Below are 144179 nucleotides of genomic sequence, written 5' to 3'. Positions count from 1 at the left end.
TATTAAACCACACTGACTGGTGATCACTGGATCCTAAACTTTAACCTACAGTAATATCTGATACCAAATCTCCATTTGTTAACACTAAATCTAGTATGGCCTCTTTACGAGTTGGCTCCTTAACGACTTGTTTTAGAGACAATCCCAGTATGGAGTTTAGAATATCTGTGCTCCTGGCACAAGCAGCTATTTTTATTTTTCAATTCACATCAGGAAGATTAACCCCTTAAGGACACAACTTATGGATTAAAAGGGAATCATGATGGAATATTTCCGTCATGTTTCCTTAAGGGGTTAAAGTCACCCATGATGATAATTTCCACCTTCATTGTCATTTTAGCTATTTCCTCAACTAGTAGATTATCTAACTCTTCTATTTGTCCTGGGGGCCTATAAATCACACCTACACAAGTTACTGTGTGATTACCAAATTCTAACGTAACCCAAACGGACTCTATGTTCGCCTCACTAACTTTTATTAGGCTAGATTTTATGCTATCCTACACATACAGGGCCACCCCTCCCCTTCTGTATCATTACCTCCTATATGAACTAGTAAAATAGTTGGAGCTGGCCATCCTAGGCAAACAAAAATTTGCCGCCCCCATATGTTCTGCCCACCATGTGACATCACAATGCCACACCTATATGATCTGCCATATGGGCCAAGGCCAGTTCTGCACACAGTGTATTTTATATGAAAAGGCAGTGTGTTTACATTAAAAGGCCTGCAGGGACAGGCTATAGACACCACAACCACTACATTAAGCTGCAGTGGTTCTGGTGACTATAGTGTCCCTTTAATGTGAGGTAAATTAGAGAGTAGTGCCACTAATATTGTGCTGGATTGCGTACTTACCACCAGATGAGCACAAGAGGATGATGATGGGCTCAGGCTGCAGCCTGGCTCCACTGATCTGGTGTAGAAGAGGCTCTCTGGAGACTGTTTGTAACAGTGCTCACAAAAATCAACGAACAGGAAGCAGCTTATTTTTTGGGGGGACCCTTACACAGCTCAAGGTCTGGCCCCCCAGGACCTGACCATGAGTATGCCTACAAGGCCCGCCCATAAGTCCACCTACATGGACCCACATGAGTTCGCTCACAGGGAGTGGAGTGTATTATGTGTTATTGTGGAGGATGTAATGTGTGTGTGTTCTTATAGAATGTAGTGTATAGGGATACCAATTTGTGTAAGGGATGTAGTGTGTGTATAGGGGATGCAGTTAGTGATCTCCCCTCCTTTCCCGCAGTGCTCTCCCCTCCTCCTGTCCCTTAGTGCTCTACCCTCCCTTCCTGTCCCTTAGTGCTCTCCCTTGCCCCTCTGTTCCTTAGTGATATCCCTTCTAGTGAATTAGTGCTCTCCCCACCTGTCCTTTAGAGCTCCTCCCTTTAGAGCGACCACTGTGCAATATATCTTAAAACAATATCACCATAGTCGCTATGTCCCATGAGACCACACACCCAATGTACTTAAGAAAGGTATAATACAAAGTTCACCATGGCTGGACTGTACCGCCTACCTACCATCACCAAGTCCTCGACCCCAATCATGGGCGATGTCATTGTTCGGTGCTTGTCACCCCAAGACAAAAGCTGCATCATGGCGGCAGTGAAGGGCAAGACTTCATTGTTGTTTGAGGACTCACATCTAACATTCTACCAGGACCTTACCAAGGCCACGCTACAGTGGCGTAAATCATTGACAACCCTTACTGGCCGCCTACGCTCAGCAGGAGTAACATACCGATGGGGGACGCCGAGATCCCTTCTTGTATCCCATAACGGAACTGTTCACAAGCTCTCAGAGGAATCCGAAGCAGAGGCACTGCTCCAGGCTCTGGGTCTTGCAGACGCCACACCGGCCACATCTACTACACCTCTCACCCAAGCCTGGGACCCAGAAGCAGTAATAGCGTTTGTGCCAAGAAGTACACCAAGACTCGCACCAGCCACCTGACTGATCAGGGACAAGACACCGCTCCGCGTTTGGAAGCAACCTGCAACAGTTCATATATGTCATGTATTTGCATTTGTACTTTTCGCTTTAGTTCTCTCCGTTGCCAAACTACTAACATGTTACCCTTTGGGTTCTCATACTTTACAAGGCCAGACCCTACTGGGAGCAGTTTAAGCCCTGGCTCGCATGCACATACACATTAGGCGCACCCACCAGAGGTGTACAACCCCCCCCCCCCCCCCCCCGTTGTCCCCTTGGTTAGGGGCACTTACCTCTTTGGGGAACCAAATAGCCCTCCTGACAACACCTACTTCATCACTTTGGCTACCCAAACGACTGACTCACGCCCAACCCTCATGAGCTAAGAAGCTACCACCGACACTCTACAACCACCCTCACGTCACTTACTCGTTACTAACAAGCACCCAGAATGTTATCACCCCGCATCCACCCACTCTAGCTAGCCCATACAAACAGCCTCCAATCAACCTGCTGGTGGATTACCATCACAGAACCTAACTATGCTAGTATGCACCAACTCCAAAAACGGGGCTACATCCCTACTACATATTATAAAAAAGTGCGTAATATCATCTATGATGTAACAGTCTTTTGCAAGCTTCGCTTACTGTGTGATGAATGTTACAATATATTATTACGAATGTGCCTGTCCTTGTTGTCGTGACAAGGCGGGCTTCTGTATAATTAGCTGTGCACCAAAAATAAAGAATTATAAAAAAAAAAAGGAAAGGTATAATACAAAATGAAACAAAATGTCGGCCTCAAAAATCACAGGGATCATACGTCATAAGCCTCTCCGTAGGCTAATGTTGCAAAGCTACTGATGTAACAACCCTGCATTTCAAACCATCTACCAAATCTACAACACTACCCCTGCGTAGGTAAACTGTTCTCTATCAGATGTTATGAATTGCCCACCTTTACCTAGGTCGGAACCACTACGAAATATGTAATAAGCCTTACTTTTGTTTGTTTGATGTACTATGCCTCTGCGTAGGCAACAATGCACCCTCTTTTCAAACCTGTTACATGCCTGCTAACATTTTGCATACGAAATAAAAAAAATAAAAAATAAAAAAGACACAACACAAACACAAAGCAAACTAACCATTAATTAGAGAAAAAAATTACAATAATCAAATTCACATTTAAAGGGAAACTATAGTGCCAAGAAAACAAATTTGTTTTCCTGGCACTATAGCTTCCCCCTTTGTCAAGGCCAAGGTTAATAACCCCTTCTGTCACTTACCTGGGTCCAGCGCTGATGTCCCTCAGCTCCGCCCACGCTCTTTCCCCGCTGACGCCGTCACTTGATGGTCATGCTCGCATTAGGATTTCCCCATTGCAAAGTATTATTCAATGCTTGGGGATTCCGGTGACGTTAGAGGTCCTAATGCATAGCATTGTTTAGGCGACTAAGAGTCGTCTTCAAGCCCAGATGTCCTTCTAGTGGCTGTTTGGTAGACAGCCACTAGAGAAGGAGTTAACCCTAGCAGGTAATTATTGCAGATTATAAAAACTGCAATAATTACCACAATAGAGTTAAGGGTGATGGGTGTTTGCACCAAATCACTTCAATGAGCTGAAGTGGTCTGGGTGCCTACAGTGTCCCTTTAATGATAATGTATAGAAAAAAAATGTTCCAATAATTTCTACTTAGAAATAACGTAACATTTTGGAACATTTTTTTTCTATACATTATCATTAAGTGTGAATTTGATTATTATTGTTTCTAGCAAACTAGTGGTTAGTGTGCTTCTTTGCAGCAGATTAAATTATTTAATTATATATTTTTTTTAATCAAATTTAATCCTCATATGTTTTAATAGAATTTAATAAAATATATATTTTAAGGGGCAAAATCTCCTCCACATCTAACCTAATTTATGTTTATCCAAAAACAGCTTGTAAAACCTACAGTTCTCTTTTCTGCTGCATTTGCAAGCCCTCCCCTTCTAACCCCGCCCAGACTTTCTGTGGCTGTCCAATCACAGACTTCCAATTGCAGCTCAATGAGAAGTTTTTGCAAGACAGGTGCTCTGGGCAGTTTCTGCCTCTGGAGTTTAGCTGCACTAAGCTAACTAAACCAGTAAGTAACAGTCCAAGTTGCCTGCTTGAAAGCCAGGGGGTGTAAGCCGGTAAATTTCTAAAAGTGCCAATTTCTATTAAAATTTCTACTCATTTGTAAAATAAAAAAAGGACACACTCTTCACCCATAAAGCTTTTTAGCAAACTAAAGTGCTTTAGGGGTCTGTAGTGTCCCTTTAACAAAGAATAAGTAATAGGAAGCCTCACAGAAACTTTAAAACTTTTAAATAACCTTTCAAAAATATGAATTAATTAACCACTATTGTTTTACCAAGGAAATGTACAAAACTATTCTACACCTGCTAATCACCTGGAGATATCGGTTTTATATATACCATTGTTAACACATTTAGTCACGAAAGAATGCCACCCACTGGATCAACCTGGATTAATTTATGGAATTTATACCATTCGTCCTAGAATGACACATAAGCACTTCACGTGCCCTGTACAAGTGTTTTTATGAGCCATGGACTGGCGTTTCCAAGATTACTTGCCAAAGGCATTTTGGCAATTCCACACTCTCTTCCTCTGCATCCGGTACTAAACTTCTGAAAATGCTGAGTGGAAAACAAGAAATAGTATCAGCTAGCTTATTCTCAACACCAGGAATATGCACAGCCTTCAACCCGGGTACTGTCCCTGTATTTCGCATATTGTACCCTGTTCCCCGTTTGGTAGCGCTCATACGAAAGGAACTCCTTTGTCCCCCAAATGGGGACCACCCTGAAATCCCATTTAGAACGCTAGTTAGAACGTTCTCACCTCGCAACATAAGTGAAACCACAAACCGCAAGGCAAGCAATTAATGAGCACTCCCCTGGGTGGCCGCTTTCGTATAGACGAACGACAGCCAGGGGGAGCATTTCTACCCTGAAAGGAGACGTTTCCCTTGCGCGTTTTTTACGCCGGGAAATGGAGGTTAGACGCGGAAGGTACTGTTGTGAAGGTCTCTGAGGTTTATGTGGACACTTTTGGGGCACTGGCTAGTTTGGAGGGCTTTTCTGTGCCTGGGAGACAAAGGGACAATGACCTCCCTTTCCCGCGCTTTGGTTCCCAATTGTAGAGGAGCTTGGGATAGAACCCCTGGGTGGTTGCGAAGTGGACCCCTTTCATGGGGCTATGCATAAAAGCCCAGTGTGGCATAATAAAAGTGTTGTTGTACCTCCAGAACTGTGTGTCTGTTCTAAGGGTTCCTGAGGGTCTGGAGTAAGGAAAGAGGGGAGGTAACCGGTAGGGTTACCCGGGGTCTGCTACAGAGGCGGCTCTCTAATTAGGCGATTTAGGCGGCCGCCTAAGGCCTCGCGCTTGCTGGGGCCTCGCGGCCGCCTAAATCGCCTTAGGGCAGACTGAAATGTTGGGTCCTCGGTCTGTGACCGAGGACCCGACAGTGAGAGGGGGCCCGGCGGCTTGCCCAGTATGCCGCCGGGTGGCCCCTCCACATGGTCTGCCTACAGAGAGAGCCAGCCTCTGATCTGCAGCTCCGCTGAGTGCAGAGCTGCAGATCACTTACTGTGGTTCTCGCGAGCTTACAGAGCGTTGCCGCGGGTTACCACGGCAACGCTCTGACAGGCGCTCGCGAGAACGAGGTCTGCAGCTCTCGCGGAGCTGCAGACAGAATAGTCATCCCACCGGACCACCAGGGACTGCTGCCACCGGACCACCAGGGACTGCTGCCACCGGACCACCAGGGACTGCTGCCACTGGACCACCAGGGAATTTCAACACAAAGGTATTTCAGTGTGTGGAGGCTTGTCACAGCCTCCACACACACTGTCCTCCACACTGCCATGCCCCCCCCACACAGCCCTGTCACCCACACTTCCATGCCCCCCACACTACCCTGTCACCCACACTGCCATGTCCCCCCACTCAGCCCTGTCACCCACACTGCAATGCCCCACCACACAGCCCTGTCACCCACACTGCCATGCCCCCCACTCTACCCTGTCACCCACACTGCAATGCCCCACCACACAGCCCTGTCACCCACACTGCCATGCCCCCCACACTATCCTGTCACCCACACTGCCATGCCCCCCACACTGCCATGCCCTCCCACACTACCCTGTCACCCACACTGCCATGCCCCCCACACTACCCTGTCACCCACACTGCCATTCCCCCCACACTACCCTGTCCCCCACACTGCCATGCCCCCCCCACAGCCCTGTCACCCACACTGCCATGCCCCCCCACACTACCCTGTCACCCACACTGCCATGCCCCTCCACTCTACCCTGTCCCCCACACTGCCATGCCCCCCCCACAGCCCTGTCACCCACACTGCCATGCCCCCCCACACAGCCCTGTCACCCACACTGCCATGCCCCCCCACACTATCCTGTCACCCACACTGCCATGCCCCCCACACTGCCATGCCCCCCCACACTACCCTGTCCCCCACACTACCCTGTCCCCCACACTGCCGTGCCCCCCACACTGCCGTGCCCCCCACACTGCCCTGCCCCCCACATCCTCTTCCCCAACACTACCCTGCCATCCACACACTGCCCTGCCCCCTTCCACACTGCCCCAGCACTGCCCTCACACCCACACTACCCTGCACCAACACTGCCCTGCCACCTACACTGACCTACCACCCACACTGACCTGCCTCCCATATACCCTCCCACCCACACTGCCCTTCCCCCCCACATACCCTGCCTCACATATACCCTGAACCACATATACCCTGCCACCCACATGCCCTGCCCCAACATACACTGCCCTGCCACCCACAAACCCTGCCCCCCACACTGCCCTGTCAGTCCCATACCATGCCCCTCACACTGTCCTGCCCACCACATACACTGCACCCACGTTGCCCTTCCACCCACATGCCCTGCCCACCACATACACTGCTCCCACGTTGCCCTGCCAGCCACATACCCTGCCCCCCACACTGACCACCAGACATTGTACCCCACATACCCTGACCCCCACACTGACCACCACATACACTGCCCCCCACATTGACCGCCACAGACATTGTACCCCACATACCCTGACCACCACATACACTGCCCCACACTATCACACTGACCAACACAGACACTGTCCCCCATATTGACCACCACATACCCTGACCCACACAATGACCCCCACATAACCTGCCCTCCACACTGACCACCACATAACCTGCCTCCCACATACCCTGCCACCCACAATGACCACCACAAACTCTGCCCCCCTACAGTGTCTCTCACACACTCTGCCCCCACAGTTTCTCACACACACTGCCCCCACACTGTCACACACACTGCCCCCACACTGTGTCCAACCCTTCTCTCCCACACACTGCCCCCTACACTGTCACACACCCTGCCCCCCTACACTGTCATACACACCCTGCCCTCTCTACACTGTGTCCCACACACCTTGCCCTCCCACACTGTAACACACCCTGTCCCCCCACACTGTCACACACTGCCCCCCACGCTGTCACCATCCTCCACACTGCCACCCCACACTGTCATCTTCCTCCACTCACACTCTGCCCCCTAAACTGTCACATTCCTCCACACTGCTCCCTCATCCTGTTACCCTTTCACGCACTTGCACCCCATATTGTCAGCCCCCAACACTGTCACCAATACATACAGTCACCCCTCCCACACACTGCTACTGCACACACTTTCCAATACTGCCTCCCACACTCTCACCTACCCGCCATCAGAATTCCACACACATACAGCCAACCCCCCACATGCTGTCATGCCCCCTTCACCCAGCCTCCCTCACATTAACCTCTCCTTATCTTGTCGCTCTCACCCCCTCCATCCATACCACAATTACCAGCCCTCGCTCTTCCACACTCACCCTATCACATTAATCCCCCTAGTCCTATCACACTCATCTTCTCTCATACTGTCACACTCACCCCAAACCCTGTCACACTCATCATTTTTCACATTAACCCTTTTACTCATGCCCAACCATGCCACACTCACCCTGTCACATAATCCTGTCTGACTCACTTTCCCTCGCCTGGTCACACTCCCTCCTCCAGCCGTGCAACACATAACCCATAACCCTGTCAAACTCATCCCCCTTCACCCTATCACATTAACTTCTCCTATCCTGTCACTCATCCTGCCTAGACATGCCACACTCACCCTGTCACATAACCCTCCCTCATCCTTTCACTCTCACCACCCCTCGCCCTGTCACACTTTCTCCTTCAACCGTGCCACACTCACCCCAACAATGAATGCAGAGACTAGCTCTCTGTATCCAGCGCTGCAAGCCTGTCATACAATATAACTACAGCTCATTATACACACGATGCAACCGCCATATGTTTTTTACCATGAGTGTTAGTGGGGGCCTCTTGTTTGAGTTTCGCCTAAGGCCTCATAAAGTCTAGAGCCGCCACTGGTCTGCTACAATAACAATACTAGATTTCACAACAAATTAGTAACAAAGAAACCTTCTTGATGCATTGAATTAATGACATGTACCAATGACTTATTGTCACCGTGGAACAAAATACTTTTATCCTGGAGTGCCTTGCCCCAGACTAAAGTTGCCGATACAATGGGTAACAGTTCTAGCAGGTTTAAAATCTTGGTTAACCCTTGTTCCACCCAATCATCTGGCCACTGCACAAAGGACCATTTTCTTGTTAAAAAAATATACCAAAACAACTGACCATGCAGCATCCACAATTCATTGTAATGCTTCATGTAATGAACTATGCCTAAAAGGACTATAATCACTATTGTTCCTTCTCCTGTGTACACTCCCTCACAAGCCTCCGTACCAGCAGCTACTTTGTCCCTGCCAGTTACACCCTTTTGGGCCAGCTGTAGTGACTTACTTTCACCAGCTGTAGCTACTGACTATTCTTCCGGAACTCCAGCTCAGCTGTCCTCAGTGCCTCACCATGGTCATTTTAACACCTTGTTCATAGGCATGCGCACCGGGTGTTCCTGGGCACACCCTATTCACGCCTCTATGCTGCATTGCTGGCAATTAAGGCGGCCACAATCACCTTAGGGCAGACTAACATGTCGCCCGCCTAAATCACCTTAGGGCAGACTAACATGTCTGTCTATGACCGAGGACCCAACACAAGAGGGGGCCCGGCGGCTTGCCCACAATGCTGCCTGGTGTGATGCCCCTCCTGTCAGTGAGCCCTGACGGAGATCCAGTCCTCAGTCTGCAGCTCCGCCGCGAGTGAGCTGCAGACTGAGGTGTCTCCCGATCTCCAGCCTGCGGGTTACCACGGCAAAGCATGTATATACATACATATGTACAAAAAATAAAAAATTTTTACCATCCTGATGAAAGCCCAAAATATGGGGCTCAAACGTTGATTTGATTTATTTTGAACATTAAAAGTTAAGGTTTAGTGATATTTGCAAGTCCCTGAGTGCGGTCATTTTCTGTTTTTCTACATATATATGTATATATATTTATGAAATTATTTATGTATTAATGTATATGGATATATATATTTCGTATAATTTTTATTTATTTGTATATACATATATATATATATATATATATATATATATATATATATATATAATTTCATTCCAAGTGTATTTTGATATAAATATATGGATATATATTAATATCAAAATACTGTTAGAATAAATTTACATATATAGTTTTTTTAAGTTTTTAAAATTATTTTATTTTTTATTATTTATTTTTTTATAATAATTATATATATATATATATATATATATATATATATCAAGCGATAAAGTGGAGCACTCAAAAAGGACTTTTCAATCGTGAATTTATTAGTACGAAAACGCTTACATTAAATCATCTGTTTCGACGTTTCGACCCCTCAGGGTCTTTATCAAGAACAATTTACAAGTGACAAGAACAAAGTTTATATACAAGTGAAGATAATTAACTCACCAATCTCTAGTGTGTGCGGCCGCCCGTTCAAACCCGGAAGTGTCACGGAGACCCACGTGGTTTCCCTAGCGTGCGTCAGTGCGTGCAGCGTGGTTGCTATGCGATGGTCTATACACAATGCGATCATGTGACCTTTGTGACCACACAGTTCAAAATATCAATCTGAAACGTGTATGAGATATGTGGTCCCTGGGAAGGAGATCTACATAGTGATGTAGTGCTGAAATATGTACCAAGATATAGAGGTGCACAAAAGTATGCCAGAGGGGGAAACCTCAGGGTTAATAAAGTGAATGAATCATGAGATGTATGTTATTTTATGCATTCACTTGGTTAGTTGGTATTTTTCACCACACGTTTTACGGTGTTATTTGACACATACAGCACTTGTTGCACCCATACCCATTCGGGTCTTATGTCTCATAATGATTCATTCACTTTATTAACCCTGAGGTTTCCCCCTCTGGCATACTTTTGTGCACCTCTATATTTTGGTACATATTTCAGCACTACATCACTATGTAGATCTCCTTCCCAGGGACCACATATCTCATACACGTTTCAGATTGATATTTTGAACTGTGTGGTCACAAAGGTCACATGATCGCATTGTGTATAGACCATCGCATAGCAACCACGCTGCACGCACTGACGCACGCTAGGGAAACCACGTGGGTCTCCGTGACACTTCCGGGTTTGAACGGGCGGCCGCACACACTAGAGATTGGTGAGTTAATTATCTTCACTTGTATATAAACTTTGTTCTTGTCACTTGTAAATTGTTCTTGATAAAGACCCTGAGGGGTCGAAACGTCGAAACAGATGATTTAATGTAAGCGTTTTCGTACTAATAAATTCACGATTGAAAAGTCCTTTTTGAGTGCTCCACTTTATCGCTTGATATATATCCGGACGCTGGATGCACCAAAGGCAAGATACACTGGATTAACTTGCAGGGGTGAGTGCCTAAATTATCATTTTTTCTATATATATATATATATACATACACACACAATATCGACACATCTTTGACTCTTTAAAAGTCCTTTGAGTGCACTGTTCTTGAAATATATGAATTGGCTGGAGGTAGCACTAAGGCACATACAAGACCGGGAACAGTGAGTGCAGGGCACAAGGAATTCTATATATATATATATATACACGTGTGTAATTTTACTCTAAGTGTATTTTTATATTAACATATGTATATATTAATAAAAAATACACTTTGTATGACATTATTTATATATATATATATATATATATATATATAGAGAGAGAGAGAGAGAGAGAGAGATCAGGATCAAAAGGATAGCACTCTCAGGACTCTGAAGTAAAATTTAACTTTTAATTATTTCAAAGTAAAAAAATCGACGTTTCAGTCTGTTATTCACAGACTTTCATCAGGATTAATACACACAAAGCCAAGTACACACATATACACAAATATAAGAACAAGCAATTAACTTACCCACCACCGGAATGAACTCCTACTACCTGTCAGCCCGGCCCAAAAAATTATATTTTTTATTTATTAACATTTTTTATTTTATTTTACAGAAGCAGGGAGACTGCCTGTCAGTTCAGGCAGTCCCCCTGCAGGCAGCATCATGGACACCTATTGCGGCGATGTTACCGCTCTTTCAGAGCGATCACATGGCCCACATGAGCCTAATTTGCAGAGGGGGGGGGGCTGTCTGGGCTGTCAGGCAGTCCCCCCAGACCGAGAGCAACACCGATTGCCGGCTGGGGAACGGCGGTGATTGGGGACGCACTAGGTACGTCCGCAGTCCTTAAGGACCGTTTTTCGTATGTGGTCTTTAAGTGGTTAAAGGGACACTGTAGGCACCCAGATCACTACAGCTCATTGAAGTGGTTTGGGTGTAATGTCCAATGTCACTTAACCCTACAGAGGTAATTATTGCAGTTCCTGAGAAACTGAAATAATTTCCTTGTAGGGTTAACAACTCCTCTAGTTGCGGTCTATAAGAGGGACTTCTAGTGGCTGTCTGCTAGAGGGACTTCTAGGTGCTTAGATGAATTTTGGTAGTCTAAACAATGCTGGATGTCCTCACACTATGCATGACTGGATTCCACATAGGAAAGCAGTAAATAATGGAGAAATCTGAATACGAGCATTAGGTATCCCCCGCTGGCTGACATCGGCGAAGGAGGAGCATGGGCGGAGTCTGACCCAGCACCGAGGGACATCGGCGCTGGGTTCAGGTAAGTAACTGAAGGGGTTTTAACATGGGATGGGGGCACTGTAGGAAACAGGTTTGTTTTCCTGGCACTAGAGAATCCCTTTAAGTTTTGTGAAAAAAAAAAAACCATTTAATTTTTTTTTTTTTGCCAAAGCCATCAGTCTACAAAAAAGTCTTCCTATAGGCATAATGAGACCCGCAAATGCTAATAAGCCTAATAATGATTTGACACTGTTTTACTGTTGCTTTATTTTTTTCGTGCAAAAGAAGGTACAAGCATATCTGCAGTGCCACAACAGCATTTACAGACTTTTCAAAACTGACAAACTGTGACACAGGATTAAAGCTGCACATTTTATTTTGGTTAAGGTATTGCTGAGAAAGTCGCAAGTTTAGTAAATACGAGTATCTATAGCAAGAGATGCATGCACACACATTAGGGTAACGTGACTTGGCATATATAGTAGCTTCACAAATTATATTAAGTAGAAGACCGGAGTCTAACATGCTCGGTTCATTAGCCCAATACCCAACAGTAACTTATACATTTTCTGTCGCTTAGTAGACCTAGGCAAGCTAATCTCAGGCTTGTGTATCACTGTAGGCTGGAGCCGCAGTGAGGCAATTATTTGAAAACAGTGCTAAAGCAGTGACTTTACGCCTGGAGAAGTGGCTAAGACAATCTATTCCCCAGACCTTGGTATTTCTTGTCTTATTACACATGCTGGCTAACCTGACTGTTATAACTGAGTCAACTGTACATTAAGAGAATGATGAGAGCCCAGGGGGCTCGAGATAATGTCTCTCTTATCTGGTGCCTGCTGGTGTGAAACTGTCGGCACCTGCTGGTGTGAAACTGTCGGCACCTGCTGGTGGTCTGCGGGAGACTGACGCTCAGGCGATAAAATAGACTATTAATATGGGTTAAGGAAGTCATCTGCGGGCGGAGTGGTCTGAGCCTGCTTCCGTGTACTGGAGAGCTTGGCTAGTCTTTGCGGTAGGTCTCGATGGTCATCCTACGCCCACTCTGTATGCTTGGAACTGGAACTCGGCGTGAGGGCCCCTCCAGAGCCGCTTGAAGGTAGATAGCTTGTTGCATGGCACCGGTAGTGGTGTTTGTTGCGCCGCCTTGTGCTGTGCGTCTCCCCTCTTCTTCACCCTTCTGCCACTGATGGTCAGCGTCTGTTTGGGGCCCCATGGTGTTTGCTCACTGCTGGTTCCCTCGTGTGTCTTGCCAGCAGAGATCAGCGGCCTGTTTTGGGCTCTGTGAGTCAGCGCTTGCACTCGCGGCCTCCGCCATCTTGGATTCAGGCTTCGGGCCTTCACAGCAGCCTGGTAAGATATGGCTTCCGGGTTTGGCCGCAAGTTGGGGACCGGGATCACCCCCCCAGCCGTTGGGCAGGATAGTGGAGCGGCGGCCGTCCACTCCACTCACCGCCAGGAAAGGTTCCGCCTGGTATAGTAGAGATCTCCCCTCCGGGGGACTAGAACTCCGGGAGCAAGCCTCTCCCCGGTTCCGGTGGCCCTTACCCATCTACGGTCGCAGTGGTGAGTAATGTGGGTAGTCAAAATCGTGATTTCCAGGCTTAATGGGTCGTTATTTGCAGGAGCTGTTCTTTCCTGCGACCGCTCTGCTCGGCGGCCCGGCCCCGCCCCTACTGTTGCTTTTTTGCTTGCTTAAAATAATTCCATTTTTTTTCTCTGAGATTGCTAATATGTTCTGCTAGCAGCCTACAAAAACAACATTGTCTTTATTATTCCTAAAAATACATGTCACTGGAACCGGTCTGCTCAGCTGCTAAAAGAATACCAAACCAATCTGCTAAACTACAGAAAACTTCTACAATCTAACACATTCTGAACTTGAACCAGTAAACAAAGTCATTAAGATAATGTATAATAAATTATAAACCGGTCTCAGGAAAGAAGAAAAGGCTTCAAACTAAAAACAGGATATGGACCTTCCCACTGGTAGACCTTTATCGAAATAACAGTTATCAATCAATTAAAAACCCAGCGAATTGAAACCTTCTGGGATGCACTGGCAATAGTCTAAAGCAAGGCTTGACAAATTTGCTTTGAATCTAGGAGCCAGCAAAAAAAGTTAGGAGCCAGGATTTCAATGTCAAAAATACAATTCTTAAAGGGACACTATAGTCACCAGAACCACTACAGCTTAATGTAGTTGTTCTCGTGTCTATAACCTGTCACTTCACATTTTTTAAGAGAAAAGGCAGTATTTACATTGTTGCCTAGTAACACTTCTAGGGAAAGTCACAGACTCCTCTAGAGTGCATCCTGGGTCAGTGCTGCACAGTACGCAGCACCTAGGTTTAGCATCTCCAAACTCTGCATAGAGGTGCTGAATGTTCCCCACAGAGATGCATTCATTCAATTGATCTCTATGAGGAGATGCTGATTGGCGGAGCATGGCGTTTTGCCACACATGTGCCATAGCCTCCTAAAGCTTTCCTATGGGAAAGCATTGGATTGGCTGAGATAATCAAGATTGATGATCGCAGTCATGGAGGCAGGGCCAGCTGCGGCGAGACCAGCACAGCGTGGGGTAAAAAATGTGAGTAAAAACCCCTTACCCATGTGATTGGAGGGGGAGCGGTCACCTAAACACACACTCACTCACTGACACAAACACATATAAGAAAAAGTGGTAAAAAAGTTATGATAACCATTTCAAAGTCCAGTACATGCAAATAGGCAGTGTGTGTGGGGGGGGGGGGGGGGGGGAAGGTTTGCCACTCCATCGGAACAACTGAATCAGTATACAATTCTTTCTTCAAGCCGCAGTATTGGAAGCTGAAACGGAGGGACGCTGTAACTTTACACCGCTGTAAGATTCTGCTGACGACAGTAAATAACGGTAAGTGAAGGCCTTTTCCTCAGCTCATTAACGCGTTTCGCACGTACTTGGTGGGCTTTGTCAAGATAGTGAGGTGTCCTTCTGTTGTAGTATATATACCTTGTGCAATTGTAATGCCAGTCTATTTCTCTGAAAGGTACATGTGCCCTTCTGTGTAAGCTCATTGAGCAGGGCCCTCAACCCCCTCTGTTCCTGTAAGTCCAGTGGTCTGATCTCAATTATGTGTCTGTTAGTCCACCCATTGTACAGCGCTACGGAATTTGTTGGCGCTATATAAATAATAAAATAATAATAAAAATAATAAAATAATAATAAATAATGTAACAACCAGCTTGAATAAATAAAACTGAAAAATTCATATAAAAATCTCTGTACATATAGGTTGCTATAAGAACAAAACATTTTAGAAATGCATCAACCGATGCAAAATTCTCAAATGCATTGATCTCACCATTGTTATAACCTGTTTTATTCATATTTTGTTTTTAAATATGTTGTATAAAATTGTATTTGAAATTTGATTATCTGTACCCAGATTTTTATAAGAAATGTTTCAATTTTATTTATTCAAGCTGGTCATTACATGAAAAGTCCTGCCACAGAAGGGCACATGTACCTTTAAGCAGAATCTTACAGTGATGTAAAGTTACAGAATCCTTCCGTTTCAGCTTCCAATACTGTGGCTTGAAGAAAGGTAGACATGTACAATTAGTTTCGGGCCGAATATGAATTTGGACGAATTTCCGGCAATTCGTACATTCGGGTACTTCCGAATGTCCGAATTGCCAAATTACAGAGGTCCCGAAGTTCCGAAATTACCGAATTTCCGAAGTTCCGAAGCACAGTATTGCCTAAGTACTAATATACTTACCCAGTGGAAAAAGAAGAATGTTACACAATACAATTTTAAATAAAAAAGTATACAAACGTTAGGGAAACTAATTTTCTCAAATAAACCTTGACACAAACTAGTATAGCTAGGTACGAAAACAACACCACATACACTCAAATTCATGGTACCAGGGCATAAGACTGAAGTCTGAAATTGATAGTCATCAAGTACAAAGACATATCTAGTAGTTGTTGAATGTACGAAAATGTTGTATAACCTACACAGATGTAATGTGATGATATGCTGCTTATCTCTTATGTTCTGTAAATGTATTTTCGTTACCCTTGTTCTTATAATGTGATAACTTTATACCACATAAAATGAATAAAAAAATAAATTAAAAGTATATAAACGGATTCAGCTGTAAGCATTTGCAACACTTACAACAATCAAGTAACATACATTCATTTAAAATGTTACTTGGCCAGTCAATGTAATGACAGGAATGAGTAAGTAGATAACTCCCTAATTCCCACGGTATTAGGGAGCTATCTACTAAAAGGCTGAAAGACCTGAATTAGTAAAGATTACTTAGTATTAGTAAATTATGCCCCTACTCACTATAACGCGAGTAGGGGCATGTCTATTAAACAGTGAGCAGCCTGCGGCGGGTGGGGTCCCTAAATCAGAATAGGGGGGGGACCAAAATGTCCTCCCCCCTGGCCCCCACCCCTGAGCGGTGGGTGGGGGCCCTAAATACTAATTAGGGGGGTACCTATTTCCCCCCCCCCTGAGCGGTGGGTGGGGGCCCTAAATTAGAATGAGGGGGGGGACCTAATGTCCTCCCACCTGGCCCCCACCCCTGAGCAGTGGTGGGGGCCCTAAATTAGAATGGGGGGGACCTAATGTCCTCCCCCCTGGCCCCCACCCCTGAGCGGTGGGTGGGGGCCCTAAATACTAATTAGGGGGGTACCTATTTCCCCCCCCCCTGAGCGGTGGGTGGGGGCCCTAAATTAGAATGAGGGGGGGACCTAATGTCCTCCCACCTGGCCCCCACCCCTGAGCAGTGGTGGGGGCCCTAAATTAGAATGGGGGGACCTAATGTCCTCCCCCCTGGCCCCCACCCCTGAGCGGTGGGTGGGGGCCCTAAATACTAATTAGGGGGGGAAACTATTTTCCTCCCCCCGGGCCCCCACCCCTGAGTGGTGGGTGGGGGCCCTAAATTAGAATGAGGGAGGGGGGACCTAATGTCCTCCCCCCTGGCCCCCACCCCTGAGCAGTGGGTGGGGGCCCTAAATACTAATTAGGGGGGTACCTATTTCCCCCCCCACCTGAGCGGTGGGTGGGGGCCCTAAATTAGAATGAGGGGGGGGGACCTAATGTCCTCCCACCTGGCCCCCACCCCTGAGGAGTGGTGGGGGCCCTAAATTAGAATGGGGGGGACCTAATGTCCTCCCCCCTGAGCGGTGGGTGGGGGCCCTAAATACTAATTGGGGGGGAAACCAATTTCCTCCCCCCTGGCCCCCACCCCTGAGCGGTGGGTGGGGGCCCTAAATACTAATTAGGGGGGGAAACTAATTTCCTCCCCCCGGGCCCCCACCCCTGAGTGGTGGGTGGGGGCCCTAAATTAGAATGAGGGAGGGGGGACCTAATGTCCTCCCCCCTGGCCCCCACCCCTGAGCAGTGGGTGGGGGCCCTAAATACTAATTAGGGGGGTACCTATTTCCCCCCTCACCTGAGCGGTGGGTGGGGGCCCTAAATTAGAATGAGGGGGGGGGACCTAATGTCCTCCCACCTGGCCCCCACCCCTGAGGAGTGGTGGGGGCCCTAAATTAGAATGGGGGGGACCTAATGTCCTCCCCCCTGAGCGGTGGGTGGGGGCCCTAAATACTAATTGGGGGGGAAACCAATTTCCTCCCCCCTGGCCCCCACCCCTGAGCGGTGGGTGGGGGCCCTAAATACTAATTAGGGGGGGAAACTAATTTCCTCCCCCCGGGCCCCCACCCCTGAGTGGTGGGTGGGGGCCCTAAATTAGAATGAGGGGGGGGACCTAATGTCCTCCCACCTGGCCCCCACCCCTGAGGAGTGGTGGGGGCCCTAAATTAGAATGGGGGGGACCTAATGTCCTCCCCCCTGAGCGGTGGGTGGGGGCCCTAAATACTAATTGGGGGGGAAACCAATTTCCTCCCCCCTGGCCCCCACCCCTGAGCGGTGGGTGGGGGCCCTAAATTAGAATGAGGGGGAGGACCTAATGTCCTCCCCCCTGGCCCCAACCCCCTAGTCACCCCCTCACCAAAAGTAATTAACCCCTACCTACCCCCCTCACCCTAAAAATAATGAGGGGGGACCATTTAACTAAGTACCCGAAGAAATTTTTTTTTTTACCATTTGATGTTTTCTTTCTGTGTAAAATGCCCCCCCCCCTCTAATTAGTATTTTAGGGCACCCACCCACCGCTCAGGGGTGGGGGCCACGGGGGAGGACATTAGGTCCCCCCCCTCATTCTAATTTAGGGCCCCCACCCGCCATTCATGGGTGGGGGCCAGGGGGGGGGCAATAGGCCCCCTCACTGTTTAATAGACATGCCCCTACTCAAGGTATAGCGAGTAGGGGCATAATTTACTAATACTAAGTAATCTTTACTTAGTATTAGTAAATTTGGCTGAAAGACCAATTCAGGCCTTTTGGTAGATAGCTCCCTAATACCATGGGAATTAGGGAGTTATCTACCAAGCGGCTGCAAGAGAAGTTCCGAAATTCCGAAGATGCCGAAGTTACCGAAATTCCGAAGTGAAAATTTTCCCCATGCACATGCCTAAAGAAAGGATTGTATACCGATTCAGCTGTTCCGACAGAGTGATAAACTTTTTTCCCCCACACACTGCATGTCTGCATGTACTGGACTTTGAAGTGGTTATCATAACTTTTTTTACCACTTTTTCTTATATATAGTTTTTTACAAGGGTTTTAACTAAACTACTGTTTGATTATATCCCGTTTTCAGTGTCCTTTAAGGGACCACGAAACACTGGACTGTGGATACATATTTTTACAGTATTTTGGCAACAATACCAAAGATAATGTTATATACCTTGATATTCTATATCCACCACTGTGAGGGTGGAAAATAGACTTGGTACTTAAATAGACATGTACGCAGATGACACGGTAATCTATGCGAGCAATTCCGATCTATCGCAGCTTGAGGCTGTGCTCCAAGACCAGTTTACAGAGGTAGAAAAGTGGATCGCAAAAAACAAACTCTGCCTGAACACTGACAAAACTGTCACAATGATCTTTGGAACAGTACCTAAATGACACGATTCCCACCTATCCATCAAAACAAATTCAAATGGCACACTGACCGCAGTCCACTCTTTCAAATACTTGGGTATGATGTTAGACCCCAAACTATCTTTTGCCCTGCACATAGAAAAACTTGCATCTAAACTTTATCCAAAACTAGGTGCCCTGTACAGAAACAAATCCTGCCTAAGCCCTACAGTAAAAGAAAAGATTGTACAGCAAATGCTGATGCCAATCATTGATTATGGGGATGTAGTATATGCATCTGCATCGCAATTCCACATTAATAAACTCAACACATTGTATAACTCGTTCTGCCGATTTGTGCTACAATGTAATTACAGGACCCACCATTGTGACATGCTAAAAGAACTAAACTGGCTGTCGCTGGAATCCAGACGCACCCTTCATCTTTCCAGCCTTGTGTTTAAGAGCTTTTCTGGGAAACTCCCACCCTACCTGAACACAATGCTTTCCCCGGCTGTTCCCACTTCCTATAACCTCCGATCCAGTACCAACACTTTACTAAGTCTACCTCAATACAAAAAGAAAGCAGCCCGATCCTCCTTCTCCTACAGAGCACCACAATTGTGGAACGACCTCCCGCACAATTTAAGTCTTCCCCAAGCCTAAAGTCCTTTAAGAGATCCCTCTCTACATACCTCAAAACAGAATGCACCTGTCATAGTTGATTATATATTTCCTACCTGTTCTGTGTTAAATTTTGTATTTATTGTGTATTAATATTGTTTTTGTATTTTATTGTACCCTAACTGTAACAATGCAATGATTTGTGGACCCAGGACACACTTGAAAACGAGAGAAATCTCAATGTATCTTTCCTGGTAAAATATTTTATAAATAATAATATAACTAATAAATACAAGCACTTTTTATGTTGTTCCACTTTTTGACAACATTTAGGGGTAGACTTTCCAGCACCACGCGTGTCCGGCTCTGGCTGGCTCTATCCTGACCCACCTCCTTGCTGGCATCATCAGAATTTAGGATTTCAGACAAACGAATGTTCCATAGAGAAAGCATTCGATTGGCTGAAATAGGCAACGAGGCAGAACGGGGGCAGGGCCAAGTGCCATCTTGGTCAATCAGCTACTCCTCATAGAGATGCATTGAATCAATGCATCTCTGTGAGGAAAACTCAACGTCTCAAGTTCCACTATGTACACTGTGCAGCACTGCCCCAGAAAGTACTTCCAGTGGCCATTTGGATGTGTCCCTATGGGGCAATGTAAACACTTTACATGAAAATACCTGCAGGGAATGATTATACTCACCAGAACTACATTAAACTGAGAGGTTTTGCCTTGATGTGGCAGGTGAGCTTACACTTTAATGGGCATTGAAGTAATACTAAAACAAAACTCATGTGCATAGGATTTGGGATAGAGCGCAAGTAGCTTTTTTTCTTGGCGTTTTTCTAATCAAATGGTTATTGCATTTTTAAACCTTGCTGGATTTCACGTTCTATCCAACATCATAGCCGTGGACTAATTGATTGTTGCTCATATAGAAGCATTTGATTGGACCATTTAACTGGCTCAGAGGGATGAAGGATATTTAAAAACAAACAAAAAAAAAAACCCTTTGACTGGTGGTAGGTGTGCACGGAGGAATGGGAAACACTAAAGCTGAACCTTGCAGGCGTCCTGTCTGCAAAGGGGAAGCTTGTTCCATCACTTGTTCCGACATATTTGTACACTGCCTATGTCACGTGTACCGATAGTGCAGCTATCCTAGGGCACAAAAGTGCAGATTAATCCAAACGTGCAGCGTTTGTTTAAGAAAAATAAATAAATAATAAATAGACTCCTACTACCATGGCCACTTCTAAAAGAAAAAGTGCTCATGGTGATTGGAACAACCCTTTAAAATGTGCAAAGTATTTTTCCTGAAAACACATTTTCGGTTGTTACTGGTTTTGGAAAGTTTCCATTAACCATTACAACACCACAGGAAGGAAGCAATGCTTCACCAGAATGATGACGAAGCATAGTTCACAAGTTGAAACGAGCTACTACAGAAACTGTATTTTATCTAACTTCCCAAGTATCAACGCTCCATTTATCAACATTTTGTTTGAAGTTGCAACATATTCTATTTTTAGCTTCCCAGATATACAGCCCTGCAGCCTGTCCAAACCTTCATTTCACACAGACTGTATCAGCCAAAAGAGCAGGATTAACTCCATGAGTGCCATTCAAACATTCTGAACATGATTGGCAAGGTGTTGTACTTTCAAAACCATGTGCAGCATGCATGATTAGCCTTTCATTGGGTTGGCGTGGAAAGAGAATATTTTAAATATAAGCAGATGCCCAAGTGGTAGTACTAGAGGAGCATGGAAAGATCTGCATACCACATAGACTCCTGAGACCCCCTACTTAATTGGGCTTGGTGAGAGCAACAATCGTGTTTTTTTTTTTTTTTAATGTATTTCCTCTTGAATAGTATGAGTTCCTGGATCTATAGCAGTGGTTGGGTACAACTCTCATATTAGAAGTAGTCTGCCTTAATTTTACATTTGTGTAAAGTAACATTTGGTGTCGATGTATTTAGGACAAATGAAAGCATAAATTTGATTGATCAGTTTGAAGGAGATCTGTAGTGGTTATTGTGCTTTAAGAGCTGAAAGCTATCTGCTTTGAGCAAAGACTGACCGTATAGGGCATGGACCACTGACAGAGCAATTGATGTCTAAATTGATGATTTAGGAAGACCCACGCAGGTACTTTTCTTAACTAGGGTCAGTACCTCTAACATATTGTTATTTAAGCTGCTAACCAGAAGGGTCCTGAGCCTATTTAGGCCGTTTTTTGATTGTATTATTTGCACTTTTTATATGAATTAGTTTGAATAAATTGTTAATTTTAATAACAGGTTTTTTTCTCTCCTTTCGCTATTTTTGTCTCCCATTACCTCTCCATTTTGAGACAAGCTGGTATATACAAGTGATTGTGGCGCCCTGGTATTTGGTATTGATGTTATCTTTACTTTATGGTAACCCGCAGCAACGCTCCAAACTGCCTGCAGGAGGAACATTCAGGTACTGACCCCAGTTAAGAAATCAAACATCAAAGAGATAACAAAAAAAAGAAAGAGTGGAGCCGAATTTTTGAAAAAGTGGCTATTTAGGTGATAAGCCAAGTGTAACTGCAAAACTCCGTGGAATAATATGAAAAAGTAATACTCAACACATATTAACATACTTTTTCATATTACTCCACGAATTTGCATTCACAATTGGCTTATCACCTAAATAGCCACTTTCTCAAAAATTCTGCTCCACTCTTTTTTTTCGTTATCTCTTCTTCTATAGGATATGTGTGTTTGAGGGTACCACATTGAGAGTGTATAAGTAGCAGTGTATTATAATAGTAATTAAATTTTTAAAGGGCGCTCCAAAATTCATCTTATTAAGAAATCAAACAGTTAGCAAAAAACTTACACTAAGAGGTGAGCCAGGGCACCATAACCACTACTACACTATGTTGTATTGAGTGCCTGCCCACCCTCTGTGTTCAGGACAAATGGCATAATTTATTTAACGTTTATGTATGTTATAATTGTATGTTTTGTTATATGATTAATCAGTGGTGTATTCTGGATTTGTGCTGCCCTAGGCAAGACTAAATTCGGGCACCCCCAAAATCTAAATTTGCCCCCCCCTTTCGTGACTGACAGACACATGCCCTCATTGATACATGCACTGATATACACTCATTGACACATACATACAGTCATTGGGACACACTGTTTAACCAACACACACTTTCACTGAACACACACTTTCACTGACAGACACTCTCAGATACACATAAAATTACATACACACACTGACACACACTCACAGACACACCCATTCTCACTGAAAAACACACACTTTCACTCACAGACACACACTGACAGCTACACTCACTCACAGTAAGGTGGACAACCCCAGAACATGAGGCAAACAAGGTATTTGTCTGGAAGCTTGGGGTGGCGTTTTTTGGCACCCCCCCTGAAAGTGCCGCCCTAGGCAAATGCCTTGTTTGCCTTGTGGTAAATACATCCCTGTGATTAATTATGATAGTGTTGCTTGGATGTATTTGTTTTTTGTTTGTTTTATTAAGTTAGGGTAAAGTCTTTGCCACATTACCAAATCGTTTTATTTACTTTCACATATATAGTCTTTTCAAAAAGTTAGAAAAATTCAACAACAAAAAAGTAATAAAAAAATACAAGTAAAGTCACTAGTCAAATTTACAAAGAAGGCTGATGATTCATCAGCTGGCCACCCAACTGCGGGCATCGAGGTGGGTGATGCGAACAATGTAATTAGATCAGAGAGCCGTTAGTGCTTTGGCAGCCACTCTGCGGCCAAGTGGTAGAGTTAGGTCGGTGATGGCGAGAACAATTTTAGGACTGGATAAGGTGGAAACCTTTACCAATTCAGACACCTAGGAAGAAAAAGGGGGAAAAAAGATAATTAAATAGGAGCATCTAATAAAAATCCGATTTAAAAATGGCAACTTTATATAACATTTTTAATGATTTATAAAAACATTGGTGACTTTTCAAACAGCATATACAGTTTCTCACCATGCTGAAGGGCATGAACTGAAGGATTCCACCCTTCCCTCCTTGTTCCAGGCTTTCAACACACTCCTCCATGAACCACTGCACAAACTGTGTGTGGGCACCCGCTGTCCTTGCGCCAAGAATGGAGGAGATCAGGAGGAAGAGATTAGCTGCAACACAGAAGGAAATCAAGTAAACTAATAGCAGGAGGTAGGTTACAGCAGCACGTCCCCAATAAATATAGTACAGGTGGCTCAGGGAAATTTTCCCAAACATCGATTAGAGGGATTCCTTGCTCTGCTGCGTTCGTCTATATTCGGGGAACTTTTCCGGAACATAGACAAACGCACCAGAGCAGGGAATCCCTTAACTCCTCACTTACCGACCAATTCGTTCTACGACCCGGTCTCATATATTGGTGTATATATTGTTGTATACCACACCAATATCACGTATCAACACTAACAAAAGGCTCAATGTTTGCTCTTACATTGCCAGGAAACATTATTTAAACAAGCTAATCACATTGAGGACATGAGTTTTAAAAAAAAAAAAAGTTGCCGTTTCATTTTTCCTTTGCAGCATCACCTAACTCATATGATGCAGCCATGTTTAGCTTAGACAGGAGAAAACATATTGAATTCTTCCTGCATTTTTTTTTCCTGTCTAACTTTTTATAAGAGACTTGCATATGGGCAGGGCTAAACTGGGGAAAAAAATCAGCCCAGGCATTTTTTAATAACAGCAACCCAGTTACAAGGGGTGGCGCCAGAGGGAAGTGTTTTGTCATGACAAATGACAAGCATGCCCACCCCTCAGAGTGAGCATGTTGGTTCAGTGCTCTTCCAGGGCAGTCTTGCTAAAGAATGAGAAAAGGGCCCTGTATTTGTTATGCACAGAGCAAGCAAATTTAATGACTCGTAGAATGCCAACACCATAGCATCATTTCTTTTACACATATTTTTTGATATATTTTTAAGAGAAAACGTTTTCTTCCTCTTTATATTTCACCAAATGAAGTCTCATTCATATAATTGCTATGATGTTCGCATTCCATGTTAGCCATATATGTATAGGCATCTTTGTAAATTCATACCACAGCAATTCTGAACTGTGCTGTGCTCGCCAGTACAGAGATGTGGATGTGTAAAATACCAATAAAGTTTAGTTGCGTTCCAGGGTGGTTTGCCGGGCATGTGCGATGCCACCGTTCATTCGTCATGACATAGGACATTGCGTTCAAAGTGGTTCGCTCATGCGAGGTTACCGAATAGGACGCGAAGAACGGCGGATTTAAAAGGGAGAAGATCAAGACAGAAGACAGAAGCTCCCGAGGAAGTCGGACGACCGACAAAGCACGTTGAGCCCAGCTGTTTATGATCCAGTTCCTTGGTATCAGCAGTCTTTTATATTTACTTGAAAAATGTTGCACTTTACAACTCTGCACTTTAACTTAATTTTGCATTTAAGGACTGGATGCTGTGAGGGAATATTGGGTGTTTGTGACTCTGCATATAGTCACCCTGACTTTTTTCCCACCCTTGCTTATTTTTATACAATCCACTGCTTTTACACCTCCTATTGTGTAATGTGAAGGGATAGCTAATGTTAGTGGCTTACAAAAGTCGCCGCTAGTACTCTACACTTCCCTTTACTTAATAATATCTGCAGATGTGCACTTTATATTGTTATTTAAGCTGCTAACCAGAAGGGTCCTGAGCCTATTTAGGCTGTTTTTCATTTGAATAAATTGTTAATTTTAATAACAGGTTTTTTTCTCTCCTTTCGCTATTTTTGTCTCCCATTACCTCTCCATTTTGAGACAAGCTGGTATATACAAGTGATTGTGGCGCCCTGGTATTTGGTACCGATTTTATCTTTACTTTATGGTTTTTATGTCAGAGTGTTTCTGTGGTAACCCGCAGCAACGCTCCAAACTGCCTGCAGGAGGAACATTCAGCTTCTTGTGTCCTCCTTCCCTCACTCTTCTGCAACGAAGTGCCAATGGGCCGGTGAGTGAGAACATTGATTTCCCCATCAGCTTGAGAAGGAAGACAGCAAGGCCAGCTCTACATGTGAGATCAAAGGATCTCCCCTATTGGCCTCAGCCCATGGCCATCATGACCCACTGGGCATTTGCCAGGTTGGCCTGATGGCCAGTCTGGGCCTGTATGTAGGTTAGCACCTCCCCTTATATATGAAGCTGCCATGGTAAGCCAGGAAAATAAAACTAACTTCACATAAATATATATATATATATATATATATATATATATTTATTTTAGGTATATCCATGTTCAATCTTTTAAAGGACTACTGAAGTCACCCAAGTCACTTCATCTTTATGAAGTGGTCTGTGTGTAGTGGTACTGCCCCTTTAATGTAAAACATTGCAGTTTGTAAGAAACATAAAATGTTGCTGGATTGTTTACGGACATCCACTGCCGTAGCCCTTACGGAGTAAAACTTGGAATGATTCAATGCTTTCCTATAGGGAAGAATGGATGCTCGCTCAACATTAGCCGCGCATGCGCATCAGGCTCCCAATGCAGCAGAGTACACTATAGCGTTCGGAATACAGATGTTCATATCTTGTACTTGTGGGTTTGTTTTTTTGTCCGAATAAATTCTCAAACTTTTTTTTCCCCCTAACAAAACTACTCTGAAGTGAATGGTTAAATCAAACCTCCGCTCCTCCCCTCCCCCCCCCAAAAAAAATCTCTAACTAAATTTCCAGCTACTTATCATTTAAGTAAACCTGGTATCTATGTACGTAACCGACATTCCCTTTAGAAAAATTATTTGTCATGCACCAGTTACAACAAAATTAGACAGATTAAAAAATACACACACAAAACTATTCACTCATGCAATTGCATGTCTGCATTATAGATGGGAATTGTGCTAAGTACACAGGAATTAAGCCTCTAACACAAAAGCTTGTTTAGAAACGTTTTCAAAGGTAGAATCCCTTTTTTTTTAATGTTGTTCCTCTTTCCTTATTATTCATAACAGCATTATTATGAGATTATCAGACATAGCGCTTCCAACTAACAGTAGGTAGGGCTAGAAATGATTTAAAGGGACAAAATAATAAAATAACAGTAAAAAATGTCGAATCATACAAGAACAAAAACTAACAGAGATAAGGGCTAATAAGCAGTGTTTTAATAACATGGTAAGATGCTTCATTACTAAAAGAAAATAAATCATGTTTCAGTATTTGGCTGCACAAGCGACTGAATCAGAATATGAATGTAAACCTCGGCTAGTTTCTGGCTTCAGACATAACTGGAGGAGGATATGCAGCTACGTATTTTCTATACAGAGTTATTTTATTTTTTTTCAATGTCCTACATACAGAACATAGGGGGGGAAAAAGCAAACAGCATAAATGGTCTGGTGCCAACAGAGCAGGCTCCTAACATTTGTCTATTTTTGACTTGAAAAGCATAATTCTGCTTTGTTTACATTTTCTGCTGAACTTGAATTAACATGACATTGGAATCTGGCAAGAGGTCGGGAATTCTATCAAGTGTACAGCTTCATATAGATATATGTACTTGCTTTATCAGTAGAAGTAAGTTCATAATATTAAAGGTGCACAGAGACACTATGGACACTAAACCCACTACAGCTTAATGTAGTGCTTCTGATATCTGTAGCCCGTCCTTGCAGACTCAACAATGTAAACCCTGCCTTTTCAGAGGAAAGGCAGTGTTTACATTGCTGCCTAGTAACAACTCTAGTGGCTGTCACTCAGACAGCTACTAGAGGCACTTTTTGGGTTAGGTCCTGCAAACTTTGCAGGACCTATGTTCAGCACTAAATGCTCTTCTATGAGGAGATGCTGATTGGGCCATGCGTAAAAGCCTCTCAAGGCTTTTCTACTGACTAAGAGCATCAAGATTGATGATCTCAACCATGGAGGCAGGGCCAGCCGTGACGAGAGTACCTAAACAGGTAGTCCAGCACTATAGCGTTAGGAATACACATTTGCATTCCTAATACTATAGTGTTCCTTTAAGAACAACAATAAACAGCTTGTTGTAATGTTCATGGTGCTATAGGTCTATGGGTGCCCTCCCATTCAGTTGTCAATCAAATGGTTTGGGAGCAGTTTGACAAAATCATGGCTCTTCCTAGCACTCTTAGCCAGTACCCAACTGATCCAGCGAAAACTACACTTGCATGATTACTAGGAATCTTGGACATTGGCTCTCTAAATTCGCTCTTGTTAATAAAGAATTGTAATTACAAATACCAATTTATTTTTTTATTTACCATTCAAATATTTTTAGAATGCTTTATGCCTTTCAAGATCACTATGTGAAGTTTATTTTCACAACTTCAATTTAATGCTTCAAGATAAAATAGAAGTTCAAAGTTTATTACAGGACAAACTATAAAACCAAGCACTTACCCAGTACTCTGTTTAGTGGCTCTTTTGAACTAATGTTGTGAATCTGTGAAGCCGAGAGAGAACTATTCATAGGACGGTCTGCTGTGAAAAGATGAAAAATAACAGATCACTTTATTTTACACACATATACAACGTAGAAGGAATACACATATTGCTGCTCCGAAAAGTAAATATTCATCATGGCTGACAAAGATATGACAAAAACCCAACTAAATACCCTTTCAATAAAAAGATTATAGACAACATAAATGGTTACCTAGAACATAATTTCACAAAATATTTAATTTACTTCTTTTGTATATTTTTCAATATAAATACATGTTAAAAACCCGAATGAAGATATTTAAAGGAGAAAAAGGCAATTGATAAAAAGGCAAGGGATTTATATATCTGCCTCCCTTTCAAATGCACCATGCGTGGCATTCACCCTGTGCATGATTGCCACAAGTCTGCTTTTGCTGCCAGATGTAGACCAAGATACTCAGCACGACTAATACATGGTGGAGATGGGCAGATATCTTGTCATTGGCTGGTAATCCCTACCCCTCCATCTCCAGCGGGATAGAATTCCTGCCCACCTTATTTTTTTCAATACCTTCCCAGTTGTCCCAGTTTTTAATCTGGTTCTGGATTCCCATCAATCGGTTCCAAATTTAAACGGTTCAGTTTCATCCAGAAAGGGTGTAATCTGGACTACATTCAAGGTAATTTGGTAGGCTGCTTTGCAAAATCTGGACATTGATAAATCTCGTGAACAATACCCGAACTGTGTTACTCGTTTTAGTAACTATATTAAAGGAAACCATGGGAACTGGGATCTTCAAAGAGCATGCAAAGTTGATTCAGAGTTTGCAATTTTATGAACAATCTAATTAATATAAACAACTTTGCCCAAGCACGAGAACCAAACATGTTCACACCTGAGTATTTATATGCTCAGAATAAATGGTATATTTCAGTGTTCCTAATTTTGTGTTGGTTTGTGAGAATGAACTGTAAAGGTACAATTTAATCGGAAAGTCTGAAACTTTTCCCCTCATAAATGAGTTATGAACCCGTATTCCATAGCATCACCAGACAGATGTAGATTAATTCAGGAGGTGTGTGTTGCGTTTATGATTCTGTGTATTTTATTGTACATGGTGTGTGACCACTATTATTAGTGTTTGTCATTTCTTTTGAAAATTGCTAATGCAAAATGTAAGAAATATAGGAAATGCCTTCGTCACGCACACCCTCACTTCTGCAAACCGTTTCTGGTTTTAATTTGGGTCTGACTGAGTTGTAAAGCAATAATTTTACTTATCACTTTTGGTGATATCCTTACAAAACCCCGTCTACCACGGAAGGGCATTTTTGGGAGGTTTTTCCTACATTAGAAGGTCATCCGATTAAAAATGTGTCATTTGATTGGGTTGTTTTATCTGTGTGTCATTCACGGTTTGTGTGTTTTATATGGTCACATAGTACTCAATTGGAACGGATTATAAATTGTCAGCTTGCATAAAAATGTTTAAATCAGAGGGGGCCGGACTGTGTTAATAAATTGGTACGATCATAACGAAGTACCCCCTTTTTTTTTATTCTTTATTTTGGCAGGTGAGTCATGACAAAGCAGTAGTTGCACTGTATAACATTTTTTTTTTTTTTTTTTAATTCTTTATTTTTGTTGTGGAAAATTTCCACGGTTTGTGGTAATAGTATACAATTTCCATTTCAAAAAGAATAAAAGCAAACATATAAATGAATAATACAGACATACGAAACAAGCATCTCTATACTTCAGTGGTATATATTAATCAATTGCGATTGAGCAGGTGGGTCTCCTGTGGTTAGGCCATTGGGTTACTGTATGGATCCCCTTATGTGTCCCCCTGAGGTTCCCTCTTATCTTGTTCTCGTTCCTCAGTCGTGAGTGTCATCCCTATCCCACTATTCGTGAGGTGTCTCTCTTGTTTCATTGGGAGGTACATGTGCCTACCATACGGTGGCAGCTCAGTTGGGGGTTGCGGAGCCCTATAGACATTTACAGCCCTTAAAACATTTGTGGTACCTCCGACTAGTTGCTCTTGTTGGGTTGATTATGAAAAAACAGGTTAAGGACATCCCCCGGGCAGCTCATATAGAGCGATTGGTATACCTGCTAATGTAACATTCTCATAACTACAGTTAAAAATAAAAAAAAATTATAAAAATACACATTTTAGAGTAGTATGTTGTCTACAGAGCCCTATAGACATTTACAACCCTCAAAACATTTGTGGTACCTCACACTGGTTGCCCTTGTGGGGTTAATTAAGAAAAAACAGGTTAGGGACATCCCTCGGACGGCTCATATAGAGCGATTGGTATACCTGCTAGTGTAACATTCTCATAGCTACAGTTTAGGAATAAAAAAATTATAGAAATAAGCATTTTCGAGTTGCATGTTATCTACAGAGCCCTATAGATACCCCCAGCCCCCAAGACATTTGTGGTACTTCACCCTAGCTGCTCTTGTGGGGTTAATTAAGAAAAGACAGGTAAGGGACATCCCTCGGACGGCACATATAGAGCGATTGGTATACCTGCTAGAGTAACATTCTCATACCTACAGTTTAGAGATAAAAAACTATAAAAATAAACATTTTAGAGTAGTATGTTATCTACAGAGCCCTATAGACATTTACAGCCCTCAAAACATTTGCGGTACCTCACACTAGCTGCTCTTGTGGGGTTAATTAAGAAAAAACAGGTTAGGGACATCTCTCGGACGGCTCATCTAGAGCGACTGGTATACCTGCTAGTGTAACATTCTCATAACTACAGTTTAGATATAAAAATTATAAAAATAAACATTCTAAAGTAGTATGTTATCTACAGAGCCCTATAGACACCTACAGCCCTCCAAATATTCGTGGTACCTCAGACTAGCTGCTCTTGTGGGGTTAATTAAGAAAAAACAGGTTAGGGACATCCCTCGGACGGCTCATATAGAGCGATTGGTATACCTGCTAGTGTAACAATTCTCATACCTACAGTTTAGATATAAAAATTATAAAAATAAACATTTTAAGGTAGCATGTTATCTACAGAGCCCTCTAGACACCTACAGCCCTCCAAATATTTGTGGTACCTCAGACTAGCTGCTCTTGTGGGGTTAATTAAGAAAAAAAAACAGGTTAGGGACATCCCTCGGACGGCTCATATAGAGCGATTGGTATACCTGCTAGTGTAACCTTCTCATAACTACAGTTTAGAAATAAAAAATTTATAAAAATAAACATTTTAGCGTAGTATGTTATCTACAGAGCCCTATAGACATTTACAGCCCTCAAAACATTTGCGGTACCTCACACTAGCTGCTCTTGTGGGGTTAATTAAGAAAAAACAGGTTAGGGACATCTCTCGGACGGCTCATCTAGAGCGATTGGTATACCTGCTAGTGTAACATTCTCATAACTACAGTTTAGATATAAAAATTATAAAAAATAAACATTCTAAAGTAGTATGTTATCTACAGAGCCCTCTAGACACCTACAGCCCTCCAAATATTTGTGGTACCTCAGACTAGCTGCTCTTGTGGGGTTAATTAAGAAGGAAAAAAAAAAAAAACAGGTTAGGGATATCCCTCGGACAGCTCATATAGAGCGATTGGTATACCTGCTAGTGTAACCTTCTCATAACTACAGTTTAGAAATAAAAAATTATAAAAGTAAACATTTTAGAGTAGTATGTTATCTTCTTTGGGGTCACCCTTGGTCAGCTGGTGCAGAGGTAAAGATATGCATATTGGTATAGCTCTCTCGCCTCTCACCTAGAGTTTAACGTGAGCAGTTTAAAGTAGCCCCTTGGTGTCTCATGTAGAGTTTGAAAAACAAAAAGAAGAAAGTGGGAAAAAAGGAAAAGGGCAAACTGTTTGGTATAAACTTGTAACCTCTTGTATAAAGTTTAAGATCTGGTGACCTGTAACGACTCATGTCGAGTTCAAAGTTTCTCAGTCTGGTGGTTTGCGGTAGCGGTTCATATGGGGTATGGACAGTCCTATCGGCTGCGTTCTTTCTTCCGGGCTAGCCGCACTATGGAGGTTGCCCTTGTGTAAATCGACGTTCCGCCGCCATGCCAGTCGTTCCTTCTCTCTCGGTGGTGAGTTTCTCCGCGGGGTGAGTTCGGTTCGCTCCCAGTGGAGCGGGCTGCAGCTGCGGTATCTGAAGTCGCCTCAGAAAGTCCGTGGGGTCATCTGTGACGGAGAGCGATAGTACTGTTTCCCCGTGTGGCACTACCAGGGTACCTGACGCACCCCACCGGTACCTGATTCCGTGGTCTCTAAGCAGTTTGGTGGTTGGCATAAATTTGCGTCTCTCCAACAGGACCGCAAACGGTAAGTCATCGAAGATTCTGACGAGGCAGCTGTCCACCTCGGTGTGGGGTGTATTCCGTGAGCGGGTCAGGATCGCTGTTTTCACCGCTGTGTTCCGAGTGACAGCGATTATGTCCCTGGGAGCGTCCACTGGGGCCGTCGCGGCCTTTCGGATCCGGAACGCCATAGCTATAGGCGGCAGCCCTCCCTCTCCCCTCACCTCCATCACTGTGGCCAGTTTGTTAGCGAACTCCAGCACTGCTTCGGGCCCTACTGTTTCAGGCACCCCGCGGATGCGTATGTTCTTCTTTCGGTGCCTAGCCTCCATGGCCGTGACTGTGCGGGTGAGTCGCTGGAGCTGCTGGGAGAGGTCCTCTACATTAGCCTGGGTCTCTGCCAGGGTGTCACTGCGTTCCACTTCTCGGGTCTCTACCGCTCCGATGCGAGCCCTGATGCCGCCCAGTTCTCCGCGGACCTCATCCAGGTCCTTCTTCCAGACTCCTCGGAGCTCGAGCAGGAGCCTTTTGATATCCCCTTTGGTAGAGGGTGATGTATCTGAATCAGAGTCATCTTTTCTGTATATCCCACTAGGGGCTTGTGTTGCTTCTGGTGCCTCCTCGTCCGGGGAAATCTCTGATTCACTGGAGCCTCGAGGCCTGCCAGGCGCCATCTTGGCTGGCTGTTGCGGCCTATCGAACGACCACCTAATGTCTGGCATTTTGGAAGCCTCAGAGGCCAGCAATTTTCTATGTTTGCGCCCCATCTCTCCTTTGGGGGGTTCAGGGTCGCCAAGAGCCCGGTTGTGGCGTTATTCTGCAGGCTTTTCGTGGCCTTTGGAGGTATTTTTTAGCTGATTTTCCAGGAGCTCTCTGTACACACGTCTGCTTAGCTGCTCAGCTGGCCACGCCCCCCCACTGTATAACATTTAACAAGCATATTCAGGATTTGCAAACATTGGTGTCTAGTATGATCACTTAATTTTAATTGTAAGTTTACTATTGTCAGACTAGTGATGTCCAAGAGCAGGGGATCGGTAGTTGAAGTGTCTGCCTTCTTAAGCAGTTAAACATCTAGTCGGTAAGATTATGTATCAATGGCATTAATGTCTTCTGGTGGTGTGCAAGCCTCTAACCTATGATTCAACGGGGAGAGGTATTATATGCTTATGTTATGAGCTTGGAAAGCTATCTCAAAGTGGTGGGTTTAGGTTCTATCGCAGCCCTAAGTTGTCCACCACAAGGTGACTATGCGTAAAACATCTGCTAAAAAAACATCGGCATAAATGTATAAGGAAGAACTGAAACATTTGGTGAATTAGATACCGTCAGCAAGGTTTAGGTCAGAGCGCCTCGTTTTCGCCCTGGATAACAACGCATCGTTAATCGAATACAATTATCAAAGTACACACAGACCCACGGAATCCATAAGAAATGGAATGGGGGGAGTTGCTGGTTGGCAGGCACACAGAGATCAAGGAGATAGATGATCACATTGGCGAAATAATTTGGGGCAGGAGTTTGTGAAAAGATGCTCTGACATTGTGAGCAGAAGCAAAGTTATAGAGGAATTTCTATAAGAGGGTAAGACAAATAGAGCTCCGCTGAATCAGAACACTACTTTTAACGAGGATATAGGTAGTTGCATACTGAACTTGTTTTTCAGTAGAATAATGGTATTAGGGACAGCTGAGCATGAAGAAGTTGTAGTACTCAATTGATAAAGATGATGAGTAAATCTGTTTTAGGTGTGCGGTAGGTCATGCATTTGTGTTAATTTATGCAAATCTGAAGCCACTTTACAAAGCAGACTAAAAGCTTAAAACATTATATTTTGATAACATTATATAGTACATTGAGAGTTATACAATGGCATATGGTGTGATAATGCATTTAGTTTTTTACGAAATAGAGACAGACTGTAAACCATTTTCTTTTTAAATTCATGCTCTATAAGAATTTGGTGTTAGATGATTGGTAACCCATAAAATCACGGATTGTTTGGCCTGTAGGAAACAGTAAACGGAAAATGCTACCAAGCTAAAATAGATAATTTACAGATGTGATATTTTTCACCTGTAAAATATCTGATAATAATTATTAACATATACAAATACATATTACATTTTTATACCACTTTTAGGGAGAATGGACCTCCACAAATCTAAGGAAACCAGGTTCACTTTAATTGCAGAAAAAATATAAACTTCAAATTACTAAAGATGAAAAGAAGAAAAAATATATAATTTTCCAATGCAGAACTGTGTATTTATAATAAACAGACACAGATGTGTATGTTTGAGCTAGGTATATTTTTTTCTATTTTGTTGGCTCGTAATTACCAAAATGTGAATCTCTTACAGTAAAGAAAGATCATATTGATTTGGGACTGAGAAATTTCATTCGACCTTGGAGGGCTCGTTTGCAAACTTCCATAGAAGATTGCAAAATAATGTGTTTAACGTTATAATTCAAAATTTAGACAAATAAAAAAAAAAAAAATGAAACCAGAAATCCTAACGATCTGAGCCAGGCTTCAGAGTGAGTCAATGTGGATGTGAACAAAGGATTTGTGCATGTTTTGGTAGTGACACATGTTTTACAATTTGCATATGACAAAGGAAATAATTTTCACTCCAAAACTCCAGAGTTACATTCACTGCTTTCCCTGCTGCTGTCAAAGGAATGATTCCAATAATGAACAGGAAATGAGGTAACCCAGCGTACAGCAAGTTGTAAAGGATCAGCTACTGTGAATGGGCAAAAATACAAACTCCGAGCACGAAAACCGCCAGTACAAGGATGATGACATTTCAATGACACAGCAAGCACTTGCCCAACTGCAATGTCATGGAAGATTATTTACACGGAAAGAAGAAGTGAGGCTTTTTAGGGTCACGTTTTAGGAAATCCTGAAAAAAAAATCAAACCTTTTTATAACTTCTGGTGCGTAACAGGTGGTTGTTATATCCTCTGACAAATATATGTCTAGTATGTGAAGCGGGACAAAGATCATTATTATGGATATTGCAGAACTCAATGGGGTGAAAGCTATTCTTCTTTGTACAAGTTATTTTATGAAAGTGCGCGGGAGGGGGAATAACAGTCTTATATTGATTAGGGATGTACCTCCAGCCCCCTGTTCTAGAATGCATGGCGACTGGCCGCTGAGGCGTAACCTTTGTCACTGGGCTCGGGTCTCGTGAGGCACCACAGGGCTCCGCCAACATGATTAGACCATGCACTGTCCACAAGCATGTTCTGAATTACATGAACGCACAAGGAGGAGCTTCTCGGGGGCTCATCATGTAGTACGGGCCAGGAGAATGGCGATGTGACGTCAGAGTACAATCAGCTGCTGCTGCCCAGACACTCAGATAGGTGGCAGAAATAGAGCATCTCTAGATGCAGCAGGTATTAGTCCACACAATTCATGAGGGGAACATGGGGCCAAATGATTTCCTCCCACAGGCACCAGAACAGAGACAAGGGTAGGCAATGGGTGGAGACAGCAGTAGAAAACCACTAGATTTTGCTGCCTATCTGATCCAGCAGGATGTAATGCGTCTATCTCATATATTAGTTTCCCCTTTTACGTTTCATTACTGAAATAAATGTACTTTTGCACAATATTCTAATTTTTCGAGTATCACCTGCTGCTCTGTTTCCTCATTGCCCTGTGGTGGTTTTCCTTCTGGTATCCGAGAGAGCGTTATTTCTGTGTGACTTTAGACATCTTTGATCTGGTTTATACAACTTGACCTTTACTTGTGCTTCTCTGTATTTCTGATCTTAGCTTGTCTCTGGTTACACTTAACCTTTATTTATTGCTACTCCATGTACTGCGTCAAGTCTGGTCATATCCATTAATAACATGCTCTAACCCAGTTTCTGTGTTTTTCTTACTTAAGCTTGCGCAATGGACCACCGTTTGCCTAATTCATTCTTAAGGAGGAATATATCATTATGTAGTAATGTTAGAGCAGTGATCGTCTGAGATAGCTTAGCCGCTTCGTGGTTGAAGATGATATCAGTATAAAATAACTGAATTTGACAAACAGCTGCTTTCCTAAGAAGTGAGCCATTAATCTTGCTCTATATCCACTGTACAGAGCACATTGTGTTGCTGCAGGTCTCTCTCCCCGCATACATTTATTTTTCGTCTATATACTTACTGGGATTGGGTTGTACAGCGTGGTCCTCCTCGTTGGAACTAAGCAGACGCATTAATTTGGATTGCTGTGTATCATCAAGGGGAAACAAGCTGCTGTAATCCTAAAAGGACAAAACAGAATAAATATGCCATTATATGCCCATAAAAGCGCTATGTTTTCATGTACCTGACAATATATTTATTTATTGGAATATACTTTGGCTCACGTTCATTGTTAGCAGTTTTCTTTTTCCCCTGTGATACCGAGAAGACAATATACCTGCACTCATGGTATTCTCACACTAGCTTAGATAAAATGATTCTTCTGTTGCAGATTCATGTGATATTTAAAGGCAGGAGAAATCAAATGTATGTGGAACGTCATGTTTGTATCCCTAATGCCACATGGATGGTCTACTGAGGACTAAAGCCCGTTGCCCCATAAACAGAGACAAATTATCAAGATGAATACAGAGTGTTATATTGATAGCCACTAGAGGTGGACTAAAACCTGCAATGTAAACATTAGTTTCTAAAAAAAACTGCAATATTTTACATTGCCAGGTTAAAATACAGGGACACTGCACCTAAACCACTTCATTGACATGAAGTGGTCTGCGTAACCAGAATGTCCTTTTTAATGCAAAACGTCTCACATCTACCTGCATTTTGTGGTTTATATATAAAGTTTTACAGAATAGTCATGTCTTATATCATCATGCACGTGTCTGGTACCAAGTTAATATTCAGAAGAAGCAATGTATTTGGGGCCACTGGGAAAGCAGCAATGAAGGTGCAGAAATCCCAGAACATCTACCCACGCCAGAGGACAACATTCATACGTTCCAGAGAGGGAAGCAGGTAAGCAAGAAAGGGTTCCGATGCGGCTAAGCAAAGCAAGCAGTTTACGGAGCAAAACATTGGAAAGGACGGATAAACTGGGGGCAGATGGATGGACCAACTCTCACTAACATCCATCGTAATAACTTAGCAAGAGTATTAAAGGGTTACTCCAAGCACCATAACCACTTCAACACTTTTGAAGTGGCTATGGTGCCGGGAGTCTGTATGTGCAATGTTTTGCTGTGGAGTAACTTCTCGGGATTAACACATTTAAAGATCAAATCTTCCATCAAAATACATGCCACATACGCACCCCCCCTACAAACGTTAACACTTCACACGTCAGATCTGTGCCTCGACACATGGATATGACATGACATTCTCCACGTAAGCCCCTTATTCGATAATATGGGTGTGGCACCATTCCCAACACTACAACAGACCTACACCCTCCCCTCTAGGGAACTATTCACATACCTACGCATAAAAAACATCTTACATTACCACAAACTACATATTGGCAGAAATTCCTCCTCGCTACGATTTGTCCTCAAGTGCCACTAAAGGGAAAACTAAAGGGTATAAAAGCATTATCTTTTTGCTACACTTCCCTTGTGAACCTAGTAGATAAAGAAATTCCCTCATACATGAGCTCCAGGGAGAAGGACCTAAATACACAAATCAACCAAACCACATGGCGGATGGCATTAGGAAGGGTGAAAAAAACCGATACAGTTTGGCCCATAGAAAAGCGTTCTGTAAACTACTTATGAGGTGGTACTTGGTACCTTCGCGTCTAGCGCATATATACCCAGACACGACTCCCATGTGTTGGAGATGCCATGACAACGAAGGCACACTACTCCATGTGTTCTGGACATGTCCGAACATCATTAAATTCTGGGACGCATTAGAACAGTTTCCCATAAAGGAGGTGAAGGTTAGGGTACCAAAAACTCCAGAATGCTATCTACTCCATATATTCCCTTATGCACCCAGGGAGGACGAACTACACATACTCACTCACTGTCTCATAGCAGCTAAAATAGCAATAGCACACAGGTGGAAACAACCGCAAAGCCCAAGCCTAACAGAGGTTCTCACACGTCTTGACACAACGAGCAAATATGAGCAAATGGCCAGCCGTCTCTGAAGCGAGGAACATAAATACACTAGGCGTTGGCAAAGATGGGTTCAAATTAGAGACCAATACATATTCTAATGCCCAATCTATTGATCTATCTACCAGGATCCTGTAGGACCTACACCATAACAGAGAGACCAAAAAAAAAAAAAAGAGCAGCTACCTCCCAATGCCTATCAACAACCCTCTAGAGCCGAAGAGAGCTTCAAAAGCAGGCAGGGAAATGAGGAGGCTAGATTCCAAGGTGCAATGGATGGAGCAATAGGCCCCATGGACAACGACACGATCGGTGACCAATCCAGACACGTCACAGAATTGTACTGGCAAGGCACCGGGAACCTGACCAATGGCTACTCACTAGGCCAACGAATATACCCTGTTGTAACAGACTGACACATGATGACTTCTGTTAGCATGTAGTAATGTTAATCGATCTTAGTGCATCATAATCTATGCCTACTCGCAATATATTCCTAACCCATATTGTAAATCCATTGCGCAATTGTACTGTATATATGAAGTGCGTTGTCAAGTAGCCTGTTATGGCTCTACAAAATGTCTGTATCCCCCTCCCCTTTTACTTTCTGTACCCTCTTTGATTTGCTTTATATGAAAATGTCAATAAAAAACCAAGACATTGAAAAAAAAAAAAACCATACATGCCACAGGCATTAAGCACTCTGGCATATATGAATCGTGGCAATAAAGGGTAAAGCTGCCCTTGTTGCATAGTTAGGAAAAGTCAAGTAAAGTTCCTGACCCCCTGTTAAGATGTTGGGCAGAGAGAGACAGGTAACTGGGCAGAAATGGTGACATGGCTGTTGCCGTGGACAAGGGACAAGAGCTGGCTGGGGGATTGGACACAAGCCACAAGTTAGAGAAGCACTGGATGCTAAGTAAGAATAAATGGCAGCAGCACAACCACAAGCCCTGTCAGCCATTTACTAATTCAGGAGCAAGTGGATGGACCCCGCTCTCCCTCCCGCTTTTATTACTTTGTATTATTGTTGTTGTGTTAAAAAGTGTAATCCGCAGGGTCAACTTCTGAGGAAGGATTTAGTGGTAAATAGTTTTAATTAAAAAGGAGGTTAATGGTAATATGTTTATCAAATTATGGTTTTAAGGCCCCTTAAACTATGAATAAACACCACAGCCTAGACTATTGAAATATAAATAAACCGTGTCTGTGTTTATTGTGTGGTCTAAGTTATTAATGGAGAATATTGCCTACTATACATATACCGTATATACTCGAGTATAAGCCGACCCGAATATAAGCCGAGGCCCCTAATTTTATTTATAATCTGGTTTTTATTAGGTCAAAAAAGCATGTGGGTACAAAAGGAAAGAAAGGGTACGACATCATTCTTAAACAGAGTGGGGTCAATACAGTGTGTTATACAGCGGCATTAAGCAATAAACGGTCACATAACATCGGTTACCCATTTGAGGTTCTAGAAAGAAGTACCGTTGTAGGTGGCTCTATAAGCTCAGATGATTTATCTCTGAAGGTGTCGCCCTTTACGGCATATGGAATACGCTATAGCGTGACAAAGACTTGTCCGACAGTCGGAGTTGTCTCGTCATGCCTCCGCATGCTTGGGTTGCATGAAAGTGTGTTAGAGTACCTATTGTTAAGGTGGGGATCCAAGCGGGTAAAGGTTGAGAGGGGGTGCAGAGAGGGAAGGAGGGGGGGGGGGGAGAGGTGGAAGAGGGGGAGAGAGGATAAGGGGTGTCTAAAATGTCTCAGTTTCTACTCCAGTGGGTTATATGGGTATCGGGTAGAGTGTCCTATGAGTGTGTGTAGGAAGTCTCCTGCCTATTGTAGGGTGGTTCCAGGGTCGTTTGGGTATGTGGGTTCAGAGCCCTCGGTGTTGATCGGATGTGCGCGTTGGGGTTTAGTCGGTCAGTCGGTTGTTCAGTAACGGTTGTGTGGAGAAGCAGTCGTGGACAGAGTGTGGAGGGGAGGCAGGGGTTCGTCAGTTGTATAGAGGATGATGGTGGGGGGTTAGCGTCGGGGAGCATACATTGGCCTCACCACGGGATGTCCAGCATCCCTGCGCGTGACATCGGTTCACCGACCTAGCCCCGTGAATTACGTGATACAAAGGCAAGCCATGGATACCACCGCTCGGCATGCTTACTGCCTCTATCCTGTAGGGATGCCTGCAGTGCTTCTGCACCCTGGATGTCCTCCACTTTGCGGATCCATTCCTCTTCGCTAGGCACTTCCGTCCGTTTCCAATATAACGGGATGAGCGACTTAGCCGCGTTCAAAAGATGTCTAAGGATAGACTTTTTATAGGAGGACAGCGACATCTGTGAGATATGTAGGAGGACTAAAGCAGCTGACCAGTCCGGTATGTCGCCTAGAATATCTGTTATTCGGTGTTTGATCATATTCCAGAACGGAGTTATTTCGCTGCACTCCCACCAAATGTGCATTATCGTTCCTCTAGACCTCTGACATCTCCAGCACGTTGGGGCAACAGATGGGAATACTCTGTGTAACAGGACTGGGGTCCTGTACCAGGAGGTTATCAGCTTGTAATTGGTTTCTTGATATTGTGAGCTGACCGAGCTTTTGTGTTGCCACAGAAGTGCTTTGTCCCATTGTTGTGGTGTAAAGGTAGTGTCCAACCGTTCCTCCCATTGTCTGCGAAACTGTGTATTTGTTGTCAGATGTCCCGTCAGGAGGTGCTGGTAGAGTATGGAGATCGCGTTGTCCATGATGGTGTTCCTTTCGCAGCAGTCCTCAAACCACGTGCGTGCCCTATGTAGGCGTTCTTTGTCCCGCATACTATCATGATAATGTCTCACCTGTAGGTAACGGAGCGTCGCTAGCGGCGTCTGGGGTTGTCCTTCCAGAAGGGTGTCCAGTGGTTGTATCGACCCGTTATGTAGGATTGTGTGTATGGGTATGTAGTCGCGTCCTTCCGCGGATGGCCACATCGTCTGCGGGAATCCGCCCCCTATTCCCTTGTTGTGTGTGATGGAAAGCATTGGGCTAGGCGTAGGTGAGATGTGGGGGGCCTCTCTCACAGAGTTCCAGGTGTATAGCGTTTGTTCCAGTATTCCCTCCCCTGTCGTCCTCATTGTTTTTCTAGTACCCTTTCCCCAGATAGTTGGTTGCACAGGGGTGTCTGGGTCGTTCCGTGTCAGTGAAACCCATTGCTTTCGCTGAGGTACTGCATGCCATTCAATTATACGCTGCAAGGCTGTGGCTTGGTGGTACTTCCTGAAGTCAGGCAGTGCTAGGCCGCCACGGTGTCTTGGGAGACAGAGGAGGTCGTGTCGGAGTCTCGCCCTCTCCCCCCTCCATACGTACCGTATGACCGCGGATTTTAAAGCGGAGAAAAAGGTGTTCGGTAGGGCCAGGGGTATAGTCTGGAACGGGTAGAGTAACCGCGGTAGGATGTTCATCTTTAGAACGGCTACTCGTCCGTGCCATGAAATGTGTGGGTGCGCCCATCTGTCCAGGTCTGACACTACCCTCTTCAGTAAGGGAGCAAAATTGTGTCGGTAAAGGTCGCTGGGATCTGAGGTAATCCAGATCCCAAGGTATTTCATCTTTTGGAGGCACCATCTGAACGGGAACAATGGTTCCAGGGCCGCGTATTCATCCTCAGGCAGAGACACATTCAGCACCTCACATTTCGACAGGTTGAGTTTGAAGCCTGAGATCGACCCAAATATCTCCATTTCCGACAGTAAGCAGGGCATCGTAATTCGGGGGCTCGTTACATAGAATAGGAGATCGTCCGCGTATGCGGCCACCTTATGTGTCGTGCCCAGCCACTGGAAGCCACTGATGTCTGGATGTTGGCGTATCTTCTGAAGGAAGGGTTCCAGTGACATAGCGAAAAGCAGCGGGGATAGCGGGCACCCCTGTCTCGTTCCGTTGGATATCTCAAAGTCTCCGGTGAGCGCTCCGTTGACTCGTACCGTGGCCCGTGGTTTATCGTATAGAGCCCGGATCATCGCTAGGAATCTGTGTCCCAATCCCATCTGGCTGAGTGTGGCGAACATATAGGGCCATTTTACACGATCAAACGCCTTCTCGGCGTCTGTGGAAATCAGGAGAAGGGGCCGCCGAGTTCTCCTCGCCTGGTGTTGTATCGCGAAGAGACGAAGTGTGCTATCTCTCGCTTCCCTGCCTGGTATGAAACCCGTTTGATCGTTGTGTATGAGGGAGGGGAGGGTGGATCGTAGTCTGGTCGCGAGCGCTTTTGCAAAGAGCTTCGTGTCCACGTTCAGCAACGAGATCGGGCGATAGCTACCACATAGCGTCGGGTCCTTTCCGGGTTTAGGAAGAACAGTTATGGTAGCCGCTAGGGATTCGCCGCCAAAACGGCCTCCGTCAGCAATTGCATGAAGGGCTTTCGTGAGCCACGGTAGGAGTATCGGTGCAAACGCCTTATAATAGCCTGTGGAGAAGCCGTCCGGGCCGGGTGCCTTCCCTCTCTTGGTCGCCTTTAACGTCGCTGCCAGTTCTTCCTCTGTGACCTGGGCCTCTAGCTCGGTAGCTGTGTCCGGTGAGATTGTCGGTCCGATCGTGTCACGGAGGTAGTCCCATGTATGAGCCATGGTCGTTGCAGAATGTGCTTGCGGCGTCTCCGCATCCAGGTTATATAGTGATCGGTAAAACGACTTGAATTCCCCCGCGATATCCGCTGGTAGGCTAGAGACCTTGCCCGAGGAGAGGCGTAATCGAGGCCCCTAATTTTACCCCAAAAAACTGAGAAAACTTATTGACTCGAGTATAAGACTAGGGCGAGAAATGCAGCAGCTACTGGTAAATTTCTAAATAAAATTAGATCCTAAAAAAAAAAATATATTAATTGAATATTTATTTACAGTGTGTGTATATGAGTGCAGCGTGTGTGTATGAGTGCAGCGTGTGTATATGAGTGCAGCGTGTGTGTATGAATGCAGTGTGTGTGTATGAGTGCAGTGTGTGTATATGAGTGCAGTGTGTGTGTATGAGTGCAGTGTGTGTGAGTGCAGTCAGTGTGTGAGTGCAGTGTGTGTGTGAGTGCAGTGTGTGTGTGAGTGCAGTGTGTGTGTGAGTGCAGTGTGTGTGTGAGTGCAGTGTGTGTGTGAGTGCAGTGTGTGTGTGAGTGCAGTGTGTGTGTGTGTGTGTGTTGCAGAGCCTTGGTGGGGGGTGGGCACCTTTTTTTTTTTTTATTATTATTTTACTTTTTTTTTTTTATTATTTATTATTTAATTTCATTATTATTATTTTTGTATTATTATTTCTTATTTAATTATTATTTTTTTTATTATTATTATTTTTTTTTTCGTCCCCCCTCCCTGCTTGATACATAGCAGGGAGGGGGGCTCCTTCCCTGGTGGTCCAGCATTGGTAGTTCAGTGGGGGGAGAGGGGGGCTGGCAGAGCTGTAACTTACCTGTCCTGCAGCTCCTGTCAGCTCTCTCCTCCTCCGCGCAGTCCGTGCAGCTCCCTCTATCAGCTCACACTGTAAGTCTCGCGAGAGCCGCGGCACTTACTGACTTACACTGGGAGCTGACCGAGGTGCTGAACGGACGGCGCGGAGGAGGAGAGAGCTGACAGGAGCTGCAGGAGAGGTAAGTAAGATCTCTGCAGCCCCCACAGCCCCAGTCTGTATTATGGCAATGCAAATTGCCATAATACAGACTATTGACTCGAGTATAAGCCGAGTTGGGGTTTTTTAGCACAAAAAATGTGCTGAAAAACTCGGCTTATACTCGAGTATATACGGTATCCTATTAAACATGGAACATTGCATTAGAATGTCATAAAGTAGAATTATCTAAACTCCATCTGAAAGCTTATACTGAAGCCTTTTTTTAAGCATCAGTACCATACATGTTTATAGAAGGAACTCTTTGTAAAATGTGTCTTGAGAGACACAGTTCGATCAATTCTTTACACAAAACAATGCAGAGAACCTGCTATATGCCATCTAATTACAATCCAACATATTTGGCTTTCATGATCCTAGCCTTCGACACCCAAATCTATGTACAAACCAATCATGCTTGATGTCTCTTGTTCATCTTTGATTTAGGGCGGTTATCTCTAACATTCCCTTAATGAACCTGCCTACTCAAAAAATTTTTATCATGGACTATCTCCAAACTGAACTAATATTTGGATTATTTATGACAATCTCAGTTGTTTCAATAATACTGATCCAATGATCTATTAACCCCTTAAAGACCAAACTTCTGGAATAAAAGGGAATCATGACATGCCACACGTGTCATGTGTCCTTAAGGGGTTAAAGGGACACTAAAGCGTTAGGAATACTAATATGTATTCCTAATGTTATAGTATTTCAGTCCCTGGTCTTTTTCAGGTGGCCCCCCACTCCCGTCATTAAAAAATTATAAAAATGAATGGTTTTACTCATCTTTATCCAATGTCAAGGTTCCACTAGCACTGTTTAACACTCCTCCTTCAGCAATGTCACAGAGGGGCACGCGGTACCTAATGCGCGGCGCATTGATAAATGCGCTACTATCGGGCTTCCACAATAATAGGATTCAATGCAGGCGTGCACACATTAAAAGCTGCCTGCATTGAATATATAGGACGTTAGATGTCGAACGTAAGGAAGTCAAACGTGAACTAGCCGATATTTACTCGGTTACTAACCAGGAAGCCCCATCTAGTGTCTGTCTAAGAGAAGGCTGCTAGTAGTGGTGTCAGTCTTGGGTGGAAAAAACACTGCTGTTTCATAGAGCTAAAATGACAGGGGCAAGCCACCAGACGATTTGACCGAGATGAAGCGGTCTTGTGTGCCTATGGTGTCCCATTAAGCTACCAATTCCATTAGACCAAAATTCAAGATACACAATGTTTAAGAAGCCTCTAACTAAATTACCAATAAACCAATACAATTTGTGTGACAGATGTAACATCAGTCTGTTTGGGTAAAAAAAATATAAAATATAGCAAAACTGCCAGTAGCATACACAATCATTATGCTGGCAAACAGAAGAGAATTTAGTGAGATCAAATATGATTAAATAAATGAAAGCCGAAGTTTCAGGATGAAAAGAAGCCCAAAACAGCGAATGAAAATAGAAAGAAAAAAAATATATATTATACCTTTATTTCTTCACTTAAATTTTTTTGTTTTAGCATTCATATGGTTCTCTTAAATACACAATTTTTATGAATCACGAAGTTGATACAAAGTTCTCTTATGCTGCCTCACATTCTCTCTGTATCAGGACATGATACACTTGTATCCGTGCTAGGGACATATAACTGTGTATTTGCAATAGTTTGAGCACCAGGTGGCGCCAATTATTTTGGTACACATTTTTCAGTTGACTTTTGTCTGTAAATATTAACCCCTTAAGGACACATGACGTGTGTGACACGTCATGATTCCCTTTTATTCCAGAAGTTTGGTCCTTAAGGGGTTAAAGGGACACTATAGGCACCCAGATCACTTTAACTCATTGAAGTGGTCTGGGTACAATGTCCCTATTGCACCTATTGCCTATTGCAAAATAACTAAGAAGGGGGGTGGGCAGCAGGCACAAACTAGCTTTGCTGAGATTGACAGCCAGGGAGGTGTTTCTGTCCCCAATTATAAAAGTCACAATTTCTATACCATGCGACACATGGTTTGCCTGACTGTTTCCCTTTCTTTGCTTTATGGTATGTTTTATACGTGACAAATTGTAAAAAAATTTGACTCGCGCATTGTGAGTTTTTCTTACATTGCTGTATGCTGCACATATACCCAATAAAAGCTTTGAAAAACATTTGCATTCAAATCAGCACTTTTAGAAACTGTCACAAATATGACCGGTTCCAGATACATTAAGCACTTCAGCAAGGCTTTGGTGCTCTGTGTCCCTTTAAAGGCTACTGCCATCCTCCCTACAATTCCAAACATACTCTGTGTTCGCTGATCGAGAGAAAAACTCATTTTGAAAATAGGTTTTTCTCCCACCTGTCAGACAATTCTTCTGCACTGACCACAGGCAGGCTTTCTGCTCTCTGCACATAGCAACCATAGAGCATCCGCTGCAGTTACTATGGTAACTCCCCTGCCGACATGAAATGGAATGAAGTGACTATTTTCAATTGCTCGTTTGGGCTTCTCTTCCTGAAAGTCCAGCTTTGGTTATTTGCTTCATGTCTTTTGGAGATTCTGAGCTTCCTGTTGCCCTTCAGCATTATGTTGTTCTACTGACATGGATTTATTTTATTGCTTGACTTTTGGCAATTAAGTGTGAGATCAAAAATACAGTTAAAGGGTCTTTCCACAGCCAGAATAGAAGAAAAATAAAATGCGTGCATTTAATTTAGCTTTTTTATTTTTTTTTATTTGACGGTATATCTAAAGACAGCTTGCAAAAGCTGGAGATCTCTTATATGGAGCCTTTGCAATCAGTCCTCTCCTAACCCAGTGCAGACTTTCTGTAGCTATCCAATCACAGATTTACAAACGCGGTTTTGCCAGGCAGGTGCTCTGAGCGATTTTCCTGTTCCTTGAGTTTAGCGCCTTTAAACTAAACTATAAACTACCAGGAAGTAACAGGACCAGTCGTCTGATTGACAGCCGAGAGGGTGTAACAAAGTTAACTTATTTATTTTTTTTAAATGCCAATTTCTATTAAAATCTGAAAGTTTTGTTAAATGAGAAGAAAAAAAAAACACCTTTTCACACATGAAGGTTTTAGGTGTGTGTGGTGTTCCTTCAAGTCATTAACCCCTTTAGGCGTCCTGATATTTTGAGAGATGTTTAATAGACAATTCTGTCTATAAAATCCCCCTCTTTATTTCTATATATACACGATTAAGGCCATTTCATAGAAACTATTACTCAAAAGCAAGTTAGCTTCCTCTGATTTATTTCTGATATTCTTCAATAAATAAATAGAAAAAATGGGCTAAGGAGAGGACACCTGGCACATTACACACATCTTACACAGCAAAGTATGCATCATTACAGTGATGGCAAATTTTACTCAACTCTATAGAAAATTTTACCTTTTTTTTTGTGGCCTTAGTGATGATGAAAAGGAGACATTTTGTTTTATTTTAACGACTACCAATCCTAAATATGTCACATATCTATGTTCAATATCTATTTTGGGTTCAGTTCTATAAATTGTAAAATCTTGTGTTTCCTGCTGCCCCCATTCCTAGAAAGCTATAATGCTGAAAATGAGAAGTGATTACACTTTCCTATTAAGTTTCCAAGTGTGTTGTCTTTTCAACTAACTTCCCCTGTGGAGTGTGCTTCTGCAGGCGAGATCTCACACACTCAGTTCCTCTTTTATTCAGTACAGTCAACACTAGTGAAGCCGTTATCAGTGTGAATTGTGCAGAGTAGGTAAGATAAACCAAGCCTGGAGACTATTCATTTTCTGTTTGTTGGTACTGCTTGCACCAGGTATTTCATTTCCTATATCTGCATGCAAGCTTTCAGAACGCACGCCAAGATTCATTTTTCATTAATGCTCGATTAAGCCAGAACAGCTTTGCCACTAACTAGACAGTTTTCTCCCTTTCACGGGAGTTTTATTGGTATATTAGGGTTTTGTTTCCCCCTCACTAGCTTTAAGCCCCAGGCTTCTTTAACTGTGTAACCAGGAAGGTATCCCTTGTATTTGTTTTTCTGTTTTACAATAAAGTCGTTTGTCATTTTCTTTTTTATTGTAAGGGACTTATTTTCGTCTTATATGCCTTGCTAGCATATTAAAAAGAAAGAAGGAATACCGCACTCTTGCTGGAGTCCTGGTGCTACCAGACCTGGGGCTGGCTATCTCCACAGTAATAGTAAAAAAAAGCTGCTGCAAAATTAACCCTTGAGTGTCTGGACCCCAACTTTTTCTCCTTTTTTTCCTGGCATATTAGACTTGTGTTTTGAATAAATGAGTTTGTTTGGGTCATTCCTGATTTATAGGTTCCTTAGCCTGTTTATCTCTTTAGTGGAGATTTTTAGGATAAATAAAAGAAAAACGGTTTATAAAACAAAAATCATCAATCCCAAATTATAATTATTTGTACATTTAAGAACATGTTACTCTTATGTGAGTTTCTCTTTAATATAAACATCTACCCTCCAACTCTCCACACCCACCTCAATGTCCTCTCTGTGTCTTTTCCTCTGTCGGGGGGAAGGCTGTCCCCTGTTGTGTGTGGAGAAAGAAGTCATTGCACACCAAACGGACAATCTGTGCACAGGAGAAAATGGTCTTATTATTATATACAGAGAAGAACCCACAACGTGTAACCACTAGGAATGGAATCACTGGAAAACACCAACACACATATCACGTCGGGGTAAAAGTCTTACTTTGCCAGTGCTCGGCCTGGTGGGTCCATTAACATGTGCCATTTGGCGGAGTCTGTGAGTAGGGCCGGTAGCACATGTCCCAAAAGAGTTAGTGTTAGTTGTGTCATGTCCAAGCAGAAGATTGCATAGAGCAACTCCACCGCTCGCAAAGCAAATTCCATCCGCGTTTCCCTCAGTAACTCCTGCCAAAAGAAAATATATGTCAAGCCCTAAACTAAATATTCACGATGAGTAGATTATGGCTGTAATTTTCTCTATTAAAACGTCAGTGATATATATACACACACAGTACGTTCACAGCACTTGAAGGTGCCGGACCTCTTATAAATAGGAAACAAGATTTATTCTAGGTCATAAAGTCTATTTTTCACATAAAATCTAAATAAACAATTGCAAATTATCAAACGATCCACTGCTGGCCGTCCAGAATTATTATTATTATGTTGTTATTTATAGAGCGACAACAAATTCCGCAGTGCTTTACAGTGGGTGGACGAACAAACATGTAGTTGTAACCAGACAAGTTGGACACACAGAAAGAGGGGTTGATTATCATTATTGCTAATCACCACTCTTGACCCTGCAGTTTTTCTGAAAAGTCAGTCTAAAATTACAGTCACATGTGATCAGTGAGGTTGTGAAAATGAGTTTCTCTGGAAATCCAGACTGCCTACAACATATTAACTATATAGCTTTTATTTGCAGGATCTCATTCTTTTATTATCCACACTGTAATTAGTACAACAAATAACATCTAGGCGTCATGCAAGTGCACCTTTTGGGGGGGAAAGTGTTTCCATAGAAGGCTGAGTGTTACATTATAGAACTTTTTATTTGCTGGCAAATATTCATTGCTGGGGGGCGGGGCCGGGCCGCCGAGCTGCATGGCAGCAAAGCACTGAAGCTCCGGGCCTGAGCTCCAGAAAAAGGCACTACACCCGCATGCAGACTGCCCTATAACTGGATTTTTTGCCATAATGTCATGGAGAATCACATAAGCTACAACCCGATACCAGATTATCGCCAACTACATACTGGACACATTGAAACGGCCCACTCCGGCCTACATGACAGAGTCGGCCTGGATAAAGATGGCCGCTGGGTGAGAACCAGCAACCGATCCTCTGGCCAGATAAGGAAGCATACCAGTCATGGTGGCCCCCACGAAAAGCCGTGCCGGCTTGCGATGCGGCCCTGCTCCGCCCCCCCCCCCGGCCGGTGGGGGTGATCCCGGCCTCCTGGAGATGGCACGCTCCAAGGCGGGATTCGCCGCACGGAGACCATGCCGCTCTCCAATACAGGCAAGGCTGCCTACGTCTGGCCCGCCTGAACTCTAACCTGGGAACATACAAGAAGAGAGACACTCTCAACCTCCTGGGAACTCCCGGTAACTATTATGACCAAACCCACCTTTGCATGCACGAAGGATCTGCCACACTATGGGAGACCTAACCATTGAACCGACACTTACAAGACAGGTGGGACTTTGGTGCCCAGACCGCATGGCGGTGGCACACTCAAGGGCAAAGGAACAACTACAGCCCGTCCGAAAACTTACCCCTGAAGGAGAAGCGACAAGAGGGTCTAGCATGGGCGGCTCACACTGGCCCTGGCAGGGCCGAGCGCTGGACGGATCAACCAGGCCGTGGCCTCGACCGCGGGAGAGGTGGGTGCCCGGGCGTCTGGGTCTGGGGTCCCCGGAAAGCCTAGTCCCTGGCGCTGTGAGCCCGGTGGGGCGAGACTACGCCGCCCCCCTCGACGGACCGGTGGTCGTGGGGGGCGGACATCGGCCTCAAGTATGCGGCCGGCGTTGGGTGAGACGCGGAAACACACTCCTCAAGGGACCCACGCGGAGCTGGGGAGGTGCAGGGAGCGGACAGCCGGAGGACTTTTGTGGTGGGGTCCAACGGACAGTTTCGGCTCCCGAGTGCCCACGGAACTGTGGGGGACCCGACCGGTGAGCGGAGATCGGCATGGGGGTGAGGAAAGGTGGCCTGGCGCCCCAGGGACAGTGTAGAGACAGCACCATGAGAGACTCCCCCAGACAGACATGGGGACTAGCATAACCAACCTGTCGATTGATAGCTTGCATCAGTATCTTGACAGTTGCAATTTTTTTTTTATTTTTTTTATTTTTTTATTTTATTTTTTTTCTATCCTCTTTGTTTTTTGTATTTAAAATCGCTAAGTCGGCCTGAAATGCCAAAGAAATATACAGGGCACTCTATGACACCCATAGGGGCCAAAGATTGATGTTGTCTGCCGTTGCATACTTAAAGGCTTCCTGTTGCTTGATAGCCTGTAAAGTCACTTATTTCCGCATACATGATAGCCTGATAGCTTCCCTGTATCCTAAATGCACAGCAGCTTGAAAACTGTTATGCCCCTTAGGTTAAAAGTTGGAAAGGGTTTATATTTGTTTAGCAACGTATATGCTGTTTATGCCAGGGTGCCCATAAAGGCTAAAAGTTGGATGCAGATGATTACAGCATTCTAGATAGATACTGATCCTGATCTGCTTCTATGTTTAAGCGGGTATATGAGCTTCTATACAATGCATACAGTTATGTCTTTGTTTTCTTTGCCTTATTGGTTTTCTCACGCCCACAAAGCGCAATTCTGGGATACTTAACCATGCAGCTTAACACCCACGTGCAGCTAGAATAACGTTAAATAGATACAGTGTGCACAGTTGGTGTCATTATACCTGCAAATGCATTCCTATAAAATATATGCATGTTCGAATGTTCTGATCAAATCGCCTCTGCGCAGGCGAAAATCCGCATCTACTTTTATGAACCGATACTTAAGCCTCTGCGTAGGCGACTATACGCATTAATGAAAATTTGTTTGATACGTGAACTCAAGACACGAAACCAATAAACATATTTAAAACAAATATTCATTGCTTACGATATGTTGAAAGGTAAATGTTCACTTTGATTATTTTTGAGGATCAAATCATGGACAAGATTTTTGTGACTGTATCCCACAAACTGAAGTACAGGTACTCCTCACTTACCGACCGGGTTCCGTTCCTATGACCCGGTCGTAGAACGAATTGGCCGGTAAATGAGGAGTTAAGGGATTCCCTGCTCTGGTGCGTTTGTCTATGTTTGAGGAAATTTCCCCGAACATAGACGAACGCATCAGAGCAGGGAATCCCTCTAATCTACGTTCGCGGAAATTTCCCCGAACATAGATTTAAGGGATTCCCTACTCTGGTGCGCATGTCTGTGTTCAGGGACATTTCCCCGAACACAGATAAATTCACAAGATCAGGGAATCCCTCTAATCTATGCTCGGGAGAAATTTCCCCGAACATAGATTAGAGAGTTTCCCTGCTCTGTTGCGTTCGTCTATGTTCAGGGAAATGTCCCCTAACATAGACAAACGCAGCAGATCGGGTATCCCTCTAATTCCCACGACATCCCGCACTTACCACCCCGGGAGAGAGCTGGTCATAAGTGTGAGCCGTCGTAAAACAGGTAGGTTGCAAAACGAGGAGCACCTGTAGTGCCATTAAAAATTTTGGGCACGGCTATAAAACAGTCCTTGTCCTATCAAATCATAAGGCTTACCTTCACCAAATTGTTGCAGAACCAGTAGACACCGCCCATGTGGAGAAGTGTGTCGAAAATGTGCAGAGCACGACTGTCCACCCATCCTTTCTCTAGAGTTGCACTGAAGGTCGCCCTCAGGACTTCCTTGATGGGTTTCTTTGGAGGTAGACGGTGGACATAAGGCACTGGTTCACTGCCAGTCACAGTGAATTTGATGGGAGTGGCGGTCTGTTGGAGAACCTCAGAGCACATATTCTCCAAGATAGAACTCATTATGACAACCCTATGCCAGTGACAGAGGAGAAATGGAGATGATCTTGTAAATGGTGCATGAATAGACAAACCGTTAAATCGGCAATGATACCAAATTAAAAAGGAATAGAAAACGAATTGGTCATTAATGTAATACTTTTGGGAAAAAATGTGATACGTGTATATTTATATTATTATTATTGCCATTTATACAGCACTAACAGATTCCGTAGCGCTTTACAATATTATTAGAGGGGGGATTTAACTATAAATAGGACAATTACAAGAAAACTTACAGAAACGATAGGTTGAAGAGGGCCCTGCTCAAACAAGCTTACAGTCGATAGGAATAGCAATAAAGGTTTACGTAGAGATCATAAGAGGGGACACACAAAAATTCGGAAAATTATCATGGAGGGAATATGATGCAAATATAAAGGAAAATTAAATGTACAGACTGACGTGAAAACGGAATTATGATACAATAAGGTAATCTAACTTTTACTAATCAGTAGTTTATAAAGAAATGTAATATAAAACTGATATGACTGACCTCTCGCTGTAGAACTGCAATGTATTGTCCCCAAACATTGGTGAACCCAACTGTCTGATCATCTGCAGAGATTTATCGCGTTCATCTAGTCCCAGCATCCTAACGTGAGCAACGAGCCAGGCCACAGCACACACTGCCAGGCTACACACCTTCCCTTTTATGTTATCGGTGATCTTCTGTCAAAACAAGGAAACAAGGAAAATGAAAGAGCCGCTGTTTGTGAGTGTTTTTTAAATCAGGCACAGAGAGATGTGTGCTCTGGGGTTTGTGTGCAAGGAAGAAATAAGAGATATGTCTCCGTATATCTATGTATTAAGAGGAAGTAAAAGCTATGTGTCCTGATGTCTGTATATTCGGTGGAGGTGAGAGGTATGTGTCTTGATATCTGTGTATTAGGAGAAAATCAGATGTATGTGTCCTGAGAATCAAAGGGGGGGTTATATGTTCCGATTTCTGTGTATTTAGAGGAGGCAAGAGGTTGGTGTTTTCATGTTATGTGATAAAAAGTCAGTGACTTACCAAAGATAAAATAAATGCTATTTACCTGGATAGCTTCAAATGAGAGGACTCCATTCTCCCAGGCATTATGAACCTCAAGGATTGTAGCAGGGATAATCAAACACACCTCGTGCCATTTAGTTTGACTGCACAACAGACAAGATGATACAGGCGGATATTAATCTGTGTTTAAACAATAACAATACAGTACACAAAAAGTTGTTTAAAGGAACACTATAAGGTCAGAAACACAAATGTATTCCTGGCACTATAGTGTTAAAAAGACCACCACCTAGACCCACTTCCCCCCCCTTAATATAGTAAAATCTTACCTTTTATTTTAGTCTGCTGGTGCTGGCTCTGCCCCTGATATGCCTGCTTGGTTGACATAATCAGAAGCAGAGTTCTCAGCCAATCACATAAGAAAGCATTGGATTGGCTGAGTTTGTCAAGGAGGCAGATCAGGGGCAGAGCCAGCACAAGCCAAACAGCATCTCCTCAAAGAGAGGCACTGAATCAATGCATCTCTATTAGGAAAGTTCAGTGTGCAGCACTGCCTTAGGAAGCACCTCTAGTAGCCATTGGAGGAGTGGCCAGTGGAGGTATCCATAGGCTGCAATGTAAACACTTCCTTTTCTCTGAAAATACAGTGTTTACATAAAAAAAGCCCAAAGGGACCGATTATACTGACCAGCACAAATACAATAAGCTGCAGTTGTTCTGGTGACTATAATGTACCTTTAATTAAATTTTTTATCCATGTACATTTGTCCCAAGAATACTATATGGGCTTTGGAGTACACGCTCATGTGATAAAACAACATTTCATGCACATAAGTTGAAAAGAAGAATCTGTTAGGGCTTGAGTAATATTTTGTTCCTTCATATACTCCCAAATTAAAGTATGTACCAGCAGCTATGCTATGCTAAGAGTTGTGCTTATCATTCCACACTGTACATGTTTATGGGGTTTCAGAAACCAACAGAACGTGGGAGTAAACAGCAAAAGAAGTACACTTGGAAAAAATGGCGGTCTACACCAGCCATGAGTTCCTCTTTTAAGGGATTCCAACGTTATAGATAATGTGTTACAAAAAAAAAAAAAATACTCCTCTTTAAAGTTCCTGCAATTCCACATGTAAAGAGCAGTGAGCTCGGCCCAGACCAGGAAGAGGCTTTGCTATTCAGGAAATGCTAAATAAGTGGACGGCTGTCATACAATAGCTGCTAGTTATTTAATGACAATTAGATTTAAAGTTTTATGAAGGGGACTTGCCACAATTGGTATGGAGAGGTGGGGACTTGAAAGCATGCATTCAGACCGTATCAATATTTTGTACGTACAAAAGTATAGCTTTGTCCTCTAATGTCTATGGAGAAAGTGGCAGGTTTACAGTTACAGCAATTTTTGCAAATTGCTACAGTTATAAAACAATTGTGGGAAAGGAGACAGGGACAGTGGGTGGTCTTAAACCATATCTCACGCAATGAGCATCAGTTGTTATGGTGTTTAGAGTGAATGTCCCTTTAACGATCCATATTTCATTGAATGATAAAAAGCTGTGCTAATCCTGCATGAAATCGCATTTGTCATCTAGAGGTCTTAATGGTTCAATAGCTAAAGTGCAGTACAAAACAATCACATTATCACATTGCTAGACACGAAGAGAATGCGATTAAACTTCTCAAAGATCATATTAATTACATACCCCAGCCTCATCTCGGAGGAAGTATTAAGCTGGGCAACCAGTGCTTCCACCTTAGGGAGGTCTGGATGACGGAAACAGGGGTGATCTGGATTGAGGACCTTCCCCTCCCCTGGCATGCAGGTCTGCATCCAGCTCTCGAAGAAAGGCATCTCTGATCCTGCACATCCCTCTGAGAGGATCATCTGCAAAAAACACAGCACCAAGTAAGAAAGGTCTGTCCAGTTCCCCCTCCAACATGTCAACTTAGATATCCATACACGAGCTGTTTTAGGCTCTATCTAATGTTTCTGGCCCATCACATTGCCTAAAGGAGTCAATGTGCACTTATGGACTGGCATATAAATAAACAAGATGGAAAATAATGTCAAAATAAATAAATAAAAACAAACTACAAAATTTCAAAGATAGTATTTAAGAGACAGGGGAGGAAAGAAATTAAATTAAACAAACAAAAAAAAAATATATCAACATCTGACGTCTAAACATCATGACAAAAACGTGACAGTGGGATCTCCAAGGCTGTTTTATTTTTTATTTTTAAGTCATTTAGGTCAAGTCTGCAAGGAGTTGCATTTTAAGCTAGAGATTGGAAATTATCTTTGATTTATTACTCCATCTGGTGGCCAGAAATATACAGTACACATTACATATGATCAAAAAGTATTTTAAAATACAGACGCCCAAATAGTACTGGCAGTTTATAATATACATATCATGTATATCATGAACTGCCGACATAATTTTGAACCAGGCAGAGCCTGACTGAGATTTATAGAAGATTTAATGCACAGCATGTATGTGGGGGAATTTCTATCTTTACTATCCTTTTGCTGATATGCTTGTGCTAGTGGTTCTGGAATTTGTTAAGATAATAATAACAACAAAGTATTTAGCCAGGAAAGGTACGTTCAGATTGCTCTGGTTTCCAAGTACTTTTGCCCAACATCCAGGGGATGTTAGTATTACCCAATGTAATGGTACTCATTTTATCTACCTGGGGAGGATGAAGGGCTAAGTCAACCTGCTGGGATTTGAACCTGCGACCCCAAAGGGCTGAACAGATTCTAGTGAAGATGCATAAGCCCGCTGAGCTTTCTCACGATGGGGGTTGATGTGTTTTCAGGCATACAAAAACAAAGGGAGAAATAAAGAGGGTTGTATATTTCAATGCCCTTTGCTGACATACCTCTGATCCATAGGTCTGTGCCACATGGCACAACATCAGGAAAGAAATATCAAACAGCAGAGCCCGAACTGATGCAGTCTTTGCTGTAAAGACAGGGGAGAAGAGTCGTTTCAGCGATCTGTTTGTAATGCTACTAATAAATAAACAAACAGCTTGAGAACGCAAGGGAGTAGTGCCGGGTCTAGGACAGTGCAAGCCATTGCGAGGTAAGATGTTGATGGTTCTGCAAACACATTTAATAAAAGCAGGTATCGAAAGAGTTATTAACACACTTACTGCTCTCTGCTCCAATATGGCGCGTGAATTCATTCAATCTACAGAAAAAGAAACACAGAGAAATGGACTAAGTGCAGAGAAGTCACCATCTTTTATTGTACAGCAGAGTTTCTGAAATAATTTCCAGCAAAGAACTCTAATAGTAAGCACGTGCCACCAAGTTCCTTTAACTACACATTCACAAACTGCAGGATCGGGTTCATCGGAATCTTACAATATAAATGGCATTCTATAATATTCTACTCAACACCAAACTTTCAAGGGGATATTACATTGGCATTTGGTTTTTGATATTTTTGTATTTGGGGAAAAAACTTGAGAAGATCCATCCACAAGACCTTTCTGACAGCCTCTAGAGGGACTCGGATCAGCAGTGATTGCAGGGCTGACATTCAGTGTCCCTACGCTCTGCGAGACGTGGAACGCCACCCATAGAGATGCACTGAATCAATGCATTACTATGAGGAAGATGCTGATTGGTGCAGGGCACCCATTTCCCAAACATGCAAACTAACCTAAGGGGAAGCATTAGATTAGATCAGTACTGATGATCTCAGCAATTGGAGGCAAGGAAATAAGCCAACTAAAACTCTTTATTTCATTAAGTGGGGCCCATTAGTCTAAAACGTTACTATAACACTAGCGTTATGAATAAATGTTTAGATTTCTAATGCTATCAGTGTTCATGTAATTCCTATGTCTATATTATTCTTTACCAAGAGCAAGCCTCCTCAAATATTTCTCCCAGCTGGAGACCTTTGAGAGCCCTCTACCTCATTTCCACCTCTCACATGTAGGGCTGATTAATTCCGCATATGTTAATGATGAATTATGATGAATAACTTCTGCTTCCACATTTTAAAGATTGACACGGTCACAAATTTCGAAGTGCGTGTTACACACAATGTACTTACTGAATGAATTTACGAGCAAAGGATTTTAATTTTCCGGTGGCAGCCGCAGCAGCTAGCAAGAGGTCCAGACTTTTCCCAGTCAGCATGTGACCTAATACTCCTAAAAGTCCTTCTGGAGATTTGGAGTGGTCGGCATCCATAGTCTAGGGAATAAAAAGACCAAAAAAAATGGTTTTCCATATATAGCAAGGAAAATATATAAGTATTACATAATGCTACCCAGTGTTAGTGGTTGCCATGAACCAGCTGTTGTTAATTAACTTCAGGATACGCACAAATAGTTGTTAGTAGTTTGTTAATTGTGCTATCACTTGTCAATATTAAACCGAAGCCCACCAGGGGTCTAACCTTTAAGATGTTGGTCACAGTGGGTTCTGCACGGAGAATCAGACCAGGATTGGGTTGAATCGTAGAGTTTTCAGATGACTTCAAACGTGGAGCCTGCTCCCTGTCTGCAGCCCTAAAGGGATGAAAAACAGTTCAACATTTGCTTTCATATGACTGAAAAAATAACTTGCTTTTGGCAGAGTGAGAGGCAGAACTTGTGTACCTTTTTGATGCAAGGTTATCCAGGTTCGGATCGGACAACAAACCCAACTTATTGCATTCTTGTAGTAACAGACTGATGCAGTCACAGCTGTCAAAGAGAAGAGAAGATGTTAAGATATTTAGTAAACCAAGTGTAGAGAAAGGCAATACAGGGGATTATTGGCACAGTTTATATTTTTGAGACATTTTCAGATGGACCTACTTGCATCTCTGGTCAGCTTTATCCAAGAGTGGGGTAAGTTTAAGAAGATATTCAAATGCACAATTCATGTCTTCATTGAAATCCTGCAAGAAAATTAGGATTACTATACTATTACATTACAAGACATGAAACGGGATTTAATTTTTTTTTTTTTTTAAAGTACCAGGGAGCAACGCACCTGATCCACCTGCCAGAATTTCTTCAACTTCACCAAAACCTGCGGAATCTGTGAATGCAAGGCAATAAACAGTTTTTCATAGAAAAACATATCTCTAACAAGAGGGCAGAACCTACAGTTTTTGAAATATGCAAAGTCAGAAAATACAATTTGAATAAAAATGTTATAGTTACATGGAATATTCTTCCAGCAGAGGTGGTATAGACCAGTATAGTGCATTTAGTGGGCACTACATGGCCACCACGGATTACTTTCAGTTTGAATAAATTGCAGTGGAGTCAGATTTATCTTCCATTCTATGTTTCTTGATATTTCTAGTTTTTTTTCATGATTGCTTGTATTTATTTATATTTTAGTGCAAGATGCTTTCTTTATATTTATTTTATTTATCTGTGCGATGCGTGGCAGGCAGATTGACTGCGAGTGCTTTTCATATTAAGCTGCTAATATTTGCTACGGCGGAGTTCTGCCAATTGAGGACACATATCGTTACCATTTAGATAATGTGTTTCACATTTTAGGCCATACCTTCAGAAAGGTGAATGCAGTCCATTTCAACTCATCTGTCCCTTCCGGAGACTCTATGAGACCCACGACACAGGCTTTCCAGATCTCCAAAAGAAAGAGGTGAGAGGGGATCCTCTGTGGAGGTAGCAAATGAACAATTAAAAAACAAAAAAACAAGCAAAACAAAACAAAAACAAACATATTTGTAATCTGATTAGTGCAGGAATTAGTTTGGCTCTTAGAAAGGTTATTTTTTCACCTGCATCCTCTTCACTGTGCTCAGCTGCTCCACCAGTGGTTGTGAGTCCATCGTTAGATTCATAGTCCCTTCCAGCATTACAACAGCATGGACTGTGGGGAATCCCGTCCTGTGCAACTGATCCGAGTGGGCCGAAAGCATTGACGCGATACTGTATGCAGGAAAGGAAAGTGACATATAGTTTCCTTTCACCCTTCACTACAATAGTTGTTAATGTGCCTGACTAATGATGTTATCGGAATAAGGGAGCATAATGCCCCCTCCTAGCTGTCTGCTGTTAAACAAACCCACGAATTAGAGGATACTTTACCTTGCTGCTACAGACACCCTAAAAATAGTTTTCAGTTGTTTTATCACCTGTGATTCCTAAAAATGTCCTAGTTTATATCCAAATGGAGTATTAATATGAAGAGACACCACAAAAGCATGAAATTAAAAACAATTTGCTGGACAGTGCCACACCACACTCACCCACAAACACAACTAATGTGATGTAAAAGCCTTGAAGCATCTACACAACAATGTGAAAACAGTACAGTACATGGAGACAAAATACACGGCACACACCATTCACGGGAAGCATAGCAGCTAGCAGTGTCGTAGAATAAAACACACACACACACACAGCTGCTCTTTTTATGAAGTTGTGACTCTAATCTTATAATTATCTCCATACAATTATAAAAAAAGAAGAAAAAAAATTCTGCTCTTTACACTCCTCCTACCTCCTGATAAGAGACACACAAGTCTCCGCTTGGTTCCTCAGTTGTACAATAGGAAGGCGACTAATACTGTCAGTGAGCCTGTGCAGAGACTGTTCTACTGATACCCAGGAGGCTGCAAAACAGGACATGATAATTAGAGTCAATAAACACCACATATTAATTCAGCAACCACCCAGTGCTAAGCAAACACAACCATCATTCAATAGCAGACAAATCGGGCCGAGCACTCAAACGGTGTTATGGAGATTTTAGGCAATGTTTCTGTCTTTATGAATCTTTCTAATGCCCTCAAGGACTTGGCACTAGAACTCTGCTGTATTCAGTGGCATCCAACAGTTATTTAAAATCCAGATGAGAAGAGGAGCGAGATAACAGACACATCAATAAAAGGTATAAAACATACCAGCATGTTAAGAGTCACAAGCCCTGGAAAATAGCGTCATGCAGTTGGGCGGGCAGCAAAAAGTTTTGCTGGTTTAAGGAAAATGGGATAAATAGCTGTAATACAGCAGGAGTAGCACATCGTGGTGCATTCCAACTACAACTCTCATGATCGTTAGCCACAATGAGACCTCACCACAACCAGATATACATATTTCCATTACTCTTATTGTATGAGAAAGGCAAATGCAAAGAGCTTGAAACGCTTAGAATAAAAATGGGCTTTATCTATTGAATTATAATATTCTCAAGCAATAACAAAAAAGGTTTTATTAGTCAGAAGCCTATAAACATGATCTTTAATTCAGTCATCTTCAATTCACTAGCGACTAATATCCAAATAGCCTTCTATATGTTTTTACATATTAGTGAACTGAACTATTTTAAAAGCACTTTATACAAGGGGAAAATAAGTATTCTTTTTATTTATTAACAGCTACTGTCTGGAAAGAAGGGATGTCACAGGTGCCTCATTTTGGGGCCCTATTTAACCTTCACCTGCAGAGAATCCCAGGAGGAAGAATTTCCCAAGAAAGTGGATTAATCTCATAAGAGCAGGCATTAGGTTGGGTAGGACCTGCCAAGAATGGGGTACATTGGGGTTGTGGCAGGCTATGCATATATTTAACTAAAACCCCATTGTTTTCGCCTAAGTCAGGTGTAAAAAAAAAAATTAATTAAATTCTGGGATCTGTTAAGTTGCTGTTTAGTGAGTAAGTGAGTGAGTGTGCTGGATCCTGTATGTAGAAAGAAGGGGAATATTATAATAACCATGTCCAGGTACGAACATCCATCACAAATGGTGCTCAAACATTCTTGGTACTTTAACACTTGAATAAAGACACTAAAACACAGGTTAGAGGTTTACTTCAAGTACCATGATCACTTCATTGATTTAAAGCGGTCATGGTGCCCGAAATCTGTATCTGCAGCATTACACTGTGAAACTCTGCACATACAGACATTAAAGGACCACTCTAGGCACCCAGACCACTTCAGCTTAATGAGGTGGTCTGGGTGCCAGGTCCTTCTATGGTTAACCCATTTTTTCATAAACATAGCAGTTTCAGAGAAACTGCTATGTTTGTGAATGGGTTAAGCCTTCCCCCTATGTCCTCTAGTGGCTGTCTCATTGACAGCCGCTAGAGGCGCTTGCGTGCTTCTCACTGTGATTTTCACAGTGAGAGCACGCCAGCGTCCATAGGAAAGCATTGAGAATGCTTTCCTATGTGACCGGCTGAATGCGCGCGCAGCTCTTGCCGCGCGTGCGCATTCAGCCGACGGGGAGGAGAAGAGGCGGATCGGAGGAGGAGAGCAGGAGGAGATCTCTCCGCCCAGCGCTGGAAAAAGGTAAGTTTTTACCCCTTTCCCCTTTCCAGAGCCGGGCGGGAGTGGGTCCCTGAGGGTGGGGGCACCCTCAGGGCACTCTAGTGCCAGGAAAACGAGTATGTTTTCCTGGCACTAGAGTGGTCCTTTAACCCGTTAGCTGCAGTAGGTGTAAATTTACCTCTGACAGCGACATTAGTCAGCCCAGAACAAAGTTCCATACTGGATAATGTCAATTAAGTGCAAAATTGGTGTCTTAAACAAGCATGTACAGCATGCTGGTGCCAGACAGCAAATAGCATCACCCAACCCACCAGTTGAGCCCTGTCCTCCATCCTGGACTTGGCATTGGAGGAAAGTTTTTTATTTTATTTAATTTTTGTTTTGTTTGTCTCACTGATTTTCCCCCAAGATTAAAGGATCAAACATGTATTCCTGATCCTATAGTGTTAAAACCACTATCTAGCCATCCTGGCCCCCACCCCCTTGCCCCAGTAAATACAGCAAAATCATAGAAAAATTGATTGGCTTAGCTTGTCAAGGAGGCAGATCAGGGGCAGAGTCAGCACCAGCCAAACACAGCTCTGGCCAATCAGCATCTCATCATAGAGATGCAACAATTCAATGCATTTATATGAGGAAGGTTCCGTGTCTCCATGCAGAAGGTGGAGACACTGAATGTCAGTGTGGCACTGCCCCAGGAAGCACCTCTATCAGCCATCTAAGGAGTGGCCAGTGGAGGTATCCCTAGGCTGTAATGTAAACATTGCATTTTCTCAGAAAAGATAGTGTTTACTGCAAAAAGCCTGAAGGGAATGATTCTACTCACCAGAACAAATAGGGTAAGCTGTAGTTGTTCTGGTGACTATAGTGTCCCTTTAATTATCTGGCGACTCCACTCAATTTAAGTTTTGGATTCAGTGAATAAATCTCAAAGAGTTCAGATGAACAAACAAATGAAGATATATACTGTATAGATTAGCCATATAATTGTGTATACCTGTATTTTAAAATATATACTACATATTTAAAGAAACAGTCATTAGTTGGCATCCATCAACCTTTCTTCTGATCCCTCCCCTAAACTCACTTGCTTCTTCCAATTTGGCAATATGGATGAGAGCACGGTTTTTGGTACTACTGAGGATGGACTCCAGCCGTTTCAGGCACATGGACAAGTTGCCTTCACCTTCCACTGGATCTAGTGTCTCCACTAGTTTGTCCGTGTAAAATGTAGCACAACGTAGGAGCCAGTTTAGGACACACATTAGGGACCGACAAAGGCTAATGCACTCCTCAGCCTTACCATGACAACTGTAAAGGTAGAGAGACAATGTTAACAAATAGATGAAAATAAAAAAAATTAAGAAAATGTGGAGAAAGCATTCTAGAGTAGAACAGAAAAAGCACAGAGCAAAGACACCTTACCTGAGGTTGTCACAGAACATGTCCATAATTTCCAGCACAGACTGGATGCAAAGATCCCTTGAGAAGTCATCAAACTTAAAAAAGAGACAGAAATAGTTACATGCACAATGCAACAGGAATAAGCATTAACTTAAAATATTGTCCATTGTGTTCAAAATACAAAAAAAAACACTGCAATGTACCAAAACAACTCAAGTTTAATTGTTTTGGACATATATCATGTCACCTGCAGTCTCACTACTTAATTCTCTGCCATTTAGAAAGTCAAAGACTTTGTTTATGCAACCCTAGTCACACTTCCCTCCTCTCTGCACACTTACTGTAAAGAAAGATCTAAAGTTCCTTTATTGCACAGTTTGTTTCATTCAGAATTTATTTTCACTTGCTCGGTTAATAGCCTGCAAGAGCCTCAACGTGTGTGACTAAAGTTCAATTAGAAGAGCAGTAGATAAGAACTTCTAAAAGTAAAGAAACTGTGCTGTAAGATCTGATTGAAAATGATTGTTCATGTAGTCTGTGTGAGTCACAGCTTGGGGAGGTATGGCTGAGGCTGCATAAACTAAGTGATGCAACTCCTGTATGGAAGAGAATTGAGTAGTGAGACTGCAAGGGCATGATCTATGCACTAAAACAGCTTTAATCAGTTGTTGTCTTGCTGCTCGGAGTGTCCCTTTAATCCCTTAAAGACCAAACTTCTGGAATAAAAGGGAATCATGGCATGTCAAACATGTCATGTGTCCTTAAGGGGTTATGCTATGGTAACCCGCTTCCATATAATCCAGTGCCGGATGTTGCCAACGTACCATATCAATTGCTTGCCTACGTCCTGCAGTTACCATTTACAGTGAGGGAATAAAGTATTTCATCTTGATTTTGAACGTTTGCCCACTGATAAAGAAATGATCAGTCTATAATTCTAATGGTAGGTGTATTTTAACAGTGAGAGACAATATAGCATAAATAAATCCAAAAAAGTCAAAAAGGTTATAAATTGATTTGCATGTCAATGAGTGAAATAAGTATTTGACCCCTTCGACTTAGTACTTGGTGGCAAAACCCTTGTTGGCAATCACAGAGGTCAGACGTTTCTTGTAGTTGGTCACCAGGTTTGCGCACATCTCAGAAGGGATTTTGTCCCAATCCTCTGTGCAGATCCTCTCCAAGTCATTTTAAGATTTCGAGGCTGATGTTTGGCAACTCGAACCTTCAGCTCCCTCCATAGATTTCCTATGGGATTACGGTCTGGACCAGGACCTTAATGTGCTTCTTCTTAAGCCACTCCTTTGTTGCCTTAGCTTTGTGTTTTGAGTCATTGTCATGCTGGAATACACATCCACAAACTGATTGTCAATGCTCTGGCTGAGGGAAAGAGGTTCTCACCCAAGATTTGACGGTACATGGCCCATCCATCGTTCCTTTGATGCGGTGCAGTTGTTCTGACCGCTTAGCAGAAAAATACCCACAGAGCATAATGGTTCCACCTCCATGTTTGAAAGTGGGGATGGTGTTCTTGGGGTTATAGGCAGCATTCCTCCTCCTCCAAACACGGCGAGTTGAGTTGTTGCCAAAGAGCAACAATTTTTGTCTCATATCACCACAACACTTTCACCCAGTTCTCCTCTGAATCATTCAGATGTTCATTGGCAAACTTCAGACGGGCCTGCACATGTGCTTTCTTGAGCAGGGTGACCTTGCGGGTGCTGCAGGATTTCAGACCTTCACAGCGTAGTGTGTTACCAATTGTTTTCTTGGTGACTATGGTCCCAGCTGCCTTGAGATGATTAATAAGATCCTCCGGTGTAGTTCTGGGCTGATTCCTCACAGTATGATCATTGAATGATCTTGCATGGAGCACCAGACCGAGGGAGACTGACAATTATTTTGTGTTTCTTCTATTTGAGAATAATCACACCAACTGTTGTCATCTTCTTATCCAGCTGCTTGGCCATGGTCTTGTAGCCCATTTCAGACTTGTGTAGGTCTACAATCTTGCCCCTGACATCCTTGGACAGTTCTTTGGTCTTGGCCATGGTGGAGAGTTTGTAATCTGATTGATTGGTTGCTTTTGTGGACAGGTGTCTTTTATACAGGTAACAAGCTGAGATTAGAGCAATCCCTTTAAGAGAGTGCTCCTAATCTCATCTCGTTCCCTGTATAAAAGACACCTGGGAGCCAGAAACCTTGCTGATTGATAGGGGATAAAATACTTATTTCACTCATTGACATGCAAATCAAGTCATAACTTTTTTTGACATGTGTTTTTCTGGATTTTTTTGTTGTTGTTATTCTGTTATACTGATAAATCGCACCTACCATTACAGTTATAGACTGATCATTTCTTTGTCAGTGGACAAATGTTAAAAATCAGCAGGGGGACCGCGGAGATCTGAATGCGGCCTACTGGAGCTGAAGCGGAGGGGAGACGACCGCTCCCCTCGGTGCAAAAGCCCACAAGTGATCTCACCCCAGCGCACCCCCCCTCTGGACCGGTGGGGGACATCCCGGTCCCCACAGGGCAAACAGACCTGCTGGAGAAACGAGCAAGATGGAGGCAGAGCAAAGCGGGGCAACAAACCCACACAGCCTGTCCAAAATGGCCACCCAGCTTATTCCTGAAATGCGGAGCACCAGCCTCAAGACACACAGGTCCTCACTGGAAACCTTTGATTGGCTCTGCGCAGGCCTCAGGGAGGCTTTACACAGCCGGGGAGTAACTCACCACCAAGCCGAACTAACGGTGGCCTCATGGATACGTCCTGCAGCGAGGCGCAGTTACTATATGCAGATACCCCGAGCCTCCAAGATGGCCGTCCCGCATAACAGATACCGCCGGCCTCGAGGCGGGATATGGCACCAAATCCCCCGTGCACATGAACCCACCAGCACACAAGAAACACTGGGGCTACAAACCAAGCGGCGCCCACACATACCCAACCTGACCGAAACCCCGGCGATAAACGCAACTCGACACGCACCTCCCTATACCAGGCAACACCGCAAGCGACTGCACCACATGAGGGAAACTACCGGAGCAGAACCCCGAGGCGGAGACTACGGGCCCTGTGGCAGGAAAGACGAGCCCAGCAGACACAAAGCACAGGACTTACCATCACTGGGTATAGGCTGAAAAGCCTACAATGCTGCCTCACAGGGGTTCTCATAAATTTAACACAGGCCACATGTGGATTATACCCTTATGGTAACGCAGGACACACTGCACAATGCTCTTGAAGGTTATTTGCCCAGCTAATTAACGGCAAAGCATAATTTTATTTTAAAAAAAGGAGTTTGTATTTACGCTTAGCTTGTGTAGCGAAGTCACCTCACATTGTAGGCACAATACTGCACTGTTATTTGCATCTCACGACACGACAGCCTACACAAGTACAGCGCAAGCAGCACACATATCACACACGGCTGTTACCTTTATAGTATTGATCATAATACCATATTACTATTATGGCAGCATAACTAATGTACCTAACCTAGCACTGTTAAGCGTTGATTATTTCACCTTGTTCTAACGACTTCATTGCGTAGCCAAGCTTGTTATTGTTATAACTATATAAAAATGTGCAACTCATCACGCCACTGTATAACTTGAATACATCTATGAACATGCTGTTGTGGCGTATGTCGATGTTATAGAGACTGTGCGTGTGTGTGCGCGCGTGCGCGCCTGTCAAGCGGCTGTGCGTGCAAGCCTGTTGTCAGCATGAGTGTGTATGTGAGCCTGGCAGTGGGTGTGCGCGCGTCTAGGTACCTGCCCCCTCTGATCCTTTTAACTCACCTCCCCCCCCCCCCAATTTCTCACGCCGTGCCAGTTTCCCCATGGCTGAGATTATCAATCTTTATGATCTCAGCTAAGCCAATGGTTTCCCTAAGGAAAGCATTGGGAGGATTTTGTGCATGAGCAGCAAATGTACCAATCCACATCTCTTCATAGAGATGCATTACATTAATTAATCTCTACGAGGAACATTCAGCACCTCCATGCAGAGCATGTGGTGCAGCAGTGACCCAGGACTCTCTAGTGACCGTCTGAGTGACTGTCACTAGAGGTGTTACTAAGCAGCAATGTAAATTCTGCCTTTTAACAGAAAAGGCAGTGTTTACACTAAAATGCTTGCAGGGACAGGCTATAGACACCAGAACAACTACATCGAGCTGTAGTGGTTCTGGTGACTATAGTGTCCCTTTAAGTATTACATTTTCTCATTGAAAATGACTAGCTCCTAACTTGTTTAGCTGGCTCCCGGATTGCAAACAAATTTGTCAAGCCCTGCTGTAATGACTGCTATATTACGGACTAGGTTATTGATGATCTAAGATACAACGGTGTAACTCCAATTCCATATATTCACAATGATAACGTTATTTCAGTTCCATTCTCTCTGTGCTCATTTTTTCACAATAATTTATGTAATATTCACTTTTCCAATATATTCATTTTTAAGCTTTCTTCTTTTTGATCTACACAATCACTTTTTGATAATAGAATATGGATACATTTTCATTAAGCTCAAATATCAGAACTTGTAAAGAGCTCCACACTTGTGAGTTCCCATTTTGCTATATGTTTTACACAAAGACAAATATTTCTTAAGATACCACACACTATTGGATTCTTTGTGTTGTTCATTTTGCATAAGTCATCTGAGCACATTATTGATACATGCTAGCTGTCTCTTGATCTGTAAGCAGAGATTGTACTGCTGTTATTATGCAAATTTAGATAAAGCTCCATTAAATGTGAGTGACCCTTCATTTAAAATCTATTTAAATCTTAGCATTGGTGTTTTAACATAATACACTATAGGGATTCTCCTGTATCTGTGTTCTTCTGTTTCATATCTAATTGAGGATCACCATAATCAAGGACAACTAACCTAAGAAATTTGTAGATTATATTTATCAGAATAGATTCTCCTGTATATTTGGTGTATTATTTATTGCACTCTGGCGCAACATTATACATTTTATTCTTCACATATTAAAGCGGCACTGTCATGCCAAACTTACCTTTCCCTAATTGCTTCCTCTTCTCTTCCTCTGTCAGGATATGTTCTTTATTTCTTCCTGTCTGCTCTAGTTTTCTTTAAAACATAAGACAAAGTAGGGACTATTTTGTCTTATGTATTTGTCCTACGCCTGACCATCTATGACCAGTGGAAGAGCAACGTGTGCTCCATTTCCTGTGGTCAGAGCAATTTCCCACAATTCTCACCTTTCCTCCTTGATCTCGTGATGCTTCCTGTCACTATTCCCGAACGTCCTGTCATTTAGACAGAATGCCAACAAAACTATTGAATTTCGTCCTAACAGAATGAAAACAGTTTGTTTATTTATGTTAGGACGTCAATCAGTACTTTTAAATCAAGTGAATGAAATTCCGATCCGTGCTGCGGCTTCCCACGGTATTAGGGAACTATCTACCAAAAGGTTGAAAGACCAAAATTGGTCTTTCAGCCAACTTTACTAATACCAAGTAAAAACTACTTAGTATTAGTAATTTCTGCCCATGCTCGCTATATTGCGAGTAGGGGCATGTGGCTGCTCACTGCTGTAAAATACAAAAAATAAATAAAGCCCACCCCCCCCAATAAATGGCCGCATGGTGGGGCATCTCTTAACAATTGGGGCGTGGACATAGTGTCCGCCCCAAGACCCCACGAGTGGGGACTATTCAACTAAACGGGGGGCACAGGGTCCCCCTTGGCCCAAACCCATGAGCGGCGGGTGGGGACCCTAAATGAAAATGGGGGAGGGGGAGAGAATGCATCCATTGTCCTCCTCCCCGGTCCCCGCCCATGAGCAGCGGGTGGGGGCCTAAATGAAAATGGTGGGGGGCAGGGGGGAAGGGATGGGGAGGATCCGGGGGACCTTTACTACGCTGTGTAAAATGACTCTTGGCTTGGAATCCAACCTATCAGAGTGCTAGTCACTTTACACAGCGTGGGAAAGTTCTTTGGAAAATGACTCAGAGCAATCTGATTAGTTGGATTCCAAGCCAATCAATCAGAGTGCTGTGACAGAGCTCTGTCTGCGCCGTGCCCTCGCTGTGTGAAGATGGAATATTTTTTTGCGTCTGGATTTTTTTTTTTTTCGGCTGATATTTTTTGCGCTCAGGTTTTTGTTTTATTTTATAAGTTCGACGAGTATTATGGTTTTATATTTGGCCTTTTTGGGGGTTGAAAAAAGAAGCCATCAAATGGTAAGTATTTTTTTATTTACAGGTATATAGTTTTACTGTCTCCCCCTCACTATTTTTAGGGTGACGGGGGTAGATAGGGCTTTATTTAATTTTATTTGGGTGGTGGAAGGGTGACTAGGGTCTTGGGCATCCCTAGTCACGTGGAGGGGGTATTTTTATAGGTTCCCCCCAGCCCCCTATTGTAATTTAGGGCCCCCACCCGCCACTCATGGGTGGGGGCCGGGGGAAGGACAATAGGTCCTTCCCATTGTCATTTGTCATTTAGAGCTCCCACGTGCTGCTCATCAGTGGGGGCCGGGGGGGGGAGGACAATAGGTCCCCCCCAATTGTAATTTAGGGCCCCGGCTCATGGGTGAGGGCCGGGAGGAGGATAATAGGTTTCCCCTGCATTGTCATTTAGCGCCCCACCTGCCGCTCATGGGTGGTGGCCGGGGGCATAGCGAGTAGGGGCATTTAGGAGATTTCAATCTCCCTTATGCTAATATGGGGGTCATATTGACCCCCAGAGAATGAAGGAGGACGTGGGGGGCTTTGGAAGTGGCGGGGAGCACAGCTCCCTGCAGCTTCTATCTTTACATATTACAAGGAGGGAGCTGCGCGCCGGTAGCTCCCTCCTTGTAATAAACTGAATGAACGCACAAACGAACACCGATATTCAGTATTTGTTTGTTCTCTTGACATTTCTATTCATTCATTCGTCTTTCTGATGAATGAATGGACGAAATTCCTGTTCGATATTCCCCAGGAAACTGTTTAACTGGGCATGCATGGGAATTTCACAGTGCTATCTAGTGTGGGCAGATGATGTGTCCCACAGGGCCTTCATCTACCCACACAAATAGGTAATGGGGGAGATTAGGGGCATATGGGGGTGACTAGGGGGGCAATTAGATGTAGTGGAGTCGGGAGGGAGTGTTAAAAAAAAAAAAACAGGGCCATGACAGTTACTCCATATAACCGCTCTCTATAACTCATCCTATAACTCCTATTACTCCATAAAACCTCTCCCTATAACTCCCTATAACCTCTCACTATAACTCCTCCTATTACTCCATATAACCGCTCATATAATTCCATATAACCATTCCCTATAAATCCTCCGACTACTCCATAAAACCTCTGCCTATAACTCCTCCTATTACTCCATATAACCCTCTCCCTATAACTCCTCCTATTACTCCATATGACTTCTCCCTATAACTCCTCCTATTACTCCATATAACCTATCCCTATAACTCCTCCTATAACTCCATATAACCTCTCCCTATAACTCCATATAACCTCTCCCTATTACTCCATATAACCTCTCCCTATTACTCCATATAACCTCTCCCTATAACTCCATATAACCTCTCCCTATTACTCCATATAGCCTCTTCCTATAACTCCTCCTATAACTCCATATAACCTCTCCCTATTACTCCATATAACCTCTCCCTATTACTCCATATAACCTCTCCCTATAACTCCATATAACCTCTCCCTATAACTCCATATAACCTCCTCCTATTACTCTATATAAACTCTCTATAACTCCTCCTATTATTCCATATAACCTCTCCCTATAACTCCTCCTATTACTCCATATAACCTCTCCCTATAACTCCATATAACCTCTCCCTATAACTCCATATAACCTCCTCCTATTACGCCATATAATCTCTCTCTATATCTCCTCCTATTACTCCATATAACCTCTCTCTATAACTCCTCCTATTACTCCATATAACCTCTCCCTATAACTCCATATAACCTCTCCCTATAACTCCATATAACCTCTCCCTATAACCTCTCCCTATAACTCCATATAACCTCTCCCTATAACCTCTCTCTATAACTCCCTATAACCTCTCTCTATAACTCCATATAACCTCTCTCTATAACTCCATATAACCTCTCTCTATAACTCCATATAACCTCTCTCTATAACTCCATATAACCTCTCTCTATAACTCCATATAACCTCTCTCTATAACTCCATATAACCTCTCTCTATAACTCCATATAACCTCTCTCTATAACTCCATATAACCTCTCTCTATAACTCCTCCTATTACTGCATATAACCTCTTTCTATAACTCCTATTACTCTATATATCCTCTCCCTATAACTCCTCCTATTACTCCATGTAACCTCTCCCTATAACTCCTCCTATTACTCTATATATCCTCTCCCTATAACTCCTCCTATTACTCCATATAACCTCTCCCTAGAACTCCTCCTATTACTCCATATAACCTCTCCCTAGAACTCCTCCTATTACTCCATATAACCTCTCCCTAGAACTCCTCCTATTACTCCATATAACTCCTCCTATTACGCCATATAATCTCTCTCTATATCTCCTCCTATTACTCCATATAACCTCTCTCTCTATAACTCCTCCTATTACTCCATATAACCTCTCTCTATAACTCCTCCTATTACTCCATATAACCTCTCCTATTGCTCCATATAACCTCTCCCTATAACTCCTCCTATTGCTCCATATAACCTCTCCCTATAACTCCTCCTATTGCTCCATATAACCTCTCCTTATAACTCCTCCTATTACTCCATATAACCTCTCTCTATAACTCCTCCTATCACTCCATATAACCTCTTCCTATAACTCCTCCTATTACTCCATATAACCTCTCCCTATAACTCCTCCTATTACTCCATATAACCTCTTTCTATAACTCCTCCTATTACTCCATATAATCTCTTTCTATAACTCCTCCTATTACTCCATATAACCTCTCCCTATAACTCCTCCTATTACTCCATATAACCTCTCCCTATAACTCCTCCTGTTACTCCATATAACCTCTCCCTATAACTCCTCCTGTTACTCCATATAACCTCTCCCTATAACTCCTCCTATTGCTCCATATAACCTCTCCCTATAACTCCTCCTATTACTCCATATAACCTCTCCCTATAACTCCTCCTATTACTCCATATAACCTCTTCCTATAACTCCTCCTATTACTCCATATAATCTCTCCCTATAACTCCTCCTATTACTCCATATAACCTCTCCCTATAACTCCTCCTATTACTCCATATAACCTCTTCCTATAACTCCTCCTATTACTCCATATAATCTCTCCCTATAACTCCTCCTGTTACTCCATATAACCTCTCCCTATAACTCCTCCTGTTACTCCATATAATCCCTTTCTAATTACTCAGTCTTTACATTTTTAAGCAGGGCCTGCATAAGAGTTAATGTCCTTTACTGCTATATACATCCCCCTCTTCCTTTCTACTGACCATATTTCTTCTCTTATGTAAATATTTGAGTTTCCAGAGAAGAAAGCTGGGATTTTTTTTTTCCGTTCAGGAGGCAATGTGGCCAGAGTGTTATATTATATACACATACATGCATACTGAAGTGTAAACACACGCAAGCCTGTCGCACATCCAGCCGCCTCCACCCATCGAGTCCTCAAATTGCCTCTGAGCCAAAGATTCTATGTAAAATGGAAAATATTTGACTTTTTCTTTTTTTTTCTTAGTTTCTAAACGCTTCCTTTTTAGCTCACGGTATATTTTCTTGTTGCAATCATGGGGATCGCTAAGCCTTAATACAAAAACATAAATATTGTTCAAAATTGAGATCAGACCTCGAGTACAAACAGATAAACAGCTTTTCCTGTGGTGCAATCTCCACACAAGGGCAACATTCATTCTTCTGTCCTTTTAATGCCATTAGATAGAAGTAATTTCCACATGCAAATAAGGCAAATGTTCCCACAGGGACACATCGATAACTGAAAGTGTTTGCATACATATATATATATATCAATCAGGACTCAGAGACATAACATGGTGCTGGGGTTTCTGAATTTATCAGCAATTAGATGTGCCCAAATTTTTTGTTGCTGGACCACCCAGTATGTCGTGCATATGAAAAGTGCATGTCTATTTAGACAAAAATTGTCAGAACTGTCGAGGTTGGACGGAATCACACTTAATAAAACGAAAGTGTAGTTTCCATGTTACCAGAACAGCTGAAGAGGGGGTTGGCTGTAGGAGTCCAAAGAGACCAGTTTTTGCAAACTTCTCAGAAAAAAACAAACAGTTTTGTCAGAAAACTTGGTGATGACACTCAGAGACTCACAGCACTCTAACAACCACATTAGAGTGTCTCTATAACTTTTAAAACTGTTACACACTATAAAACTTCTCTCAAACCCATAAAGGGACACTCCAGGCAACCAGACCACTTCTGCCCATGCGCATTAGGTCTCCCTCGCCGGCGGCCGCACATGCACAATTGGTCTCCCCCGCCAGATGACGTCCGGCTGTGGTCTCCGACTGTGGTCTCAGGTAAGTCACTAAAGGGGTTTTCACCCCTTCAGCAACATGGGATGGGGGAGAGAGGGGACCTGCAGTGCCAGGAAAACAATTTGTCCCTTTAAAGTAAGACTCCTAGCACCATAACCACTGCAGTCCATTGTATTGTCAAGCCATTTAAAGGAAAATTGTTACTTCTCTGAAATTTACACCATTGATTAAAACATTGCAAATCATCTATAACTTGCTATATTCGCTTTTAAATTGTTTTCATGAGATGCTCAGTTTTCCTTCTGATGTCATTTTTCCCATTGGTATTTTGCTAATACAGATGGACTGGCAATGTTTAGCCCTCTTCTTCCCTTGACCAGTTTTTGTAGATGTAACGCAGGTTTATAATTAGTCCATATTACCATATTAAGGCGATCTTTATGCGCCTTGACTAGCAATCCTGTGCACTTCCACTAATCAAGAACTCTTCCATACTATGTTCCAAATGCATTAATACTGCCAAGATAATAATCACTTAAGGGAAAAGATGCCGTTGTATTTTGATTTATTTTCTGAGAAAACAAAAAGGGCTCACTAGCACAAATGGATGACTTGGTGCCAACAAATTGAAACGTGTGTTCTACCCATTTAATGTTTTCAGTGCCGTCAGTGGCATGAAGATGAGGTCTTATTGTTGGCAGATTCCCGGACTTTCTTTTGCAATACTCATGCCCTGGCATATATTATCAACCTTTAAGGGCCGCAAAGAAACAAGATGGCTATTGTTTCTTGATTTTATGATTAGTATCAAAATGACTTTGGAATTATAATTATGATGCTCCAGATGTACTTTGTTACAAAAACAATGATTGGGCTTAATCAGAGCTTACTAATAACCAGCCAAATAAATGGATCAACCTGCAGCCTACACCAAAAGTTTTACAAATAAATGTAAATACTTGCAAATAAACAAATAAGTGTGGTCCATTTCAAATCTTATCGTATTTAAAAAACCCCTAGCAGAAGAAACCCCCTAGCCTTCTTGGCCCAAACATGATGCGTTGGAGTGCTAAAAGAATTTCTCAAGTGCTTTCAAAACAGACTTCACTAGTTCAAAATACCTTCCAAAGCCAATGATAAAAGGATAGCACTTCTGTGCCAGTGCTATGTACTACTCACGGGACTCTGGAAAACGCAAGAGACCATTGAAATGGACAGATTGCTGCATTAATCCTTGGTTTTTCTAAATTCTACCAAGACAACTTCTTACTATAACAGTGTTCCTTTTTTTTCTTATAAATTATCTGTGCTGTGCGTTGTGCATTGAAACAAATTAATTTCAATACTACTTAAATGAAATAGTGGGAGATGCACTGGATTTTGTTTGCCACTTTTTTAACACTGTCAAGGAATACACAATACCACCCAACAGGCCAGAAATGCCGTGAAAAAATAAACTACAAAGAGTGCAAGTTACCAATATTACACACCCTGCAATTGGCGTATTTCCAGAGGTCTATAGGACACACACAAACATTGTCATTTGTGGTCGTACGTTAGCTTGAAGAACTGAAAAAAGTAAAATTAAAAATGCACTCCAGATGGAAACCACAGGTCTTGGGTATACAGACTAAAATAACAACTCGATGCTAAATGTAGGAGTTCTTTAAATATAGACCAACCCTCACAAGCGTTTAAATTCATAGCGTTATTTACAGAGAATCAACTTGACCGGAGAATGGACTGGATGGATATTTTCACTAAATCTGTGCCATCTTGAAAAGTTATTAAAGACTCAGAGGATCCTGAGAAATATCTGGCAAATTAACCGTTTATGTTACCAATTCTTCTTTGCTTTTTACAAAAACAGTATAATTACTGTTAGCAATGGTAACACATCAACACAGCGGGTGGGAAAAAACAGCTTGGTGCACAAATTGCCTTTAAAGGATGACTTAAATATTTAAATGATACAAATGTAAACAATTTGATTTGTAATGTACTAATTTAAAATTACCAAAATATTGAGGAAAAAAGTTTAAAAATAATGTACAGTATATGGTGTCTGAAGATCTGAAATAATAATAACAAAGTATTACATTTCAGCCAGGAAAGGTACATTCAGATTACTCTGGTTTTCAAGTACGTCCTTGGAATGTAACTTTTGCCCAACATCCAGGGGTTGTTACAATTACCCAATTTAATGGTACTAATTTTATCTACCTTGGAAGGATGATGGGCTGCCGGGATTTGAACCTGTGACCCCCAAGGGTTGAACAGAATCTACTGGTGATGCATTAGCCCACTGAGCCATCAGTACAGAAGCAGAAACAACATGTTTGCCACATACAAGGTGTGAAACCTGTATGCGTGGTGTTCTTAGAAATTCTGATTCTTAAAAATGCCACCAGAATGTAAACTCTGGTATATGGCTACAAAATATAAGCGTAATTAAAAGACCTCTACAGAGGTTTGCAAACGGCTGCGTACTCCGCTCGCTCAGAGCTTGCACTCCTCCATAGGAAGGCAAAAATGAGCCTAGCGTGTATATACAGAGAGATGGGAAGGACAGGGTCAATACATTGACGGTTTCCTTATGACTTGAGCTTCAGAGAAAAGTCCGCAAGGAAATCAAATGTAACTTGGCTGACGGCCCAGAGAAGCCGAGTATATTGTGAAATTGTCTCGCACAGCATCTCCCAAGAGGATGGAGGTTGCCCTGAGTACAGCCAAGTTTAGCTAAATTGCAGCAGTTTATGAATAACTCCCACTGTATTGTGGACAAGGCATTATTAACCTTTGATAGATAATAAAGTGCAAACATACCTTGCTGATTGCCATCAAGACAGAGGAGTAAGACACCATCTGAAGAAAAAGTAAAGCTTACTTTGAGATGAACAAGAACAAGTTTTGTCAATAACAAGCCTTGATAAACCATGCATAAAATGTATTATTATAACTATGCTTCCATGAGATATACCTGAGAGTTGATTGCATACTTGAGGTACGAGACGACAAGAGGGTTTGGTGCAACACCGATCATGGCCTGATCCAATAGTGCCTCTACAAAAAAAACGAGCAAACTAGTTTAGTACTGTTAGTTACTGAGAGTCTGGGGGCTACATGTACTGTTACATGCTAGGAGAGCCTGCGGGCTGCATGTACTGACATGCTAGGTGAGTCTGCGGGCTGCATGTACTGTTACATGCTAGGATAGTCTATAAGCTACTTGTACTGTTACATGCTAGGAGAGTATATGGGCTACATGTACTGTTACATGCTAGGAGAGTATATGGGCTACATGTACTGTTACATACTAGGAGAGCCTGTGGACTGCATGTACTGTTACATGCTAGGAGAGTCTGTGGACTGCAGGTACTGTTACATGCTAGAATACTCTATAAGCTACATGTACTGTTACATGCTAGGAGAGTCTGCGGGCTGCATGTACTGTTACATGCTAGGATACTCTATAAGCTACATGTACTGTTACATGCTAGGTGAGTCTGCGGGCTGCATGTACTGTTACATGCTAGGAGAGTCTGTGGGCTGCATGTACTGTTACATGCTAGGAGAGTCTGTGGGCTGCATGTACTGTTACATGCTAGGAGAGTCTGTGGGCTGCATGTACTGTTACATGCTAGGAGAGTCTGCATGTACTGTGACATGCTATGTGAGTCTGCGGGCTGCATGTACTGTTACACGCTAGGAGAGTCTGTGGGCTGAATGTACTGTTACACGCTAGGAGAGTCTGGGGGCTACATGTACTGTTACATGCTGGGAGAGTCTATGGGCTACATGTACTGTTACATGCTGGGAGAGTCTATGGGCTACATGTACTGTTACATGCAAGGGGAGCATGTGGGCTACATGTACTGTTATATACCAGGTAAGTCGGTGGGCTGCATGTACTGTTACATACTAGTTAGGTCTGTGGGATAAATGTACTGTTGCATATTAGGAGATTTTGTGGGCTACATGTACTGTTACATACTAGGAGAGTCTTGAGCTGCATGTACTGTCTCTCACATGCTAGGAGAGTCTATTACCTGCAAATACTAAGAGAGTCCAGTTACATACTATTTATTGATAAAATATTTTACCAGGAGAGATACATTGAGATTTCTCTCGTTTTCAAGTATGTCCTGGGTACTATGCATTCTTCAGCCTGCATAGAAGGTACACTGTATGAACTGGGCAGCCTGAATTAGAAGTCACACATGTAAACTGTCAAAATTGCTGCACTTAGATACACTAATAGAGAATATGGGCACATATGTTTAACATCAAAGCTAGATGGAGATGCAATTCCAGCTTCAGAGACTACAGAGATCTTCACAGTTTAATATACGCACACAATAGCTCCACATTTATTTTCAATATACACACTGAGTGCTCAATACAAGTGTACCAGATTGTCCCTGCCTTTCTTCCTATATAGAACACAGATATGTTATAATTTGTCATACTAAAAACATTAACATGATTCTTTTGTCCATTCTACGAGCCACAGAGGAGCAGTGTGTCAATAAGAAGGAAGATGTGCACTGGCAAATCACCATAAACAACTCCACTACGACAAGTAAAATAAGATTTATTTGTGACCGGTATTATTAAATAGCTTTAAAATAAAAAAAAGTTTTATTAAAATATCTTTTTGCTAATGGATATGTGCAGTTGCCTGAAGGCCACCGTGTTCAAAAATGCATAAAAAGGTATGTACTGAGTGCTTGGGTACTTTACCTGCCAGATTCAGAATGTCCCAGGTAACCCCTTTGGGGAAAAACCTTTTCATGTTTATAGCCCATTGGTAGTCACTCCACCTCTCCCTCCAGGCTTGAAGAATGGCCTGCTTCAGATTAACAAGCTTCATACTGCAAACCTACAGGAGAAGAACACATTATTAAATCACCATCTTATATAAACATTTATTGCAAATAATCACATCACTTTTACATGGAACTTTAAGGCAAGATATCATATATTTCCAGAGTCTGCTTCCACTTAAAGATACAGCGTAGGGGCCACTAAGTGCTTTGCTGATATCAATAATCAAGCTGAAGTGGTTATGGTACTTAGAGTAACCCATTAAAGGGGCACCACAACCACTACAGCATTATAAAGCAGGTTTGGTTGAAAGATTATGCACCTGCAGTCTCACTGCTCAATTTTGTTTTTTGTTTTGATTTTTTTACTACACAAAATCCTACCTGGCTGTGATTTACACAACCTCCATAAAAAAATATCAATCTGATCTTACCACAAAGTGTGTTCACTTTGGAAGTTTTTATCTCTGTTATTAGAACTTTTTTAAAAAAAAGCACTTTAGCTTGCTGAAGTGATTCGTGTTCGAAGCAGCTTTCCTATTTTCTTAATTTTACAAAAAGTTCAGATTTAAATAGAAATCAGCACATTTACAAATTAACCCTGTTATACCCTCCTGGATGTCAATAAGATGAGTACTGCTACTTCTTGGTAGTTTAGAGGCAGCTGCATAATAAGCTTCATTATGAAGTCTATGATTGGACAGCCACAGAAAGTATGTTCTGGGGGTACAAAAAGGAGATGGTTTGCAAATACTGCAGACAAGAGTTCTGCAGCTTTTGTAAAAGGTTTTTAGCTATATATCCAATGGAAAAATGCAGTAACAAATGCATGTTTTAATTGGGGTAGATCTACTACGCTGTTAAATAAAATTGAAGTGTTCCATTAATCACAAACAGGAGGCTACTTTATGCTCTAACAGACATAAAACAGAGCAGATTAGAACCTCTAAATTAAACACACCTTGCAGGAAGATAAATTTCATTTTTCAGGATGTGTGCAGAGAGGCTACGCGAGTCACAGTCAGAAGAGGTGTGGCTACGGCTGCATAAACATAAACAAAGTGACTTAACTCCTAAATAGCAATTGAGCAGTGCGACTCTAGATCCACGATCCATACAGCAAAACTGCTCATTAAGCAAGGGCTTGATTCGTTAGCCTATTCAGCCCCCGAGGTGACCAGCTGCCTGAGGGCAGAGGCGGGCATGCGGCTCACTGAAGGATGCAGCAGTCGTCTCACTGAGGGCTGAGGCAGGCGGCTGAGTGAGGGAGAGCGGTGGCCGGATGGCTAATGGAGAGCTGAGAGAGGGGGGCCTGTTGACTTAGTGCGGCGGCAAGGGAGCTGTAATCTACCTGCTCTTCTCCCTCGCACGCCTTGTAGTGATGCCAGGAGCCGGGTTATGAAGTCACTCCGGCCCTCGGCTCACTAAACAGTGCTCAAGAGGAAGCCGAGTAGGGAGATGACAGCAGCCCCACTGGCCCGCAGGGAAAGCCTATCCACTCCAGCTCTCCAAAGGCAGGGAGACTGGGTGGATTTAAAATTAAAATAAAAAAGTAATTAATTGTGAGCATGTCTGTCTGTGAGTGTGTGTGTGTCTGTGTGTGTCTTGGTCTGTATATAAGTGTGTGTTTGTCTGTGAGTGAGTGTGTGTCTGTGAGTAGGTCTGTATGTGTCTGTCAATGAGTGAGTGTGTATTCCCTCCAATCACACGGGAAAGGTGTTTTTACTCATCATTTTTCCCGTGCTGGTGATGCCGCGGCTGGCCTCACCTATATGGCTGAGATCATCAATCTTGACGATCTCAGCCAATTCAATGCTTCCCCATAAGAATGCATTGGGAAACTCTTGCGCATGCACGGTAAAATGCATCAGAATGAATCAATGCATCCCTATAGGGAACATCAACATAGGTGCTGCACAGTGTGAAGCACTGAACCAGGAAGCACCTCTAGAGGCTGCCTGAGTGAGTGTCAGTAGAGGTGTCACCGGGCAGCAATGTGAACACTGCCTTTTGTCTGAAAAGTCAGTGTTTACATTGAAAAGCGTTCAGGGACAAGGTATAGACTTAGGAACAACGACATTAAGCTGTAGTGGTTCTAGTGAATATAGTGTCCCTTTAAGAATTGTATTTTTGGTGTCGTTTTTTTCTGGCTCCTTACTTTTCTAACTAGCTCCTAGATTTCAAACAAATTTGTCAAGCCCTGCATCAAGCCAAGGTTGTTTCTCATTGTGCACTTTTAACATTGGAAGACATAAAGAATATCCTGAAAGGCAGACAATAGAGTTATGTGCTTTCAGAGGATAGATCAGTGCTAAATGGATCAATCTTTTTCAATATATTCATTAGGGACTTGGCACTTTGAAAGGCAAAACATTTTTTTTTTTTTTTTTTTTTTAACAGAGAATACGAACATTTGTAACAAAGCAGATGTTCCTTGGGGTGTTAGCTTAACTCCTTCACTATCAAACGATTTGCAGAAAAAACACGTCCACAGTATTTTTGGTATCCTGGAAAATAACGTATCAATGTATTTTTCGTTTCAGTATGCCTTGATAGCGCAATATTTAATGGAAACAAAATTAACATTTTGTCTGGACAACAAAAATCGCCATATTTATATTCTAATATTGCCACATTACCATGACATTACCCATATCACCTTCACATTGCAGCCATGTTGTCACTTTGGACACATACAAATATACGTACATATGTACACTCGATATAAACACATACATACATACTCTGAGAAACGCACACACATACACAAACACACTGATGTATAGAGACACACAATGACACACACACATACACTGACTGATACAATCACACAATCACATTGTGCACCTGGCAGTGTGTATTGGCACTTGTGTGTGCGCATATCTAGCATTTTGTAGCATGCATGTGCTTGAAAGTGTTTGTCTGGCCGTGAGTATCCTGGTGTATCTGTGAGCAGGGCCACCATCAAGGGGGCACAGGCAGTACTCAAGTAATGGGCCGGGTCCATCGCTGGGACCCTGTAGCACTTGTTGGTCCAGTTAAGGAGACAGATATATTGGCCTGCACAGCTCAGTCACAGTCAGCAGCGCTGGAGCATGTGATATCATAGCGTCACCACAGAGCTGCTCTAACTGGCCGCTGAGGATCAGATGTGAAGCAATGTGTAGAGGGGATGGGGAATGTTATAATGCTGTCTATCTTTGACGCTACGCTGCCAAAGGGGTTTGCAAACTGCAATAGAAGGCATGTAAGTTTAGTTCTGGTTGCTGTGGAGGGAAGAGGTTGAGGATCTGTGTTTGTTAGTGTCGGACTGTGTGTGTCTCTGGGTGTCAGTTTGTCAGTGTGTGTGTATCTATTATGTGAGTGTCTGTGTATGTCTAGTTGTGTATCTGTCAATGGGTGTGTGTTTCTATTGTGTGTGAGTGTGTATGACTGGCTGTGTGTTTGTTTGACAAGTGTGCATGAGTATCTGTCTGTATGTCTGTCTAACAGTGAGTGGGCAGCCTCCAGAGTAAGCAGCTTGGCGCTGTGCAAAGAGATCGCTATATCTCCCTAACGGCCGTGCTGCATGGGGGTGGTGGACTGCTGGAGAGCTGAGTAGAGCTGGTGCTTAACAGGTAGCTCTGCTATCAGCAAAATCATTCAAAATTAAATTAATTTGCACTGAATTAATTTAATGTGCAACGGTTGCAATTGTGTATACAATTGCGGGGTATGGGTGCAGTTCTGCATTAAAAGGGTTAAAGGAACACTATAGGCACCCAGACCACTTTATCTAGTTTTTAACCCTTTTATGGTGGGGGGAGAGGGTTGCTGAGGCAGAGGGACACCAGTGTTATAAATACATCTTTGTATTCCTAACACTAAAGTGTTCCTTTAGTGAGAAACACATGAATGCTTCCTGGAACTCTAGTTTGTGGGATGTTAAGCAAATTGTATTTAGGGAAGATGTGAGTGAGAACACTGGAAAATCCCTTGTTGTCATTACAAAACAAACAAACATGCCATCACATACCAAAGGTGGGCATAGATTAAAGCCTAATATTCCCTCATGGCAAATAGAAGGTTTAGAGGACTCCCATGAGGACCAGACAGGGTTTGTGGGACAGATGTGGTAGACACATGGGGGATATGTATAAAATGTTTTATGTTCTGAAAAGTACTCCTAAAAGTGGGGCAGTCACCATGGAAACTAGTGGAACCAGCAGGCACATTCCTTTGGGGATTCCTCTTCTTTTATGAGAGACAGTCACCCTAATGATCGCAATGGCTTGCTGGCAGACACTGGTGACTGGCTGTGCTACCCTCTGACGTAGGCACAGTATCTCCTCAGTCTGATTAGACATCAGGAGGTGGTGAGACAGTAGTATGAACCAGCATACACAATAACACCTTTCTGTTTAGAGGGGCAATATAGTCATCCAGCAATCTCAATGAAGAGGTCTGGGTGCAGTGTCCCTGTCGTTCTAACCCTGCAAGGTAAAACATGTTGTTTACATTGAAAGGTTAAAAGTGACACTCCAGAGCCCTAGCGCACATTAGATTGCTGAAAAGCTTTATGTATGGATTGTGTGTCTGCTTTTTTATTTTGCAAAATGAGATTTCAATAGAAATTGACACTTTTATAAATTAACTTGGTAACACCCCCCTCCCGGCTTTTAATCATACAATTGGTCCTGGTACTTCCTGGTTTAGTTAGATCAGTGGAGCTAAACACAGGAATCAGTTTATTTCTCAGAGCACCTGCCTCGCAAACGGTTTTAGGATAGACGCCCAATAAAAAAAAATGCATAATTAAATGTATGCAAGGTTTCATTTCTAAACATTCAACTAAACAGTGATTTTTATTTATTTTGTATGTGGGCGGTGTAGTTACTTTTACTCCTTCTCTAGTGCCTGTTAGTATTAAAATAACTAGAAACGCTTTTGCTGCAACTAAGAGAGTAAAACTCTGTCACGTGACGCGGAAGTCCAATAGGAAAGCATTAATTCAATGCACCTAATGCTCATTATGTCCCCAATGCTCCTCTTTGACGAGAATTGGAATGGTCATAGCCAGAGGAGGTGGAGGTAAGCAGCTGGAAAGGAGGGGCCTGTCGCTGGAAAAGTTGGGTAAATCTGAATAAGAGTAGGGACATGAAGACACTATAGCGCTAAGGAATACAGATTTGTATTTTTAACGTTATGGTGTTCCTTTAACCCCTTAAGGACACATGACATGTGTGACATGTCATGATTCCCTTTTATTCCAGAAGTTTGGTCCTTAAGGGGTTAAGTAAGCTGAAAAGGCAAAAGTATTTGTACTGCTGCTTCTATTAAAAAAGAAAAAAAAAAAAAGAAGCAGAAGTCTAAAGTATTTATGCAAAAACAAAAAAAAATGTAAAAAGTAAAATTACAATAAAACAAAGATTGCTTTCAACAAGACAGCGCATATTTCAACCTGTACTGTTCCGAGAATTCAGCATTTTATTGCTGACAAGAGGCTCTCCTTAATTTATTAACATCACATATTTTTTTAATAATCTTTGATTACGGCTTGAATGCTGTATTCTTATTAGCTGAAACACTAAGTAGTTTCTCTCTCGCTCTTCTGCTGTGCTTTTCTTTAAAGGATTACTCCAAGCACCAGGAGCACTTCAGTGATTTGAAGTGGTCATGGTGCTTGGAGTCTCTATCTGCAGTATTTCACTATTAAATGCAGCACATACTGAGGTGAACACCTTGCCTATCGGAGTTGTTATAAGAACTCCGGGCTGGTCTATGTCAATTCTGTGCATAGTTCTATACACAGAGGGACATTTTTAGTAGCAAATACAGTCCTCACTGACAAGGACATATCAGGACAGACAAAATGTTTACTGTAGCAGAACAGCTTTTCCCGGTGCAGCTGGTTCCTTTGATGGTGGGGAAAGTTTGATCAAAGTATTTTGCTAAATTTATTTTAATGTCAATAACAATGCATTTGAAAAGTAGATTTTTCATCCATTTCTTTTAAATTGTTTCCTTGAAGAATGGGTTGCCAAGCTAACGTCATGTTAAGGACCACTGATCTACAACATAATATTACATCTAAAAGAAGGAAAAGCATAATTGTCATCATATTTTACAAGATGATAAACATATGTTGATTATCATGAATATCTAGCATGTCAACGAAAGTGAATTCTTGTATTACATTTTTGTCCTGTACACATACTGCAGGAGAGAGGTCAGTTGCAGACAGCCAACAGGAAATCACTAGGGGTGTAGACCTGCTTACGAGTCATGGTGTAAGTCCTGGGGACATTAATTATTTGTGGTTGCATGGATGGACGGTTTGATCTATATGACCTCAGCCAACATAAGACAACATAAAAAAACAAGTGACAGTCCATCACTAAAGCATTGGGAGACAACTAAAGTTTATATTTAAAAGGTAAATAAGAATAAAATAATTGCTTTGCTGTCGCTATACCAGGTCTAGACTATTGAGTCAAGGTCTCATTTCTTGTAGAAGATTCAAGTTAACAGTATATCACCCCAGAACAGGTATATTGTTTTCTAAAAGACCATAAAAGACTGTGACTCAGAGAGTTGTCTGTCACTACTGAGAGTGGGCGAAAAGCTCGTCTTCAGCACCAAGGAAGAAAATATTGGATAAACCACCTTATTCTCAAGGGGGAAAAAAAATAAGTGGTTTGTAGAAGAAATCACGATGTACCATTATGTTCCTCATGGAGATGACGACTAATGTAGACTTTATGAGATGAGGAGGTGGAGACTACGTCATTAACATGATTGTTAATAGGGCCTGTAAGCAAGGAGCCATGTGAACCAAACAACTGGGGATTTAGGAGTCAGTGAATATACTAAATCGCTGTTAAAGTAGAGTTTTACTTTCTTAATAAAGTCATATAAAATACTTACTAAATACACAAAATATATTTAAAAAAAATACAACTAAATGACCTTTTCGATCCTGCGTATTACCCTCTCTAGTGTCCAAATTAAAAAGGGTTTGCTTTTTTTTTTACTCAAATTCTTTGTGTCTTCATATTTAGAGCATACGTAGCTCTAGCACAAGATTTCCATGGGCTGCCTTTGGTCCACTTTTGTGGGCAGCAACCTTCTCTTTTGCACTGGCCCTGTTTGTAAAGCCTCAGACCATTTCCCAAAACCTGGCACAGCCTGTCTGTTGGATGTCAGATGTCCCATAGGTCTTCTTCCTATTGAGGTAGTCATCTTGGGACTAGGACTTGGGGAGGTGGAAAGAGGGGCATGAGTTCTACAGAGGCTTGAAGATGAGCAATATAACAGCTTGTAAGCGTGTTCTCTTGCAGACAGACATCGGCATAGAGCCAATGCTGATAGTCTGACAGGAGGAGGAGCACGGTTGACTAACGATTTCTAGCACAATGTGTAGAATCATAAAGGGAAATAAATCAAGGAGAAGTGTAAAGAAATTTCCTTGAACTTAGACAAACGGCTCGCACTTACCACCCCGCGAGAGAGCTGGTCGTAAGTGCGAGCCGTCATAAAACAGGTAGGTTGCAAAACGAGGACCACCTGCATTACAAAAATAACTGATCAAAGGGACACTGAAGGCACCAGAACCACTGATTGAGTTTAGCCAAGATACTTGGTGTTCTACAGCAAGATCTCCAATGAGGATATGGAGAAGGTGTAATAGTGCTCTCCCTCACACCATACCAGCAGTAGGCAGACAATGTCAGCTGAGCACTGTCAGCCTATCACTGCCTGCAATCCCTGGTATGAATTGGTATGGCACAAGGCGAAGCAGAACTATGCCTTCCCATATCTTTATTGGGAAATCAACTTCAGGCTTCTGAGGAATCTTTGCTAAATGATAAGTAAATCATATAACAGTGATGCAGGACCCGGCACTCTCAGACTGTATATACTACAATCATTTTAATTAGTTGAAGTGGTAATGGTGCCTACAATGTCCCTTTAATTCCTTCCTAAATGTTAACAATTATGGCATATAAAATCTAAAATTTAAATTCATTTCTGTATTAAAATCAGAATTTCCACACTGGTTAAAATGATCGAGGAGGGAGGGGGGGGGGGGGGGGGGGGTCTCTTCCATGCAAAAACTATATAATTACTATTAGCAAGACAAATAAACAGATTAAATAGAATTTAGGAAGAATTTAAAGTTTAAGTGTGAGCAATAAAAAACTGAGAAGCTCAAAAAAGGATGGTATGGCACAGGAGAACCACAAGTCCAATTACAAAATCCAACCAACCATCTATACATTAATAGGAAAACCAAACAGGAATTGGTTCAGTTAAAATATTGACTCTTTATTAACAAATCATTAAAACAAAAACATCACAGACATTCTTCTCCCCCAGGTTAATGATTTTTTTGATCGCTTGCGAGACAAGGCATCTGACGCATTTCATCCTAAATGCACTCAGTGATAGACTAATCTGACTCATAGCTGGAAGGCTACACAAATAGCCGGCTTATATTCTATAAAACTCATAAAAAGCTATATAAATCACCCAAACGAGAAAACAAGGGGGAAAAAATCGAGTGGGCAGACGACAGCAACCAGAAGCATTTGTTTTCTACATGAAAAAATCTAGTTCTAGGAAATTGCCATAAAATAAAACTGCATAAAATACACATTCAAACAGGACTGTTTACTAAGTCAGGAGTTGACATTTCACATTTCTGGCCTAAATACCCCAATATTCCCAACTCAATTATTTTGGTCTAAAATAATTTAAATCCCTTGGAAAATTCCAGATTTAGGAAATGACATGCACAGTTCTGCTTATTTAAAGGGACACTCCAGCCAGCAATACAACATTAATGCATTTGATAGATTTAATCTCTTCAACATGCCGTATTTTTTTCACACAAGACGTTTCCCAAGTGTCAGGCTTTGCTCCGAGTCACATGAGCCTCATCAGATGCCATCTTGCTTCAAGCCCTTACGATTTTATAGTCCTCTAGCTTGCCCTTAATCTTGTCTAATTGGTCAGCCAAGTCCCTTTAATCATTATTAGTCCTTGTTCTTAAAGGAACACTATAACATCAGGAATACAAACATATATTCCTGACACTACAGTTTTAAAAACACCGGTTAGGTACCTACTTACCTGCATTTAAAAAAGGTGTTAAACTCGTCTTTTTTTTTTCCAGCACAGAGTGGGTTTGTCCTGCCTCCTTGGCTGAGATCAAACTTGACGATCTCAACCAATCCACTGCTTTCAAATAGGAAAGCATTGAGAGGCTATTGCGCATGCACAGCAAAACGCCACTCTCTGCCGATCAGCTGAATCAATACATCTCTATGGGGACCGTTCAGCGTCTCTATGCAGAGTGTGGCGACTTTGAACGTCAGTGGCCATCTCAGTAACTGCTACTAGCCGTGATAGGCAGGAATGTAAACAATGCCTATTCTATGAAGCCAAAAATGCATTAAAGTTGTATTGGTGTCCAGAGTGTACCTTTAATTTTCCATTTGTTGTTCACCTATGGAGGTTCTTCTGCTCAGGGAGGTATCTGGGGACATGAGGAAACACTGGTATGTGAGTGAAACAGATGGGGAGAAGGTGATACACTGCGACTGTGTATGTCTGTCAGTATGGACCCGTGGCCCTCTGTTCTAAAAAACCTTCCCTTCCCATGGATACTGCTATAGCTCAATAAAGTACTATGTATTAAAAACATCTGTTCTCACAGACCACTATTAGTCAATTTATTATCACTGTCTATACACCAAAACCACTTCACTAAACTAAATTGTTCTGATTCATAAAGTGTCCCTTTAAATAACACTATTCACTCTTTTGAAAGGAAGTGGTTATACTGAAAAATATTTCAAATGTGCAGCGTCAAGAAATTTCATTTATTTTTTTTATAACTCATAATTTACACCTGTGTGAGTGTAAGTTTATATTTCTTAATTTCATGAACAGGCAGTTTGATCTTGGATTGATGTAAAAACCACTTCATAATGAGTGAGAACTCTAAGTGTATTTATAAGTTTGGGTATAAAAGGTGTTTTATTGAGCACAGAAAAAATTAGCAGATACATACGTGAACGGTACATCAAGCATATTAGTCACGCAGGTCCGAACAGTAGTTTCAATAAGGTTGAAGAATATATTAGCAGTAAGCGAAACATACAGCTCTAATGCAGATATGGAATAAGCCCTCCACACATCCGTCGCAGATTATAGCCGTGAAATTACCAAGTCTGATTGTTTGCCCCCAAAAATGGGTTGGTTACTTGCAGTTGCTAAGACAGTGGAGTTATGAACATTAACTCACAGGTAAGGAATGTGAGCTGCGAACAGATTGCATCAGTGGGTTAGCGAAGCATTGATAGCCACCTATCAATTAGCATACAATTCCAGCTCTCCCGCCTGTGTAGGAGGCAGTTATACGTATATGTTGGGGATTTGCACAAGATATTTTATGTTTATTTTTGCATTATATCTAAAATGCATGAAAAAAGTAGGAACTCTGCTCCAAACCCCTAAAGAAATTTAGCTTTCTGAAAAGCTGTGTGTGCGAAAAGTGAGCCATCTTTTGTTCATTTTCCAAAAAGTGCAGATTTTAATAGAAATTGACACTTTTATAAATTAACCTGGTTAAAACCCCTTGGCTTTCAAACTGACAACAGGTCCTGTTGCTTCCTGGTTTGGTTAGCTCAGTGGAGCTAAACTCAAGAGGCAGCATTTGCTCAGAGCACCTGCCTTGCAAAGACTTCTCATTGAGCTGCACTGGGAAGCCTGTGATTGGACAGTCACAAAGTCTGGGCAGAGTTTGAAGAGGAGGGTTTACAAAGGCATGTTTAGCAATCTGTTTTTATATATTCCCCCAATGAAAACAATGTATAATTAAATGCATGCAAGTTGTTGGGGTATATCTCCTAAACATTGATTTTTTTGTTATTTTATATTTGGGCAGTGGAGTGTTCATTTAAAGCAGCTTTATCACCTTCCGAAGGCTTTGCATATTTTGCAAAGAACCCAGATGGTGATATCGTTGCTTGATTTACAGTGCAGATGAGTTATACTTACCTGATGCTGTCCTCCTACAAGCACCACTATATTCAGGTCAGTGGTGTACTCTAACACGTGTGAAAGTACAACACTAATTTCTATAGAGGATCCCACAAGAGCCTCCACAGATATAATCTTGCGGAGAGCGAGATAGTGACTTATTCCCACCGCTATTACTAGTGACAGCTGTGGGACAAGAATACTTGACGGCGGTAGCTGTGCCATTTTGTCAGACGGATGATTTACCATAAGATAAACTAGCCCCAATTTTTTATTGTGTTGGAATTCCAATGAAATTTAAACTGATAGGAAGTGATGGGAAAATGGTAAGACGAGACAAAAATAAGAAAAAGAATGGACATTGGAAATGATGACATGGATGAGGAGAGGAAAGGGCTTGGGAGCGACGGCACTGATGGCAGAGAATAGGTGCATGGGAAGAAAAGGTGCAACATGGATCATACGAGTAAGGTGAATGACAACAACATGACAGTCGGAGAGGGGAAGTGACAAAACAAAATAGGTAGTGAGTGGAGAGTGTCTTGTGAAGAGGTAAAATGTTACACGGAAAGGAGAGATGGGTGTACATTCCCTATCCCCATTTTCACATAAATACACACTGTACACAAATTGCTTAATGTGCCTATCAATATATGTTCCCTGGAAACAAATATATTGTGTACAAAGTATATAGATTATAAATATATTGTGTAAAGAATAAATATATTGTGTATGAATTATAAAGATTGTAAATACATGATGTAAAGTATAAACATATTGTATATGAAGTATACATTTTATAAATATATTGTTTATGAAGTATACAGATGATAAATATATTGTGAACAGCAGTGGTTCCCAAACTTTTTAGGTTCAAGGCACCTTTAATATTTCAATATGTGGGAAGTTTGTGCATGATGGCTACAGTGTGTGTGTGAGGGGTAGGTTTTGTGAGGCGTACAGTGTGTGTGTGTGAGGGGTTGTGTGTGTATGGGGGGTATTGTGTGTATGGAGGGGCAGTGTGTGTGTATTGGGGAGCTATTGTGTGGTGTGGGGTCTGTGGGTGTAGGAGTGCAAGCTAATAAATATATTTATATATTTTTTTTAATTTAAAATAAAAATGATGATCCCCCCCTCCCTGCTTACCTTTGCCTGGGAGGGGGGACATTTCCTGCAATCCCTGGTGGTCCTGGTGGTGACAGTGAACTCTAGCAGCTTGAGGAGAACGCTTTGAGCTTGCGAGAGGAGATCCCAGCGGAGCTGCAGGTTAGAGCTCCCCCGGGTCCTCTCTCCCTTCCTCCCCTGCCGCCTGCCAGCAAAGTGCTAGTGGGCTATGATGATAGTAAAATAACTCCACTACACACACATATATCCTTGAAAACATAAATTCTGACTGGTATGTATATTTTGTGCATTTACGTTAATAAAAAATAAATAAAAAAGATTTGCAAAAAAATAAATAACTAATAAACATGTTCAATTAATAGTAGATTTGTGTAGAAATTTTTTATTTTTTTTTAATGGTAAATGTACAGAATATCGGTATGTTATCAGCTATCGGCCTGAAAGTTCACAGATTATCGGCTCTAAAAAAAATCAACCTCGGTCTATCCCTAATACAGATGAAAAATATATTGTGTACTGTATAAATATATTGTGTATGAAGTATACAGATTATAAATATATTGTGTACTGTATAAATATATTGTGTATGAAGTATACAGATTAATATATTGTGTATGAAGTATACAGATTATAAATATAAATATATTATGTATGAAGTACATAGAGTATAAATATATTGTGTATATAGTATACACAGAGTATAAATATATTGTGTATATAGTATACACAGAGTATAAATATATTGTGTATATAGTATACAGAGTATAAATATATTGTGTGTATAGTATACAGAGTATAAATATATTGTGTGTATAGTATACAGAGTATAAATATATTGCATATGAAGTATAGAGATTACAAATATATTGTGTATATAGTATACAAAGTATAGATATATTGTGTATATAGTATACATGAGTATAAATATATTGTGTATATAGTAACAGGAGTATAAATATTTTGTGTGTGAAGTATATATATTATAAATATATTGTGTATATAGTTTACAAAGTATAAATATATTGTGTATACAGAGTATAAATATATTGTGTGTATAGTATACAGAGTATAAATATATTGTGTATATAGTATACAGATTGTGTGTGTGTGTGTGTGTGTGGGGGGGGGGGGGGGGGGGGGGTATAATAACAGTGCAGTGTTTGGTATCCCAGTAGCTTGATATTGTATTATATGTTTATGTGTATAATGTATTGTTACAGTAAGGCAGGTCATTCAGAGGATAGCTGTGCTTAGTGTGATGTTCCCCATACTCCATAGAGAGCCATGCATTGTTATGGACATTGTTATGGCTGTATACAGTACCAGGTATGGTGGATAAAGCTATTTTGCTAAATTAAACAGCCACACACTGCCACACACAGCTACACACTGCCACACACAGCCACTCATTGACACACACAGTTACACATACAGCTACTATAAGCCAATATAAACACTGATACATACTATATGAAGTGACTCAATCCTTCATGTTTCCCTAATTCCCACTAACCTTTCTCTGATTACACCGCACTTAAATCCTAAAAAAGCAGTCCGCCATGATGCTACCTCTTGAATCCTATTGGCTGAGCGGCACTTCCGTGGGCACGCACTACGCGTCGCCGTGTTGAATGCCGGGAGTTGTAGTTTTCTTTTCATGTGGAATCCGAGCTGGATACAGTATAGCTCTTTCTAGGTGTTTATGCTAGTATTAAATGTTTGAGGGAGGGGAGGGAGGGGGCGTTTAATATAGTTATATTCATTTCTGTGTCTCTACATCATCTCTTGTATTATTTATTTTATTTTTAAACAAGCCCTTATGGCATACAGTGCATTATGCAGTGGTGGTCAAATATAGACCCCAGAGCTATTAAATAATGATATCTCCATTCATTTATTGCCATTCTATCTGCAGGCTAGAGATGTTATGAAAAACACCTTAGGCCATGAATCACCCCACTGGCCTTGGCTTATGTCATAAAATAGTGAAGTTATCCAATAATATATCACCAAGTGTCCCTATTTAGGAGGGACAGTCCCTATTTTTGGCCCAAATCCCTCTGTCCCTCTTCTTCGAGCTCCATATTGTTGGTGTGTTCGAGTGTATAACAGAGTTCCACAGCAATAGTACTCCCAGTAATGGTCTTTAAACTACAGTAAGTCACCGTAATTTCTCAGAACAGATCCGCCCCTGGCTATACCCCCACTCACACCCACTAATATTAAAGTGTCCTTCATTATCCATTTGAAATGTTGGGAGGTATACAATAATATCTTAATTAAAGGAACATTCGAAGCATTGTAATGATTACATCACACTGTGTTCTGGTCCCCCCCTTTCCCCCCCCAAAAGTAAGTAGTCGAAATGCTTCCAGTCAGGTACCGGTCTCCTCCTCTGAGAGTCTTCTTCTCTGAGCTCTCCCGTCAGTGCATGGCTTAGCTCTTTAGCTGAGAATGATCATCGGATGCTCTCAGTCAATGTGCCAGTCCTGTTTGGCATGCAGGAGCGTCCGACTTGTATTCCTGCAGTACCCAATGTATCCCAGGTAATTTGTTAAACCATTAACACACTCTTTGACTACTTACCCTGTGAAGGCGCTACGTCACTCCAACAGGCCATAGTTGATACTTGAAAATGTTCTTCAGAAACACTCCCACCCCTATAACAAATTCAGTTTACTGTAGTTGTAATGGGAGCGGGAGTATTCGGACTCTGTTTTAATTTCTCAATATTTTAAATTAGCCCTGTCATTTTTCTTTCTTTTGATTTTTCTTTCCATATTTCCTTGTCATTGTGCTGGCCATTTTGGTCCCCATTTTGTCCTCCTCTGCCCATGATGTCTACTGTTGCCTCCCTGTGGTGTTAGCAAAATTCTATGCTTCTATGATTTCTGCAGCCTAAGTGCTTCCATTTTGTTTCAGAACTCAACACGGACATTTTGTCTCTTGCAATCATATTGGACATTGATTTTTTTCTTAATAATTGTGTCAGGACTCTGTTTAGCTAGAAAGAGGAACTATCAGTAGCTCAGCAACCGTGAGGGTAAAAAATAGAATGTGAGGGGGTTGCAACGGCAGGGCAATTTAGGGGAAATAACAGCAGATGGAGAGGAGGGTGTTTAATTCATAATTGCTATGCAGTGCTAAAACTAATTTTAATTAACAGGAATCAAAGAATCATGACATGATTAAAAGAAGAAAAACTACCACAACAAGAGGACATAGTCTTAAATTAGAGGGACAAAGGTTTACAAATAATATCAGGAAGTATTACTTTACTGAGAGGGTAGTGGATGCATGGAATAGCCTTCCAGCTGAAGTGGTAGAGGTTAACACAGTAAAGGAGTTTAAGCATGCGTGGGATAGGCATAAGGCTATCCTAACTATAAGATAAGGCTAGGGACTAATGAAAGTATTTAGAAAACTAGGCAGACTAGATGGGCCGAATGGTTCTTATCTGCCGTCACATTCTATGTTTCTATATAAACGGGCATGCCTTTCTGGGCAATGCTTGTGGTTTTTGCTATATAATTGTCTTGTCAGAATTCTGTTTAGAATGTCTCCCCTCTCATCAGTGTCCAATAAACATCAATTTGTTGGAATCTCTGAAATTTGGTTGTTGTCAAGAGAAACCTGTCAAAAGTGGGATTGATTTTACTGATGGATTGTAAGGAAACGTGATTGTCAACTGAAACAGGACCTTGCTTCAACCCCTTCTCGACATTAGGGCATGCTATGCCATCCTACAAATGGAGGGCTTTAACCTCTGCTTGAGGGGCATAGCACGCCCTATTAATTCCCAGATTTTACTATTAACATGACGTAAAGTCATAATTTTATTAATGACATGGTGGTGAGTATTATGCTTTCTCTTTCCTTTAACTCCTTAGCGACCGAGGACTGTTCAGGACCGTCATCGGCATTTTTGCATTGCCGACCGATGACGATCCTGAACCGTCCTAACGGTGCAATGTACTTACCCGATCACCGTCGTTCCCCCGGCGGCGATCGGCGGTGCTCCCGTTGTGGGGAGACTGCCTGCAGCCCAGACAGTCTCCCCATGGCAGATTAGGACCCCTGGGGCCATGTGATCGCTCAACAGGGCGATCACATGGCCACAATAGGTGTCCATGTGTCTGTCTGCAGGGGGACTGTCTGTGCTGACAGGCAGTCTCCCTGCTAGTGTAAAATCAGAAAAAATAAATAAAGGTACATGTTAATAAAAATAAAAATTATTATATATGTGTATATATATATGATATATAGACATATATTATATTATATAATATATGTCTATATATCATATATACATGTCATACTAAGTGTATTTTTATATTAATATGTACATATATTAATATAAAAATACACTTATATTTAAATTACACACTTATATATATAATACATATAATAACTATATATATTGTATATATATATATTATTATAAAATACAAATAATAAGTAAATGAAATTAAATTAAAAAAAATGATAATTTAAAAAAAAAAAAAAAAATTACATATCTATATGAAATTTTATTCTAACTGTATTTTGATATTAAAATATATATATTTATATCAAAATACACTTAGAATGAAATTGTATATCTATCTATGTATAAATAAAAATAATACGAAATATACATATGTCCATATACAAAATTACATAAATAATTATATAAATATACACGTAGACTTCAAATATAAAAATATGCATATATATTTAAATTCTACGTGCATATTTATGTAATATTTTTACATAATTAAGTAATTTTATTAATTGCAATTTGAGGGACCTGCCTGCCAACCCAGGCCGAAATTCCAGTGAATTTAATTTGCTAGCACTGTATTTTACCCTGTAACTTTCTATGACACCCTAAAACCTGTACATGGGGGGTACCGTTTTACTCGGGAGACTTAGCTGAACACAAATATTAGTGATTCAAAACAGTAAAACCTATCACAGCGATGATATTGTCAGTGAAAGTGACTTTTTTTTCTCGCATTTTTCACACACAAACAGCACTTTTACTGATGATATAATTGTTGTGATATGTTTTCCTGTTTTGAAACACTAATATTTGTGTTCAGGAAAGTCTCCCAAGTATAACAGTAACCCCCATGTACAGATTTTATAGCGTTTTTGAAAGTTACAGGGTCAAATATTTTTACATTGAAAATGGCCAGGTTGGTTATTGAGAGCGTATGGTAGCCCAGGAATGAGAATTACCCCCATGATGGCATACCATTTGCAAAAGAAGACAACCCAAGGTATTGCAAATGGGGTATGTCCAGTCTTTTTTAGTAGCCACTTAGTCACAAACACTGGCCAAAATTAGCGTTCAATTTAGTTTTTTACTTTTTTCACACAGAAAACAAATCTGAACGCTAACTTTGGCCAGTGTTTGCGACTAGGTGGCTACTAAAAAAGACTGGAGATACCCTATATTGAATACCCTGGGTTGTCTACTTTAAAAAAAATATGTACATGTGGGGTGTTATTCAGAGACTTTTGACAGATAATAGTGTTACAATGTCTCTATTGATAAATTTGAAAAAATGTATGTTTTGAAACTGCAATATCCTACTTGTACCTATAACCCTATAACTTGCAAAAAAAAAGCACGTAAACACTGGGTATTTTAAAACTCAGGACAAAATTTTGAATCTATTTAGCAGTTTTTTTAATTCACTTTTGTAGATGAGTAAAAGATTTTTCAAGTAAAAGTCAAAAAAACATGTATTTTTTAAAAAATGTCATCATATTTGTTTGTTTTTTTAAATTAAATTACATGAGATTATATAAATAATGGTATGTAAAGAAAGCCTTTTTTGTCCTGAAAAAAACAATATATAATTTGTATAGGAACAGTAAATGAGAGAGCGGAAAATTATAGCTAAACACAAACACCACAAAAGTGTAAAAAGAGGCCTGGTTGCAAATGTACAACATCCAGGACCGGTGCTAGGATTTTTAGTTACACAGGCGAAGATGCATTTTGGTGCCCCCCACCCTCGTTTAAAATAAGGTTCATACAAACACAGAAATAATCATACAGAGACATACAGACACAGACAGAGACATACATGCAGGCATATAGACATACATACAGAGGCATACCGTCATACAGACACATACATACATACATAGACATACAGAAACATACATACAGAGACATCCAGGCATACAGACACATACATACATACAGGCATACAAAGACATACACGCATACAGAGACATACCGTCATACAGACACATACATATATACAGGTATACAGAGACATACAGGCATACAGACACATACGTACAAAGACATACAGGCATACAGACACATACATTTGTACATACAGAGACATACAGGCATACGGACACATACATTTGTACATACAGAGACATACAGGCATACAGAAACATACAGAAACATACATACAAAGACATACAGGCATACAGAGACCTACATACATACATACATACATACAGAGACACACACATACAGAGACATACACAATTACATACTTACATCAGTTCAATCTTGTCCCCTGGATGCATGCTGTCTGGCTCCTTGGAGTCCTGTCCTGCAGCCCAGCCCCATCACAGGGCGCCAGCCGCGCTGTGTGGTACACAGGGAGCAGGGATATGATGTCATTCATATCCTCGCCCCCTCCACACAGCCTGCGGCAGACACCAGGGTAGGTGCAGTGGCGTACACATGACCCATGGGGCCCCAGTGCGCAAATTGATCCGTGCCCCCCCCCCTCGCGCTTACTCTGCGCGGGCCGGGGCCGCAACTCATGGCGGCGGGCACCTGGTCGCAGGGGTTGCAGGGCTGTGACCCCTGCGACCGCGGTATGTACGCCAGTGCATGCAGATGCACACACAATTAAAGGACCACTACAGAAACCCAGATCACATCAGCTCAATGAAGTGGTCTGGGTGTCAGGTCCCTCTAGTTTTAACCCTGCAGCTGAAAACATAGCAGTTTCAGAGAAACTGCTATGTTTCACCGAGGGTTAATCCAGCCTCTAGTGGATGTCTCACTGACAGCCGCTAGAGGAGCTTCCGCTATTCTAAAACACTGAACGTCCATAGGAAAGCATTGAGTAATGCTTTCCTATGGGCGGTTTGAATGCGTGCGCGGCAAGAGCATTCGGAGCTGAGAGGCGGAGGGATCCCCAGCGCCAAGGGAGTCCGGCGCTAGAGAAAGGTAAGTGCTGAAGACACACACACACTCTCACGAACAGATGCATACACACCAGCTAACAGACACACACATTTACTGACAGACACACTCAGCGACAGACATACATACACACTCAATTACAAAACATACACTCTCACTGACAAACACACACTCACTAACAGACATCAAACAGACTCACTAATACACACACAAACACACTCAGTAAGAGACACACAGTAACACACTTACTGGCACTCACTACAGACACACTCACTGACACTCACTAGCAGACACACTCACTGACACTCACTAGCAGACACACTCACTGACACACTAGCAGACACACACTGACACTCAGTAGCAGACACACTGACACTTACTAGCAGACACACACTGACACTCACTAGCAGAAACACACTGACACTCACTAGCAGAAACACACTGACACTCACTCATTGACACACACACTGACACTAGCAGACACACTCACTGACACTAGCAAACACACACACTGACACTCACTAGCAGACACTCATTGACACTCACTGACACTCACTAGCAGACACACACACTGACACTCACTAGCAGACACACTCACTGACACTCACTAGCAGACACACACACTGACACTCACTAGCAGACACACACACTGACACTCACTGACACTCACTAGCAGACACACACACGCGCGAGGGAGCTGAACTGGAAGCACACATGGGAGAGTGCTCCCTCGCGCGCCCGCAGAACTGGGCGCTCGGCCACGCTACAATAGGTCGTCGGTTGGAGGGGAGCGCAGTGCGCTTCCCTCCTTCCGGTCAGCCTGATTTTGCGCCCCCAGGGCCGGTGCGCCCTAAGGCGGCCACCTGGGCCGCCTTATGGTAGCGCCGGCCCTGACAACATCGCAAAAACAGTCCAGTCCTTAAGGGGTTAATTTCCCGTAGCAGCAAAGAGAAATATATACAAAGAGAATAAGAATAAAACATAACATTGCATAGTAACAGTGCAACCAACCAACACACGACATATAGTATATCAGGTATTGCACTCCTAAACTCCTCCTCTTTCTGTAGCGATTTCAAGACCAGCAGAACCGCAAACGTAGAAGAGAACACAACAGGAAACAGGATAATTGATGTATACATCCTTCCTCTGTGGGATAACGAAACTTCTCAAGACTTCGTAATGGTGAAGGAAGTATTCAAGCTAAAAAAGAAGATAAAAAATGGTAATATCGAAAGTCTGTGATTCGACTTCTGCAAATGTGCGTAACAGTATTTAAAGGACCACTATAGTGCCAGGAGAACAAACTTGTTTTCCTGGCACTATAGGGTCTTTAGGTCCCCCCCACCCCCACCCTCAGGGTCCCACTCCCGATGGGCTGAAGGGGTTAAAACCCCTTCAGCCACTTACCTTTCTCCAGCTCTGGGCTCCCTCTGCACTGGGGAACTCTCCTCCTCCTGCCGACGTCAGCGCTGAATGCACATGCGCAGCAAGAGCCACGCGTGCATTCAAACCGCCCATAGGAATGCATTTCTCAATGCTTTCCTATGGACGTCCAGCGTCTTCTCACTGTGATTTTCAGCCACCAGAGGCTGGGTTAACCCTAGTGTAAACATAGCAGTTTCTCTGAAACTGCTATGTTTTCAGCTGCAGGGTTAACACTAGAGGGACCTGGCACCCAGGCCACTTCATTGAGCTGAAGTGGTCTGGGTGCTTATAGTGGTCCTTTAATATATAATCTGAAAAACATTTTGAAAATCCTCTAATATAACCAAAGTAGTCACCTACCTGTGACCCCGTGAGTCAGACATCCCATGTGTACTTACCATGAAAGACTATTAATGCTTGTTATCAGAAAAAGTCCCAAACCAAATGGAAGGGTGGGTGGGAATAATACTCGTCTCCGTGTCATTAATAAAATCGTGACTTTACGTCATGTTAATAGTAAAATCTGGGAATTTTATTAAAGACACGGAGGCTCCTATTATGCTATTTTAAAGCTGAGCCATAACTAACTCAGAGAAATGCTTTATTGGTCTAAAGTAGAAATTAGGAAAGTGGATTCTGTAAACCAATCTGCAGCCCTCAGAATGTCCTCCAGTCTGCAACCAACTGCTGAAGCTTTTGACGCCATAGCGCCTCTGACGGAATGAGAAGAGAAAATTGAGGTATCGACTCCAGCCAAAGATAGCAGCCATTTAATCCAGCGAGCCAGTGTAGTTGTAGACACCAGTAGATGAAGCCTTTTAAGTGAGATGAAAAGAGGGCCGTCTTGTGACGGACGCAATGAAGATGTACGTAGTTCATATTCCTTCAGACATAATATCGGTCAAAGATTAGACTGTCCCGGAACCTAGGATAGAAGATGTTCTTAGTCGAGGACTTTGTCACAATCACATGACTCGGATTGGCAAGATTGCCTGCAGGGAGACTTCCATGAGTTGCCAGGCAGATCCCCGAACTTATATTTAATAAAATAAGCTAAATTTATATAAATAATACAAAAATATATTTAAAATCAAATTATGTATATATATATATATATATATATATATATATATATATATAAAAGTTCTATCTAAGGTGTATATTGATATTAACGTATAATTATATATATTGATATCAAAATACACTTGGAATAAATTATATATATTTCATTCTAAGTGTATTTTGATATTAATATAGCTGAATTTTACAAGCAATATGGGCATTAAAAAAAATATTTCCTGTTCATAAAACACAAAAAGTTACTGTTAGTGAATACTGCATAGCAAGTGATATTATTCGGGACCTTATCTTTTTGATATTTCGTGCAATTTGTGGTACATTTATAATTAAACGAATGACCCCAAATTGATTTCTGATTTCATAGAGGGACTATCTTTTTTCTGTGTGTGTGTGTGCGGGCGGGGGGGAGGTTATGAATTATACAATAATCAAAATTGTTGATCAATGGATAATTGAGTAAGATTAATAGTTATATGGATAATTGAGGATGTAATGTAGATTTTACATGCCCAACAGATTTCAGGATATGTTTTCCAAAATTGGATGTTGTTTTCTGTACCGGGTGTGTAACATCATTTCCTCATCTCCTTCACAAACAGACACCCGAACGAACATCGAATTAAACAATTTAACAAGTATATTATTTTAATGGGAATGTTATTATACAGAAAAGACAGACCTGCGTTTCAGGCCAGATTCCAGATTTCTAGACTTGAAATTAGATTAACATATAGAGAATAAAAGGAAGTAAAAGCCAGTGACAGATAACTTCTACGTAGCAGAACTGCAAGTTTTAGCAACAGATTTAAGATGCACTGTCCCAAGGAAGCTAAAGAATTCGTCTTCAAATTGCTGCCTCTTAGATATGAGTACCCAGCTTATTGTAGTCAGGGAATTTTTTTTTCTGTTTATGAACGCCTGCTATACAATATAAATAAGGACTTAGTAGGACATTCAGGTAAAAAAAAAAAAGCTGTCTATAAGTTATACTGGTAAACATAGGCGTGCGCAGCCTATGGCATTAGGGTGTGCACCCTAAAGCACAAGCACACGCTGCGTATATATATGTATGTCTGTGCTGTATGTGTGTGGGTGCTGTGTATGTCTGTGGGTGCTGTATGTGCTGTGTATGTGTGTTGGTGCTGTGTATGTGTTTGGGTGCTGTATGTGTGTGGGTGCTGTATGTGTGTGGGTGCTGTGTATGTGTAGGTGCTGTGTATGTCTGCGGGTGCTGTATGTGTGTTGGTGCTGTGTATGTCTGTGGGTGCTGTATGTGTGTGGGTGATTGTGGGGCTAGAGTTCACTCTCGCGAGATCTGAGCGTTGCCGCGGCAACGCTCAGATCTCGCGAGGAACACGGCGGAGCTGCTGACAATAGCTCCCTGTGTCCTCTCCTGCATGTGGGTCGGTGGGGAGGGAGGCTGAGAGCAGAGCCGGCGCTCAGATAGCGCCGGCTCTGCATGAGCCGACAGGGGAGATCCTGAGATCTCCCCTGCCGGTCTCACTCTATAGGCGTGCTGCGGGGATTAGGGTGTGCCCAGGCACACCCAGCACACCCCGTGCGCACACCTATGCTGGTAAATTTGATAGCAAACATATGACAGCATTTTCTTTGACGACTTTAGGATGTTACAGTATGTCCCAACTCTAATGGGCTTTAATGATCTTGGGTATTATTGACATGTCCTGCAGTTTTTTGTGAACATGGTTAAATCCCTCTTCACACCAGGGAGTCCTAAGTATAATTCGACACCTGGGGAACCCCCTATGTCAGCTGAGGCCATTTTAAGTGGCCCAGGACTTTTTGATGATATGCATGCAGACCTTAAAGTCTGCACCAAGTAGCTCTATGAATAGATTGCATGTAGATCAATCGATACCTGGGGCTCCACTCTGTCAGCTGAGGCCCTTTTGAGGCACCCCAGACTTTTTGATGAGCCGTATGGTGCACTGGAAGTCAGCTGCAAGCAGCTCTTTAAATAGGCATTTAAATGAAAAGATTGCGGTGTGAGCAGGGTTAAATCTCTACTTACACCAGGAAACACAGGCATCAATGACCCTTCTGCCAGCTGGGGTCATTTTTAGTGGCCCCAGACTGACTGATGAGCTTCATGCTCATGTCCCTGCCTGTCCCCCGTCGATTTGGATCAGTGCTGGACTTTGACAGCTGCCCAGCACAGATCGCATTCAAGCAGGCTCCATTCAATTACACTGACTGTAATTATGAAAATAGCCAGTAGATGGCAGTTACAGACCACTATCTACTGTTTTAACTAGAGTTGATGTTAGCAGAGGGTTTTCCTAGGGTTAGTGGTGGGGTTAGGTTTATGGTAAGGTTAGGGATAGATTTAGAGGTAAGAGAAGGGTAGCTTGTGGTAGGGTTGGGGTTAGCTGTAGAGTTGGTATTAGGTAGGGTAAGGGTTAATGCTGAGTTTTGGTTAATGCTGCTTTAAGGTTATTTATTTATTATTATTTATTATTGCCATTTATATAGCGCCAACAGATTCCGTAGCGCTTTACAATATTATGAGAGGGGGATTTAACTATAAATAGGACAATTACAAATAAACTTACAGGAACAATAGGTTGAAGAGGACCCTGCTCAAACGAGCTTACATTCTATAGGAGGTGGGGTGTAAAACACATTAGGACAGGAATTTACAATCAAATAAGGTGGGCTGCCTTTTAGGAGAGGGCAAGAGACAGGTATGTGAGGTAAGGGTTAGTCTTGGAGGCCATAAGCTTTCCTAAAGAGATGGGTTTTAAGGCACTTCTTAAAAAATGCAAGACTAGGGGAGAGTCTGATGGCGGTAGGCAGGCTATTCCATAGGAAGGGAGCCGCCCGTGAGAAGTCCTGCAAGCGCGAGTTGGCCGTACGAGTGCGGACAACGGACAGGAGGTGGTCATGGGCAGAACGGAGAGACCGAGAAGGGACATACCTATGGATCTGTGAGGAGATATAAGAGGGGCTAGAGTTGTTCAGTGATTTATAGGTGTGAGTTAGTACCTTGAATTGACTCCTATAGCATACAGGAAGCCAATGTAAGGACTGGCAGAGGGGTGAGGTGTGAGAGAAACGACTAGAGAGGAAAATCAGTCTAGCAGCAGCGTTCATTACGGACTGTAGGGGTGCAGTACGGCTTTTGGGAAGTTATGGATGGTGTAGTGTTAATGGTAAGGTTATTGTAAGCATAGGGCTAATGCTAGTGTAGTGTAGCACTCATGGGGTTGGGGGTGTAAAGAGTTAACATTAACTACCAGAAATATGATGAGATATTTAACAGTGAGGACTGGTAGAGGGTTTGATACCGGAGAAACTGACGGAAGCGAAGCACAGAGAGATGGACACAGGTTTCTTCAGGAAGGAAGAGATTCTTTATTGGATCACCGATCGGGACTCAGAGGGACTAGCGTCACCAAAATACCACAAGTTCTGAGCCCCGGACAATAGTGCAGGCTCCTTATATAGGCACATAACTCCTCCCATATTAAGCTCCACCCGCACATTCTCTTGACCAATCAATACAAATAAGAATTAACTTCCTGCTTGACCGCATGGCTTGTCCAGCACAATGGAGGAGGGGAATACTACATCCTGTATTCTTGCACATGCTCCGTACACTACTGATCGTATCTTGCCTCGTGCAACCAACTGATCGATACGTCAGCATATGCACGTACACATGCCACGTGGTAATCTCGGCCTACTAAATTTATTTTTACCGAGATTCCACCACATTCCCCCCTTTGATGCCTCTTGATATTTCACAATTACTTGAGGCATCACTTAACCTTAGTTTGCATACACCGCAAGTTACCTTGAACCAGACCAGACTTAACTTATGATGTGAATCTTCAACACTCATCTTCCTGCATTGGTTCTCCTTGATCTAGAGCCTTATATTTATAAATTGCCATTATCTGTGCAGCAGCCTTCCTCTCTGCTATATTTTCTATCAGGCTCTGCACGGACCTAACTACTAAGGGTATAAGACACGGCAGGAGTAGACACAACATTAAAATCAGTAGGACTCCACCTACCACTGCCTTAAGCCCTCCAAACCACTCATACCAGCTACCAAACCAACTACTTGGATTATACCCTTTCCATACCTGAGTAGGCACATGCGCTGGTTTAACCATATGGCTAGTAAGCTCAGCTATTGCTTGCCCTTCGTCATCTATTTGAAGACAGCAATTGCTCAGGTTAAACTTCCCACATACACCTCCCTCTACTGCCAAAAGGTAATCCAAGGCTAATCTATTTTGGTAGACTGCTGTCCTCATCCTGGTATTATGCTTCGCTAGAAGATTGAGTGCTTGTGATGTTTCGTTAGTAATAATCTCAACCACCGCCTGTAATCTTATAATACGGTTGAGCATATAAATAGGGGTTCTATAACCAAAAGTACCATCTTCTGCCCACGTGGCTGGCCCATAATAATCTATGATACGCTGGGGAGGCCATTCATCATCTTCCCAGGCGCCTATCTCTATGGGTCCCCTTTTCTTCCTTTGATTCACATCATACACTTTAACACCTAAAGTCTCACCTGTTTCAATAGGTAACAAGAAGAAGGATGGTTTGAGCATACCCAACACACATGCCCCTTCCCAGTCCTGTGGCAACTCCGAATAGGCTTTCTTACCACAGATCCAGTACAAATTTGCTGGGGCTCTCCAGGTAGAATTTAAATTTTTTTTTTTTTTTTTTAAATTAATGGGCCTGTCCCATGGGCCTGGGCCTGGAACTGCAGCTCCATCAGCCCCTATGTTAATCCGGCCCTGAACAGGGGTGTCATATTGGGTTTTTCCCCCCCTTCCCCCTCCCCCCCCGCCCTCTTGGTTCCCACTCTCCCCTCCCCACCCTCCTCCCCCCCGCTCCCGTGGTCGCTTTTCCCCCTTGTGGGGTCTGTATTGTGTTTTTGCTGTGCTAGCAACCGTGTGGGAGACTGGGATATGAGAAGAGGGGAAGGGCGGGTTGGCATGCATTTCCTTTTGTGCCTTTCCTCGTATTGCTGCCTGCCGGTTGTTGGACTCTACCCTTTTGTGGCTGCTGTGTGTCGGTGCACTCTGGTGTCCGGGGCGTGTGGTCTTGCCCTGTAGTGCAGGCGTGCAGTGGTCTGTTGGCCTCTGAGGTTTCGGGTGTTCTGATAGCGCGTTTGTGGCTATGAGGCCTGTATCCCCTGGGTGCTCCTGTTGGGTGTTGTTTGCATGCCTTGGATAGGGCTGTTGTCGGGGGACTGGTCCCCATGTGCTTTTGGGCGGGGCGGCCGGGGGGAGGGGGCCCGGGGCGGGGGGGGATGTGGGATTTCACGTGTTGGTTCATCTTGTGTAGGGTGGCGTGGTGGGAGGGATCGCTCCCCGCCCACGCGGGAAGGGCCCTTGTATGATGGGAAGAGAAAGAGAAGGGGAGAGAGAAAGAAAAAAAAAAAGGGGGGGGGAGGAAGGGAAAGAGATGGGTTTCAAGAGGAGGAGGGGTGTCCACGCGTTGTACCCTTCTGGATGGTTCGCATCCGCTGTGTTTGTGTGCGGTGTTCGTTTGTCTCGGGGCGAGGTCCGATGTGGTTGCTAGTTTTAACTGGTGAGCTTAGTTAGTTGAATTCTCATTCAGTTTCGCCTGGTTCGTGTCCCAGGGGTCCCACGTGCGGTGGAACGCTTTGTACAGGTCGTTTATTTGTGCCGTTAGGTCGTCCAGATCCCGGGTTTCTTTGATTTTGCAAATTATGGTTGAGGTCGTGGGGATTTTTTGGTCGGCCCACAGTTCCGCTATCGCTCGTCGCGCCGCTAGGTTGATTCGGGCGGTTAGTTTGTTTTCACTCCTTGTTAATGAGTCTAGCGGTTTGCTGAGAAGCATGGTCCATGGTTGTGCGGTGACTGGTTTGTATATGATCGTTTCTATGAGGTTGCTTGCTTTGCCCCAGAGCGGTTTGAGTTTTGGGCATGTCCACCAACAATGTAGGTAGGAGCCGGTGTCGCCGCACATTTTCCAGCACCCGTCGTCAGGTTTTTGGCCCATTTTGTAGAGTCTGTGGGGTGTCAGGTACCAACGGTGCAGCGTCTTGTATGCCTGTTCCTTGTGCTTGACGCAAACCGTTACGGAGTTTGTCGCTTCCCAGATTTCGACCCAATCGCTCGGGTCTTATGGCGGTCCCAGGTCTCGCTCCCATGCGGCGATGTAAGGGAGATTGACTTGCGAGGCGTGGGTCGTCAGTGTGTTGTGGAGGACGGAGATTTGCCCTGGTTGTAGGGGTGTGTCGAAGCACTGTTTCTCGAATGTTGTCGGGGGTGAGGTACCTGCTTGTTTGATCATTGGCTGTTGCACCAGGTCTCGAAGTTGTATATACCGGAAATGGTCTGCTGTGGTTAAGGTTTCCGCGTGGGGAAGTTCGTTGTACTGGAAGATTTCTCCCTGGCGGTACAGGTGGAGTAGTCTTGAGATGTCGCGCTGGTCGAATGCGAGGAAGTGCTTTGCTATCATGCCTGGGGGGAAGAGTTTGTTGCGGTATATTGGTGTTACCGGGGAAAGGAAGGAGGATAGGTCGTATTTTGGATTGAGTTTGTCCCAGAGGGTTAATGTGTGGGTGATTGCCGGCGAGGTAGGTGGTGGAAGTGGTCGGTGTATACGTGGCACCCACATGTATGAGGAGGGTTGGTCCCACCCTAGGATGTCATGTTCCAAATCCACCCAGTGCCTGGGGGAGCATGCCACTGTTGGATGTGGGCTAGTTGGGCTGCGTTGTAATATTGTTGAAAATTGGGCAGTCCTAGTCCACCTCTGAGTCTAGGAATGTACATTGTAGCTCTGTGTATTCTGGGTCTCTTGGCTTTCCATATGAATTTGTCTATGGCCGCCTGAAGGCGTTTGAAGTCCGTTTTTTGTATCGGGATGGGTAGTGTCTGGAAGAGGTAGAGGAATCATGGGAGGAGATTCATTTTGATGGTGGTGACTCTTCCTAGCCACGATATCCCCAGTTTGTCCCAGCGTTGCAGGTCTGAGTACGCTGTCATAAGGAGCGGTGTATAGTTGATGTCTCCCAGTGCCGGGGCTAGTTTGGTGCCCAGGTATGTGAGGGCAGTCGTGGTGATGCTGAAGGGGAAGGATTGGCAAAGCAGGTGGAGTTGCGGGGGGCCCTGACAGTTTTAAAGACACAAACGACTATGTGCATAACAGTGCATTGCAAGTATTCACCCCCTCTGATAACTCAAATATAATTTGTAGTGTTACATACTGGCATTAAAATAAAATGTATTGGGGTAGTTATCATTTGATTCAACCCTGGGTCTCTCCTAACTCTAACTTTTAAAGGGCCACAATATCCAAACCGGCATATTTTTTAATGTATAGAATTAATTGTTGCAAAAAAATACATATTTATTAAAGCCTTTGGTTTCTCGGAACCTAGACTGCCGCAAAACATGTTTTCAGGAAAATGTATGGATATTATGGACCTCATCCCTGCCAATCTTGGAACTCTGAAAAATCTGTTGAAACATTATTTCTACTGACAGATGTTAATGAGAAATGGTGAGTTTTATCCACAAAGTAATATTTCCAGCCGCATTCCTATTGTGGGGTGTAGGTGTTTACATTTAAAGGGACACTGCAAGCACCATAACCACTCAGCTGACACTCTCAGCCGATGAGTTGGCCTTGCACTGCAGGGTTTTGCTCGGGGATCTTACCGCAGGCACATGCAGGCTGTCCTGGAGGCTGTGACCTCGGGTAAGTTGTCATGCCCAGGATGGGCGTAGGAACCCCCACAAATCTGGGGGATATCATTTTTACTTGCCGGCCGCCAGGTATATTGTTATTCAGTAAACTTGGAGTTGTTTATAATGTAAAATTTTAAAAGTGTGTGTGTGTTTAATTTCAACAAAATAATATGCAAAAGGAACAGTTCTTTATTTATCAGGTCACAGGAATTAACCAAAAGTTAACCAAATAAAAAAAAAAGAGACACAACTTTATTAGTTTTTAAAAAATGTTCTCTAAAAAAAAAAATAATAATAATATATATATATATACACATACACACACTTACATAAAAATATATATATTCCTCACTTTGGAACCCTTTGTTGAGGCGGTCAGACGGGACGGGGGTATTATGGGGTGTCGCGTGGGTGGGAGAGAGCACCGTGTGGCGGCATACGCCGATGACATGCTCTTTTTCCTGGAACAGCCCAGAATATCTATACCAAATCTCCTAGAGGCATTCCGGCAATATAAAGAGGTATCCAACCTGATCCTTGACGACAGTGTTGGTGGTATGATTCCCACCTTGGATTACTGCCTGCTGTCCCCTGTGTTTCCCGACACTGTATCCACTACCTCCTCAGTGTCAGACATGGGCAGATTGACTATTAATGGGGTCAGACCCCATTGTAGCGTCAGATCCCATTAATAGTCAATCTGCCCCTGTCTGACACTGAGGAGGTAGTGGATACAGTGCTGGGAAACACAGGGGGCAGCAGGCAGTAATCCAAGGTGGGGATCATACCACCAACACTATTTAGTCTTTTTATCTGTTTTATCGTTTCATAATATTGGATCCCCCTGGTGAAGGACAGCGAGGACATTGTTCCTGAACAAGCACTTTATAGACTATTTGATCTAAAGAAGATCTGTTCAGCTAAGACTTTTATATTTTAATTTCATTTTACTATATTTTATTTGTCTATTTTGGCACAACCTTTATCTTTGTTTTCTATCCTCACATAAACCAATGGTGCAACGGACCAGCTCTCAAGTCCCTGGCCGTGTTGCTACAAGACCGCAGGCCAAGCAGACTGGACGAATTCCGCTACCATCAACTAAAAACTTACATCGCCACTATAACTGGCAAGGACCACCTACATCGCCCATTGTTACACCTAGAACAATTATGTGCGGCTAGACAGAACCTTACGCACGGCGTATCGCACCTATATTCCACACTACAGAGCAACGGAGACAAGAGCCCCTTAGGCTTTACGGAGCGATGGGAAAGAGAGACAGGGGTTGAGTTTACGGAACTTGAGTGGCATAAAATCTTCCAACTGACACACAAAGGGACCATAAGCACAAAGTTCCAAGAATGCAATTATAAAATACTGACACGCTGGTACAGGACGCCAGATATCCTCCAGCGTGTGCATGAGTCAATCCCAGGCAAGTGCTGGAGATGCGGCGCAGAAGAAGGCACTGGTATCCACATTTGGTGGACGTGCTCCATATCGAGCCATATTGGCGAATGATACATCATACGATCAAAGACATCACGGGAATGGACATCCCCTTCCAACCGCTGTCACTACTGCTAAACCACACACACACACCTTTGAAGACCTATAAAAAGGGCCTCATCATACACCTGCTTACTGCGGTAAAATCGCTTATCCCGACACTATGGAAAAGCACGGCAGTACCCACCCTACAACAATGGGTAGAAAGAGTAGAAACGATTTTCAGCATGGAAATGATGACAGCCTCCCTGCAGGGACGCTCAGATAAATGTGCCCTGACTTGGTTTCCGTGGATGGAATATACAGCAAAAGGAGCTGCAAGAGACGTCCCGGCGGGGATTGAGGGCGCGCTCGCACCGGCACAACCACCCCGACAGACCAACGTAAAGCTACAGTAACAACCAGTTACGAATGACCCCCCCACACAACTGACCCATCTGTCCCCCCCCCCCTCCACAAGACCGTTGACGAACCATGGAGACACGACTCTCGAAGGCACCCGCACCAACCCACACCGCTGTAACATGACAGAAGGCTGGTGACCAAAACGAGAGGGAGGGCGAACGACAAAGAAAGGCCGAGAAATAACAGGGAAATTACTCGGGCAGCAAACAAATAGACATACCTGGGATAGAAGGACAGAGTATAAAGACAACACCAGAAGACGAGAACCGTCTACGTACCTGACACAAGACTCAACTGCCCACTGGGGACGATAATTACTCCAGTTACCCCGAATTAGTCAACACCCAGAACCGCCTAAAATAGTCAGAGCAAACACAGTTAAAAGATGCACTGCAGAGCACCCATCTACATGCAGGACATAAGACACAACAAGCCACACAGGACCAGGACGAGGTCACCTCAACAACTAGAGCTAAATACAGCACACCTCTTTGACAATGACTGACACATCACAACACACAAGTGACGTTAGCCAAATAACCCACTGCGATCAGGCCAGAAACCTAGACGGAAAGAGGACACACTGTAGATGCCTCGAAACCCACACACATAACCTCTCAAAACAAAACACAAGAAAGCTACTCTAAAGGGAAAATGACATAACCCACGTATCAAAGCTAGTCCACAAGGGAGTAACACATGGGACAACACATACCTCACACTAGCCCTACCTACCTCATGGCTGCAACTGAAAATACCAAAGTAAAAGTTAAACCAAAAGTCATCAGCAGCAGCCTCTGATGAAGCGCAGCCTTAGCTGACAAAGGCTTATACACTACCGACATAGCACCGGTAATGCCGGCCGCAGTCAAAAGCCAACAACTCAAGGTTTTAATGTTCAACGAATGTTCACCTAAATAAGTTCACAGTTGTAATACACTAAATGACTATTAAAAGAAAAAATAAAGATTGTCAAAAAAAAAAATATATATATATATATATATTCTCAACCCCAATTAATAATTTGGTTTCACCGTCTGATTGGGGCATCATTGATAGGCTAAGAACATCATTTTCTCAGCCTAGCACTGTTTCCCCATTCACAAAAACAGAGTGAGGAAAATATGTGTGGCGTGTTTCCCACTCTGTTTTGTGATTGGCTGAGCCAGTCAGAGGTTTCCTGGTTCAAGCCCTTAAATTGCAGTGGAAGTAGTGAAAAAACTAAACAAAAAAAAGTTTCCTTACCTGAAAGCGATGAAATGAAATGAGAGGGACCACACGGTTGGGTATCCAGCCAGTCCAGTGTCTTTGCAGTCCAGAGCAGATTGAAAAGGAGACTGAGAGACGGTGCAGATGTCCATAGTCTGATGGCTACCTTCGCCCTTCACAGGCTTTTTCTTTGCAAGATTTAAAAAAATTAAGAAAAAGGCAGTGTTTATATTACTGCCTAGGAATACCTTTAATGGCAGTCACTCAGACAGTCCCCAAAGGTGATTCCTGTGCCAGCACTGTGTGAGCACCATGGACGCTCTGCATTGAACTGCTGAATGCTCCACGTTGATTCAATGCATTGCTGTGAGGAGATGCTGACTGGCGCAGGGTGACATTTTGCCATGCATGTGCAATAGCCTTCCAGTGCTTTCCATGGGAAGGTGAAGCAGGGTGAGCCGCAGGGATACCAGCGCTGGAAAATAGGGCAGGACAACAATTTTTACAACTATACTGTCAGCAATACGTTTGTATTCCTGACACTATGGTGTTCCTTTCAGCAAACTAAAGAACATTCTGGTGACTATAACAACTGCATCTAAATGAAGATGTTATGGCGCCAGGAGGCCCCTGGGCGCTCTTTCTTTACTTTAAGGGGTTAAACAGCTCTCAAATGGTTTAACCCCAAAGGCTTCCTCCAAAGCCAGATCTACAGGTTGCCCAGCAGCATTCGGCTTCTAGAAAGGTGTTTCAGGAAACACAGATTGCAGCTGGGCAGGGGTGTCGTTGATTGGCTTGAGAGGTCACCTAAAACTCTAAGCCAATCAGTAACTCTTTGCCATAGCCAACCTGCGACGCCATTACGCAGCGACACTCTGACCTTTCTGACCTTTATTAGCTTGATCCTGCTGGGGGACCTAAAGATCTAGGATAGGTTTTAACTCATTAAGTTAATAGAGCGCCCGGGGGCCTACTGGCACCACAACAACTTCATTTAGGTTACGTTGTTATGGTGAACAACTCACATAATCAAAAAAGTGAATACATTGATAGTTTTGTTTTTTTATTTTACCTGGGATGATGAGAGGTTCCAAAGTCTGCCTGTGAGGTACCAATGCCTCAGCCTAGTGTCCAGGAATGAAGTGGAGGGATCACTTGTCGTCCACGTTGTCCTTTCTGTTCCAATCTCCTTTTCTTTGCCTTCTTCTGACACGGTCTTCTCCACCTTGACTCCTGCTCTCCCCTCTTTTCCTTCTGCTCTCCCCTTTTTCACTTCTGCTCTGCCTTCTTTTGCTTTCCCCTCCTTTTCTTTTGCTCTCCTTCTGCTTTTCCCTCCTTTACTTATTCCTTTTGCTATCCTTCTGCTCTGCTCTCCTTGCCTTTCCTTCAGCTAATCTCCTTCTTAGAGGCAGAGGCAGAAAAATGATATATGCCAAATTCAACTGGGAGGCCGAGGGGGGGGGGGGGGGGGAGGCGGAAGGATTTTCCATTACCTGTCCCCCCGCATGATTTCCCTCCTCGTCCCTCCCAGTCCCTACGCCCATGATACCCAGTAAGACCCCAGGAGTATAACGTTTATGACAGGGGTACCCAAAAGGGTAGATCCCCAGATGTTTTAAAACTACAGCTTCCATGATGCGTTGTCATTCTAAAGCATGCAAAGCATCATGGGAGTTGTAGTTCTATAACATCTGGGACTCTACCTCTTTCGGGCACCCCTGGTTTATGGTGTATGGAGTGTTCCTTTAAAGCCACTTCACTGACTTAACAATCCCACGCTGACATATAACATATTGTGGACAGTGTGACAAACTTTTTCAAAGGTGACACCATCCTGCCATTATAAGGGGTTAAGTCTGGACCTTTTGAAAGATGTGTGCGGACTGGATGAATCAAGCAGTTCTTATCTGTCATCACATTCTGTGTTTCTGTTACTTAATGCAGCTGTGTCTGCCACATTATAATCTCTTAAAAGGTGGCTAATGCTTGAGTTGATTTTTCTAAGAGGGTCAGTGCTTGCGCCTGCAGAGCAAATCTTCTTGTGTGAGCCTCTTACATTTTAAAGTAAATTATTGCCCCCACTCTTTGGTGCCTCCATTTAATCACAATGAAAGTAGGAGAGTAGTGGGACTGGTAGCAAAAATTAATAATGATAATATCAGGGTTCAAAAGTAGTAATCCTCTGCTACTCATCGGGAATTACAAGTTACTCGTCACTGCAAGCCTTTGTAAACCCTCTAGGGATGAATTTCTACTTGCCGGGGCTACATTCTTACTCACCAATAGCTCGTGACCAGTGGAAATTGTGATAATATGATGAAGTCCAAATCCAAAATGAGTTTTTATCTTGAATTTAATTTGCAGTGCGTCTTGGTACCCCGTTATGTGATTAAACAAAGCTGTCACATGATCAGACTAAGCAAGCACATGACAGGAGGAGATGTACACTAACAACCCAAACCCCACCCGAGACCCAATCAAACACAGACACTCCAAGGTATGGGTCAATATGTCCACAGCTTTATTAAATAATATAATAATAACAACAATACCTTCAAAATATATAACCTGAAACATGTAAAGTCATTGCCCGCCCCCACCCAGCCATGCGTCAACAATACATAATATATCCCCTACATCATAAATAAGGCAATGACCCATATTATAAACATTATTATAACAATATAACAACATTTAGATATATATACACAACTCAACATAAATATACACATATAAAGTGCAACATAAATTAATCGCCTCCTGGTAGGCGTTTACCCGGATACCCCTACCCCACCACGGTTCTGAGCCACCAACGGGCTCAAAGCCCACCAACATTGTAACCAACCAACTTGTAACCAATCAACCAACTTCCGTAACTCTTCTATAACTACACCAGGGACCCTTTTCTCCCTAGCCTTCCCCTCACCAACCCTGCCTCTGGGACTAAATGAGGTCAGAAACCATGGAGTCAACCCAAAGGAGGAAGGGACCAACACAGACTGATGAGTTGATTAATAGTGACAAGGGCTAAGATGGCCAACCTATTTATTCTAGGCCGACCCCAACCCCCTACCAATCACCACCCACCTATTCTCCCCCTAAGCCCTCCCCCTCAAGGCCCTATTCTACTTATGATGCTCATGTTCCATAGGGCTACAGGTCTTTGTAACAGAAGTATTCTTTATGTTGCTGGATGGCACACTCACTTGGGCATAGCAGTGCTTGACACCATTTGACAGGTAAAGGCCAGTGGTCATGCTACTAATATGATGAAACGAGAGGTAAGAGAGGAGGAGAAGAAGAAGATAACAGATGCTAGTTAAGACACAGCAGTCATAATGGGCAGGAGAGTGGAGTTGTACCAGTTGTCACACCTGCCTGATTCTGATCTGCTCAACTTCATCTTTTGTACAGGGTGAGCCAAAATTCAGAGTAGGGTTTGACAGGTAAATAACTTATTTGTTAGTAGGTACATTTTTGTTGTTGTTGCAGGTACATATTATAACTGAATCGTGGGAGATTCATCATGTGTAATTTCACAAAAGACCAACAAACAAGTCACAGAAAACAATGAATTTATTCATGAACCTAACGTGTCTGATGAAGCTCATTTTCATTTAAAGGGTTACTCCAGACCTTTAAAGCACTTGAGCTTGCCGAAAAGCTTTATGTGTGAAGAATGTGTCCTCTTTTTTCATCTTGCTAAAAAAGTGCAGGTTTCAATAGAAATTGGCACTTTTATGAATTCGTTTGGTTACGCCCCCTTGGCATTCAAACTCAAAACAAGTAATGTTACTTCCGGGTTTGCTTAGCTAAATAGAGGTAAACTCAAGAGGCAGCAACTGCCCAGAGCAACGGCCTTGCAAAGACTTCTCATTCAGCTGCATTGAGAAGACTGTAATTGTACAGCAGGGGTTAGAAGGGGAGGGTTTGCAAAGGCAACAGACAAGAAAACTGCAGGTTTTGCAAGCTGTTTTTAGATATAACTCAAATAAAAAAAAATGCATAATTAAACACATGTAAAATGGAATTTGGGGTATATCTACTATACATTGCTTTTTATTTATTTTGTGTTGGGCTGTGAAGTGTTCCTAAGCAACACTGTCATTTCTGGGGTACAGAAAATCCAAGGATTTTTCGTCAGCACCAATTGCACTCTACCAAAAGCACCGTCTGCTGCGGGGTGAAATTCGAACGTTAGAGCCTCAAGCATTAACTAATGTTATGAACAATCCAATGGAAATAGACTGGTTGCGAGGCAGCAAGGGGAGCTCATTTAAATGATATCATTTTCTGTACGTAGTCAAAAAATTTCCATACATTCAGCATTTATTGTATATAATATAACTGAAATTGGTTTATTAAAAAAAAAAAAACCCTACTCTGAATTTAGGCCCACCCTGTAGATGATGGGTTATCTTTATGTGTATACCTGGCATATGCTATTAATCTTACATTCATCATGCTATCCTTTGTGGTTTTTCTTCTTCCTGATATCCTTTATATGCTTCCTTCTAAGGCTATGCTTTTCAAATTATATATTTTTGGAGACATTTTTAAAGTGATTAATTAATTTTGAAAATTATTTTCATATTTTAGTATTTTTGATATATTCTGTTTGCTGTTTTTTTTTTTTAAATATATAATTTTACAAGTTTATCCAAAAATATGAAATCATTGGAAAACCACATTCAAAAATATTAAATCAAGGCCTACATGCCAGCTGTTTTTTTATTTTATTTTTTTGCTTTGTTTTTAACATATTATTTGAATGTTTTGTCAACATATGAGCAGTGACAGTACAGTCAAAAGAAGAAAGGCAATGGATACAGAAAAGAAAAGATGTTAATGAGGGGATAGAGGTCACACTCGCAGTCTTTATTGCTTAGTCAATAATACAGATTATTGCTGTAAATTGCACACTGTGTAGCACCGAACAATTTACATGCAATTAGTTTAATCTTCAGTGAACACCATAGATATATCAGCAAGCGGTATCAGGTGTGAGTATAATCATCTCAAGATAACAATATAAATCACAGTTTAAAGTGATTGAGAATTTGAAATGTTAAGTCAGCCATGTTGCATTTACTCTGCAGGACGCAACGAGCCGGTGAAGAATCAGAAAAAGGTCCGTATATTTGCAGTCACCTCATACCCTGAATTGTGGCCTTTAGACCATATGCCATATGCTCCTATTTCTAATTCTCATCAAATTGAGATACAACAGAGATATTAAAGTGGGAAACCTTTGGGGTTTTCAAATGTTGGAGATAACTGTTTTAGTGGCTAGGAAACAAAAATAGCACACAATTGTGTAGATATCGAGATATCACAAGGAAACATGCAGCAACACCGTTTAAATGCTGGCCAAGATATTGAGTAAACATTCTTTCTGAGCTAGTTATATAACTTGAGACCAGAGTGTAAACAGTAGAGGACATGACCACCAAATATGAGACATTGTGCCAATCAATACCCTTACAACATCTCTCGCAATCTCCGGACTACTATGGAAAAATATGGACTAATCAAGCTGGTATCATATAACAGATGAAAATTACTTTGGTAAGGAGTTCCAAGTGGTTCTATGATGCCTCCTAAACAATGGAAACAAACATTCCTCTGATGAGAGCAGCTTATTAATTTTTTTCCAATGTCTACATAAATTTTGGTTTGACCTCACCACGAGAAGAAACAAAAGAAAGTTACCTTGTCCATAGTCTGTGTTTCCAATAATATTGGAGGAATCTGAGATGGTGTGAGTAGAGGAAGCATGCTACTGTGGACATTCATTCTCAAGATAGGACATTTCATATCCAAAGGATCTTCAAAAAGGTCCTCAAAGGTAGATTCCAGGTAATTTTAAGTATTAAAAAAAGGAGAGAAAAAAGAAATTATTCTTATATAATAGGACTCCTAATATTCTTATGTCTCTTTGGTACCAAACATTGAAATCTAAATTTAAAAATCAAACTGCTAGGTAATGTAACCATCTGCTGAGCTAAGTATGGGTGTTAGGTCATCTGGAGGTTCCATGGTTTAAAGGAATGTAGAGTAATTGGGCGAGGGCTTTAGTTACGAGTCAGTGCTGCTACCTTGTTTTGAAAATACAGTGTGCTCCAAATTGACCCATGCCCTATCTCCTACTGACATCAAATGGGAGCAGTGTGCACTCTTGCACTACTGAGATATACTGGGGAGGGACAGCTTAGCTTGTGAAATCCAGAGTGCCTGAGCCTGGAAGTGAAGGACATTTTCATAGCTTCTACCCTACCCAGGTATGAGATATACACTAATCAGCCACAACATTAAAACCACTGTCTGGTGAAGTGACTAACATACATTGATTATATCATTACAATGACACCTGTCAAGGGGTAAGATATATTGGGCAGCAAGTGAATTGTTAGTTCTTGAATTTCATGTGTTGGAAACAAGAAAAATGGGAAAGTGAAAAGATCTGAGTGACTCTGGAATGGGCCAAATAGGGATCGCTAGACAACGTCAGAGCATCTCCAAAATTGCAAGTCTTGTGGGGTGTTCCCAGTATGCAGTGGTTGGTACCTACCAAAAGTGGTGCGAGGAAGGACAACCAGTGAATTGGCATCATGGGCTTATGGCGACCAATGCTCATTGATGCATGTGGGGAACGACAGCTAGCCTGTCTGGTCCAATCACACAAGAGCTACTGTAGCTCAAATTGCTGAAAAACTTAATACTATGATAGAAAGGTGTCAGGACACAAAGTGCATCACGGTTTGCTGGGTATGGGGCTGCATAGACACAGACCAATCAGAGAGCCAATGATGACACCTTTTCACCACCGAAAGCACTTTTAATGGGGACATGAGCATTAACCAGAACTTGACCTTGGAGCAATGTAAGAAAGTTTCCTGATCTGATGAATCACATTTTCATTTTGGTCAGGTGGATGGCTGGGTGCATGTGCGTTCTTTATCTGGGGAAGAGATGGCAGCAGGATGCACTATGGGAAAAAGACAGGCCAGTGAAGGCAGTGTTATGCTCTGGGCAATGTTCTGCTGGGTAACATTGGGTCCTGGCATTCATGTGGATGCTACTTTAAAATGTACCACCTACCTAGAGATTGTTGTAGACCATGTACATCCCTTCATGGCATTGGTGTTCCCTGGTGGCAGTGGCCTCTTTCAGCAGGATAATGCACCCTGCCACACTGAAAAAAATGTTCAGGAATGGTTTGAGGGACATGACAAAGTGTTCAAGCTGTTACCTTGTCCTTCAAATTCCTCAGATCTCAATCTGATTGATTATCTATGGGATGTGCTGAAATAACAAATCTGACCAGTGGTGGTCCCACCTCACAACATGCAGGACTTAAATGATCTGCTGCTAATGTCTTGTGCCAGATACCACAGGACAGGTTCAGAGTTCTTGTGGAGTACATGCCTTGATGCATCAGAGCTGTTTTGGTAGCACAAGGGGGACCTACACAATATTAGGAAGGTGGTTTTATTGTTGTGACGGTCAGTGTGTATGAATATATTACATAGTTATATAGTTACATAGGCTGAAAACACATGTCCATGAAGTTCAGCCTTTCCCACATCTGTTTTTTTTTTTGCTGTTGATCCAAATGAAGTAAAAAATCCCAGTTTGAAGCACATCCAATTTTGCAACAAACTAGGAAAATATTTCTTCTTGATCCCAGAATAGCAGTCAGATTTATCCTTGGATCAAGAAGCTATGATAAATGATAAAACCATTTCTTCAGGCAGATAATTTCACATCCTTATTGTTCTTACTTAAAAAAAAAAAAAAAACAACTTTCCTTTGCCTTAGACTAAATCTCCTTTCTTCCAGTCTAAACTAGACAGGAAGAATATATGATATGCAAGATGATGAGTCAGTTTGAAGTATATGTCTTATAGTTTTAAAGGTCAGTTGGGCAATGCTGAATACTTTTTTAAAGTAGATAAACTGCAAAATAAGTTATGTAAGTATCTGCCTCCCCTCCCCCCCCCCCCCCCCCCCCCACAAGTTGTACAGTGTAAATACTGCCAGACCCACTATATTTTTAGAGTTGGCCAGTCAGTAAACTGCTTGTAATATACGTACGAATGAGAATGCACATAGAGAAAGAGGCTCCTTCTGTCATGTCATCACACAAACCACCAACACAGTGAGGACACTGGGAGAAAGATTTGGGGGGGCAGTATTTTATCCTTGATACCATGCAGCGTCATGATTTGGGGGAACTGTGCTGCCAATTCTAAATACATAATACATTCAAAGTATCAATAAGCTGTTCTGACATTCCAATTGGCTTAACCTACGATTTAAAAACGTTAACCTTATGATAAGACAATTCCCCAAATACCGCAGAGACATTTGATACAGTTTAGGAGGGGATGTGGATTCTTTGTAGCTACCAGCGTATAACACGCGTATAAACCAATTTCACATGCGTTTTGGAAGGACCCAGGGTAACTTGAGATATTCTTGTTGCAGCAGATGGACACAGCCACAGGCTCTGAGGTCGAGATATATAATAGAGGGGACAAAGGCCATCTCTCACACAAGCCATTTGTAATAGTGAATTTTGGAGATGTTAGGTCAGTCACTCTCTCTGTATCATGCCGTCCTTTATCTATAAGGCTGTACTCCTTCACCGAGTAATCAGGAGGGATATGATAGAAACATTTAAATACATAAAGGGAATCAACACAGTAAAGGAGGAGACTATATTTAAAAGAAGAAAAACTACCACAACAAGAGAACATAGTCTTAAATTAGAGGGACAAAGGTTTAAAAATAATATCCGGAAGTATTTCTTTACTGAGAAGGTAGTGGATGCATGGAATAGCCTTCCAGCTCAGTGAGGAAGTTTAAGCATGCTTGGGATATGCATAAGGCTATCCTAGCTATAAGATAAGGCCAGGGATTAATGAAAGTATTTAGAAAACTGGGCAGACTAGATGGGCCGAATGGTTCTTATCTGCCGTCACATTCTATGTTTCTATTCTTTTTCTATATATCCCAACCACATTTAATGTTTTTCTGTATGTCGCTATTCCTATCCCATACCATTGCTTTTCTCTTTATAACTGTCACGACAGTGACCCAAACACGCAAAGTGTAGTCCGTATTACCGGACCTTAGAATGGCCTGGTTCAACGTAGATAGAATAGTCGAGAAATAGCCAAAGAAAAGGGAAACCAGATATCAGGATAACGGTAAAACTAGCCGAGTCAGGGAACCAGATAACAGGAAAAACTAGAAAACAAGCCAAGTCAGGATACCAGAATGGAGACTAGTCAAAAGTACAAGACGAGTCAAAATTGCGAAGATACAAACAGGAAAATATCAAGCACTAGAGGGAACTAAGAATAGAACCACAATAGGGCACTGAACAAGGAAAAAAGGTGCCCTTTTATACCAGAGCATCTGTAGCTTTAACTCCACGCCCCCCAAAATGTCAGGGAGTGTAGAATAGTTTGAATATTCGTGGTATAGCCTTCATGACGTTGGCGCGCATGCGCCTTGTCATAAGCGGGAGCGTGTGTGGAGCGGGAGCGTGTGTGGAGCATGCCGTGCTGTCGTTTGGAGGAGTCGGAACCCGGAGCTACACCTCGCGGGTCCGTGGGGGAAAGGTAAGGTATCTTGACAATAACTAGTCTTACTTCATGTCATCCTTATTCTATATGTCACTGTGACGGACCACCTGGCACCCCGACTGGGCAACTCTGTCAAAGGATGCTTCCTAGATGACGCTGAGGACTATTAGCACCGCACCGGACACCACAAGCACTACAGACTCCACAACCGCCGTAACTTAGCTGGAATCTCGACAAACAATTGCTGGGCCTGGTGACCTCTGTAGCCCATCTCTGTCCTGGATGTCCCCAGCTATCAAGCGGGCATCTGGTACTCCTGGTCTCCCTTGCGCTCCCAGGCATGGAGGTGTAGGTACTTGGTGGGCAGAGGCCAACTGCCCTAGTGCCAGCTCTTCTACTGGGGTAGCCTGCAGGTATTCAGGCCCTGGCATTCCTACGGTGTGGGTTGGGGATCTGGACTGGCTGTCCAGCATCCCTGTAGGTCTGGTGCAGAGACAACAGTCCCATCTGCACCCTCGGGAACAGGAGTGCCTCCTCTCCCTGTAACACACACTGCCGATGGAGAGTGAGACCGACCGTCTCCACTCCCAATAACTTGTCCTGCCGCTGGGGAGAGAGACCGGTTGTCTTCAGTTTTCTATCAGGATTATTCGGTAAAGTGAGAATTTAAAGTGAATTTCAGAAGTAAGGTCAGAGTAGCCGACTGGAAAAGTCATCTATGCTTTCAGTACATCTACTTTGGTCTTGAATTTTAAAATTCATTTAGAATTTTTATTTTAAAGAATAAGCCTGTATGTGACATACTTTTTCAACCTCATATAATGCTTTTTTTTATTTTTTTGATGTTTATTGACAAAATCTGCACATTATCGATTGTAAACACACAACTAAATCTCTAAGACATTGCAAAGTCTGTACAAGCTACTGCAACAAAGGAGAAAATCTGTACTACACCAACAAGTGACAGTACAGATTAAAGGGGTAGCAGAGCAAATATCATAAAAATACAACCTGTGTATAGAATAACACAACAATTTCCAGGATATCTAAAATGTATGAAAAAATCACACAATGGTGAAGTATGTACAATAGTGAGTGGTTCAGACCCGGAGGTAGAGAACTTACAAGATTATACTGGAGATCAGCGCCTGTCTCCCTTCCAAAGGGTATATATACAAAACGGCGTTTCCTTCAGGATGGGTATGCGATGTGGTATAGCAGCATATGCAAAGACCTCCAATCCTCAAAGGCAAAAAGATATATAGAGCAGTATTGTAGTAAAAAGAGAATTTATTAGTACAAAATGCACTTACATCAATAAAAGGTAAAAGCAGCTTGTCTCCACTAAACAAGTGGTACCCAGGAGAAACGAAATCCCTCTGTGGTAAAATGAACAATAAAAAGAAAAGCCAAAAACATTAAAAGTCTCTAGCTGGTATCCAACGCGTTTCGTCTTCTAGACTTCTTCAGGGATATGTAGTAACGTTCACATAGTCCTTTCTTTATATAGGGCTCCAAGATCTTTCATTTTGCCGCGAACCGGAGAACATACTTCCGGGTTTTGTTTGTGCCGGTTGTTGATTGGCCGGACGTGATGACGTGTTCCGGCCGTCTGTGTAAGGAAGAGCTATTTCCGCGTTCCACTATGGAACGCTTGCCGTCCTATCACTTGAGACTGAAAACGCTTCCGCGTTCCACCGTGGAACGCACAGCAATTCCGGCAGCCAAAAGGTTGCAACGAAAAGACGAGCGCCCAGGGCGGAACCCCGGAAGACTAATGGGACATATAAAGACTGTATGGGCTCAAGCCCATGTGCAGATGTTCGAAGAACAATCAAAAATAATACAAAACAGATATGTCGAAAAAGGTTATAATGCAGATCAAATAGAAAAAGATATTATAAAAATAAAAAATAGAGAACGTGCAGAATTTTTAATGGATAAAGATAAAAATAAGAATAAAACCATAGGATGTAAAAATCAAATTATTGACGGCCATAGGGAGTTTGCCTTCATTACGAAGTATAGTTCTCAGGCCAAGAAAATAGAAAAAATCCTTAAAAGGCATTGGGCCATCTTGAAAAAAGATGACATCTTAGGAGATAAGATACCAGAAAAACCTGTAGTCATATACAGAAAAGCAGACAATTTAAAAAATAAATTAGCACCTAGTCTTTTACCAAATTTGTTAAAAAGTCCAAAATTGAATTTTCTCCAGTCACAAAAGACGCCAGGCTTCCATAAATGTGGGGCATGTTCCACATGCACCCACCAAAAAAGAAGGACCATATCCTTTACAGGATCTTACACTAACCAAACATATAACATAAAGAAATTTGTACACTGCACATCCACATATGTAATTTATCTTTTACAATGTGGATGTGGTGCCCAGTATGTGGGTAGGACCATCAGAACTTTGCATACTCGCCTTCGAGAACACTTTAACAATATTAGGACACATAAGGTGGAGCATAGTGTCCCTAATCACTGCAACTCCTGTAGTATGTTTCAATGGTCGACGTTCGTCGCCATTGGAATAGATCAGGTCACAACAAATTGGAGAGGAGGAAGTAAAACTAATGACCTAGCTAAGAAAGAAGCTTTTTGGATCTACACTTTAAACACTTTAAATATGGGCCTCAATCAGGATATTGATTTAGGGGGGCTTTTGTAGTCTATATAATACAGTGATTCTTTTGAGACATTTTTAGTTTTTTAGGGTATATTGGTTTTATGCATCTAGTATGATTATTATTTTGTATTTTCTTTGTATTTTATTATGTCAGTTTTGGGTGTATTTGTGGCACTTATATATTTGTATTTTTATTTATTATGTATGGTTTACTGACTGTTTTTTTCTTGTTCTTGTTTCTTATTTTTATCATTATTATTATTTTTATTTTTATCCTTTTTGATTTTATTTATTTTCGTTCCCCCCTGTTTTTTGGGCTTGAGCCCATACAGTCTTTATATGTCCCATTAGTCTTCCGTGGTTCCGCCCTGGGCGCTCGTCTTTTCGTTGCAACCTTTTGGTTGCCGGAATTGCCGTGCGTTCCACGGTGGAACGCGGAAGCGTTTTCAGTCTCAAGTGATAGGACGGCAAGCGTTCCATAGTGGAACGCGGAAATAGCTCTTCCTTACACAGACGGCCGGAACACGTCATCACGTCCGGCCAATCAACAACCGGCACAAACGAAACCCGGAAGTATGTTCTCCGGTTCGCGGCAAAATGAAAGATCTTGGAGCCCTATATAAAGAAAGGACTATGTGAACGTTACTACATATCCCTGAAGAAGTCTAGAAGACGAAACGCGTTGGATACCAGCTAGAGACTTTTAATGTTTTTGGCTTTTCTTTTTATTGTTCATTTTACCACAGAGGGATTTCGTTTCTCCTGGGTACCACTTGTTTAGTGGAGACAAGCTGCTTTTACCTTTTATTGATGTAAGTGCATTTTGTACTAATAAATTCTCTTTTTACTACAATACTGCTCTATATATCTTTTTGCCTTTGAGGATTGGAGGTCTTTGCATATGCTGCTATACCACATCGCATACCCATCCTGAAGGAAACGCCGTTTTGTATATATACCCTTTGGAAGGGAGACAGGCGCTGATCTCCAGTATAATCTTGTAAGTTCTCTACCTCCGGGTCTGAACCACTTATTATTGTACATACTTCACCATTGTGTGATTTTTTTATACATTTTAGATATCCTGGAAATTGTTGTGTTATTCTATACACAGGTTGTATTTTTATGATATTTGCTCTGCTACCCCTTTAATCTGTACTGTCACTTGTTGGTGTAGTACAGATTTTCTCCTTTGTTACTATAATTGGGTGTATGTGAGGTACACTTTTGGGTGTTTAGCATTGCTCTTTGGTTCTTTTGGGATAAAATACAGTACATTTCTTTTTTATATCTTGTACAAGCTACTGCGGCTCACTTTTTTGTTTGGCTTTCGAGGAGTTAAATGATTACAAGTAGGACTGGAATTAACAAGAATTATTTTTGATAGTTACACACCCAGTGTTCTGGGAGCTTTTGCAGGTGCTAGTGATAGGAAAAATCTGTTTCAATATCTGTGACCAGCAGAGGGAGCAATTTTAATGGAAGATTTGTGGGCACATTTAATGTGTTCCACTGGATGTTTTGGAGCTGAAAGCTGTTTTCACATGTTTTGAAAGATTATGTAGATTGTCAGAATAAGAGGCCAGTTTATTGTACTAGTAGCTTTTTGATCCGTAACTTTTTTTTATTTTTTATAATTCTTTATTTTTCTTGTGCAAAGGAGAAAACAATCTGCTTGTAGCACCCCGACAGTGTTGACAAGCAATGCATTTACATATAGGAATAAACAGTGTCATAGCATGAGATAGTCACACAAATTTTTATAACCAAAAAATAAACAGGCTGATTTGTAATTCACTTGTATATTATAGAGAAGGCTTGATTGGTGTGTTGGGCAGTTCAAGTGTTGGCATGTTAGCTACACGGTTAATGTGTAGTACGCTATTTCTTCTGGATGGGTTTACACTGGGCCGGGGGTCAAACATGAGAAGTTGGGTATGACTCGATTGCTAGGCTATTGTTGGCATGGGCTCAAGGTGATGTTAGTTATAGGCGGTTAGGACACCTCGTTGGGATCGGGTAGGGGATCGTGTCCCTTACATGAGGTCTATGTGCTCGTGGCTGTTTGGGTTACCACCGCTTTTTGGGGGTGGGGTGTCGGGCGGGTGTGGCTCCGCTTGTGGTAAAGGAACACTGTAGCGTTAGAAATACATACCTGTATTACCAGATGCCCCTAATCAGTTAGGTCCCCCTTGTGTAAAGTAAAAATAACAATAACTAAATTAAAATAAAACTAATTACTCCCCTTTTCTCCAGGGCTGATTCTTCTTCGGAGCTGCTGCTAACTCCTTCTCGGGTTGCATCATTGTGGAGGCGTGCCAAGCCAATGATTCTCCTAGAGGAGCGGACCTTAGGTGCACGCGTGGCTGGTGACTATAGTGTCCCTTTAATCATGTGTGAAAGTACAAAAAGTTAGGTCTGCGAAAGACCCTTTGGTATTGTCGATTGATTCCAAAAATCAGGTCCTACATGAGACAGAGTAGTCCATGCACATATTCTGATTACTTTGGAATGTGTACAAAATCACAAGACTGTTAACAAGAGTTTTTCCTAAATATTCAAACGTGACAATGCTACCTGCCTTCTATGTACATCTCTATGTAACAGAAAAAAAAACCAATACCTAATATTAAGAACTGAAAATACAATTGCTGTCCTGGTCAGTGAACACAAAGCCCACACAATCTAATAAACTAACGACACCCCCTGTATATTGTTGTTATGCTTCAGGGAGATTAGACAAGATAGAGGAACACAACTGGAGAATTAATTGGTGGTACTATACCTTTAAGAAAATCAAAAGCAATTACTTTGGATTCCTTGAGAAGTTTTATTTATCTTCACTCTCTTTTATAGTGAAACTAAGTTGAAGATAATTATAATTTCTTCTAATGGCAGTTTTGCATGCAGTATGAAAAAGAAAAAAATGTCTTCATTGAATAGTTGCAACAATTGTAGAAAATAAAGGTAACAAAGTCCTTAATTACTTGAACAGGAATTAACATGCTGCATATAACAAAATGTAATTGAATTGCTTGTATAATTGCAACAATATTACAAGAAAAAAAAAATATTTACTATGTAGATTAAAGGAAAACTCCAGTGCCAGGAAAACAATCCGTTTTCCTGGCACTGCAGGTTCCCTCTCCCTCCCACCCCCCAATCCCCAGTTGCTGAAGGGGTGAAAACCCCTTCAGTAACTTACCTGAGGCAGCGACGATGTCCCTCGTCGCTGCTTCCTCCTCCGCGCCGCTCCTCCTTCTGACTCCGTCGGCCGGTGGGCGAGACTGATCCCACCAACCGGCCGAGGAGACCTAATGCGCATGCGCGGCAATGCCGCGCATGCGCATTAGCGCTCCCCATAGGAAAGCATTAAAAAAGATTTTCCTCACAGCGTGAGGACGTCCAGCGACGCTCTTGCAAAGAAAATCTTTGCTATGAATCAGGAAGTGCCCTCTAGTGGCTGTCTGGTAGTCTGGTAGACAGCCACTAGAGGTGGAGTTAACCCTGCAAGGTAATTATTGCAGTTTATAAAAAACTGCAATAATTACACTTGCAGGGTTAAGAGTAGTGGGAGTTGGCACCCAGACCACTCCAATGGGCAGAAGTGGTCTGGGTGCCTGCAGCGTCCCTAAGGACCAAACTTCTGGAATAAAAGGGAATCATGACATGTCACACATGTCATGTGTCCTTAAGGGGTTAAGTAGATGTATCTTTTGATAATTACAAGTAGATGGCTTAGGTAAAAATTAGTGATACTTTTGGTTTTCCAGGTAAACTCTGTTGATGATGTTCTTGGTTGGCTCAGAGTGTTTATGAAACAAGCTGAACCTTCATTAGCAATACAGCTGGACGCTTCCTAGAGTTAAAAGAATTCCGATGTCAGTCCTGGTCTGGGAAAGGAGATGGCAGCGTGGTCGAGGTCCGAGCAAAAGTTTAAAGGAGTGAAGAAGTCAACAGTCACGTATAACAGATCCGGTTCAGTTCACAAGGAGGTGACATGACAGCTCAGCGTGGTGTCTGAGGTTAAGACGAAATCACTCAGCAGTTTGAGTTTGGCGCGGCTCCCCTATAAGGCAGGTGAGTGTTGCGCCATTTAGGTGGGAGGAGCTTACTTCCGAACGCGAAAGTAACCTCGGGGAAACGGAGTCTTGGTTAGTTATGACAATTGTTAAAACAGGCACTGGCGGAACTACCGCGATCGCAGGGGTCGCAGCTGCGACTGGGCCTGCCACTCCAGGGCGCCCGGCCACTCTGCGGACACCTGTGACCGGGTGCCTGCCGCCATGTGTTGCAGCCCTGGCCCGTGCAGTAGAAATGCCGGGGGCCCATCGGGTGGCCCATGCTTTTAGGGCCACACGTTGGCAATGAATATCCAGGGGGCCCCGGTCAGCGCTGCGGCACTTTAACAGCGCAACCGGGCTGTTGCGGACCGTTTCGCTCACAAGGGCATAAAAACTGTTTAGGCGATAATCCCCTTTCCCATAGACCAGCAGCTACTGCAGTCACCAATCTCCCGAACTTCAAACTGTACGAATTCACCAACTCCCGAACTAGAAACACACGAACCCTGGAATCAGCCGAACAGGAAAAGCATACAATCCGCTTACACTCCTGGCAGTCAGCATACAATCCAATTCCCCCAAAGAACGAGACGACACATCGCTTTGAGGGTTAAGCAGGAACTGTTTTACTGAGGGCTACCTGCCCAGTATTTATGCAGGTCTCCCACCTGGTGGACACTCCCCTAAGGGACCAAATGGGAGACTGAAACAGCAGACAGACATGTATCACTTTAGTACATAAAGCCACAATACTTTCCCACAATGACTCCTGGCTTCCTCCTCTCTGTCCTGGAGATAATTAGAGAAGTAATTCAATTATCTCCCAGGACAAAGGCAAGACTCCATTATACACGTGGTGATACAAATACAGTATATCACTTTAAAATATACAATAGGACAAATGTTACAGAAAATATACACATTTAACATATCCCCAGATAGCTCAGGTCTGAGTGCACATTATTAGGTGAATGGCACTCAGACCACCCGAATACAGTTTAATTGCCATGGAGCTAAAGTCTTTAATTATACGAACAGGCTCCATGGCTGTGCTATCTGGGTTAAAGCATTCACATAAACCAAACTACCGAATTTCCATGCATTCGCCTAATCCATACGAATAGAACCAGGAGTTGGAGGTTCAGCGGTGCCTGCACGTAAAAGTGTCCGGGTTTGGTGCATGAAAGCCGGGCAGACAAGCGCTGGCTGCCCGGGGAGCTCCAGAATACCGCCATCGTGTGGCGGCTAAGTGTAACCGCGACCACCCAGTAACAATCAATTAAGCTGCGGTTAACCGCAGCTACTGGGTGGTCAATTGCCGGCACACGCTTGTTAAGCTGCGGTTAACTGCAGCTTCAGGGAGGTAAATGGAGGGCACACTCCAGCTTCTGGGTGGCCCATTAACAACGCCGGATGGCTTCCCACGGCTCTGGGGAAGCTGAAAAACGGCTGTTTGTTCGGTAAATAGAATCTACCGAACGGCTGTGCAGAGAGGGAGAAATAAATCCTCCTGCACAGCAAAATTAACCCTTTAGCTGCCGGTCCATAATCTAAAGGCAGCAGGCGGGCAACCAGGCTCCTCCAGTTCACAGTGGCGAGGTTGGTTTCGCCACACAGGCCCCCTGTGATGACTTCAGCCGCTGGGAGGAAGTGACTCCTCCCATCAATCACACAGAGCCCGTGTAGGAGGAAGGAGTAGGGAGTCAGAGTGGGAACTCTGACTCCCATCAGGCTGAGCCACCACTGGACCCCAGGGAAGTCAAAACATTTTGTATATGTGTTTGTATGTGTGTGTGTTTGTGTATGTGTGTCTGTATGGATATGTGTCTGTATGTATGTGTGTGTATGTCTATGTGTGTCTCTGTTTGTGTGTTTGTATGTATGTATGTGTGTGTGTTTGTATGTATGTGTGTGTGTATGTGTGTGTGTGTGTGTGTCTATGTGTGCCTGTATGTGTGTGTCTGTGTGTAGGTGTGTGTCTCTGTATATGTGTGTGTGTCTATGTGCGTGTTTGCATGTGTATCTGTTTGTCTGCATGTGTGGGGAGGGAACAAATGGAATGGGGGGGATAGAGGTATGCGCAGTGGCGGGGGGAACGTATGGGAGTGGGAGTATAGACGAATGGGGGGATGGTGGGGGGTACATGTATGGGGGGGGGCCCAGGGCAACATTCGCACCGGGCCCCTGTGGTTTCTAGTTACAGGCTTAGACTTCCTGGAGCTATAAATATTAAAATAGACAAGTTCATTAACATTTACACCTATATTCTAAGTTCTGTAAACATTGACACAGTAGTGTCTTGGTTAGAATATCACTGGATGGATCAAAGACATAGGTCGAGGCTCAAAGCAGAATATACCTGTTGGACACAAAAGAGGTTAGCCGATGAACCGTAAACAATAGTCTTTTGGCTGCAGAAATTGGTCACAGCAGAAGCAGAATCAAGTGCAATAAGCACGTTATTGTAATCCCGCTTGAGAGCTGTCAGACTGTGTTGTGAACCAGAGTCCGGTGGCAAGAAAGTTACTCACCTGCACAAAGAGACACTGTTTGAGAACGCAGGAGACTGGTCAAAATCCATAGCAAACAATCTGTAGGCCAAAGGTCAGTAACTATGTACAATATAAAAGAAATCTTAATATGACAAATGCACTAGAGGCTGCTCCGTAACAAAACCATCTCCAATTATGGGCACAGTAGGTTTTTATAGCCCTTAGGCAATGGTAATGACTAGTGATCCAGAGCACAGAATGACAAAAGATTCCACGTCATGCCAAACTATACTTGTCTTCAGTATTAAGAAAGTCCTTAGACAGGAGCAATGTCTGATGCACTTGACTTCTTTGATGGATGGGTGACGCAGAGTCTGTGAACCTGTCACTGTCATTATCAACCCATGGGCTAGTAGCCATGACATCACTAATACTGGACAATAAACTAACAAAGGCCCCCTCATCTTTACACAGATTGTCCTTAAGGTTTGAGCCACGAGGTTCTGGTAGTCTACAAACAGTCTCTATGTGCATTTTTGAGTGGTAAGGAATAGTGATGTCCCGAACAGTTCACAGGCGAATAGTTCCTGGCGAACATAGCTTGTTCGCGTTCGCCACGAACGGTGAACATATGCGATGTCCGATCCGCCCCCTATTCGTCATCATTGAAACTTTGACCCTGTACCTCACAGTCAGCAGACACATTCCAGCCAATCAGGAGCAGACCCTCCCTCCCAGACCCTCCCACCTCCTGGACAGCATCCATTTTAGATTCATTCTGAAGCTGCATTCTTAGTGAGAGGAGGGACAGTGTGCTGCTGCTGATTTAATAGGGAAATCGATAGCTAGGCTAGTGTATTCAGTGTCCACTACAGTCCTGAAGGACTCGTCTGATCTCTGCTGTAAGGACAGCACCCCAAAAAGCCCTTTTTAGGGCTAGAACATCAGTCTGCTTTTTTTTTTTGTGTAATCTAATTGCAGTTGCCTGCCTGCCAGCGTGTGTGTCAGGCTCACAGCGTATACTGTGCCCACTTGCCCAGTGCCACCACTCATATCTGGTGTCACAAAAGCTTGCATTTAAAAAAACAAAAAACTTTTTTGACTGTGAAATAATAGCAGTCAGTTTCCTTCACACGTGTGCGTTTCAGGGCCTGCCAGGGCACAGTGTCACACCAGTGCAACTCATATCTGGTGTAACAGTAGTGTACATCTAAAAAAAAAACCACTTTTCTGACTGTGAAATAATAGCAGTCAGTTTCCTTCACGCGTGTGCGTTTCAGGGCCTGCCAGGGCACAGTGTCACACCAGTGCAACTCATATCTGGTGTAACAGTAGTGTCCATTTAAAAAAAAAAAAAAAACTTTTTTGACTGTGAAATAATAGCAGTCAGTTTCCTTCACGTGTGTGCGTTTCAGGGCCTGCCAGGGCACAGTGTCACACCAGTGCAACTCATATCTGGTGTAACAGTAGTGTACATTTAGTGCAACTCATATCTGGTGTAACAGTAGTGTACATTTTAAAAAAAAAAGTAGAAATTTGACTGTGAAATAATAGCAGTCAGTTTCCTTCACACGTGTGCATTTCAGGGCCTGCCAGGGCACAGTGTCACACCAGTGCAACTCATATCTGGTGTAACAGTAGTGTACATTTAAAAAAAAAAAAAAAACACTTTTTCGACTGTGAAATAATAGCAGTCAGTTTCCTTTACGCGTGTGCGTTTCAGGGCCTGCCAGGGCACAGTGTCACACCAGTGCAACTCATATCTGGTGTAACAGTAGTGTACATTTAAACAAATAAAATTTTTTGACTGTAATAGATTGAATAGCAGTTAGTTGTCTGCAAGCGTGTGTGTCAGGCCTACAGCCAGGGCCGGATTAAGAGCACACTGGGCCTGGTGCTGACAATTATGATGGGCCTAATTACGGAATCTTATTGACCAAAAACATTAAAACAATCATACCTCCCAAGCGTCATGTATCTGATGGAGATGGTACTGGAGGGAAACTCATTGGATGCAGCTATAAGAAAACACATACTCTATGCTAATCTCTCTCTAATTTATATCTTTCATCTTTCAATTAAATCCATAACCCTTAACAGCAGTGTCCAGTGAAGCAGGCAGTCAATGGGCAGGGTAAAAGGGTGGCCACTGGTGCGAATCACGTGACCAGACCTGCCAAAAGGCGAGGACATGTCCAAAAAGGGGGCATGTCTGTCCAAAGAATTTGAAGGACAGCCTGACATGAATGCATGTCAGGCTGCCCGCCAATCATGCAGGCTGTCCAACTAAGGGCATACTATGCAGGCAGCACCCTGAGCTTAACATAAATGCGTCTAATGATGCGCTCACTCAATGCTTTCTAAGGACTGTCCCCTAGCACTCGCTGGTCCACTTGTCTTCTTACCTTCTTACTAGCAGGCAGAAGTTCCTGGTATATAGTCTGAGACAGATAAAAGGTGTATGTAGTGAGTGTAGATGAATGGGGACATGCCACAGTGTTAGAGAGGCCAATGTCTGCATTACCTAAACTAATTGTATTGTCAGCCAGTCCACACAAGTTTTGTTCCCACACATCCCTCTTAAGCTTCCAAACTTAAAGGGACACTATAGTCACCAGAACAACTACAGCTTATTGTATTTGTTCTGGTTAGTAGAATCATTCCATTCAGGCCTTTTGCAGTAAACACTGTCTTTTCAGAGAAAATAACTCCACTGGCCACTCCTTAGATGGCTGCTAGAGGTGCTTCCTGGGGCAGTACTGCCTAGTGTGCAGCACTGCCATTCAGTGTCTCCACCCTCGGCATGCAGACACTGAACTTTCCTCATAGAGATGCATTGATTAAATTTATCTTTATGTGGAGATGCTGATTGGCCAGGGCTATGACTTGTGCTGGCTCTGCCCCTGATCTGCCTAGTTGACAGTCTCAGACAATCCTATGGGGAAGTATTGTAATTTGCTCAGACCACCACTTCTGATGATGTCAGCAGACAGTCAGTTCAGAGGCAGAGCTAGCAGCTGCAGACTTGAATACAAGTTATATTTTACTATACTTAGGGAGGCAAGAAGGGGGCAGGGTGGTGGTTTTAACATAATTGGGTCAGAAATACATGATTGCGTTCCTGACCCTATAGTGCTACTTTAAGCAAGAGTATGTGAAGAGTAGTTAAGGTTGCCACCTTTCTTGGAACAAAATACCAGCCTTAATCCTTTGTATAATCACAAGGAGTGACATCAGAGAAAATTCTGTAAAATCACCAACAAACTACTCACAGTTTGATTCTGCTGTATAGATGGATTGCTCCCAGTGTCTCAGTCTCGCAAGTCTCTCAGTGTCCCTATGTATCACAGTGTCAGTGTCCCCATGTCGCCCAGTCCCCTAGTCTCCCAGTGTCAGTGTCCCAATTTCTCCCAGTTTCTCAGTGGGTCCCCATGTCACTAGGACACTGAGAGACATGGGGACACTGAGACCTGGGGACACTGAGAGACCGGGGACACAGAGACCCGGGGACACTGGGAGACATGGGGACACAGACATTTAGGGAAACTGGGAGAAATGGGGACACAGACACTAGGGACACAGACACTGGGAGACATGGGGACATTAAGACACTAGGGACACAGAGACATGGGAACACAGACACTGGGAGACTATGGGACACTGGGAGACTAGGGGACACTGGGAGACTAGGGGACACTGGGAGACTAGGGGACAGTTGTGGACTTAGACATGGTGACACTAGGCACACAGAGACATGGGACACAGACACTGGGAGACTTGGGGACACTGAGACACTGGATGGGGGACACTGGGAGAAACAGCTTCCCCATGTGTCTCAGCATCCCCATGTCTCTCAGTGTCCCCAAGTGTCTCAGTGTTCCCAGGTCTCCCAGTGTCTGTGTCCCCATGTGTCCTAGTGTCTGTGTCCCCATGTGTCTCCTAGTGTCTCAGTGTCCCCATATGTTCCCTAGTGTCTCAGTGTCCACATGTGTCTCAGTGTCCACATGTGTCCCCTAGTGTCTCAGTGTCCCCATGTGTCCCTGCTGCCTTTCCCCCCCATCCCTCACTTATCTGAGCTGTAGAGCTGCTTTCTGGACTCTGTGCTGTGTTGCTGGTCCCCACGGATCAGTGAGTAGTACAGAGAGGCAGGGATATGCATAGACATAAAATACTAGACGCCGCATTGACTGCTACTTCCTATTAGCGCTGATGAGCTGCGGGGCCGCCATCTTGGATCGGTCACAGTGTGATCTGTAGCATAGACATATATAGAATATATATGTCTATGATCTGCAGAGCAAGGTCCTGAAAGTAAACATGGTTAGTCTTAAAATCCACCTGGAGGGTGTATAGATCCAGTAGCATGATGTTTAATCCTGGGATATTAAATAAAATTAACTGACATTTGCTGCTTTAAGACCTCTGTGGTTATTTACGTTATCGACTGAGTTTACTCAATACATTGAAATTATTTGAATTTCCAGATTGAAACTATGCGTTGCATTTGGATTTAGGTTTGCTAAAATTATAAGTTTAGTGAACTAACCCCACAATCTATCATCTTAATATACATGTTTTAAACTGGGACTGGATCTTTGCCTGATTTGTAATGTATTTACTTTTCACCTATTTTTAACTACCGTATATACTCGAGTATAAGCCGAGTTTTTCAGCCCATTTTTTGGGCTGAAAAACCCCAACTCGGCTTATACTCGAGTCAAGGTCTGTATTATGGCAATTTGCATTGCCATAATACAGACCGGGGGAGAGGGGGGCTGGCAGAGCTGTACTTACCTGTTCTGCAGCTCCTGTCAGCTCTCTCCTCCTCCGCGCCGTCCGTTCAGCACCTCGGTCAGCTCCCAGTGTAAGTCTCGCGAGAGCCGCGGCTCTCGCGAGACTTACAGTGTGAGCTGATAGAAGGAGCTGCACGGACGGCGCAGAGGAGGAGAGAGCTGACAGGAGCTGCAGAACAGGTAAGTACAGCTCTGCCAGCCCCCCTCTCCCCCCCACTGAACTGCCACTGGACCACCAGGGAAGGAGAGCCCCCCTCCCTGCCATGTATCAAGCAGGGAGGGGGGACGAAAAAAAAAAAAAATAAGAAATAATAATAAAAAAATAAAATAATAATAATTAAAAAAATAATTAAAAAAAAGGGGGTATAAGGACCACTGTGGGGGGGGGGGGTATAAGGACCACTATGGGAGGGAGGGGGTGGGATAAGGACCACTATGGGAGGGAGGGGGGGTATAAGGACCACTATGGGAGGGAGGGGGGGGTATAAGGACCGCTATGGGAGGGAGGGGGGGGATAAGGACCACTATTGGAGGGAGGGGGTGGGATAAGGACCACTATGGGAGGGAGGGGGGTATAAGGACCGCTATGGGAGGGAGGGGGGGGATAAGGACCACTATGGGAGGGAGGGGGGGATAAGGACCACTATGGGAGGGAGGGGGGGGGATAAGGACCACTATGGGAGGGAAGGGGGGGATAAGGACCACTATGGGAGGGAGGGGGGGGATAAGGACCACTATGGGAGGGAGGGGGGGGATAAGGACCACTAGGGGAGGGAGGGGGGGATAAGGACCACTAGGGGAGGGGAGGGGGAAGTAGTGACCACTAGGGGAGGGGTGAGTCAGGACCACTGGGGGAGGGGGGTGAAGGAACACGGGGGTGGGGAGGTAAGGACCACTGAGGGAGGAGGAGGGGAGGTCAGGACATATGGGGGGGGCAAATATCCTTGCACCGGCCCTGCACACACTGCATTCATACACACACTGCATTCATACACACACTGCATTCATACACACACTGCATTCATACACACACTGCACTCATACACACACACTGCACTCATACACACACACTGCACTCACACACACTGCATTCATACACACACACACTGCACTCATACACACGCTGCACTCATACAGACACTGCACTCATACACACACGCTGCACTCATACGCACACACTGCATTCATTATACACACACTGTAAATAAATATTCAATTAATATATTTTTTTTAGGATCTAATTTTATTTAGAAATTTACCAGTAGCTGCTGCATTTCCCACCCTAGTCTTATACTCGAGTCAATAAGTTTTCCCAGTTTTTTGGGGAAAAATTAGGGGCCTCGGCTTATATTCGGGTCGGCTTATACTCGAGTATATACGGTAATATGGATTTTGGAACAGTGCAAAATAAAATGTAGATATCTACAACTCTTTATTATTGTGAGCTCTGTCTTTTGCACTTTGAAGTCCGCATGGAGATAGCATGAAGAGAATAGGAGAAATCAAACAATCACATCACTATTTACTAAAGTGAGATTTGTCACTAAGGCAAAGTAAATTAAAAAAATTAGGGACAGAAGTCCTAATATATAGACATATAATATAATACCACACCGGGTGCCCGCATTTCATGGCCCCCCGAGGTCAATGCGGCGTCTAGGTATTATATGTCTATGGGGATATGCTGTAACTTCCTATCCCTGCCTCTCTCCACACACAGTGACCCCTACTGGCCGGTGCTGGTATTGCAGAGTAATCTCCACTTATTCTGAGAAAAATACCTGCATTTGTATTGCCAGTATTACTGCAATACCGGCACGGCCAGGCAGTCTCAAATACCGTCTGTGCCAGTAAAATACCAGTCAGGTGGCAAACCTAAGAGTAGTGTGTGTGTAAAAAAAAAAAAAAAAAAAAAAAATGTAAAAAAAAAATTTTTTTTTTTTTTTTTTCAATGGGCCTATTCCATGGGCCTGGGCCTGGAGCTGCAGCTCCATCAGCCCCTATGTTAATCCGGCCCTGCCTACAGCGTCTACTCTACCAGTGCACAGTGCCACTCATATCTGTTGTCTCAGTAGCTTGCACGCATAGTACCACTAATCGAAAAAAAAATGACAGGCAGAGGCAGGCCACCCCGCAGGGGCTGTCGTGGTCGTGGTGCTGTGATTCCCTTTGGCCCTAGAATAATGCCCAATGTTCAGAGGCAATGTACCCTGAACTCGAAAAGTTCTGAGGACATAGTTGACTGGCTAACACAGGACACCTAATCTTCTACAGCTTCCGCTCGGAACCTTGACGCACCATCCTCCTCCAGCTTAGCTTCGGGCACCTCTCAAGTTACCACTCGCCCGCCTGCCGCCACCACCAACACTAGCACCACAGCCGCTTCACTTAATATGTCAGAGGAGTTATTTACACATCAGTTGGTAGAAATGAGTGATGCGCAAGCATTATTGCCGGAGGATGTAGATAACAGGGATATGTCTCAGTCAGGCAGCATTACACACATGGACGTACGGTGTGATGATGATGATGTTGTACCCGCTGCTGCTTCCTTTGCTGAGTTGTCAGATACAAGTGAAGCGGTTGATGATGACGATGCGTCCGTTGATGTCACGTGGGTGCCCGCTAGCAGAGAAGAAGAACAGGGGGAAAGTTCAGATGGGGAGACAGAGAGGAGGAGGAGACGAGTTGGAAGCAGGGGGAGGTCGTCGCAAGGAGCTAGTGGCACAGTCAGACAGCATGCATCGGCACCCGGGGTCAGCCAGACAGCACGCCAATCAACGCATGCTGTTGCCATCACCAGAATGCCGTCATTGCAGAGCTCAGCAGTGTGGCATTTTTTGTGTGTGTCTGCCTCTGACAACAGTGATGCCATTTGCAACCTGTGCCAAAAGAAACAGAGTCGTGGGAAGTCCAACACCCACCTAGGTACAACTGCTTTGCGAAGGCACATGATCGCACATCACAAACGCCTATGGGATCAACACATGAGTACAAGCAGCACACAAACTCAAAGCCACCATCCTCCTCCTGGTCCAGCATCTTCAGCCACGTCAACTACTGCTGTCCTCCTTGCCCCCTCTCAACCATCCGCCACTCCGTCTCTCGCCTTGAGCAGTTCCTGCTCATCTGCCCACAGTCAGGTGTCTGTCAAGGACATGTTTGAGCGTAAGAAGCCAATGTCACAAAGTCACCCCCTTGCCCAGCGACTGACAGCTGGCTTGTCTGAACTCTTAGACCGCCAGCTTTTACCATACAAGCTGGTGGAGTCTGAGGCGTTCCAAAATTTTTTAGCTATTGGGACACCGCAGTTGAAGGTACCCGGCCAAAATTTCATTGCACAAAAGGCAATCCCCAACCTGTACTCGATTGTGCAAAAGGAAGTAATGGCATATCTGGCACACAGTGTTGGGGCAAGGGTCCATCTGACCACTGATACCTGGTCTGCAAAGCATGGTCAGGGCAGGTATGTCACCTACACCAGTGGTGTATCCTGGTTTTGTGCTGCCCTAGGCAGGACAAAACTCAGGCGCCCCCCCCTCGCGCGCCACCCCCACCCAACCTTTACCCCGCCCCGCATTCTAAATACACACACACACATTCACTGACAGATACGCATACACTAGCTAACAGAAACACACACTCGCTAACAGAAACACACACACACTAACAGACACACTCAGTAACAGACAAACACACTCACTAACAGACACACACACACACTCACTAACAGACACACACACACTCACACTGACTAACTGATACACACACACTCACACTCACTAACAGACACACTCACTAACAGACACACACACTCACACTAACAGACACACACACACTCACACTCACTAACAGACACACACACACACTCACTAACAGACACACACACACTCACTAACAGACACACACTCACTCACTAACAGACACACACTCACTCACACTCACTAACAGACACACACACACTCACTAACAGACACACACTCACTCACACTCACTAACAGACACACACTCACTAACAGACACACACTCACACTCACTAACAGACACACACTCACACTAACTAACAGACACACACACACACACTCACTAACAGACACACACTCACACTCACTAACAGACACACTTACTAACAGACACACACACACTCACACTCACTAACAGACACACACACTCACTCACACTCACTAACAGACTCACACTCACTAACAGACACACACACTCACTAACAAACACACACACACTCACACTAACAGACAAACACACACTCACTAACAGACACACACACACTCACACTAACAGACACACACACACTCACACTTTCTCCCTGGTGGTCCAGTGGCTGCTGGGCGGTCGGGCGGCGCTGGCGGGCGGCTGGCGAGGGAGCACTTCCTCTGAGCTGTCTGCTCAGCTCCCTCGCGCTCCGCACAGTGAGGCTGGGAGGCGGTGCCGGAATATGACGTCATATTCCGGTTCCCAGCCTCACTCTGCGGCGCGCGAGGGAGCTGAGCAGACAGCTCAGAGGAAGTGCTCCCTCGCCAGCCGCCCGCCAGCGCCGCCCGACCGCCCAGCAGGTCTTGTTAGCCGCGAGGCTAACAAGACATTTGCCTTGGGCATTTGGGGGCGGCTTTTTTTGCCGCCCCCTGGAAAATGCCGCCCAAGGCAAATGCCTTGTTTGCCTCGCGGCTAATACGCCCCTGACCTACACTGCACATTGGGTAAAGCTGCTGACGGCTGCCAAGCATGGAATGCGTGGCTCTGCAGAGGAGTTGGTGACATAGCCACGACTTGCAGGCAGGCCTGCTGCCACCTCCTCTACTCCTCCTACTCCATCCTCTTCCATACCCTCCTCGGCTGAGTCCTCTTCTGCTGCTGCGTCTTGCTCCACCCCCAGCTCCCCAGGTACTATTCCACATCCCGGATACGGCAGTGTCACGCCGTCTTGGGGTTGACTTGCCTGAAAGCAGAGAGTCACACCGGACCAGCACTCCTGTCCGCTCTGAACGCACAGGTGGATCAGTGACTGACTCCGCACCAACTGGAGATCGGCAAAGTGGTTTGTGACAACGGAAGATATTTGTTGGCGGCATTGAATTTGGGCAAGTTGACACATGTGCTGTGCATGGCACATGTGTGTAATCTGATTGTACAACGCTTTGTGCATAAGTACCCAGGCTTACAGGACGTCCTGAAGCAGGCCAGGAAGGTGTGTGGCCATTCCAGGCGTTTTTACACGGCCATGGCGCACTTTTCAGATATCCAGTGGCGAAACAACATGCCAGTGAGGCGCTTGATTTGCAACAGCCCGACACGTTGGAATTCAACACTCCCAATGTTCGACCGCCTGCTCCAACAAGAAAAAGCCGTTAACGAGTATTTGTATGACCGGGGTGCTAAGATAGCCTCTGCGGAGCTGGGAATTTTTTTGCCACGTTACTGGACGCTCATGCGCAATGCCTGTAGGCTCATGCGTCCTTTTGAGGAGGTGACAAACCTAGTCAGTCGCACCGAAGGCACCATCAGCGACATCATACCATTTGTTTTCTTCCTGAAACGTGCTGGATCAGGCCGTAGATGAGCGTGAAGAGGAAGAGTTGTGGTCACCATCACCACCAGAAACAGCCTTATCAGCATCGCTTGCTGGACCTGCGGCAACGCTGGAAGAGGATTGTGAGGAAGAGGAGTCAGAGGAGGAATGTGGCTTTGAGGAGGAAGACCAACCACAACAGGCATCCCAGGGTGCTCATTGTCACCTATCTGGTACTTGTGGTGTTGTACTGGGGGGGGGAGAACTGAGGACGAGGAACTGAGGACGAGGAACGGGACATGAGTAGCTTGGCATCCAACCTTGTGCAAATGGGGTCTTTCATGCTGTCGTGCCTGTTGAAGGACCCTCGTATAAAAAGGCTGAAGGAGAACGACCTGTACTGGGTGTCCACGCTACTAGACCCCCGGTATAAGCAGAAAGTGCCTGAAATGTTATCGAATTACCGCAAGTTGGAAAGGATGCAGCAGTTCCAAAATAAATTAAAAAGTATGCTTTACATAGCTTAGGGTGATGTCACAGCACGGCAGGAATCTAATAGGGGAAGAGGTGAAAGTAATCTTCCTCCTCCCACAACTACGCCAGCAAGGACAGGACGCTTTACAGACGTGTTGTTGATGGAGGACATGCAGAGCTTTTTAAGTCCTACAGCCCTTCGGGGTCCACCCTCAGAGAACGACTCGACCGACAGGTAGCAGACTACCTCGCCTTAACTGCAGATATCGACACTCTGAGGAGCGATGAACCCCTTGACTACTGGGTGTGCAGGCTTGACCTGTGGCCTGAGCTATCCCAATTTGCGATAGAACTTCTGGCCTGCCCCGCTTCAAGTGTCCTGTCAGAAAGGACCTTCAGTGCAGCAGGAGGTATTGTCACTGAGAAGAGAAGTCGCCTAGGTCAAAGAAGTCTAGATTACCTCACCTTTATTAAGATGAATGAGGGATGGATCCCGAAGGGACTGACAGTGGGCGATACATTCGACTAAAAAAGGCCTTATGAGGGGGACTACTTAACACACCACTCCTATCTGGTGGCACATTAGATTGCACGCGCAGTGCCCCAAATTTGAAGTAGGAGGACCGACCAAGCATCTTTTTCCATCTCCCGGTTCCTAAAAATCGATGCCATATACACGTCCCCTGATAGGGGATGTAACAGGGATTAAACTGATAGGGATAGTACTACTTAACACACCTTATAATAATGCAGAGAGAGACAACGCAGAGAGAGGAGTCTGAAGAAGAGGAGTCAGAGGAGGAAGGTGGCTTTGAGGAGGTGGAAGACCAAACACAGCAGGCGTCCCAAGGGGCTTGTTGTCACCTTTTGGGGACCCTTGGTGTTGTACATGGCTGGGTGGAGGAAGAGACTTTCAATGACATCAGTGAGGACAAGAAACGGGACATGGCTAGCTTGGTATCCAACCTTGTGCAAATGGGGAGTTTGCGGTTGTGCAAATGGGGAGTTTGCGGTTGTGCAAATGGACTGTTTGCGGTTGTTTGCGGTGCGTTAAACGGGGAGTTTGGTCTGTCACTGTGAAGCGGGCGTAACCCTTACACTACCTGATCGATACAACATCATACCTGATGTTTTAAAGCACGTTATTCCAAACAATTTAGGAATGTTAGGTGATTTATGCCCTTTATGGATTAAAACCAGACTCTGCATCAACTATGTAATTTTCCATGGGAGTTTTGCCATGGATCCCCCTCCGGCATGCCACAGTCCAGGTGTTAGTCCCCTTGAAACAACTTTTCCGTCACTATTGTAGCCAGAAAGAGTCCCTGTGGGTTTTAAAATTCGCTTGCCTATTGAAGTCTATGGCGGTTCGCCCGGTTCGCCCGTTCGCGAACACAATTTTATGTTCGCGACATCACTAGTAAGGAACTGTAAAATAGATACTTGCCTTCTTCTTGTCTTAAATGAGAAACTTACATACATAAACATATATAAATAATGCCAAAGAAGGCTACATATACAGTTATAAAACACATTCAAAGTGACAATTCAGGATGGGTTTACAAACCATCTTTAGCCATTATATACCGGTACCTAATGTTTTATTTTATTTATTTATTTAACATTTATTTAATGCCATTTCCCCAAATAATATTAATATAGTCTTGAGTGGGCTGAAAATACATAGTTCATAAATATTGGAAAACAGATAGAAAGCCAGAGGCAATGGCCTTATCTGTTCTTTTTGTCTTCGAGCACTGCTCAGTCAATAAATTCTCTAAAAAGTTTGACAAAATATGCATATATCTACTTTAGAGAAATCTATAAAAAGTAGCTGGACCATAGGTGCCTGACTGGCTCAAATAGGTGTCAAACCTTTGAAACCGGAATAGCGCCAGGGAACTCCTAGCACCATAACCACTATAATGGGCTGTAGTGGCTAGGTTGCATTAAGTGCCCCTTTTTACCCTTTAATATTTTGGAATAAGGCTTGCCTGAATTGCAACTCAAATGTGTGAGTGTAATGTATTTTCACGATACTGTGAAAGAGTTGACTGATTAGGCTTGAGAAGATATTTTGTTCTATGTGTCTGGGGATGGTTGGTTTGGTGGTTGGCTGGATGGTCGGATAGATAGCGCATTGTTAAATTGTATATCAGTAGTGGTATTGTAAGAGAGAGAATCTAGACATACTACGTAGGATAAGCACATATATCTTAAATGTGTTAAAAACAGATGGTTCTGTATTGGATAAGGCCAAAGAGGAGTGTGTTGCAGTAGCTGATAATTAATTTTGTGGTCAAGAAACTTGGGTGTTATTCGTAAAGTTATAAAGATGAAAAGTGCAAATGTAAATAATATATATATATGTGCTTATCAAAAAGGAAGAAGGAGTATGGGCAGGTGCGGTTTGCATAGGAAAAAAAGTTGTCACAATCCATATTTTATTTAAAATGAAAGTTAAAATGAAAGTTCCAAAACAGTAAGTTGAGAGGTGGTTTAGGAAGAAAGTCGAAGGAAAGGTAGGTTGGCAGATATTTCCGTAAGTTGGTGAAGAGTTGGTGTAGGTTTGGGGAAATGGAAAATATCCATGAACGGACGGATCAAGAGAGTTAGAGTACTGATGGATGAAGGAATGGAAAATATAATGGGTGTTTGGTGGGGAAATGACTTAATTGTATGTTCAATATAAACAAGTATAGTGGGGCAATCGATCCACATTCCTCTCTGTATTTCCTCCCCACTAGGGTGAGCATTTCCCAGTAAATCAATGATAACAAAGAAAAATAGACTGTGCATGTTTATTGAAAATCCTGCTTCCACTGAAATGTGTTAGGCTTTGGCTCCCCCTATGGTGCAGTTCCTCATGCCGATGTTATTTATAGTAATAAAGTGATGATCTGTCTACTGTTCTGTAGAATCGTGGTTTTTTTTATGGGAACCTGCCCAGTCTTCGTCTAAAGACCTTTCTCTTCTATCTGGCCAGCAGCAGTAATTTGGTGAGCATCTTCAGACTGGGTTTTTTGCCTTCTTTTGGATCAACAGCAAAAGCATATGTGAGGAAGGCTGAACTTGATGGACGC

General features: G+C 43.0%; 1 protein-coding gene across 2 annotated transcripts; it reads right to left on the bottom strand.

The window, feature by feature from the left end:
* Positions 1-23315: 23315 nt before the first annotated feature.
* Positions 23316-92568, bottom strand: MED24 (mediator complex subunit 24). Of its 2 annotated transcripts, none has more exons than XM_063425444.1 (26): positions 92509-92568; positions 78760-78898; positions 76997-77079; positions 76843-76881; positions 63527-63600; positions 63189-63412; positions 60332-60443; positions 59607-59757; positions 59369-59482; positions 58841-58888; positions 58663-58745; positions 58462-58548; positions 58260-58371; positions 57912-58054; positions 56998-57035; positions 56722-56804; positions 55536-55717; positions 53873-53972; positions 53329-53504; positions 52542-52806; positions 48961-49142; positions 48745-48838; positions 36684-36783; positions 28174-28254; positions 23772-23920; positions 23316-23629 (listed from the first exon to the last, which is right to left on the bottom strand). In XM_063425444.1, the coding sequence occupies exons 2-26, from the start codon at positions 78887-78889 to the stop codon at positions 23513-23515; spliced, it is 2967 nt and encodes a 988-aa protein (XP_063281514.1). In that variant the 5' UTR covers positions 78890-78898; positions 92509-92568; the 3' UTR covers positions 23316-23512. The 2 variants fall into 2 exon arrangements, with proteins under 2 accessions (XP_063281514.1, XP_063281515.1); XM_063425445.1 differs by having other exon boundaries at positions 28174-28251.
* Between the last annotated feature and the right edge of the window lie 51611 nt (positions 92569-144179).

Source organism: Pelobates fuscus, chromosome 6, assembly GCF_036172605.1.
Source record: "Pelobates fuscus isolate aPelFus1 chromosome 6, aPelFus1.pri, whole genome shotgun sequence".
Lineage (NCBI taxonomy): Eukaryota > Metazoa > Chordata > Amphibia > Anura > Pelobatidae > Pelobates > Pelobates fuscus.
The sequence above is the reverse complement of the archived record's forward strand: the minus strand, read 5'-3'. Positions and strand labels throughout refer to the sequence as shown.

Coding starts and splice junctions, on each gene's coding strand:
- MED24 (XM_063425444.1), bottom strand. CDS start 78,889: ATGAAGCTTGTTAATCTGAAGCAGGCCATTCTTCAAGCCTGGAGGGAG. Junction 63,413..63,526: donor ATGTTCTGTGACAACCTCAG/GTAAGGTGTCTT, acceptor CTACCTTTACAG/TTGTCATGGTAAGGCTGAGG. Junction 58,746..58,840: donor AATTCTGGCAGGTGGATCAG/GTGCGTTGCTCC, acceptor ATTTTCTTGCAG/GATTTCAATGAAGACATGAA.